Genomic DNA, 144,179 nt, shown 5'->3' on the forward strand with positions numbered 1-144,179 from the left:
AACTAACAGAGAGGGTAAGCTTATAATATATGAAGACAGAATCTAATTCAGTGCTCAGCTGAAACTATGAACTGAATATAGGGGGATTTTATTTTATTTTTTTAAAAGAAGCTTATGTGAGAAAAAAATGCCACACATCTAGAAACGGTGGGCCAATAAAAAGCAGCTAAAGGATAGACGCCAGCATTTAGCAGTTTAAAAGTATTATTGTTGAAGATATACATTTGAATTGAGTTGGCTGGCTGATGAGTTACTGAATATTGGACTATAGGCCAAATTTGAGAGCTGCTGGTTGCTCAGCACCTTTGAAAAATCTGGCCTTGAGGGTTAAATTCATCCCTGGTGCAACTCCATTGAGTTAAATGAGGACTGAATGTGGACCTAAACTTGATTGTCAGAACCCTGAGAAACTCCAGCTTTACACTGAAGTAAATGAGATCAGTCTCTGCTCCCTGTGACTGCATACAGTGCTGCTTACCACACATTAGCATGCCTACGTCTGTGGTCCTGCAAAAGAGAAATAAAAACTCAACTGGCTTTAAACACCAGTTCAACATGTAGTGTAGAGTGACCAATACATTACAAGGGTTTAATTGTAGCTGGGAGCGACACAGAGCCAACAAGTCAGATCACAAAGGGAAGCTGTTTCCTTCAAATGCTGCAGTTGCAGAGAGTTGGTGGATGGGTGTGGTCCATCAGCAGCATGAATACAGTACATGTGCAGTTTCCTCCCTTCTGCTTCCTTTCTTTCTCTTTGCTCCCCTGAGGTGAAAATCCCATAATATACAGTAACAAAACTTGCTGAAACAAAATGTCAGAGTTAACATTCCCCTTGTGTAGCAAGTAAAAAAGAGTGTACTAAAACAACACAGGACAAAAACCCAACCATACCATACTATTCCTTTGAGGAAAAAAAATAGTGACGGGACACATCTGCTGGTGTGAACTGACATAGTCCTGTTGATTTCAGTAGAGCGCTGCTGATTTACACCAGCCTTATATTTAGAAGGAGACAGACACTTGTCCATGAAAGTGTTTCCAAACCATGAATTGAAAATCAGGATTGTTTTGCAAGAGTCCCACTGATGACTCACAGATAGGGTCAGATTCTTGGCTGAGCTGAGAATCTTTCCCTGATTCTCAGGCTGATTTTGCCCCAGCCAGCAGCCAAAGGCTGCTCTGAAAAAACTGTCAGCTAGTATGTAATAATCTCCAGGGGGCCAGCTGGAGACCAGCATGCTCACCATACTTGCTCCATGCCCCTCAGTGCTTCTGCCACACCCTTTGCTGGGGGTTGAGAGTGATGGCAGCTTTTGAGAAGGCTATGGGGCTTTGTGCTAATTTAGGATTTCCACATGTCAGAGCAATCCTGAACCTGGAAGTTAAGCCCAGTTTCCATTTCCTTTGCACCACTGGAGTGGCACAAAGGGTGTGAAGTGGGAAGATAAACTAGACCAAACTCACTTGGCTTCCCTCACCCTATAGGACAAGTTGTACCAATTTAACCTAAATCAGGTTTTTTAAACTGGTTGATGTAAATCCCTGTGTGGACACTGAATTCAGTTTAAGCCTGGATTGTATCAATTTCACTGAAATTGGTAAAGAATTGATTGAACCTGAATTGATAAATGCCAAGCTTAAATTATTTAAAAAAAGTTGTCCAAACAGGGATTTGCACCAACTAAACAAAACCCTTTTAAAAAAACACCTAGACAAGGCCTGTTTGTTTCCTTTCCTAAAGGCTAAATTGTCTTATATCCATACAATATCTCCATATAGGAATTTGTGTGTGTTGCATTTAGGCAAAGGGTAGAGCAATGTTCAAGCTTTGCACTTCATTAAACTGCAGGCAATATGCAAGGGAAACATTTGTTATGCTCCTCCTGAGTTCTCAGGAGTGACCAACCCCAAGAGGACAGGATGAATGAGAGGAAGAGGGGTGTGCCAAGTTCTACTGTGTAAAATATGCACATTCATTGAAAACAAAAGGCATCAAAGCACAAGAGGCCTGATTCTCACTTCTGCTCATTTACATCACAGTTAGTGAAATCAGAATCAGGTCCATTGTGTACAAAATAAGGCTGCATAAAAGCATCCTGTTAACTTGTAATTAGTGGGCTTGATTCTTTTCCTCACTTACAGTTGCAAAGAATCCTGTAGCACCTTATAGACTAACAGACGTTTTGCAGCATGAGCTTTCGTGGGTGAATGCCCACTTCGTCGGATGCATCCGACGAAGTGGGCATTCACCCACGAAAGCTCATGCTGCAAAACATCTGTTAGTCTATAAGGTGCCACAGGATTCTTTGCTGCTTTTACAGAACCAGACTAACATGGCTACCTTTCTGTCACTTACAGTTGTAAATCAGCAGTAACCCCATTAAGTCAATCGGGATACACCAGTGTAAAAGCAGAGGAAGGCGGAGGCAAATCAGACCCTGTCTCTTAATGAGGATTTTATCATGGTATCAACTATTCTGTTAAGTAACAAGTGCTATTCATAACAACCTTAATAGCAAGTGATAACAGTGTGCAGCTGAGACATAGGGCAATTTACTGTTACTGCTGATTCATTTTACAACATTTTAAGGAATCAATTTTGTTTGTAAGTAAGCATTTGTTGTCTCTAAAATACACAAGATCATTGTAATATTGTTTTGTTCCATAGATTTTATTTCTTTTGCAGTTTCTTTAGAGGAGGCTTTATTTTTACACTGGGAGTAATTTATGAGAAGAAACCCCCAAATGTTTATATGGGAGGGAGTGCTAGCACTGGATGATATTTGTAATGCATATGATTCAGTAAATTCCTTATGGAGCAAACTTTTGCTTTGAACACCTGTCTGATTCTGCAGTGGTAGGAGTTATGGCTCTCAACCTGTTAAGTGAGTGACTAGCTCTCAGCCTGCATGACAAAGACCTAAAGCACCTAATAAAACACAGCAAAAGATTCAGGCTTCCTTCTTTCACAACCCAGTACAGCTCTATTTCTCAGATGCTGCTGCATTTTATACCCGGCAGAGGAAAAATCTTTCCCACCCCTCCTGTCTGTCTGGGAAGGGCATGTAACCACGGGAACAAAGGCATGGCTAGGTAGTCCATGTGTCAGGAAGGAGGGCCTATTACAGGTGTGCCTACTCAGCAGTCATGATCATGAAGCCAATGAGCAGAGCTGGGACAGAGCAGTCAAGGGATTAGCTAAGGCAGCCAGGTGGCATATTGTTAAGCTCTGCTGCAGTTGCTGGGGTTCAGTAGTAGAAGCTCAAGGCATATGCATATGGGTTCTCTACTTCTCTCATGTCAAGCCCCACTCCTGCCTCACTATAAACTAGACCCTAGGCTTTGCCCAGCCTTACTTCTGTTCTGCCCCAGCCTCAATCCTGCTTAACACCTAGCCTTAGAAACAGTCCTGCTCTTGCCTTCCCTGGCTCTAGGTAATCTGGTTCTGACCCTCAGCTCTGATTTCTGGCCCTGGCATTTGGACTCTGACCACTAGGCATGACTCTTGCTCTGACCCTCTATGGCACCATGCCACAGTGATCCCCCTACTGCTCCCACTGCTGGAACTGTCCCCTTACAGCCACTGGAAATCAGCACAGATTACAGCAACTCTGAGACTGCTCTTACCTATGCTGGAGACCAGCCTGGTGCCCAAGCAGCCTAGGGATTGTGGGCCCAAAAGGCTCTGGGTTGTTGTAAAAGCTGGAGTTATTTCTAGGGCAGTGAGAACTCTGACCCAAGTCTCAGTCTACACTAACCACTGGCCCAAGCTGATAGCTGAGTGGGGTAGGAGGGCGAGGCCAAGCCCAGGAGAAGCTGCCCATGTGGATGGCTGCTGCAGTGCTGCCTCTACAGATTCAGGTAGTCTGTCTTGGAAAGTGTTGCCCTCTCAAAAGCCATGGGTCCGCAAACTTCCCAAGAGGGATGGTTTGCAGGAAACACAGCAGGTCAGTCTCACTGAATTTTCCTGTATCTTTGACCCCCTACCACATGTTTCCTTATAGACAGGCTGATCTATCCATCAAGCTGGGAGAACATGAGACTAAAGGATCGATGGATGTTTGACATAGCCCGTTATGAAGAGTTTGCATTTTGAATATGAGAAGGAAGGCTGGGACACAGCCTGTTGCGTTGCCACTCACTGGCAGCTTCCTCAGACTCCTTGCACGAAACTAACTGGGTCATTTGCTTTAGGTAGCTAAAGGTTCCCGTGGCTCCTGAAGTAAAACAGGCTACACTGAACTAATTATCTGGGTCATTCAAATTTCTGCTTCTGGAAATAATTGTGGCTTCTGGGAATATGCTGCATAACACTGGTTTATGACTGGAGATTAAACAAGAGGTTTCCTTATCTGCGTGAATAGTAGAAAGCAAAGTTAGTGAGTCTTCCTTATGTCCTCAGGGCCATATAGTAGTCTGATCCCATGCAGAAAAGTCCCATTGGTTGTAATAGACATTCCACATGCACAATGAGCACCTATATCCAGAGTAAGGGTCTTATATATCTTTATAAATATAAATAAAAGCCTCCAACCCTGTCCTGGTGCTTGCCTACTGGACTAGTACTCTGGCTTCCTTAACTATCTTGTTATCTCTCACTAGTGCCAACAGTGACAAATATGGAGAAAAATAGTGAGGAACTGAGTGATGAGAGTAACATAAGGAAGCTGAGACCACTTGACAGCCATACAGAAAGGAATGGGTTCATAGAGCACAGCAATACATGGGTAACAGATTTTAAGAAAGCAAAATTTGAAGAATGAAGAAACTTAGGGCTACATCCTGTTTTTTCCTGTCTCTGAGAGAAAAAGGGGGTGATAAGGCTGCCCTAACCATATACAGGGTTCCTTGCTATGCTGCCTGGTATAGGAGTGTTTTGGGGACTGCTTGGGGAAAGCACAATTCTTCTCTGGTGATCCCGAGCTTGTGTAATGGTCTCTAGGCGGCTGTTAACAACCAGCATATGTTACAGCAGCCCTGGGATTGCTCTAATTTATGTCACTTTGCAGTCTTAGATATTAGGGGAGCACAAAGGTGATATGCAGTCAACTGATCCCACCCTCCCAGGTCCTGCACTGAGTAAAGCTCATCTTAATCTGCAGATTAGGCCCCTAGTGTGTGTATTGCAATTCTGTGCAGTTCTTTGAAGCTTCCAAATAGCAAGTAAGACCTCCTGAAAACTCTTACCTAATGTTGGAGAAAAACTTAGTTTTTACTTTCTGGTTGGGTGCAGCAAAGTTAGATACTTTATTTTTTAAGCAATTGCATAGAGGGAGAGAGTGCACTAGGATACAGGGTTTTCCCCTCCTAGGCAGGTCTTTTTACAGGTAAACAATTACAGCAAGCATTTATACTTTTTGTTACGTACAATAATAAGCAACAGCTGCATTTTGTTTATACATAGGTCATCATGATATTTTATTTTTCTTACCTTTATTTAGACTCTAGTCTACATTTCATATTTATCGACACAAGGTCGCAACAACGTTTCAGAGTTTTTTCCCCACTTGCCTCACACAATTCTTGCTTTTACAAATTTCGCGTTATTAGGGTTACAGCTAGCCTAACTCTTTCTAACAGAGACTGTCATGCATTAAAATCCCCTTCAAATCCCTGTCAGTTCTTTCTTTACTTCCACATCTCCCCCTTATAATAGTGTATACAGAGTGGAAACAGATACAGAAGTCGGGTGGTTACAGGCCTCCTGTGGGAAGGCAGCTGTAGATATTTATTATTACTGAATGATAAGGAACATAAATGATTGCTGAAAACATTTGATAAGCCTTTGCCCACACACTTTTCCTTTTCATAGATGTCTATTTGCACACTTTAAGCCTGCTGCTTTGCTATCATCTGTTTAGCTAAATCCTTAGTTTTTGCCTTTTTGAATTAGGTACTAAGAACCTCCCTGCAACTCTCCTCCCCTGGTATTATCCTGGTTAAAAAGCTACCATCCTAACTAAAGCCCTGGGCTCTCTTCCTGACTGACTCAGCATGGGGCCCTGGGTAACTGTCTCTTTTTCTTCATCAGTAAATTGGTAACACAAGGCATGGTGAGGCTCAGTACTTAATGCTTGTAAAGGGCTTTGAGAAGTACTGTAAAAATGCTTATTGTATGGATTTACATCTAAAGCCTAATGGGCCAAATCCCAGGCTCAGAAAATGACATGGAGTTCACTGTAGCACAGCTGGGCTCCATATTCACAGAGGATTCCCTATATCCATAAGCGGGAACTACCCTGCCCAGAGCCAGTCTCATAGAGTTTGGGCTGTCCAACTCTCTTTACCATCTGAGGGCTGAAGTCACAAATGATGCACCCTGCTTCTCATATATAGCTCACACAGCTACTGGGGAATGGTATCAAGAGAAGGAACAGATCATGCTCAATGCCTCCTCAATATCCCAGCAGGAACTGTGTTCTTCCTCAGCTCACTGACAACAAATAGGATGTGTGGCTATAGCGCAAAACAGAGTGTAAGGGAGAAAAGATGCAATCCATTGGGCAAAAGATGCCCCTGGAAACCAGAGAAGAAAAGAGCTTCCTCTTCCCTAACTAATCTGTCTCCTCTCTGCCAAAAACTCTTCTGGAATCTCTTTCTCATTCTCTTCCTGAGGGAGTGACCTGAGTAGGGTGACCAGATAACAACTGTGAAAAAAAACAAGTTGGGGGTGGGGAGTAATAGGAGCCTGTCTAGGAAAAAGCCCCCAAAACCAGGACATCTGGTCACCCTAGACCTGAGGGTTGCTGCTCCTCTGCAGCTGGTGGCCTTACTTAGGAGAGAGATGGCATCAGGATTCAGGAAGTGCTGCTTGGGCAGGCAGGTGGCAGCCTGGAGCACATGTGGGTGCCTTTATTGCCAGGTAAACTGTCCTCAGAAGGACTTGGCCCAAGTTTATTAAAACTAGTTTATTCTTATCAGTGATAAATAAATAGTAATAAATTCCACAGTGAAGAACAAGACAAATATGTACTAACAATGAAGATTTACTTAGCCCTTGTCTACACACAGTGTTTGTACAGATTTAACTATTTCAGTTTGGGCAGAGGGAAGCCTTTTTCTACCTCTCTAGTTAAATTGATAGAAGCCTAGCATGGGCATAGTTACACCAGCACAAAGGTGCTTGTAGGAGTACAACTCAATATAAACACCTTTGTATGGTACAGCTGCATCTACATGAGAGATTGTACCAATTTAGCTGTTCTTGTTCCAAACCAATAGCGTTACAGGTTTGTATGATTTTAACAGGCCCAGCTAGCAGCTTTTGGTCAGAGCCAGTTGTAATGAAGAAAGGAGAATGTGTGTTACAGTCCTTAGAGCTAAATCCTCCTCTCTACTCTGCACCTCGGTTTCCTCCTTTTTCACTGCAGATTCTGTTCGTGTTCCACGTGTGGTATGCCTACTGACATTAACTGAGGCTCCCTGCATGGAAGGGGGGCCAGATCTACAACAGAAGAGATCCAAACAGAGCAAACAGGAGAGGAGAATTTTCCTTAAATGCTGAATCCTCATGGTATGTTGAATCCATTGCTCTGCTTTGTCCTATTCTTCAGTAACAGTCGCTCTGGACAATTTCTGAATTGGAACAGATCCCAAGATTATCGTACTGCTAGCAGTAGGATAGTATTCATCAATTTTTCATAAATCTTAAGCCTGAAATAAATGGCATGACACATCTGAATTTCAGGAATCATTGGCTCCGGTAGTTTTGTGCAAAGACAGTGTAGGTGCATTTAAGAATAGCAGTTGGCAAATCTTCTTTTGTATGGCTGCACATTGTTTATACTTTTCTTCCTGTTTTTGAGCTCAGAAATTACTGTCAGGGGCGAGATAAAAATTCTTTCAGAAGTGCTGCTTGAGAACAAACACTTTCCTCATTTGCAGTAACAGCAACATAGAGGAGATATTTCTGGGATATCCCATTAATATTTTATGAATAACCTAAAAAAGGGTTTTTTAAAAATGCAGTGAAGTGGGCCAGTGGACTAAGTAAGGGAGCTAAGAACTAGCTAGTTTAAACTTAGTTCTGCCACTGACTAATTACATGATCTTGGGCAAATCACTTAGGCCAGATTTTTCAAAAAAAGAGGGTGACTCCATTTCTGGTTGCCAACCTTAGGCATCTGCAAACTAAGGCACCCAAGATCAGTAGCCACTCGTGAAAAACTGGGCCTAGCTCCAGGACCAGTCTTATACTCCTTCCAAAGCAACTAGTTATTCCTGAAAATAGTCACACTGAAGTCAATACTCAAGTGAGTAAGGAGTGTTCCTGTGAGTCAGAGCTGCAGGATCAGGCCCATATTTTTTAATCAAAAAGTCCACTACATGTCCGAGATTGTCAAACTTCTGTGAAGGATTGGCACCACTCCACCACACTTTTCTTCTAACAGTGCCTGCTGCTGCAAAGATACTTGATTGAGCAAAAAGCCTGATGGAAGCCCCTGAGAGCAATCTGGAGTGATGAGTCAATCCTAGGAAAGCTTGCTAGTACAAATTCTCAGGATTACCCTTGAGGTGTTGTTGGGGGCTCACTGAGCTGGGCATTGAGTGAGGTAGTAAGTAGTGCCGAGATAAGGTAAGTGGGGAAGAGAGCAGTACTGCTAGGATAACAACCAGATCTTAGAGAACAGCTGAATCAGGGGCTCTCTTTGAGGAACTGGACTCCATCATTGTGAATTGACCATCGAGTAAGTTGTGTGTGCATATGAGCAGTATCCAGGATGAAATACATGCTTGGGGTAGCAAACTGAGGAGCAGGAGGCCAAGGCCGGCCTGACAGAGCAGCATGATGGGAACACAGCCAAGCTGACAGATTGCAAGGTGCCCTCTGCACAAGGTATAGATCTGTGTTTTGTTTTGTTGTATAATTTTGCTGATTAAGCATGCACAGCAAAACAGAGGGCAAATTAAATCAAAGCACTTGAGCTGACACTACCTGGCAATTCCATTATTGTTATTACTGTGGCAGATAATTGGAGATAGAAAGTGTTCTGTTCCTAGAGGTAGCCAAAATGAGTGACTGAACAGGGAACTCCCTGCAGGTTTCTTTTTCTTGTGTGAAATATAGCTACCTACCACAACTTAATCTCAGGCCCAGTGACTCCAACCTCTGTGGCTGCCCTTAATCTCCAACCTCCTCTGTGAGCCTGGCTTCCAGCTGCTACCAATACTGTTACACTCTGAGACAGTATCTACACTTGAAAGAGGGGAGGAGTTATTCCATCAGCATAGATAATGCACCTGCCCTAGAGTGGCGAGGCAGTACCTAGGTTCATGGACGAATTCTTCCATCGACCTAGTGCTCTCTACACTTGGCTTAACTACATTGCTCAGAGGGGTGGATTTTTCACCCCCTCCAGTGACATAGCTGGGTCAACTTAACTTTTAGTGTAGGCCAGGCCTCAGAGCAGAAGTTGCCAGAATATCCCATAGATATCCCAGAATATCCCAAATAGCTACTGAATGCCAGTTTGATGGGGGGCTTTTTTTTTTTTTTAGTATTTAAAGCTAATCAAAAAAGCCAAGTCTATTGTACTGTGCAAGTAATACCAAACACACTAACTGACATATACCTAATCAGTGTAGTAAACCCAGGATAAATATTTAGTGTTGCAGATCAGCTATGATCCCTCTGTTAAGAGACATGATGCCCTGCCACAATGGAAGGGACAGGGTGACAGCCACGATCATCCATTTAAAAATGCTGGCTAGACCCTCAGCAGATGCAAATGGTTATTGTTCCACTGAAGCCTAAGGGTTGTGCTGATTTACAACAGCTGAGGATCTAGCCTGCTGAGTTCCAGTCCGGGAGGAGGGTGACTTCTGACCACAACAAAAGGAAACTCTAGAGCAGCCTGTGGGGCAATGTTTACTGCTATGTCTTCCATTATCCAGTGGGTACCTTCAGTTTTTACTTGTATGGTCATTGAACCGTATTATTCCTCCCCCTAGGCCTAGATTAAGTTATTTAAATAAAAAAAGTTGTTTGCCAAAAGTTGTGGGTTTCAACTTTTCTTCTATTCTGAGGTGCTGAAAGCAGGAATGGTCCATTTCTCTTGAAAATATTGTCAGAATTGAGGACTATGGGCTTAGCATTTTGTTAGCAATTAAGGCCTGCACCAAACAGTGGGCTCTGTGCAGGCTTATCGGTGTGCAGCACAGCTACACTCCAAGCTGGCAATATTCCTGCACTTTGAAGCCATAATCTTTACTCGCATTCTGTACCAAGCTCTCCAGCCATAAATGAAACCCTGGGCACACTGAGACCTCCCTCATTCTGTGCGCCATGAGAATGGACCTTCTCAGAGGTACATCCAGAGGTCAAAAGATGGGAAGCAGAGTGCTAAACAACTTGAAGTGATAGAAATTGATTTCAAGGATAAAGATCTTTCTTAAGCTGCAGTGGGTGGTGAGGAGGGAGATGGGACTTCAGATGGAGAAGAAGAGAATGACATTGCAGAAACAGGTAGCATCTTTGGAAGCTAAGGGGTTGCAGAAAAAGGATGAGACCAAGGACGTGCTGGAAAAGGAGGGCCAAAAACTGAGGCTGCAACAGAGAAGACAGACCAAAAACTGAGCATGTGGTAGGAGAAAGAGGACTCCAGACTGAGGCTGCAGATGGAGGAGGACCACCAAAGTGTCAGGGAATGAGAGAGGTATAAGACTGCTGTGACTTTGGCTTTCAGTAGGACTTAGGAGCCTAACTGGTGTCCCACTTTCAAAAGTGCGTATTTTGACAGATAAGCCCCATGTTCATTTGCCTTTTCTGACTAACGGTATGTGACCTGAATACTGTATGTTACTGTATGGTTGTAGTGGATTATTGAAATGTTCACCAGATGCATATATTAGTTTAATGTAATAGTAGGGGTGGGGGAAACAAGCAGGAAGGCATCACAATGGCTCCGTCTAAGCAGCCTCGCAGTAAATTCTTGGGGAGTTATTAAGAGTCAATACCTGAGCTGTTAGCTATCAGATGCTACTTCCTTGGCTCCAGCCCTGAGGTCAGGCATTTGGGAGCTGTTTGTACAGAATGGGTGGATAGACAGACCCCACTGGAGGGTCTGAAATAGTTAGGCGTTTCGAACCTGGGATGGAAGCAGGGCTGCCCAGAGGATTCAGGGTGCCTGGGGCAAAGCGGGGGAGCTGAGGCGCTTGTATTCACCCGGCGGTGGTCTGGGTCTTTGGCATCATTTTGGTGGCAGGGGGCCCTTCAGTTGCTCCACGTTTTTGGCAGCACTGAAGGGCCCCCCGCTGCCAAAATGTGGCCGAAGACCTGGAGTGACTGAAGGGCCCCCTGCCGCTGAAATGATGCCAAAGACCCAGACCACCTCCAGGCCAGGGCTCGTGGGGCCCCTGTGGGGCCCAGGGCAAATTGCCCCACTTGCTGCCCCGCCCCCCGGGCGGCCCTGGATGAAAGGCATAGAAGGGCTTTGAGTAAGAGAGATGCATATAGACCTCTTGTTTTAAATTTCTCTTTTTCTCTCTTAAGTTTAAACAATACTTTGTTCTGAGAAAACCCTCTTCTTACTGTATTTACCACGGCTCACAAGCTCTCAAAGGCAAGTCTTGCAGGTGTCTAACTCAGCTGAATCTGCTGGTCAAGCACAGTTGGTACACACAGTGCTGTAGCCCATCCCGAGTGGGAGAATTGTGGAATTGGGGTGGTGGTGAAGGCACTAGGTCTGATACCTGTAGGGGATACACTTATAGGCCAGAAGAAGGGTCAGGAGTGCAGCTCGCCCTGTGACAGTGACAAGGCACTTCTGAACATTTTCCTATGGTGCACATCTGGTGGGTGGAGACTGCAAGCCATGTTCACAGTATCTACCACATGAATGACTGATTCCACAGGAAAAGCTCACCAAGGACATAAAACATAGCCAGGAACAGCAGCCTATGACTGGATCACCTAAAAGGCACAATAGTGTTCTTATTTACCTCTGACCTGCACAGCTCAAAGCATGTGATGAAGACCATCCCAATTTCTCTCCCATACAGAGACCAAATATTGTTATGTTGCTACAATAAGTCACTAAAACCAATTGCTTGGAAAGCTAACCTTTTACCTTTTAGAAAACCTGCCTAAAACTGATTCCATCTCTTTTCTCTGGGATTTGCCACCACACTCCTTTTTAAGGTGACATCAGTTGGAAAGATTTGGCCTCGCTGATTAGTTCTGCATTGACTTAACTTCGAACCCATAGACTTCAGTGGACTGTACAGCAGGCCCTACATGTTGGACAATATACTGGCTGTATCTGAGGAGCAACAAACACACATTTTTCAAATCTGCAGTTGTGCTGGGACACTGCTGTCATCCAACATGACACATCAGGACAGACATCTAATGCACTTGTGCTCAAATGTCCAAAATGAGGCATCCTTTGATTGAAATGTGTAGGTTTTAATCTTCCACAACAATTACATGCACACTCCTGTCTGAACCTTGTCTACTATGGGTGCATTTCATGAGCACAATATATCATAGGTACTAGCAAACAGGGCTGTCAAATGATTAAAAATAATCACAATTTATCAAGAGATTAAAATATAGTCATGATTAATCCCAGTTTTAATCGCACTGTTAAACAAGAAGAGAATCCCAATTTAAATTCATCATAGAAACATGTCTTCTGCAAAGGTGGTCAAAGCGTGAAGGGGCATACACATTTTTAGCAAATCTGGCACGTAGCCAGCGTTGCAAGGTATTTACAACAGTGGCATGCAAACGTCTGTTTTCACTTTCAGGTGACATTGTAAATAAGAAATGGTCAGCATTAACTCCTCTAAATGCAAACAAACTTGTCTAGTGACTGGCTTAACAAGAAGTAGGACTGACCAGACTTGTAGGCTCTAAAGTTTTACATTGTTTTGTTTGAGTGCAGTTATGTAACAAAATAATTTTACATTTGTAAGTTGCACTGTCATGATAAAGAGATCGCACTACAGTCCTTGCGTGAGGTGAATTGAAAAACTACTCTCTCTCTCGTTTATCTTTTTTACAGTACAAATATTTGTAATAAAAATAAAGTGACCGCTGTATACTTTGTACTATGTTGTAATTGAAATCAATGTTTGAAAATGTAGAAAAACATCCAAAAATATTGATAATAAATTTAAATTGGTATTCTATTATTGTTTAACAGTGCGATTAAGACTGCAATGAATCAGTACTATTTTAAAATATAATTTGTTTTGTGTTAATTACTTGAGTTAACTGTGATTCATTGACATCTCTACTAGCAACACATGAAAGTCTGCTTAGTGGTTTAACCCATAGGGAACTGTCTACCTGCTTAGCTGGAGCCAATACAATGTATTGCTTAAAAAAAATAAATAATGAAAAATGGAAAGTTCTGTAGAAGGGTCTGTGAGTATGGAAGATATTTTGGTCACTGGCAAGTGGAAAAAGAAATAAATGCTTAAAAACACACATTTAACGATTGCAATCTAATGTAAATCCTCAGCAATATCAACATGGATCTGTGGTAGACATCCATGCACTGGTCAGCTATATGCAGTGTTATTTTCCCCCTGGGGAAATAGGAAGTCAGTTTAGGTTTTGTATTATAGTGCAATCATAGGGAATCTGGTGCGTGCATTGCATAACTGCAGATTTTGGAGCTATGATACTTATGTAGAGGGAAAGTATGTGATATGTGGGAAACAAGATATTAACTTTTTGTATGAAACTTTTTGTGGTATACATATTTATACCTATTAATATTTCATAGTGCGTGCATGGCACCAAATGGTACAGTTAAAGTTGCAAAAAGAGATTCATAGCCTTTTGTTATCAGAGATAAATAAGGCTAAGATTTTGTCATGGATATTTTTAGTAAAAGTCACAGACAGGTCACGGACGAAAAAGAAAAATTCACAGAAGCCATAACCTGTCTGTGATTTTTCCTAAAAATATCTGACAAAATGGGGATCTGCAGGTCCTCACAGACCTGAAGTGGGGCAGCTGTGCAGGGGCTAGGAGCCATCTGCAGCAGCTTGGGGCTGTGGGGTAGCCCTGCTGCCTGCAGCTCCAGAGGTGCCCCTGCTGCCCGCTCGGGGATTCCCTGCTGCCCCTGGCGGATGGGAGTTCAGGTGGCCCCTCCGCCACCCAGGAGCTTGGGGGGGTTCCCCCGCTACCTGAGAGCTTGGGGGGGGGAGAGTTCCCCGCCACCCACAGCGGATGGGAGCTCAGGGGTTCCCATGGCAGCTGGGAGCCTGGGGGTTCCCCTGCCACCTCTGGCAGCCCCCACAGCTCCTGACCACTGCAGGCTGAAGTCACAGAGGTTGCTGGAAGTCATGGATTCCGTGACTTTCATGACCTCCCTGACTAAACTGCAGCCTTAGACATAAATAATCATCTAGAACTCTATCCAGTTGAGCTGAAATTTTCCATTTTTATGAGTAAAATATCTACAGCCATTTTATAGTGTTTTATATCTAACATTTTTAATTTGGAAGGAGTGTTAAAACTAAGTGGAAAGAACTCTAGGTGCATGTAGTGTTGGAAGAAGGCCACTTCTAATACAGGAAAAGAGGTCATGTTTAAAAATGTGCTAATCGTATTTTAACTAATAAGCTTTTAAACCCCAGTATGCACAGGTAAACACTTCTAAAGAGGTGTTAGTTGTGGAGTCAAAGAGATAGGTCAGCATGTTTTTAAATGTCACATTTTCCAAGCCTACACACACTTGGAGAGAAAATGCTATACAATGATTCAAGCACAGGCCTGGAAATCAAGAAGTTTGATTTCTGTTCCCAGAACTGCCAGTGACTGTTTGTGACCTTGAGCAAGACAAGATCTCTTTGTGCTTTAGTTTCTCCGTCTGTCAAATATTGTAGTTACGTATAGGGCCTCATCCAGAGCCCATAGAAGTCATAGAAAGACAACCTATTTATTTCAGTGGGCCTATAACTCAAGAATCCTAGGACTAAAGATGATGTAATTCAGGTTTGTAAAGCTCTTTGAGATCCATAAAGGGAAGGTGATAGGGCCATGTAAAGTAGACAGTAACAGTTACTAATGAATGGGCAGGTATTATTTCTTCTTTACCCATCAATTTTCATTCCACAGTAGCAATAAAGCAGAGATTGAAAGCATTTATCAAATGGCTGAGTCATCCAGCCTTTGACTCTGCCTTACAGCAGTGCCTGGGGTGTGCAGTAATTGCGCAGAAAAGACACGCTAGCATTGCCTATTATTGGTTAATTTACTTTTCCAGTTTGCTTTGTTCACTGGATTGCTGTACTAAATTGTAGATTCATGAGTGTAAATACAATGAGCTATCTATAAACACACATGGTATGACTCAGATACAAATGATTCATCTTACAGTTAAACTTCAGTATGAGAAGAAAAACAAAAGAGGTTAATATTTTTACAAATACAGTATGGGACCTCATTCTGTAAACACTTATTTTACTCACCAGTAGTCTCATTGAATAATAAAGTTAGTGACAGGCACAAGTGTTTGGATCAAGTCTGTGTTCTGCAAACAGGAATATATATATATAATCAGGAGGGTTTCATCTCTGCATGTAGTAATTACACCATCATTCAAAAAGTAATGGATATTTTAGAAAGGATATTTATGGGAACTTAGTGTATAATTCATGTCAAGTCATTTATTAAAATGAATTTTGCCTCATGTTTGTGAATTACTGATGAGCAGCTGCCATTTAAAAAAAAATTATGGGTGAGATTCACCCATGTGTAGAGGGCCAATGGATGCCCAGCCCCTTCTGTCCCACTTAAGTCTTCAGAATATCGTATAACTGGGACTGAAATGGTGCATAGCACTTGTACTGGGAAGAATTTCACAATAGAGGAAAATAATTAGTTGAATATCATGAAGAATTCTTGTCTGTACCTCGTTAGCAAGTTGTTCATTGTGAGTAGTGAAAAATCAAAATTCAAACTGCTTTGATTCGATACACAACTCCAATGATGTTTCTGCTTCCTGATTTGATGACTAGTTCTTACAGTCAAGGTAGGAGTATGTATGTTTGATTTTGAATTGAGTTTCCATAGACTTTCCAATATGATTAATATCACCTCTACCAACATTTCTACCAGCAAAACACCTACACTAGAGCGTCAGTGGGAAATTGACAAAGTTACAAACACTTTCAAAATAAGTTAAAGATGAGTGAATATTTGGAAATATATTTTTTGTACTATTAGCCAAGTCTGGTATTTAAACTGTCATCTAAACTGTGATGAGTCATAAGAACAGCTATACTGGGTAAGATCAATGATCTACCTAGCCCAGTATCCTGTCTTCTGACAGTGACTGGTGCCAGATGCTTCAGAAGGAATGAACGGAAAAGGGCAATTATCCAGTGATCCACCTTCTAGCAATCTGGCACTCCAGAGCATGGGGTTGTGTCCCTGACCACTGTTGCTAATGGGTTCATGGAGGATGGCCACTGAGGGACCAACATAATTCTTTTTTGAACCCAGTTATGCTTTTGGCTTTCGCAACATGCCATGGCAACAAGTTTCACAGGCTGACTGTGTGTTGTGTGAAGTAGTATGTCCTTTATGTTTGCTTTTTATACCTGCTGCCTATTAATTTCAAGGGGTGACCCTGGTTTGTGCGTTATCTGAACTAACACTTTCTTGTTCACCTTCTCCACCATTCATGATTTTAATAGACCTCTATCCTATCTCCCCTCAGCAGTCTCTTTTCCAAGCTGACCAGCGATGGCCAAGACTTGTTTTTCTACATTTCTGTAAGACATTTATGCATACAGAATTTTACAATTTTCTACACCTACTTACTAGGATTTTTTTCCCCACTGGAATGAGTTTGAGTATAGCTGCTATTTTTGTACTTCAATAGGCTGTTAAAGAGGAGCAGAATTTAACATACTTTATAAACAGGAGGGAAATGAATCAATACCAGCTTTCCAGTTTAAGAATCCTCAGGTACATGCTGTCAATGGAAGTTAAATGTAGATGTATCCAAGATTAGGATTTGGCCTTAAACTGCAGTTATAGGTTTCAATTTCTCTCAGTTACACCAGTACAAATCAGGACTAACTCCATTGACTACACATGGCATTGGGACATTATGGTCAAAGGATTTACATCAACATTACAGAGCAGAATTTGGATCAGCCTGTATGTACTCCAAGTCATGCCTGCTTTCCTTAGCAACTAAAAGATTTCCCTTTAAACTGCTGTTTCCATTGCAGAACCCCTATATCTCTGGGAGAATGAGTTGGATTATTTTCTATTGCTTGCATGGATCATCACTGTTGTTCACTGTCACGTGCTACCTTTCAGTTCTGGGAGCTGAGGCTTGCAGACCCCAGTGGATGTTGTGGGAGGATTGTTAGAGAGTCATGCTGTTAAAGAGCAGAGAAAGTAGATCAATCTGCTGACAGACCACAAGCCTGGGTGTCCGTTGTCATCTAGGATATGGAAGACGTTAATGCAGCACTGTTTTTTATACTCCCTGTGAACACATGCATGTTTCTGACAACCTCAGCAGTGCTGTCATGAATCCTAATTTGCTTGATGAACCCATGGAACTATGGAAGAGATGTAATATATGGTGCATGTCATGATAAGCCACATTACAACACAGCAAGTAGATTGGTTTTGCTGTTGGAAAGGCCCAGCACTAAGAAATGAAGCCGCTGGAAGACCTAACTGAATCAATTTGGCTGGTCAGAATGAGCTGTCTGCCAGATATCCTGTCTGTTTTAAGGTCTCAAAGAATAACTCCATGCTGAGTATAGTCTGATTCTGTTAATCAGCCCTCAAGTCACGTTGCACAGGAAAGAAAGTTGTGGGCCAGATTTACAGTGAATTGTCCACAGATAGATGTGTGTGAATGCCAGTCTGACAGCAAAAAGCGATAGCAAATTTTGTCCCTTTGGTAGGATCTATATTCTAACTAAATGCAGAACCAAACTAAGTAGGATCTCCTTTAGGTCTGAGAAAGAGCTATGAATAGTATAACTTTGCCTGGGCCTGAAATGAGAGACCCTGTGAACTGATAGGTATTAGAGAAGGTGAATCTTCTTCTATTTCCCATTTTCTCTCCATGGGACAAACACATGGAGAAAGACTCCATGTTGCTTAGCAACCCCCTACAATGCTGAGGGAAATTAGTCAATACAATTCTGAATGAAATCTGCAACAATCCACACAAAAAAACAAACCCCACCCCCCAAAAACAAACCAAAAAACAACAACCAAAAAACAAAAACAAAAAACCCACCAAAACTCTCCACTATCTAGAGGACTTAGAGAAAAACCAACACTAGTTCTACTTTCCCTAGTTTGTTCCAAAGTCACATTAGCCTGGTGTATCACGCTGTCTAATGTGAACGATTGTGGAAGTGTTTTTTTTTTGAGGTGGCAGGGGTTGGTCTGATGTATTCTAGGACAGTCCAAATGAATAGCCTACTTTGAATTTAAACAGAGCTGGTCATTACAAGTATGCATTATGCAATTAGCCCCCTTTTTTGGTGAGTGAATCACTTGCAGACCAGTCTTGATTTATGTTTGTGTAGTTATTGGGCCAGCTCCTCACCTGGCATAAATAAGCACAATTTCATGGACTTCAGTCAAGCAACACTGATAACAAGTGGCCCATTACTTGTAAGTACTGTATACACCAAGTCTTCATCCTAGGAGTTGCTTACCAGATATTTAAAGCAAATTATATTTGTTGTTCCTGGTGTATGATTGGGTATATAAATCACATGGTATTTCTCATCCCTGATTGGGTGACTGAACACATAAAAAATGTTTACTTCAGGCTAATGTGACTTTGGGACAAAACAAGTATAATTATTCTTGATTTTCCTATAAATCCTCTTGATAGATTGTTTGTGTGTGGATTATTTGCAGCTTTAATTCAAAAGGGAAGGGTAACAAGAGGGACAATATGAGCATTTATCACAAAATTGAGATGTTGAGAACAAAATCAATCAAGGAACTAAAGGACATGAAGTGACACAATGAGGGAAAGTGAAGGCAGATGTATTTGGGGTGTGTGTTTAAAAAAAAAAGGGAGGCAGCTGATAGTAATGAATATATTTCAGAAGCTAGGCATTATAGAAAGGATAAGGGAAGCAAAGGGACAAAAGGAGAAATGTATGGCCAGTAGAGTTAAGAAACAATAAAAAGGATTTTTAAAAAAGGTTATATTAGGAATAAAATGAATCCTAACAAAGGAATTGGTCCATTACTAGATGGAAATAGTAAAATCAATAATAATGCAGAAAAGGCAGATGTGTTCAATAAATATTTGTTGTGTATTTGGGAAAAAAACAGATTAGTCATGTCATATGATAACACTTTTTATTTCACTAGTATCTCAGGAGAATGTTAAACAGCAGCTACTAAAGTTAGTACTTTTAAAATCAGTGAGTCCAAATAACTTGCAGCCAAGAACTCACTGGACCATCAATGCAGATTTTTGATACCTCTTAGAACATCAGGGAAGTTCCAGAAAACTGGAAGAAACCAAATATTGGCACAACATTTAAAAGGGTACATGGAATGACCCGGCTAATTATAGACTTGTCATTCTGACATTGATCTCGTGTAAGATAATGGAGTGGCTGATATGGGACTCTATTAATAAACAATTAAAAGGCAGGTAATATAATTAAAGCCAATCAACATGGGTTTCTGGATAACTGATCCTGTCAAACTGATAATTTTAAAAAAATGAGATTACAAGTTTAGTTGATAAAGGCAATTGTGTTGATGTAGCATACTTAGACTTCTGTAAGGCATTTTACTTGGTACCTCAGGACATTTTGATTTAAAAGATAGAAAGGTATAAAATGAACATGGCACATATTATGCAACTGATAGGTCTCAAAAATGTAATTGTACATGGGGAATCATCAAATGGGTGTGTTTCCAGTGGGATCCTCCAAGGATCAGTTCTTTGCCCTAGGTGATTTAGCATTTTTATTAATGACCTGGACAAAATATAAAACCACTGATAAAGTTTGCAGATGACACAAAAATTTGGGAAGTAGTAAATAATGAAGAGGACAGGTCACTGGTACAGAGTGATCTGGACCTCTTGGTAATCTGGACGCAAGCAAACAATATGAGTTTTAATATGGCTAAATGTAAGTATCTAGGAACAAAGAATGTAGGCCATACTTACATGAAGGGGCATTCTATCGTGGGAAACAGTGACTGAGAAAGATTTGGGGGGAGGAGGTGGTACTGGTGGATAATCAGCTGAGCAAAAGCTCCCTGTGTGATGCTGTGACGAAAAGGGCTAATGTAATCCTTGAATGCATAAATGGGCATTTCAAGTATGAGTAGAGAGGTTATTTTATCTCTGTATCTGGCACTGGTGTGACTGCTATTGGAATACTATGTTCAGTTCTGGTGTCCACACTTCAGGAATAATGTTGATAAATTGGAGAGGATTCAGCCAAGAGACATGAGAATGATTAAAGGATTAGATAATATACCTTTAGTGATTCAACTCCTTGAGTTTATCTATTTAGCTCAACAATAAATGTTAAAGAGTGACTTGATTTCAGTGTATAAATTACTATATGGGGAACAAACATTTAATAATGGGCTCTTGAAATTTAGCAAAGAGAAGTACAACAATGCAATAGCTGGAAGCTGAAGCTGGACAAATTCACACTGGATATGAGGCGTTATCAGTGACGGTAAGTTTTTCCAATCACTGAATTTTTAAGTCAAGATTGAGTGTATTTCTAAAGATATGGTCTAGGAATTATTTTGGGGATGTTCTATCACAATTGTCCCTTCTGACCTTGGAATCTAAGGCGATGAATTCAGAAGGAATTTTTGGACAGTCGCTGCAAAAATTCATGAAACATTCAGGGGTATTTGTAAAAATACTCACAAACACCAACTGGTTCTCCAAATGCTCAAGAATAATGATTAATAGGACCTTCTCCAAATCACAGCAAGCTGAAATTGGTGCTTTTATTCATAGAATATAGTCACATGCCTGTTTTTGTTTTACTGATAAAACATTTGTTACCATAACTCAGAATTAGAGCTGGTCCAGTTGTATTCATGAAGTGACAATATAGAAAAAATGGCACTGGTTAGCTGTACCAATAAAACCTGATGCATTTAGGGCTGTTTTAACATTGCCAAGTACAGTGGAAGGGATGACCAGTCTCAGCCTATTTCTTTAGACCATGTTAGCTCCCTGCTTTAAAGGAAAAACAGCAGAAGTGTACTCTTGCTTCTCTCTCGCAAACTATTCAATTCAGAATCAAGGCCCAAGTTAGGTCCTGGTTCTGCATGAATGGAACTTCTTGCTCATGCAAAGAACTGTTGAAACAGCTGGGGCTTGACACATGCACACAGTGATCTGAAAGAGTACCTCCTCCCTCCCAATACATTCCTTTACTGCTCCATGATGTTATATGTAGTTTTAAAAGCTACAATAGATAATGCTAATCCCATGTGATTTCTAGATCTACACTCTCAGGACTTCACATTTCTGCATTCCTGAATGTTTGGTCTAGTGTTATGAATTGGCCCTTTAAAGATAGTCATTATTTTCTCCCTTCATTGACTGTCCTGTAGCTTTAATTCAGGAGAGACAGGGATGTTTACACATTAACAACAAGCTGTGTGGGTATACCAGCTCATTATAATTCATAAACTATACACACACAGATCACTTTTTCCTTGATATTAGCACAAAGTTAGCTGACTTGAAAAACAAAACAAAACACTGGAGTTTGTGTGTTTTGTTTTGTAAGTCATCTGAATCCCAGCCACGCAAAAGAAAACTTTATAACTGATGCTTGAGATATAAGTCACTCAGGGAAAACATTTTATAAAAAAATCCTTAGCTTTGATTTTTCAATCTTCTGTTCTGATAAACCATCAGCAACTCCCTCTTACTCTTTTGTTTTTCCATTATATATAATATTTTGTTTTAATTTAAAAAAAAATCATTACCATTAGGAAAACCTACAAAACTAGAGGTCTTGTCAGCACAACTTTGTTTTTTCCCTTTAGACTTTAGCAATTTGCTTTCCACAATGATTGTGGTGTGTAAACTCCCTTACCATTTGTGTTTAATGTAGAGCAGTTCACCATACTGCATGCTAAAGAATTATGCTGGCTAAGTCTCACTCTCAGCACTATGGAAAGACTGAACATCTCAAAGATGAACCTATATATCTTGGGGGAGCAATGGTCAGCCAGAGGATGAGCGGGTTCAAGATATTTATTAGTGTTGATCTCTGTAGCCCACCCGCAGGACATGCTCGCTACTAGCAGTGTGATACAATGTAGTTGGCATCTAATAGGAAAAGCACTAAAAATATTTTTTTAAAAAGGAGGAGGAAGGATTCCTTTGACAGGAACAATTTGTGTTGTTGGCATATTTGGTATTACCTGTCGGTAGTTTATTTAAAATCCAGCTCAATAATTATGGGCCCCTCAGAGGTCAGAATTTCAGAAAAATTCTGAGGGGGCAAAGTTGTGTCAGCATATAGAGCATTATATGTGATTATACCATATCCTGCAAAGTCAGGGGAGCAAAGTGGAAGACATATAGGCCAATCAAAAGTCTGGGGAGGCAAACCAAGGTCAGGGGACAACTGCCCCCTTGTCCTATAGAGCCGAGCCTTCACTTGCTATCTCCACACCTGTGCAATTGAACCAGGGGATCCTCTTACAGAATACTGAAAATTTGTAGTGTGGACAGGACCATAATTATGTCCCATCCCACGACTAAAGTCTTGGCTATGCCAAAATTCTACCCCTTTCATGCAGTCTGGTTGCATCATGGTTAATTGCCATCCAGATTAAGGGCCAGATCCTTAGTTGGTATAAATTGACATAGCTCCATTAGCTTCTAGTTGAAGAAGTGACCTTACAGCTCAGGGACCAATCATGCTGTAACCCAGTCAATTGTTTGGGAGGATAGGGACCTCACTGCAGGTTAAACATCTTAAGGAACACTGTAGTTGTAAGTAAAACATTTAGATATTTAAATAAAAAAAAGAGTATGGTCTTAGACAGGTAAGCATAGCAAAAATGTTATTTTCATTATTTCTTTTTAAATTTTAATAAAAATGGTGAGGGGTTGAGTTAGCTTACCAACCCCCACCCACTCCAATAAAGCACTCTCCTCCCTCAGTGCTGTGAATCTAAATGCAACAGTGGTGTGTTCAATTTGTGAGACTCAGGAAGGGGAACTGGCTAGACAAAAATACCCTGATCACTATTTGCATTATTCAAGATGAGCAGAATCAGAGCACAGTCCAGGTGGGAGGGGAGTTTCCCAGCAAGAGAATAAGAAGTCAGTTGGGATCTAGCCCAGAGGTAGGCAACCTATGGCATGTGTGCCAAAGGCAGCACACAAGCTGATTTTCAGTGGCACTCACACTGCCCGGGTCCTGGCCACCGGTCCGGGGAGCTCTGCATTTTAATTTAATTTTAAATGAAGCTTCTTAAATATTTTAAAAATCTTATTTACTTTACATACAACAATAGTTTAGTTATATATTATAGACTTATAGAAAGAGACCTTCTAAAAATGTTAAAATGTATGACTGGCATGCGAAACCTTAAATCAGAGTCAATAAATGAAGACTCGGAACAACACTTCTGAAAGGCCGCCGACCCCCGGACGAGGCCAAATCTGGAGGCCTTAATCAGCCTTTAAAAACAACAACACCCTCCCCCCTCAAAAAAACCCTCAGTCCTTACTCAAGAAAACACCCAAGTTCATTGAGAGTTTGCTGAGTCAGGACCTCAGGCTTGGTCCACAGAGAATATGAACTGCATAGCTCTGTGGGAGCCTAATCTCCCTACCAGGAGTATTATGTATGTATTTGGCAGACAGAATGCTAAGAGGGGCCTTAAGACATATCAGTGAAATATAAAAATATGAAACGAGAGACCAGAAGCTCATTTAGATGCTTTTCAGCCACTTGCTGCTGTAAGATGGGCGAGGGGCGGGCGAGAGGAGATCTGTGTCTGGCAAAATGGCATGTTAAGGGTGTCAGCTAGAGAATGATGAAAATATCTCAGTCAAGTGACAAGAAGCCAGTGGCACATCAAATAGCAAAGGAGGACTATGCAGATAACAGCTGTCTGACAAGGGAACAGCTTCCGCTGATTGGATGCCGTCTCCAAGGAACGTGGACTGATTCTTTGCTTCCTGACCTTGAAAATGGAAATAATTTTAGAGGCAGCTTTCTCCCATTTGCAGAAGTGTAAGCACATTTGTTTCTTTCAAATTCATTTGAATACATACGACAGAGTCCATGAGAAGGGAAGGTTACTCCTCATTTATCAGAGAGTGTTTTACTGTCCCCACAGGGGCCAGCTGCAGTTTTTAATATAAGTGACAGATTTAAGTTCTGGGGTTGACTTTTGTCTCACATAAAAGATGAGACAAAGGCTGAGAACATGGCGGAGATCCTGGGGCTAGGAGGGAGATATGTTCTGAGCAAAATTTCCTCACACATTGGATGTGTGTTTGTGTGGGGAGGGGAGAGGAAGAGTAACAAGTTGTGGGGCTGAAGTCAATGCTGGGGGAAGAGTGAAAATAAAACAGCATAATTTCACTGGCACTCTTCCAGCTAACCTGAGCAGACAAGAGGGAAGTCTGGATATCACAGCATGATTATGGCAGATGTCCTAAATTTCCCCCATTCAAAATTCTTAAAGAAGACTCTATACAAACAAGTATTTTCTTTGCTTATTACCAAAGTAAACAGAATTCTGGCCTTACCTCTGAGGATTGCTCCTCACTAAGGTCTAGAACTTGCAGGAATTGAGCACTTTTTTAAACACAGCTGAGCACCCCTGTCTCCCACTGAAGTCTCTGGGGGTTGATGGTACTCGGTGCCTTTCAGGATCTGTAGAATCTCTGAATAGGTGGGGCAGGGCTGGGCCCTTTTCAATTTGATATTCTACTTGTCCATGCTCATCATTTTAATGCAAAGTATAGTTGCAAGATGAAAAAAAGATGATTGAAATGTCCATTGTGGTTTATTGAACTGAACTCCATTTGCAGCAGCCTATATTCTGTCCCTATCTCACTCACTACCCCTTTCAGCCAAGATGAATGTAGGGCTATGTGTATATATAGTCATAATCAGCGCTTCAACTACCTGAGCTCTTCTGCTGGACTGAGCGCACTGCAGACCAGCAGGGGAGAGCAAAGTGACTGTCACTTTTGCAGTTCTGTCTCCAACAAGGGGTTCAGCCTCCGGCATATAGAGCTGTGTCCTGGGCATGGGTCTAAATTCTACCCTGTTTGATGCAGTTTCCAAGGGACTAGCTGGCAGCCCATAATGGGTGGAGAAGAGCATGTTCTGGCCTCTCCCACCAGAGCCAGGTTCTCAACGTGCACCTGCATCGAGGCCTGCTAGGAAGGGGGCTGTGTCGGGTTGTTCTGCCAGCTCTAAGTCAGATAGATCAGATTATTCTCCAGTGGTGCAAACCAGATCATTTATGGGTGGAATAAAGGATCTAGGGGTTTTTAGAGCAGCTAATTAAGGGTGAAGTGCTAGAGGTAGCAGTGCAATGAAAGGCATACGACAGCACCCTGGGTGTGCTGTGGAATGGCCCTCTCCTAAGTGCAGAGGTGCACCTGGGACACAGGCCCACAAACATACATGCTGTATGGCAGAAACCGCCACCCATGGCCACTATTCTTGCCCCTACCCTGCAGTAGATAAGTCCCAGCTACAGTAAGTTGGAGCTGAAGGGCCTGTTCTTCAGGTACTCCAGTAAGGCGTACATAGGGCTGCCTACTCAAACTAGCTGAAATTCACTACTGTGCAGAAGGCCAAAGCAGGCACTGAACAGAAGCAACTTTCACCTGCTAGGTGCTCTTTCCCACAGATTCCACCCGAAGTGGGGTATTGGACACATTTTTCAAATTTGCTGCCTTTTGACGGTTCTCTCTCAAGCTTTCTGAAATTGGAATGTTATTTAAAATTGGGTGAAGCAGAACCAGGACACATGACCTACATAACGGGGCATCTAGCACAGACAATCACCTTAGGAGGGCTGTGCTAGACTTTAAGAATAACGTGTTCTTTAGTTAGACATGACAAAGCAGAGTGAGTGTAAGTCAGACATTTTCCCAGCTTCTTTGTGGGGATGACAGCATGTTGTCAGGATTGGGCTGGGTCCTGAATAGAACCTCTGTGCATTCATAAGGTTCCCTTGGCCTAATTGGAACTGGTGCACCCAGGGGAGAAAAAGCAACAAAATTGTTTTTAAGCTCTGAGCAATTATAACACCCCTTAAAGTGCCAGTATCACTAAGAGGATTTGTGCTGGATTATATCTAGTAGTAACATGATGTAATGCTGCACGAACACCACAATCCACAGCAGGCCTGATTCTTCAAAGTCATCCACGTTTGGGAGAAGAGGGGGGAGAAGAATCAAGGATGGGGGAACTTTAGCTATAACGTCATTTCTTGATTTTTTTTTAAAAGCAAAAGAAGAAGTCTTAAATGAATGTTACAATTTACATGTGAAATTAACAAAAGCAAGGAAACTCAAAGCTACTCCGCTGCCACTTCAACCTCAGCTCACCCTGTTGTACAGCGATATTGTAAAGGTCTCAGAATAGCATGTGATCACATATGGCATACTACTAAGGCTCAACGGGTGACTGAAGGATGGAACAAAGAGCCCTAATGCTGAATCTTTGTATCTCTAGGTTTAGATCTTTTTTAAATGTTATTTTAAGAAGGTTAAGTATTCCTTCCTTTCAAGGTTATTTTAATTGTAATATGATGGAGTGGGTAGACCCTAACTGGTGAAGGGAGAAAATCAGCCTAAACAAGGGATTTATATGGGTCTGCCCTCAGTGTAGGGATTTCAGAGGAGCAGGGCTGGACGCAGCTAGTGATCATCTCACCCTCAGAAAGATGGAAGTGAGTTTATATGAATGGCAGGGAGGATGGCATTTTGATTAAGGTTATGGACTGGGAGTCTGGAGATCTTGCTTCAGTTCCTGTTCTGCTACAGACAGTGTGTGACCTTGGGCACTGCACTTCATCTCTGTACCTCAGTTCCTCAACTGGTAAAACGGGAATAGCATTTTCCTGCCTTATTGGCCAGGGGAATTTGTGAAAATACCAGGGGTTCTGAGCACCTTGTAATGAATGTAATGGTAGCTATATGGAGTATTTAAGCTAGATAGAAAGGAGAGGACTTGGACATTGTGGAGTTACAGGGAGAAGAAACTGAATTTAGAGCCTCTGTGCCCAAACTTGGAAGCCAACAGCAGCTGGAAAAGGCTCAGGGGCCCTGAACCACACCCATGGCTGAATAGCACATTATGCAATTCAGAGGGCGTACAAAGGTAATCTTAAAACACCTTCACAGACAGAAAATCCCAGGCCAATTGTGCACTAGGTTGATATTCTCTGGCACAGATAAGAGTAGCCTGAGATCTGCCTTTTGGCAGCCAGAAAGCGCCTGGTCAGAGGGAAGCAGTGACCCTTTTCCTCTAAGACAGCAGCAGGGAGATGGTAGCTAAGTAGCTAAACTGGCCTTATGACCGACTCTAATGAGGACACTCTGGCTGACTATGGAGCCTGGAGGCCTGTTTTGTCTAGTAGTGCAAAGCATCTGCAGTACAAGGTGGGGAAATGAGGCTAAGTTGTGCTGCATTATACTTCACCTCGGAGTTTGGCTCTGACTATAGACTGACCTGACCATGCTCTTACAAGTATTGTAATTGATTGATGAATAGGATACTTTCATATTAGCCCCTTGGTAGACTTTGTCACTAGTATATTACATTTATTTTGCAGAGACAAAATAAGTACACCCAACTTAACTCTAATCCATCCTATTGAAACCCACTCAGGGAATAAATTCACTTCCCAATATACATCAGGTGAGGCTATAATATATGAACAACTAGCATCAAGGACTATGGCCCAGGTTCTCTGTTGCATCCGCTTTCAGCTGCATATGGGGGAGCAGAGAGGTGTCATGGAGCAAGTTACAGCTGCCTGATTCTCTGGCTACATCAGCCGAGTATGATGAAATTCAGATATACAGATCAAGACGAACTGTTAGTTCTTTGGTGTTTGAATCGGCTGTACATTTGGTGGGATATCACTCGATAGGGAATTGACTTACAGTGAAACTCTGCTTACAGTGAAGTGGTATGAAAGTCATAGGAAAATGGAGGCATAAAGCAAATGAACTCCCCTAAAGCTCTGCAGCAGCATTTCTGAATAGAATTTTTTGGGGGCCATTTGATTTTTCAGAAAAAAAAATAGTTTTCCATGGAAGACAGGTACTTTTTGCAATAAATAAATAAATATTGTTTAATCAAAAACCTGATTTTAAGAAAATTTTCAGATAGCCCTAATGCAGAGGACTTATGCACAGCGGTTAATGACCCACAGTGAAGTTTCAGTCTACTAGTGCTAATATCCTTGTTTGCAATTATCACCTAGGAAATGAGTGTTAATGTAGATTTTTGCATTCAGAGGGCCAGATGTTCAGCTGGCATAAGTTGGCACAGCTGCAGTGACTTCCATAGAGCTGTGCCAATACATGCCAGCTGAGGATTGAGCCCAGAATTTATTAGATTACAGTTTACCTTAAGGGTTAAAATAAAGCAATCCAGCCACTTTGCATCCATATGCTCACTTTAACACCAGTTCATTTAGCTGGAAGATGTTGTAGGTCAAACTGATGAGTGGTTAAGCAGTAACAACAAAGCAGCATGCAGGATCACGTATTGTCCATTTTATAGGTTTTGTTGTTGGTTTTTTTAAGGGAGGCATTTTTGGAAAGGAGCTAGCAAGGAATATGGTGACTTGACTTAATATAGCAACTAAGCTTTGGCCTGTGGCCCCTTTAGTTTAGCAAAGGGCTGCTTTCCTTTCTTCTGTAAAACACTCTGATTGATCAGATAACTTTTTAAAATGGTGTCAAAGGGAAGATGGCCTGATGCCTAGAAAAAAAAATACTAATTTGTAATTTTAAAATGTCAGATTTCTGTGAAGGGGGACATAGGTGCTGTGTCTAAGTGCTACATTGCTGGAAATGTAGCACAGCATACATTTCCCCAGTTTACTACACTGGCTGTTATGTTGTACCTCATAGCTTAGAATCAATAATGTCAAGGCAATTTCCTTAACATGCCATCTATAAGATTATGGAAGGGGGACAGAGGAAAGGTTTTCCTTAGTGGCTAATGCCTTAAAGTTCAAATGAGGCAATATATAGTAAAATAAATTCAATCTCTATTTTCACTCCTTGCAATTTTAGTGGAGACTAAATGAAATGGAACTGTGTTGATTCTAGCCAGTTCAATATCTCTTCACTTTCTAATAATCAAGGTCATTTTTACCTTCATGGAAAGAGAAGCCAAATATAAAATACTCATCCAGACTGAACAAAAACATTTTGCACTTTTTCAAAAGCCAGGTAGATGACTGATATATTATGTAATTCATTTCATGGCACACAGCTGAATGTTTTTTATAGATAGTGTTTAACCTTGCCAGGTTTGCACTGAGGTAATCACCCCTTTGAGGATAAAAAAAAAAAATCACATTTAACATTAGAGGAAGGGGGGGGGGAAATCTACAGCATGCAACAGACCTATCCAGAGAGATGATGATTAGATCAGTTTTTACTGCTATATTATTAGCCAGTGGTTGTTATAACATCAGAAATACCATGATAACTGCTTAGACTGCATTTTGGTACAGCCGGCGAGGGATGACAAAACAATAATGTAAGCTGTATTTCTGTCCTGACTAATAGGGCCGGCAAATAGATTTATAAAAGTTTGCTCATATTTAGTGTTGGAGATATTCTAAGACTACTGGAGCTTCACTTGTGTTTGACTTTATGATGTTAATTGATTAGTGGTGCTGGTATATGGTGGTAAGGGAATAGAGGAAGGGCAAAAGGAATGGTAAGGGCTGGTCTACACTACGAGGTTAGGTGGAATTTAGCCACGTTAGGTCAATTTAAAAATGAATGCGTCCACACAACCAACCCCGTTCCGTCGACCTAAAGGGCTCTTAAAATAGACTTCTGTACTCCTCCCCGGTGAGGGGAGTAGCGCTAAAATCGACTTTGCTGGGTTGAATTTGGGGTAGTGCAGACGCAAATCGACGGTATTGGCCTCCGGGAGCTATCCCAGAGTCCTCCATTGTGACCGCTCTGGACAGCGCTTTGAACTCTGATGCACTAGCCACGTACACAGGAAAAGCCCTGGGAACTTTTGAATTTCATTTCCTGTTTGGTCAGCATGGCGAGCTCAGCAGCACAGGTGACCATGCAGTCCCCCCAGAATCGGAGAGCGTAGAATATTTATTATATATATTATAATATAAATATATTACGGTCATGCAGTCCTCCTGCATTGATAGGGCACAGCTTAATGCCTGGAGGCATACAGTGACAGAGGCCAGGAAAGAATTAAGTGAGCACGAAGAGCGGAGGCAGGATGCGATGCTGAGGCTAATGGGGGAGAAACGGACATGATGAAGCGTCTGTTGGGGCTGCAGGAAAGTCAACAAGAGCACAGACCCCCACTGCATCCACTGTATAACTGCCTACCCATGTTCCATAGCCTCCTCACCCAGATGCCCAAGAATGCAGGGGGAGGGGGGAGGGGAGGCTCCGGGCACCCAGCGACTCCACACCAGAGGATGGCCCAAGCAACAGAAGGTTGTCATTCAAATGGTTTGATTTTTAGTGTGGCTCCAATAAGCAATGTGGCCTTGTCCTTCCCGCCTCCCGCACCCCACCCAGGCTACCTTGTCAGATATCTCAGATATTTTTTTAATTAATAAAGAAAGAATGCATGGTTTCAAAATAGTTACTTTATTTTGAAGGGGGAACAGTGGTTGGCTTACAGGGAATTAAAATCAACAAAGGGAGTAATAAAAAGGTAATAATAGGAGATATACCAATCTCCTAGAACTGGAAGGGACCTTGAAAGGTCATTGAGTCCAGCCCCCTGCCTTCACTAGCAGGACCAATTTTTTTTTTGCCCCAGATCCCTAAGTGGCCTTCTCAAGGATTGAACTCACAACCCTGGTTTTAGCAGGCCAATGCTCAAACCACTGAGCTATCCCTCCCCCCCCTCCTTGATGTGTTTTTGCATCAAGGAAAAACACACACAACTGTCACACCGTAGCCTGGCCAGTCACGAAACTGGTTTTCAAAGCCTCTCTGATGCACAGCACGCCTTGCTGTGCTCTTCTAATCGCTCTGGTGTCTGGCACAAAACGATTGTCTGCCGTTGCTTTCATGGAGGGTGGCAAAATTGGGCCCATAATTTGCTGAAATTAAATAATTTGAAAAGCATGGGTCCAAATCCTTACTTGTGTGAATGAGGACCACTTTCACAAGTAGTCTCAAGTTCAGTGGGAATAATTCAGTGAATGAACTGTACTCAGGTGAATAGAAGGTCATAGGATCAGGTCTGTTCTCACCTGATATTTATCAGGTGTCTAGTTCAGAAGCAGAGGTTTATTTTTTCACTAAATCCATATATGGTTCTCAATGGGGGTGGGACAGAGAAATGACTGGTTATATGAAATGCAAACTATTCAATATGTCCATATGCACTACCAAGAACCATGGCAAGCATAATTAGTAAAGGCTTACATGCCTAGAGGGACCTTGGCATTACAACCCTCAGCATCAATGCCTAATTTTAGTAGCCTATTAAAAAAACCCACATCACAGGAAACATCATTGCATTTCACAAAAGCCTGAGTTAGGCACCTAGTCTTCCTATATAACGAATGGGGAGAGATGCCTTAGAATGAAATTCACAAAAGCCAGCATGCTAGGTGGGAAGCCCCCTAAAATAGCCAATGGGCGATATCAAGGGCAGAGGTGTATGCTAAGCTATGCCCCTCTTAGAGATAGGCACGTAAGTCCTGGTTACAGGGAGGAACCAATCGCTGCTTGTGATTCTCAGGTGTGAGCTCTCTTCTGGAGTTCGATACTTAAGGGTGTGTGTGGGTGTGGGGGTGGGTGTGGGTGTGCGCAAGGAATGACAGGGAGAGGAGGATCTCCAATACAACTTAGCCTAAAGGTTAGGGCACTGAACTGGGATCTCCTACATCCCAGGTGAAGTCCCCTCTTGACCTGATAAGGAAGAGTGATTTGAACAGGGATCTGCCACCTCTCAGGAGAGTTCTCTAACCACTGGGTTGTGGGTTATTTTGATGTGGGGTTTCCCCAATTTCTCCTGGGGAAGCTGTTGCACTTTGGATTAAATAATTAAAGAGTCATTGGCTGACTCAGAGAGAGAGAGAGAGAGAGAGAGAGAGAGAGAGAACGAACATATGTGAGCAAGCAAGCATAAGAATATCCATCAGGTTATAGTCAGAGCATTCACCAGGATGTGCTAGATCCAGGAGCCAGTTCCCCAGCTCCAATTACTTTGCCCATGATCCACAATGGAACAACTTCAACAAGAGATGGAGGGAGCCCCACATCAGAATATCCCATAGCCCACTGATTAGAGCACTCATCATCTGAGATCCCAGTTTAAGTTTCTCCTCATCAGGCAGAACTGGGAGTTGACCAAGGGGTTTCCTACATCATAGGTGATTACCCTAACCACTGGGCTAAAAGTTGAGGGAGCTTTTCCTTCCCGCCATGGCCATGTTTTAATAGCTTGCCTGCAGGGCCCGATCTGGTAGGCAAATTCAGAGCACACTTAGTGGATCAGGCCCTGCAGGCAAGTTACAGAGGAGCATCTATCTTCTTCCCCCAGTTTGTGGGGCTTAGGCAGGAGATGGAGTCCATATGCCTACAGGGAGTCAGCAGCGCACATGCCCAGAGGAAGAAACAGGTGGCTAGGGACCTTTTTCGGCAAAATATTAAGTGCTTAGGGAACTTCTAGGCACCTCCAGTGTTAGGCGGGGGGGTTGTGTATTGCAGAGGTGCACAAACTGGGACTTAGGCACTTAACTCCTTTTGTGCACCGAGGCTTAAATTAGTAAATACAAGGGCCAAATCCTGCAAATCTTTACTCTTGTGATTAATGCAGGGAAGAGTCTAATTACGGTCAATGGCTCTGTTCACTTGAGCAAGGATTATTCAATTCACCACTTGTGCAGACAGCCAACATGTGGCCTATGACCCAAAATAGAGCTTAAATGGTGCCGATGCCTTTTGCTGCCTCTCTTCAGTGGAAGAAGTTTCCCTTTTAAGAAAGTGTTGGCAGGATCAGGCTCAAGGATAGCATATCATCACTAGTAGGTGTGTGCTTTTCTTCATAACAACCTAATTTACCCTGTTTCTTAAATGCACGACCAGCTAAACAGAGAGGCCAGATCAAGTCTCATGCAGTTTAAATCACTTTGTAGACCATAGTGGACATCCTCGAATCTCATTATGGCCTTAAGCCTCATCTACACTGCACTTGCATCATTAAAACTTGTGTGGCTCAGGAGTGTGAAACACCCCGAGTAACAAAAATTTTAATGATGAAAAGCACCAGTGTGGACTGCACTTTGTCAGTGAGAGATGCTCTCCCACCCACAAAACTATCACCCTTTATTGGGGGTGGTTTTATTTTGCTATCAGGAGAGCTCTCTCCTGGCAACAAAAAGCTGCTACACTGCGCACACAGTGTAGTTGTAGCCTTAAGTGACTGATAGATGTTAGCAAGTAGAAGAACTAGATGTATTCTCTGAACACATGCTGTTGTTACAAGCTGGGTGAAATATTGTTATGCATTAAGTTAAAGCCTTGTTCAAATTGATGTGTGAATGCACCCTTCATTTAAGATAGTTATAATAGACAGCTAAGGGGCCACAACTAAAACAAGGCCTAACTGGGTTGTAGCCATGTGGATGAAGGGAGTTTCCCCAAGGGGGTAGTGAGAGCAGACGTGTGTGGGTGTGCAATTCATGAAGAATCTGAGAACAGATTGTGACGTTGCACTCCATATGCTTTATCAAAATAGTGTGAATATGATGTAACTGGAATATGCTTTATGCGAAAGGTCTCTTGTAAGGTATCATTACAAAGCGTATAATCTGAGTGTGTTTATCCTATTTGTATGAATGTATCATTCTTGTGTCTGAAACTAGAAATATGAAGTATTACTCTGAAGTCCTATTGTAATTATGCAAAGTGTGGGCCATTAATGGTGGCTTGGCATCTTGATGGCTCCCATTAACTAGGACAATTGGTTGAATGGCTCTGTTTACTTGCAGAACTTCCTGGGTAGTGCCGGCCAGCCTTGGAAGAATGGAGACTAGGGGTCTCACAGGACATGTGACGATGTCACATGATACTGGAATCCATCTTAAACCTGGTGCTTTTCCATTTAGCAGGAGGGGGTGGGAACCCAGAGAGAGAGACAAAGGATTCCCGCCTTGTGCCAAAGTTATAAAAGGGAGTAGAACAGAGATGTTCCAGTCATGTGGAATCCTCTGCTTTTCACCTAAGATGCCTGCTGGAACTAACAAGGTCTGTACCAGGGGAAAGGATTGGGCCCAGACTAGGAAGGAGTCTAGTCTGTGAAAGAAGCTTATTGGAACATGTAAGGGTGAGATTTACCTGTATTCAGTTTCTTAATGTATTAGGCTTAGACTTGCATGTTTTGTTTTACTTTGCTTGGTAACTTATTTTCTTCTGTTATTACTTGAAACCACTTATATCTTACTTTTTATACTTAATAAAATCACTGTTGCTTATTAATTAACCCCAAAAAAGTAATTAATGCCTGGGGGAGCAAACAGCTGTGCATCTCTCTCTATCAGTGTTATAGAGGATGGACAATTTCTGAGTTTACCCTGTATAAGCTTTATACAGAGTAAAATGGATTTATTTGAGGTTTGGATCTCATTGGGAGCTGGTGTCTGGGTGTTGGAGGCAGGTGACCTGCTGAGCAGTTTTTGGTTAAAGTCTGCAGCTTTGGGGGCGTGGTTCAGACCCTGGGTCTGTGTTGCAGCAGGCTAGCATATCTGGCTCAACGAGGTAGGGTTCTGGAGTCCCAAGCTGGCAGGGAAAACAGGCTCAGAGGTAATCTCAGCACATCAGGTGACAGTCCCAACGGGGTCTCTGTGACCAAACCCATCACATAGATAAGAATGAAGAGAGAGGCAAAAGCAAAAAAGGCAGCCAATAGCCTGTGATCACAGCATGACTGCTAGAGAGCATGCCTCAGAGTCTGCTGGCTAAAGAGGCTTGAGCTTGTAAACTAAGAAACTGCTCCTTTTGTTTTTGGTTCCTCTTGCACTTGGAGAAGATGGACTTTGTCCACTCTTTGTAAATAAACAAGATTGCATCATCGAATACAAGACTCCATCAATTTCTGCTTCCAACTGTCAAAACCCCAGATCCCCAAACTTAGACTGGCCACTAGGATCAAGAAGAGGCAACACTATGATCCTCCTTCTGTCATTGGGACAGACCCTTCTTGATCCTCAGCATGAGGATGCATTCCTGAATATATATATATATTCAGGAATGCATCCTCTTGCTATATATATATATATATATATACACATATATATACACACACACACACACATATATACATACACACACACACACACACACACGAGAGAGAGGGGCTTAAAAAAAACAGGCTTCTGTTCATATAAGAGTAGAAAGGAAAAGAAAAATGTAAAAGAAGTGAGGTACGAAGGCTTAGCCATCAACATAGAGCATGCATATCTGTACATATACAAACAATATTTGGTGCCATCATAATTCAGCTTTACAGTTCTTGCACCTGAAATGATTATGACAGGACACCACTTGAAAATATGTAGCCTCTATTCTAATGCATGAATAAGTAACGTAACATTTTAAGACTTCACAGAAAAGTGAGAGTCACTACAGGAGAACCCATTAAAATATAGCAATTGTAGAATAAAGTTGTATTAGAACAAGTCACTCACCATTAGGGGCACTGCTTTGTGTCACATCTGGGGATTAGCTATTCAGCAATCTGATGCCCCCTCCTTTGGTTGCTCACTCCTTGTTGTCTCTCTCTCTGGACTTGGTTGCTCCCTCTTCATGGTTTAGCTCTCTAGCCAGGTCACTATGATACCCCAGAAGGAAAAGACTTAAGTTAGTCCTGAGAGACTAAATCAGGCAGTCTTCTGAGACACAGCAGTCTGTGCCACTGTCCCAGTGGTCAGTAGGGGAACCCAGGCCATGCACTACAAGTTCCAGCACAGGCACCCTATGCCCTAACAACCATAGTCTACCAAACATCAGACCCTGTTGCTGACACCTCCCTATCTCCTGGCCCACCTCTAGGTTACCACTGGAATTTCCTCTTCTCCTTGTGGCTACTTCATCCCTCTCAGGTTCTTGCCACAGTCAGTATCCGAGGCAGGCTCATAGGGCCTACTCACTCCCTAGACTTCCTCCTTATATATAGCCACTTCACTAGGGAGTGACTGTAGAGTGCTTCCCAGTAGCCCCTTCCTGCTGTCACCTTATTGGCTTTATACTCAGTCTGGCTCTGCCCAGCTAGGCTTCATCAATTATCAGGTCCTGGCTCTCCTCCAGGTGCAACCTGACACGGGGTTAACTGGCCCTTCTTACCTCAGGCTTTGTGTGGTATAGACACCCGATCACGAAGTCCTGGGGTATATTGTTATTGTTCATTATTTCTAGTATGGGGCCAGGACTTCACCCCTTCTCTTTGTATGCATGAGGCAGAGGAAAAGAAAGTGGACACTCACACTAACTGTCCCAAGTGCACTATCATATCTACATAGCCTGCTGCTCTCTGTCTGCTGAGCTGCTACTACTCGTTCACATTCCAACAAATGCTAACATGATACGTGAAAAAGAGAACTAGATATTTGTTGAAGTGACTATATATTTTCAGACCCACTCCCTTCCTTCTTCGCCTGCCAACTATTGCAGCCAGCACCTCCCTTCCTGAATCTAAATGAAAACCCTTTGACAGCCATGTCTAGCTGGATGTGCAACAAAAATTCCTGGGGATGCAAATCTTTTCTTTGGCTGCGCTCTGCAAATCTAAAGAGGTCTTAGTGTTGTTATTCCTCATTGTTGACCTCATTCAAGCAACAATCTATCCTCTCTCATACTGTGTCTCCAGCCTATACACCAGTGCTGATTCTCTTTTGCAAACAGTGATCTGCGATATCACATCACAGATTCTCTTCTCCACAAGGTAACTTTAACTAACATGTGAGCCTTGCCTTGTGAAACTAGAGGGCTGGCTCTTATGATCCTTACTCATATGAGTAGTCCTTACTATGGGACTATTCACTTGGGTAAATATGACTCATGTGAGTAGCAACTGCAAGATTAGACCCTTAAAAACCAAATTTTCAAGTGCGCAGCAGCTACAACTTGGGTCAGATTTTCAAAAGTGCTTTGCACCACCAGTTTCTATTGCAATCCCTACAGTCAAGGACTTCTGAAAATGTGGCCACCTACTTTGGTGCCTAACTGGGATCTGAGCCCTTTTGAAAATCTAGTCCCAATTGCAGGTGCTAAATTGTGTGAAAATCTGGCCCAATATCTCCATGTGTTTGCACATTCCAGGCCAAATCCTGTTTGCCTTACACAAACAAGAAGCCCCATTAAAATCAAAGGAGATGGTTCTTGATGTGCACGTCCTGTCCTTTTTTTGAGCAACCATCTCTCAGCAGATACATGTAGCAGAGTACCTGAAATCCCCACAAGTTTTAGATGTCCATGATAAAAGACAATGCCTGTGTTTTGGCCCATGGCTATTTTTCATGTTTATTTGCTTATTTATTTCAGTGAAGTGCAATATGCCAGTTGATGTGCATCACCCATGTGCTGCATTACGGCTCTAGGTTGCCTTGGCAACTAGCGGAAAGAGTTTTGAAGAGCCAGAGAGGCCCATGCTAATGAAAACAAGTATTCAGGGAGCCTCTTCTCCAGGTGGGTGAGAAGAGGCTCCCTGCTGAGTTCCCTCACCCAGACTGCTTTCAAATAGACAGTTGTTTTGTTTTATTTTTTTCACTCCCCTCCGCTCCTTTCCACAGTAAAATGCAACTCCTGATTAAAAGTTCTGAGACAACTCTTTGAAGCCTCAGATTAATAGGTTTCTTTATGAATCCAAATTAGATGGTCAACATATTTTCCTTCAAAAAAAATACTATTATGGAAATGTTTGTTGTTGTTGTTGCCATCTTTTACATGTTTAATCTCCCACATGTGCATCTGTACCAGATGGTGCTGTGAGTAACAGTGGAGATAATCTTTGAATGCTGTCTTCATTAGGTTGAACTTAACCCTTGGGCTGCTGTAGATGCATGCTGCTGCCTCTCCCACTGCTCCCATTTGGCCACCAAACGGGCTCACGGCAGCAGTCTAATAGTGAAGGCTTTGTAATCCTGGGCCCTCTTAACAGGCCTGATCCCCCATATGCTCTGCACATAGAATTCCCATTGAATTCCAGGAGGATTCTATGCACCGAGCTCTTGTAACAGTGATTCTAGGCTGTTGAATTCAATGAGTCCTGCCCAAGCAGCACTGGTAGCCCAGTTTACCCTCCCACCATTGCACATGTACAGGGGTACCCTCGTGTGAGATGTGGGTATTGTTTCTTTATAATGGTAGCATGAAGTGAGATAAGAGGAACTGGGAAAGATCTTTGGCAACAGCTTTAACACAGAGAGAGAGAGAGAGAAGCTTTAGAAGTAATGCTATCTGTCTTAAGTTCCTTGTTCAGTGCAGTACTGCCAATGCCAGTCACTAAATTATAAATCAGGTTGCCAGAATGATGAGATTATCTTGATCATGAGATTTTAAAAAATAATAATGCATTTTGGGGGGTTGTTTTTATGTGTCTGCTGGTTTTTGAGTCTAAAGTGTACATGAGTATTTCAGAGTCAAAATTTAACCTGAAACGCCCTTGCAAAAATATGGAGTTCCCCACTGGAGGCTCAGAAGGAGACACCCCTTGCCCTCTCCTAATCTCTGGAGTGGGGGAGTTGCCATTTTATCCCTTTCCATTCGCCTCACTTAGCACTATCCTCTTTCTTTCCCCATCCCATCTCCTTCCCTAGCCCATTCGATCTTCTTTCAAGTCATATTCCCACTCCACGCTCCTATACAGACTCTCGTCCCTCACCTCCCCAGTTACATTCACCAACCCCTATAGGAAGGGGTATGTTATTCCCTTGATATATCCTGTGGCATTTGTTTGGTTTTTTTGTCTCCTTCTGCTGAGGTGTCAGATTTGGCCATGACTAGAGATGAGACACTGGATAGGGTGGGCTGGTGCTCTGAGGTGATACTGAGAATTCTCTTTCTCAGGTGCTTGTCTGATGTGTCTTGCTCACATGCTCTGGGTCTGATTGCCATATTTGGAGTTGGGAAGGAATTTCCCCCTAGGATTTTTTTTACCTTTCTCCGTAGCATGGGGTCACTTGTTAGCATCATCTGGGAATATCCCATCTAATCAGTGGCCTGCCACTGCAGGACCCTCAGCCACTGGTGCATCTCAGCCCATCCAGTTCTCTGCCCTTCCCCCCCACCCTCCAATGGCACACAATTGTTGAGTCTCCTGCAGGCTGAAATACTTTGGTCCAATTCTGGTTGCTGGGCTTGGTATGGGAGCTGGTTAGTATCAGTGGCCTGTAATATATAGGATGTCAGAGTGGACATCCTGGGAGGGAGGGATAGCTCAGTGGTTTGAGCATTGGCCTGCTAAACCCAGGGTTGTGAGTTCAATCCTTGAGGGGGCCACTTAGGGATCTGGGGCAAAAATTAGTCCTGCCTAGTGAAGGCAGGGGGCTGGACTCAATGACCTTTCAAGGTCCCTTCCAGTTCTAGGAGATTGGTATGATATGCTGGTCCCTTCTGGCCTTCATCTCTGACTGATTCTTTCCCTTTATAAAATCCTATCCCTCACATTTTCCCTCCACTCCTCCCCCAACCCCCAAAAAGGCCTTGAGCACCCCAAATTCCTGTGCATACTGCTCAGTCTCTCTTTAGCCATCTCAGATTCTCTCCTGAATCCAGAGGTGAAAATAAGCCAGTACGGTCTGGTATGGCATACCGGCAAGAGCCAGTATGCCGTGCCAGACTGGACCAGCTTCTGCGGCGGTGATTTAAATGGCCCAGACCTCCAGCCGCTGCGGGGAGCCCTGGGGCCTTTAAAGCGCTGCCGGAGCTTTGGCAGCTGGGCTCAGGCAGGGATTTAAGGGGCCCAGTGCTCCACAGTGGCCAGAGCCCTGGGCCCTTTAATTTGTCCCTGAGCCCCAGGGCTCCCAGCTGCCTCTGCAGCTGGTAGCTCCGGGGTGATTTAAAGGCCCTGGGGCTCCTAGCCACAGCCAGAGCCCCAGGGCCTTTAAATCGTGAAAGGCCCCACCTCTTCTGGTTGAGGCCACACCCCTGCTCAGGACTCCGGTGTACCGGTAAGTTACTTTAAGTTACTTTCACCCCTGCCTGAATCCCACATTCCTCTGCATGACCCTCAATTTCTCCCTGCACCCACACATTCCCCTGCACCCTACATTCTCTGGTCTCATCATAGTTTCCTGGCCAGTCCAGCTCATTAACCACAGACCCCGGGGGAGGGGATCATCCCTGAATCTGCCTGGCTTCAGTCTCATTGAAATCAGTGGGAGGCAGCAGTTGTCATTACTGGGGGCAGTCTCACCTCCACATGCAAAGCCTGTAGGGAACCGATAGCCATCTTGCCTGAGCGCAGTTTGGCCCCCTTGAAAGTAGTGGGAGATGGTTGCCATTTTGAGTTAGGAAAATTTCACAGGTTTTGAAGACTGGAACCTGAGATCACACGAGGCTTTTACAAAAAAAAAAAAAAAAAAATCGAAACCCAACTCAAATCTTGCCAGGCTCATAGCCAAATCAGGAGAGTTGGTAGTGCTGCTGGCTATGAGAGCAGAAAATAGCTTTTTCTGGGATTCTTTACCCTGTGCCAGAAACCAGCTTGAGTTGAACCAGCATCAATGAGAGGAAAATAAATTGCTCAAATTTAATGCTCCACCAGCCTTTCAGTTTGATAATACCTACATGGAAGGAATGTGTCTCCTGGTCCCGAACCACAGTGAAGCTTATCACACACAGCAGTGAAGTATCGGTCAGCTTGTTAATCTATGCAATGGGGAGTGAAACTGAAAATGTTTCTAAATCATATGCCTTTGCTGAAGAAGGAGATAAGAATAACTATGACAACATTGCTAAAACATTTGTTGAGGGTTTCATTCCAAACTGGAATGTAATACGTTATTGGGCTTTACCAAAGTGTGCAGAGGCCTGGAGAAAACACTGAAGCGTTGATAAAGACCTCTATGGGAAAAAAAGCGCACAATGGCCTAAACTTCATTAAATGACTAGTGATTTTGGGGTGCCCAAGACACCTTTTGAGGCCCTAGTTTTCAAAGGGAAGGTGCTTGGCCCTTTCTGAAAATTAGGCTCCTTTAAGGTGTCGCAAGATGGCCACCCAAAAACTGAGGTTCATAAAATCACTCGGTGTGTTTGAAAATTTAGGTCCCTGTGATTTCAGTGTCAGTAAGGAAGAGCACATAAGACATTGTTTTGTAGCTGGGATTTTAAACAAGGAGCTCTCTGAAAACTTTTACAATGAATGCCTAAGGTGACCATGAATCAGGCTGTGCAATTAATATGGCAGGCTGTCCAAGCTGCCCAGCAGGAAAGTAGCTAAAGCATGGTGCAAGTAGCAGCCAAGGAATAAGCAGCATATTATACATTACAATTTTAATTTCTTACTATTAGTAAGTAATTATTATTGTACCCTTTCATAATTCTTGCATAACAGGTATAACCCTTGTGGCCAGAGGCATGTATGTGCTGGATCTGCCGTCTGGTTTACATTGCTCCAAGCAAACACAGAGCCCCTCCTGGCCAGGGTGGTGAGTTGCCTCTCACTCTGGTCCTGTTGTTGGAGGTTCGACCATCCTGTGATTTGCCAAGTCAGTGCATTGCTTGTGTTCAAGGACACCCCTGCATCTCTGCTCACTGAGCAGGCATGTTCCTGGGGTTAAATGAACACCCAAGATTTGTGATTACTCATTTGGGTATAGCAAAAACATCTAATCTCACCCATAATGCATTTCAGTGCAGAAATATTTAACACTTATATTACAGAATTTAAAGCACTTGATCTGCTCCTTGTGGTTTCTAAAGTCTGCAATATTATCCTGCCAATGAAAACAAAGACTGGGCCATGCAAAGAAACAGCTAGTTCAGCAAAAACTGTAGCTTCATATATCTGCAATGGAGAAGAGGAAAAACATCCTCTACCCACAGAAATGTTGCTCCATTTTGATCCTGAAACTGGCAATTTAGAATTAAAGGCATGTGAATTACACCAGAAGCATGGGAAGAATTTGCTTTATATTGAAACTGCTAAAAGTACAAGATTTTGTTGCAACCATTATGATACTGCATGCAGTTCTGGTTGCCCCGTCTTTAAAAAGATATTAGAAATAGAAAAGGTACAGATAAGGGCAACAAAATGATTAGGGGTATGGAACAGCTTCCATATGAGGAGAGATTAAAAAGACTGGGACCATTCAGCTTGGAAAAGAGACAACTAAGGTGTGTGTGGGGGGGATGAGACAGAGGTCTATACAATCATGACTAGTGTGGGGAAAGTGAATAAGAGTTATTTACCTCTTCACATAAACAAACCATGGGTCACTAAATGAAATTAATAAGCAGCAAGTTTAAAAACAAACAGAAAAAAGTACTTCACGCAATGCACAGTTAATCTGTGGAACTCATCGCCAAGGGATGTTGTGAAGGCCAAAACTATAACTGGGCTCAAAGAAGAGGATTCATGGAGGATATGTTCATCAATGGCTATTAGCCAAGATGGTCAGGGATACAACCCAATGCTCAGAGAGTCCCTAAACTTCGGAGTGCCAGATGCTGGGACTGGATGACAGGGGATGCATCACTTGATAGATTGACCTGTTCTGTTCATTCCCTTTGAAGCACCTAGCACTGGCCATGGTCAGAAGACAGGATACTGGGCTAGATGGACCTTTGGTCTGACCCAGTACAACTACGCTTATGTTCTTAATTCTGTTTTAACTGAAGCAACATCCCTTGGTCACCCTGGTCCATCCAGTCATGAAGGGTAATCTGACTTTCTAGTAGCACATTAGCTTTAACTACAGTATTCAACATTACAGCACATAAACCATCCTGTATTATAAAGCAGCTGTTCTAATGCATTACTATTCATTGCCATTATTCTAGACTGTATCCCTCTGATTTATATGCTAATAAAGATACAATTAAATTAATTCTTAGCTTCAAACACAGGCATACTATATCCTTCACTGATCCCTTAAAAAAAGAAACTAGCCCTCCTACAACACTTATCAGTAGCTCTCAAATCACTTTACTACGAAGGTCAGTATCACCATCCCTGTTTTACAGATGGAGAAACTGAGGCACAGAGAGGAAAGTGACTTGCCCAAAGTCACCCAGCAGGTGGGAACACAATCCACGTCTCCTGAGTCTCAGTCCAGTGTGCTAGGCAACACTGTCTCCACACATGCACACATCGCTGGAATTGCTATTTTAAGGACCATGAACTTTCCCACTTATACTGGAATCACCTCCACTGGAAATGGAACCCTATGTGTAAACTTCACGATGCACAAAGAATTAGCTATGCAACTTGTATCATCGTTAATAGGTATCATGTGGCTATATTCACATTCATTTCACTTTATACGAATGAACGTGAGTTCAGGAGGTTGACAATTTTAATACTGGGACTTTTGCTATCAAAAGACTGGATCGGAGCCACTGAATCTAGTGCAAAGTGTAAGTCATCAATAAAGGCTTTTGCACTGGAGACTGTGTGTGCGTGCGTATGTGTATACTGAGCACAGGCCTAGGAGCTAGGTACCCCAAGTTCATTTCCCATCTTTGCCAGTGATTTGCCTTAATACATTGTGCTGATAGTATCTACAGTAGCACTTTACAAACATTATTTAGCTCTCTCAAACCTAGATATGTTAGGTATATGCTGGAACTGCTTCTTCATTCCCTATGGCAACTTCGTCTCCTGGGACACAAGGAGGGAGCAGTTCCTGTGGTTAGGAAGTATTGGGACTGCAACTGCGCATGGCCACTGCATGAGGCAGATGGGGTGAAAAGAAGGGATGCTTCCTCTGTTCCTCCTCTCCTGCAGCAACCAGACATGGACTTGTCCTAAATTGTCCGAAGTAACAGTGTTGTCAACCCCAAGGGTTCAAAAATCATGCGTCAGGTCCCCAAAGTCATGAGATTTCTTTTTTTAAGCCTCATTTTAAAGCCAAACAATAATTTGCCTCCTGGACTTTGAGCCTTTACAAGTCACATTTACAAGCTTTTCTCTGCAATCATATGATCTAGAAGCTTAATTAATCTTTCTAAATTAAAACTGAAATTCTTACATAACCCCCCTTTATTTTTTGGAAGTAGCTGTATTGTTGAACATGTATATTACCCAATCATGAATCATTTCCAAATTACAGACACATGCATGTAAAGATTTCTTACAAAACTATGATTAAACATGTTTAATATGATTTCAGTTCTGAAAACGGTTACCTGCCCATTCAGAAGCGGCAGTGATACGTAAAATCCTACTGCCATTTTGGGAAGCAGCTTCTATAGGCACTGGCATAGGAGCAAGGAGAGATAAGTGACAGAGTGTTAGTCTCACCCTCACAACTTTGAACGGGATCAGGAGCCTCCAGAAAGGGGAAGAACCCCTAGGACCTGAGAGGTTTTCCTAACCTGGGAGCCTGAGACATGGTCAGCCTGTGGGACCGGGCCAGGGAGGAGGAGGTGGAAGCAGGGCTGGAACCTGGCTGACACATGCCATCCATCCTGTGTGCTAAATGATCCATGTAATTAAGGATAGTATCATAATGCATATACACAAAGGGTCTGAATTAAGGTTGAATTTGGCATCCTTAAATATGACATTTCAAGTGCTTGACTTTGCAGTCTAAATAACACTCTTTTAATGTTGTTTTTTCATATGTTATACGTACACACATCCCTTTCTCTCTCTCTCACACACACACACACACACACAAAAGGGACTAGTGATTTTGGTTGTCTCAAGAAGAACTGATGGCCATCAGTTACAAGGAGTGTGCTGAGACCCCTGTCTGTCATGCTGGCCGGTATTCTCTCATTGCTTCCCTGTCAGTCTGTTTCCTCCACCAGTTGTCTTGTTTTATATTTAACTGTTTTGGACAGGGACCATCTTTTGTTCTGTGTCTGTACAACACCTAGTACAATGGGGTCTTAGTCTGTGGCTGGGGCTCCCAGGCCCCCCCACAATACAAATAAATTATAATAAAAAGGGTCAACAGAGATTAAAACTGAAAGCACCTCTGACAACACCGTGGGTCAGATTCAGTGGCACACTTTAGCTGCTCTACGGCACCCTGACAATGCAAATCATCAATAAACCATGTTTAAATTTAAAATTAAGCCAAGTTTATGGTGCAGTGCAAAGCAGCCAGAGCAAACCAGTGGATGTGGTCCAGAGTTTTCAGATTCCTTTAAAAAAGGGAGAGAGGAATGAAGAGGGCCAGGTAGGGTGACCAGACAGCAAGTGTGAAAAATAGGGACAGGGGTGGGGGGATAATAGGAACCTATATCAGAAAAAGACCCAAAAATCGGGACTGTCCATATAAAATCGGGACATCTGGTCACCCTAGGGCCAGGTGTTCAAAGAAAGAAGTGAGATCCACACCTAAAAGCCTCCACAGTAAAAAGCGCAACCAGCAGTACCACCCAAAGCACAATGGAAGAACAGTCAGATGGTAGCTGGTGCTGGACTGCAGATATCCATTAGACTGAGACGTGAGGATTAACCAGGATCTGAACAAATTCATGTGTCAGCAGAAAATAAAGCAGGACAACAGTCTGGCTTCATTCTACCTTCTGGGGAGCACTTCAGTTTGCTCAGAGAGTGTATGAATGCTGATATTTCCCTGGCTAAAAAGCTGTGTGATATGTCCTGGCTGTCTGTAAGCCAATTACATGATAGCTTGTACAGTGGTATGAAAAGCTTAATATTAGTGCAAAGTATCTTAAATTAAAATATAAGTAATAATAATGTGGGGCTTACATGATTGCTAATAACTGTGGGCCAAACTCTAAAGTTGCTATTCGAGGCTAGATTGCCTCATCTCATGGAGAAGCCCAGGAAAGGGGCTAGTGGGGCAGGGAAAATTCTTGAGGCTTCACTTGCGGAGTTTCTTATGAAACATTACTTCCTTTACTTGTGGGGCTCAGGAGGAAGGAGGGTCCCAGAACCCAGGCTCCAGACTGAGCCTGAATGTCTGCATTGCAATTTTATAGCCGTGGAGCCAGAATTGGCTGACATGGGCCAGCCGCAGGTGTGTTCTTGCAGCATATACATACCCTTGAGATCAGGGGAGTTGCCTCAGTTAGAAAGGCCTGGGAGTAGATTGCCAGAGAAGGGAAGCCCTGAGACACCATGTGAATTTGGGGCTTTGGACAGTTTAAGGCTCTCAGGAAGATTTTTGTGTTTAATTTTAATCTTTAAGTTAACAAACCAGACCTTAAGGAGGGCTGTGGTTATTGGACTTGTCTCTCTCTTTTAGTTTACTGAGGAATCGTGAGGGGAAAAGGGGATGAGGGGCCACTTGCAAGGCAGCTCTGAGTCCACGGGCTGTATCAGGTCTGTTGTTCTAGCTAGTCACATGACCTTGTTCTAACTCTTTGATAGCTATTTAGTTAACTACTAAGTGTTTAGTTAGCTACTGTTAACATGCAGCTCAAATGCACCTCAGAATTGGGGCTAATGTCTGGTAGTACTTAATGTGAAAGAAATACTGGTTATTGTATATACAGCAGCTTGAAATATATTCCTTTTATTAATTTCTGATCACTAAACTATAGGGAAATTCTAGTAGCATGCAGAAGATTCAGGGAAGAATTCAAACGGTTAATTCAGAAACTAAGACATGGAACTTATGAGAACTGGCTAAAAAGGAAATCTGGTTTGAACAGATGAGGGAGAGAGAGAGATTGTCTTAAAAGGATATTAACTTAAAGTATATAGCAATCCTAATAGCTAATTTCTGCCTAAGTTACTATTTTCATTCCATCATAGATAAGCATAAATGGAAATAAAACAAAGAGAAATCCAGGACAGTGCCAAGAAGCACTTTCTTACACAAGCTGTAATTGAAGTGTGAAGTGACCTGGGAGTCAAAGCCACTGAAGGCAAAAACATTAATATAATTAAAAACACACTTAACTACTATGCCAGAAGAAATGATGAATGAACTTGGGCACAAAATGCCATTGATCGGTCCCCTCAGCCAGCCCACCACAATATGTATTTATGCTGTTATCATTCTAGATTTAACCACTCTAAGCTCTACCACAAAAGGAAGGGAGAAGGAACTGACTCTTCTAGACTGCAGCTTCCCATTGCATTCAAAATGATAAAATCCATATACTGGGATCAGGGACATTCATTTCTCATCCCTAATAGACATGGTTAGACTGTCTTGTGCGACATACTCATACAAGGAGGTAAAGTGAAGTATGAAATGACCCTTTCACGGGCTACCTGGACCTTAGAAATGTCCAGTATTCTCCCACAACCTGTGTGTGCCCCAGAACCGGTGGGCAGGGAGGGGAAGGTAATCCACCTCCCCAAGCCGCAATAGGAGTGTCCACATGGGAAGACAGTGCACTTTAAATTCACACCCTAGCTCATGGCGCACTAACTTCCTCATATAGATGTCAAAGCATCACACCCCTAAATGACATTGGTATACTGGTAAAAGTTTCAAGCATATACCAGGGTTAGCAGCCAGATGAGCATCACCTGAGCCTTGAGTTTGTAATGAAATCCACAGCCACAAACTTGACATACTTTCAGGTCCTGTTGCAACACTTTCACACAGCCCTAACAGCCTTCTTAAACGGGAAAATTGATTAGAGGGGAAGAATATATTTTTATTGTACCAAATAAAGGCTAAAGTTGACCAGAGAGTGGGTAGTTTACTGAGAAGTTTCTTACCTCAAGACATTGTGACTGAGGTACATAACTGAGCTTTATTCCTTGTGCCTGCACTGTAAGAATATTCACACAGTACACTGACTACACTCTTGAAGTCTTGTCCCAGCATGTACCAGGGCTTGGTGTAACAGATAGACTCTCTGGAGGAAGTCTCTTCCTGGGTTGTTCCAAAGTCCTGGTCAGAAATCGGGAGAGGATATCCTTGGGCTATTATAATAGATTTGGAAAACAGTGTACTTCCTGTGCTCTGAACTAAACGTTTAACAGAGACCTCTTAAACAAGTACTCATTAAGGGTGACACAGGCTCACTCAGCACTTATCTATCTAAGGGTATGTCTACACTCAAACCACTACAGCATCACAGCTGCAGATGTGTCACTGTGGCACTTCAGTGTAGACACTACTTACACCAACAGGAAAGGTTCAGGAGCGGCGGAAACTTCCTAAAAGTGGGGGGGACACCAGCACCTGAACTGTGGCCCTCCCCCTGGGCTGACCCTTCCCCCCCCCAAGGCTCCATCCCCATGCTACCCCTTCCTCCCCCCGACACCCCGCCCCCCTCACTGCCTCTTTCCTTGAGGCCCCACCCCCACACTCCTGAGACCCCGCTTTCACACCGTCTCTTCCCCCAAGGCCCCACTTCCGTGCTGCTTCTTCCCCTCAAGACCCCGCCCTTAAGGCTGGTCTATGCTGGAACCAATATTGGCATAGCTATGTTTCAGGAGTGTGAAAATCCCACACCCCTTGGAGATGTAGCTATGCCAACATAACCCCCAGTGTAGACAGCCCAATGTCAACAGAAGTATTCTTCCGTTGACCTAGCTACTGCCTATCAGGGAGGTGAATTACCTCTACTGATGGAGTAAGACTTCCGGGGCGCTGGAATGTGGGGGGCAGGGGGCCATGGCTGTCACTTTTTACTGGCCATAAGAGTGAGCGACTGGGAGGGGGGCAGGCAGAGAGGAGCGAGCAGAGGACAGAATCCTAAAAAGGATGAGTGCTCATGAGGATCCTCCAAAACAGAAGCATCTGGAATCATGAATTATTTATTTTTACTTGTATTGGGGTAGCACCTAAAAGCCCCAGTCAGGGATCTGGCCCCCACTGTGCTAGGCACTGAACAAACATATGTCAAAATGATTGTCTCTGTATCAAAGAGCTTACAGTCCAAGTAATACAGAATTGATTGGTGGACAGCAAGTTAAATACTGAACTGCGTGTAATATAAAAATGTAAGTGCCTCCTTAAAATGCAATTGTTCTAGGTACCCTGCAGACTTTATTTCCTCCTTCAAAGATGCCTTAAAATAAAAAATCAATTTTTTTTATTCAAACCCAAATCATGAAACTAAACATACTAAATTTCGTCACACAATCACTCTGCTGTATGTTGCAGCCCATTCCCATACCTTCATCAGCACATTATCTGTCATTGCCCCCAAAACACCAGTTGGCATCTGGACCCCTGTGCCATTCACTTCAGGAAGAAAAAGTGACAGCTCACTTTTATTTCCCACCCTATTACTCCCCGAATGAAAGATGGTAAACACTCCACTATTTCAATATTTTCTAATAGTATACAAATAATTACCCAGTAACTTCTTGGTTTGCAGAAAGGCCATATTATTTTTTAATAATGCCTAGCGTACTGGTCACATCAGATCTAATGGTTCTAAAGAATGTGATGCAGCTCCTCACTGGAGGTCAATAAAAAGACTTTTAATCCCAAACAGCAGTAAATCGAGCACTGGATTGACACTCAAGAATCCTGGGCTCTATTGCAGGCTCTGCCACAGGCTTGCTGGGTGACCTTGGGCAAGTCACTTTACCTTTCAGTGCCTCAGTTTCTCCACCTGTAAAATGGGGATAATGATACTAACTCCCTTTGTAAAGCACTTTGAGCTCTATGGGTGAAAAGTACTATATAAGAGCTAGGTATTACTTATTATATTAGCATTGCATTTATGCTCATCTCCGCAGCAGGGTCTATTGATCAGGTGTTTACCAAACAGTGCCAATTACATTGGTGAGGTCTGTGATGTGGACTATATCCACAAGGAACTGTTCTGGGACCACAGATGCATTTCATATATTGTATGGCTCCAGACACCTGTCAGATGATAAATATGTTTGGTTACTAGTATCTTGGGGTGGATTTAAGCTGATAAGATTTTCAATACCATTTAAGGTAAAAGACTTTGTTAAAATTATTTTGCTAGTAACATAAGGGTTAAGAATCAAGGATCATTCAACAGTAGCTTAGTCAAAGACTGGCTTTGCTAACATGAGCAGTTTCATTGGCCCAACCCTATTCCCTCTGAAGTTACTGGACCTGATTTTGCAACCCTTACTCCAGCGAGTAGTCCTTAACCACATTAGTAGTCTTTACTCAGTGAGCAGATCCACTGATTTCAGTTGCACTACTGTCCAAAGGAAGAAATACTCTGGTGAGTAAGGGTTGCTGGATCAGTCCAATGGGAGTTCCATTGACTGTAGTGAGACTAAGAGAAGCAAAATTCAATCCTAAAATGTTGTAAGAGACCCAACAAATCAGTTCTTAATATACGGCTAAGTCAAACTGGCTCAAAGGTTTTGCTTTGACTGTCTTTTTTTTTTCTTTTTAAAGTTTTTAGCCAAGATTAAAGAGCGTGGACAAGACTAAACTGTAAATAGATTTAAAAATGCCTTGAGAGCAAACAACTCTAATTGCTAAAAGGCTAAGAAAGGTCTCCATAGCTTGTGTATTTTGTCTGTTTATTTACTTTTCGTGTAAGAGTTCAAACATTAACTATCAGGGTTAAATGATTTTAATTGCAGAGGCTATCTACAGAAGCAGTTTCTCATGAGAAATATTTCACAGTAGGCACTTGTTAATTGTTCTCTCTTATCTTATGCAATAAGTTGTCATTGTAAGAGATCAAATAGTTCATTTTTCTCAGGAAAGACTGTAGATTCCAACACAAAATGAAAACCTAATTGTAAACTGGAGATTTGGCAATAGTAAAAGGACCCGTTAGATTAAAACAGAACCAAATATCATTGGAATAGCCTAGATAAAAAAAACCATTCTGTTCTGTCATGGTTGACACTAGCCAAGAAGTTTGTTCCCTCCCTCCTCCCCTTTTACTGATATTTCTCATAAACAGAAGAAAACTTCACAAAACTACAGCAGCTCTCTACTCTTGTCTAGCTGCTATATTTTTCCTCTGAGCAATTTGTTCACATGCCCACAAGGAATCTAGATTCCAGCATCTGGGAGTGTTTTAGAGATGTTCATTATTTATATGCTGAGATAATATCTACCACCCATGAATGTGCTACTGTTCCCCTTGATTAGCCATGTGCAAATTAGTGCCAACTGCAAGTTTGTGATGTGGACACTATTTTCTTGGAGCTGAACTAAGACCATCAATTTATTTCATATACTGTAGGCTTTCAACTACCCATCATATGTGAATGAATTAATTTCAGTTACTAGGGCCTTGGGATTACTTTGAACTGAGGATATATATTTTAAAAAAATATTTAAGACAGATTGAAATAAAATTAAATACACAGCCAAAAACCCCTGCTAGGATAGCACATGCTGCTCTAAAAATATAGAGATAGATACTTTAGAATCTGAGGATTTAAAGAGGGACATTTTCTTTAACCCTTGACAATCAGAATTAGATTTTCTGCAGTGAGTGAACTGTGTGTGGAGGCAGCTCTTATGTGGGAATATATGCAGCTTCTTTTTGTTTTTGGAGATAAGTTTTTGGTTGACCTTAGGAAAGCAACAGAGAAGAGCCCTGGTGAAGAAGGAGGCCTGTTTAGCGCCATCTTTCTGAAATACTGTGGGAGCAAACTGGTAACACAGTCAGAGCCAGTGGTCTATGCCAATAACATGCATTCCAATTAGTCAGCGTGTGAAATAGTAACCAGGAGATGGCATATTGGCTGTCATGGCTATAGATTTCAAGACACATGAACAAAGAACTCACATTTTCCTCCTGAAGACATTGCATCCACCCTCCTTCAGCACTTGAGACGAGCCAGAGCGTAGCTGTCACAGGATTTACTATGCAACTGTTCTGGCACCTCCTTGTGGCTGTATCTGGGGACTAGCTCTCAACCAGGCTGATGCCCCCTCCTTCAGTTGCTCACCCCACACTCCCTCTCCAGTCTCAGTTGCTTCCTCTTTGTGGCTTGGCCCTTTGTCCAGGTCACTAAAATTTTCCCCTTCCAGGATATCAAAATCTCTCAGGACTAACTGTCTCAGGCAGTCTTCAGCGTCACTGCCCAGACTATGCCACTTTCCCAGTGGCTGGTAGGGGAACCCAACCCCACCCACTATTCCAGGGACCCCATTCCCCAGCAACCAGAGTCTATCCAATGTCAGACCCTCTCACTGTTTCCCTGGGCTCTTTTCTAACTTCCTATCTCTGTCTTCTGGTCCATCTCCAGGTTACCACTGGAGCCTTCTCTGCCTCCTGTGGCTACTTTGCCCTCTCTGTATTCTCAGGCAGGATCACAGAGTTTACCACCCTTGTCCTTCTTCCTAACCAACTTCCCTTCTCTCTGGGGAGCAACTGTAGAATTCTTCCCTGCTGCCATTTCTTACCCCCAACTTCCTCTCTTTATACCTAGCCCAGCTCCTCCCTCAACTGGGCTTCATCAGCCATTAGGCCTTATTGGCACTGACTCTCCTCCAGGTGCAGCCAGTCACAGGATTAATTGGCCATTTGTACCTAGTCAGGTTGTGTGTGGGGTAAACACCTCACATCACAGCAGCATACTCCAGCCTTGCCCCCCTACTCTCTGCCCCAACCTCTGGTATGCTTTCACAGGAGCGATTTTAAAGGGAGAGAATTGCAGACCCTGTCCACTGCCTCTATAACAAGGGAACTCACTTACACCAGGTAGTTTTCCTGAGGCTATTACTACCCTTTACATCATGGTAGCAGTATAAAGTGGCTGCAGCAGAGTGGAAATGAGGTTCTCATTCTTTGCACACTAGGCCCCATCTAGGGATATAAATTAGATTCTCTTCCACTCAGTTAGGGTGTGTTTACACTGGAGCCGGAGGTGTAATTTTCAGCTTGGGTAGATATACCCATGGTAGCTGTGATTCAGCTAGCATGCTAAAAATAGCCCTGTAGCCATGGCTGCACAGGGGGCGGGACGGGCTAGCCACCTACAATTCCTTCTGAAATCCTAAGAACATACTTGGGGTGTCTAGCTTGTCCCACTGCCAGCGTGGGCATGGCTACACTGCTATTTTTAGCGCACTAGATCAATCGGACCTAGCCAGAAATTATACCTCTAGCTCCAGGGTAGATATACCTTAAAACTCAGGCTCCTTCAGACTCAGTTATAACAAAGGCTGAGTGCGTGAGTGTAAAACAGTCTAAGCTGGTGTAGAAGGAGCTGGAGGAAAGCGCCAGTTAGGGCTTGTCTTCACTACCAGCTAAATTGGTGCTGCTGCGATCGATGCAGTGGGCAATGATTTAGTGGGTCTAGTGAAGACAGGATAAGTCAATGGCAGAGCACTCTCCCATCAACATCTGTACTCCACCTCCCTGAGAGGTGGAAGGTAAGTCGGTGGGAGAGCGTCTCCCATCAACATAGCACAGTGTAGACACCACTGTAAGCTGCCTCGACTTCAGTTACGTAACTTGCATAACTTGGATCGACTTACCTCGTTAGTGTAGACCAGGCCTGTGGTGGGCAAAGAGGGATTGACTGAAGGGACAAAAATGACAGTTTTAAACTATCCCTCTTACAGAAGTGCCAGGTTGCCCCATCAGCAGCAGTTTGTGCTCACTCAACAGATACTTTTAATCCGCTTTCCAGTGTACAAATCCAAGCCCCGATCGTGCTATCTGATTTGCATGAATGGGCCCTTACACTTACATAAAGTCCTCTTGAAGTCAAGGGGGCTCTACATAGGCACAGGGATCAACCCACACAGATCATATTGCAAAATCAGGGCACGAACTGGAAAGTACTCAATGATATCATATTTTATCTTTACAAAAGAGAGAGGGGGTGAAGTGGTTGTTGAAAGAGCACCCGGGAGAAGAAGTAAAAGGCCTTTACAATGAAACAGAAAAGGTTAAAACTAAAAATAAAAAAAATATATTCAAGAACAATAGAGAGACGGCTGCTTAGTGAGTGCCAGTAGCCTACCGTTGCATAACCTGTGTGCCCCATACCACAATGCGCTCCTTCTGAGTGGATCCCTACTTCCACATGGAGTCTTATTGAAGGAATTGGCCTGTGCAGACCTCATTGTAAGATCAGGGCCTTAGACTCCAGAAAAACTGGATGAATATGCATGTTTTAACACTTGGGCAACGGATGATCGTATTATTTTTCTAGTGCAGTCAGCAGTGATATACAATACATGATTGTATCTGCAGAGAGGCTGTCCAGATTTAGTCAGCTTAGTCCCCTCTGTGTTTACTTCAGAGTGAATTATGATGCTTGACTGAATTTTTGGTGACTTGCATATTTAAGAGCAGTATTGACGTCTCATAAATATTTCCAAGGCTGAATCTCAGGATAGATATTGCATTGTTTTCCCTTAAAGCTATTTATGTGATCTCTCAGGGTTTTTTTTTCTTTGTTAGTTTGTTTTTACTTCTGGTAATGTTTATTTGAACCAACGGCCTCTTTTGGTCTAATTCACACTGGGACCGATCTGGTCTAACTCACATTAGAGTTCATCTGACTTAACGTTTCCAGGCACTTACGGACTGTTTTGTTTTAGGCGCTGATATTTTTTATGTTTATTTTTTGCATAAACAGATGACCTGCTCAAACCATAGGAAGACAGATTCTCAACCAGTGTAAATTGGCATCACTCTATTTAGGTCCATAGAGCAACGCTGATTTACACCAATTAAGGATCTGGCCTGTTTTCAGAGATTTCAGTTTGTTATTACCCTTAACTCTTTATTTCCTGTTTTTCAGATGTTTAAGCAGAGGTGCATTTGACATTCTGGAAGCGTACGAGGCACTGATAGTCAACCTGAACTCTGTCCTACTGAAGCTTTTGGGCAGTGAACAGGGCCGGCTCCAGGCCCCAGCACGCCAAGCGCGTGCTTGGGGCGGCATGCCGCGGGGGGCGCTCCGCTGGTCGGCGGGAGGGCGACAGGCGGCTCCGGTGGACCTCCTGCAGGCGTGCCTGCGGAGGGTCCACTGGTCCGCGGCTCCGGTGGACCTCCCATGCCTGCGGATGCTCCACCGGAGCCACGGGACCAGTGGACCCTCTGCAGGCACGTCTGCAGGAGGTCCACCGGAGCTGCGGGACTGGCGACCGCCAGAGCGCCCCCCGCGGAATGCCACCGTGCTTGGGGCGGCAAAATTGCTAGAGCCGCCCCTGGCAGTGAATAATAATAAATCATATGTAGCTCAGAAATAAAAGTCCTGATTTTATTTGCATGTTTATATAGGTTATCAATTTAATCTCAGGTATTTTAGTTGCTATAGAACAGGAGATGTGGTGGAGTTTGAATTAAGCAATAAGAAGTGGTGTTAGGGATAATAATACAAAAGCACAGGCTATTAGTTATGCCATTCCCAGGTCAATAATGTCCTAAGTGCACAGGCTGCTTTTCTTATTTTTATTTATATTTCATATATTTGAATCTCAATAAGACTACATGCAGGCAATGAATTTCTTGGGGATATTCTTCTTGGGTGGTTAGTTGCTTGGCTTTCAGCCTTATACCACCAACTAAAGTGTGCTATAAACTGTAAAATTGCCATAAACCCCATACAATTACATCTACAAATCTTTAGAGTAAACTTTAATGGTTATGAATAAGCAAGCTTCTTAGAAATGATGTAACCCACTGTTTTAGCAGATTTAGAGGTATGGGGGCTAGATTCTCAGGTGGTATAAGTTGGTGTAGCTCCACTGACTTTGGATCTATGCTGATTTAAACCACCTGAGGATCTGGCCCACACATTACTGTTTCCATGAGGCGTTGCTTGTAACTCCCACATGGATTAATAGCCCGATGTATCAGGTTTGCAATATCTAGACTCCATGGAACCACAAGTTTCAAATCCTCACAGTGTCAGCATACTCTTTCATCCTTATGAGGTTGATAAACTGAGTATCATATAATTCATGCCTCTGTGCATGTGTGTGTAGAGGGGGGTGAGACTTTAAAAATCAAAAGTCTGTCTCTTTGGTATACATATTAAAAGTTCTGCATAGCATGGTTGGTAAAAGTAGAAGGTTTTGCCTTGATGTCCTTGTGCAAAATTTTCTATACACACTGGGTGCTAGCTGCTACTCTCCAGCAAAGAGCTAGCTACAGTGAAATATTACTGTACATATTATGTGAAGAGTTTGGGGATGAAAGATGTTATGACAGTGCAAAATGTCATTATTAATGGGAGCTTTGGACATGAATCTAACAGAGAATATACTCCTAAGTATTTGTTCTCTGTATCTTTTAAGATTTGCCAGTGTACAGTTCTGGATGAATGTAAAAGAACTTGCATTTCACTATTTGATTTCTGAGTCACTTTTCTGACATTACTAATTCTCCCACTGATGGATGTGTACTCTCCTCACTTTATCGTGATAATATTGTTCTAGCTCATTCCCTATTGAAGCAGTAGTGTTACCTGTTTAAGCAGGCTCCACTGGCAGATAAGGAACAGCAATGTGATTTATGCATTGTGACTAAAAACAAGGAGAACTATTGGCATCAAGGTGACTTTCTATTTGACTGTAGAGCCTACAGTGAAGAGACCTGTAACTGTGAGCAGCAGGTGAGCTGTGAGTGTTATGATTAGCCATAAACCATGAGCAAAACATTTACTTTCCAATCTAGGCGACTTTTATTTCTGATTAAAGGAAACAACAAAGAAAGAACAATGACAAAGTCTCCATGACTAAGTCACTGCGTTCTATCTATAACATTCTGCATCTGAGCCGAAACACAAAATGGCAGCTGCCCATGCAACAGGCAAGAATACTCCTCTCTTTCTCATTTATCCCATCATGCACTGGGGTATCTCAGAGCCAGAGGCGGCTCCAGGCCCTAGCACACCAAGCACGTGCTTGGGGCGGCAAGCTGCGGGGGGCGCTCTGCCGGCGCCACGAGGGCGGCAGGCAGGCTGCCCTCGGCGGCTTGCATGCGGAGGGTCCGCTGGTCCCGCGGCTTCGGCGGACCTCCCGCAAGTGTGCCTGTGGAGGGTCCGCTGGTCCCGCGGCTTCGGCGGACCTCCCGCAGGTGTGCCTGCGGAGGGTCCGCTGGTCCCGCGGCTTCAGAGGACCCTCCGCAGGCAAGCTGCCGAAGGGAACCTGCCTGCCGTGCTTGGGGCGGCAAAATGCCTAGAGCTGCCCCCGCTCAGGGCCTAAATACCTATAACAGCTGGCATTCCCAACTGGTTTCCATTCCAAGTACTAACAAGGCCCAATCCTGCTTATTTCCAAGAATAGATGAGATCAGGTATGTTCAGTGGCTATATATAGAGTTAAAGATCCAGTACACAGAAATGTGAATGAAACATCATTCGGTTACATATCTACATACACTACAGTTGGCATTGCAGGATGTACAGAGCCATACAAATTATAGAAGTTAGGCACCTAACCTGCATAGGCACTTTTGAAAATTGGACTAAGCACCTATCTTCAGCTTTAGATTCCTAAATACCTTTGAAAATCTGGCCCGTAGGCAAAAATGTTTTCATGTGGCCTCTGATTTGTGCCTCTTCAACTTCTGTGTGCTGAATTTGAGACATCTGGGCTTGATTTTCAAAGATTCTGAGCACCTACAACTCCAGTTGAAATTAATGGGAGCTAGAGATACTCAGCTCCTCTAAAAATCAAGTCCAAGGTATCTCAAGTTGAGCACCAAAAATGAAGGAACCCAAAAATAATGAATACTTTTAGGGAAAATATCTCCTTTACCGCTTGTGTCTCAGTGTTCTCATCTCTCAAATGGGGCTAATACTTTCCATAGATATCTCACAAGAAGTTATGAAGTTTAATCAATTAATGCTTGTACTGAATGTTGTTATTATGAGGTAGAGTCATGTTGAAACAAAATGGATTTGTAGTGTGTGTTTCAAGAGATTATGTTCCTAATTAAAGTAATTTCATTTATAGCAGTGATTCATTAGCTGTCTCTCTTGCTCATTTATTTATTCTTCCTTCTTTAACAGATCTTCAAATCTGCAGGTTTGAATCATGTATTTTTGAAAAATTGTAGTATTATCAATCCATGTTTAGCAATACTTTCAATTAAATATAATCCTAACTAGAATTATATGAAATATTTGCAGTAAAATTTGACTCTTTTTGAGGTCACTGAGCTGCCCTGAAAAAGCAGTATTCTTTGCCAAATATTTTGCTTTCATCAAGCATGTGACAAATTAAATGCAATTTTTTTGTCTGTGAACCCGATCCTACAAGACGACAAGCACTCGAAGAGTTGAGGGCTCTGAATCTCTTTAGAAACGTGCTCCATTTGCTGCAGGGTGAAGCTCAATAGACAAACTAACATTTTAGCACAGTGTTTCCCAGGACAGCTTTAAACATCAAGATGGATATTTGGGATGGTCCTGGTTTTGCTTCTACTTTCATGATTGGCTAAAGGCTATCACATATAGCGAGAGGGGCCAGCTGAAATCATATGGACTATTTATCTGAAGGAACATTTTGTACTTAGGCTACTGCTCTCTGAGCTGTAAGGAGCCTCCATTTTGTTTGTGTAGCATAAATGATCACGTTAGATAATATTTCACATTTTATATTTTTTCCATTGCATCGAGGCAGGGGCACAGCATTGTCCAATGGACAGGGGACTGGCATAGAGTTAGGAGACCTGGGTGCTATTCCTAACTCTGCCACTGACTTGTTATGTGACCTTGGGCAAGTCACTCATACCACTCTCTGCTTCAGTGGCCTGTCTGTAAATCACAGGTCAGGATACTTACCCACCAGTGCAAAACATTTTAAGATTTTTACGTGCCAGGTGCTATGAGTGTTAGATATTATTACTATTGTAGGGAGCCACGTCCTACTCTGTTCTGTTGTGCCAGTGCTATTAACACAGGCAGTGTCTGTATTAAATAACTGACAGGCCACTGCCTTGTTTAATTTCCCTGTGGACCTTACAGTTGCGTTAACTCTGAGTTTATTGCCTTACTTTAATCCCTCCGATTTTCAGCCAAGGCGCTGATTGCCACTTCCTCTCCTTAGTGATTTCCCTTTCCAGTAGTTGAGATTCCAAGGAAGTCTCAATGTGTTAATAGTGTTTTAGCAGTGAAACACAGCCTCCTGAAACAGGTCAGAGTTCTCCTCTTGACTGCAGCCCTGTGGCATCCCACAGATGACCTTCCCCCAAGAGGTGCTGAGTATCCCCTGCTCCTATTGGTTTCAGTGGGAACACAAAGTACTCAGCACCTCTCAGAGTCCGGGCACACAATGAAGAGGGTTAGGAGCAGAGATGGATCCACTGTAACAGAAGAGAATTGTGCCTCTTTTGGAGAATGATCTTTCTGTAAAGAAGGGGCTGATGCATTGCACCACGGCCTCCTGCTGACCTCATCACAACCAGACCATAGTGTCTGTAGCAGCCAGAGAGCTGGTTCCCCTCCACCTCCCGTTTTCATTTATTATGATAGTGTGAATTCAAGTAGTGCTCGCAACATGCTGGGTGGTATCCAAATGTGACGGCCACTATCAGAGGATGCCACGGGGATTGCACCCAGGACCTCCAAGCCTAAAAGCACACACCTCTATCAACTGAGCTAAAAGAGTAACTGCTCTTGAGGGTAGCTATAGAAGATTCATCTCCTTTGTGTACCAGGAATTAGAGGGTGATGTACAATACACACTGAAGAAAGGGTTACTGTCACGGACTCACAGGTCGTGCCCACTCCTGGCCCTGTGCAGTCCGTGGGGGGTGCCCCTTTCAGTGAGACAGGGGTTCACTCTCTCTCGGGGTCAGGCCCCTCCACCTCCTGGAGTCGAACCTCTCTGAGCCTTAGCACACCTGTTTCTTGCCGTGGGCCCCCTCAGGGAGTCCAGGGCCGCCCAGAGGGGGGGGGCAAAGGGGGCAATTTGCCCCGGGCCCCTCAGGGGCCCCCAAGAGAACAGTTGAGGCTCCCGCCTCTGCCCCTCTCCTGGAGCCCTAGCGCATCAAGTGGCGTCCTCAGACAGCGCCACAGCGTGTCTCCGCTGGGCCCCCTGAGCCCCGCCCCCTCAGAGCCGCGTGGTCAGGGGGCGGGGCGGGGAGCTCCGGGCTGAGCTCAGCTCCCTCTGCTCGGCGTGGAGCTCGCAGCCCCGCCCCCTCACCACGCGGCTCTGAGCGGGACGGAGCTCAGGCCCCGCCGGCCACACGCTGCGGCTGTTCAGCGAGGCGCTGAGACTCCGGGTGAGGAGGGAGCCGGGGGTAAGAGGCTGGGGCCAGGGGGTTGGATAAGGGGCAGGGAGTCCTGGGGACAGTCAGGGCACAGGGAGGGGGCAGAGGTTGGGGGAGCGGTCAGGGGGCAGGGAATGGGGGGGGTTGGATTGTGGGTGTTCTGGGGGGGTGGATAGGGTCAGGGCCGCCCAGAGGGGGCGGGGCAAGAGGGCGCAGGAGCTTCTTCGCTCCCGGTCTTCGCCAGCGGGGGGTCCTTCCGCTCCGGAAGGACCCCCCACTGTCGAATTACCGCCGAAGCGGGACCCGCCGCCGACTTGCAGCCTGGTCTTCGGCGGTAATTCGGCGGCGGGGGGCCCTTCCATTCCGGGACCCGCCGCCGAAGTGCCCCGAAAACCCGCGGCGGGGACCCCCCCGCCACTGAATTACTGCTGAAGACCGGGTTGCACTTCGGCGGCAGGTCCCGCTTCGGCGGTAATTCGGCGGCGGGGGGCTCCCGCCGCGGGTCTTCGGGGCACTTCGGCGGCGGGTCCCAGAATGGAAGGGCCCCCCGCCCCCGAAGATCCCAGGCCCCTGGAATCCTCTGGGCGGCCCTGAGGGAGTCCACTCGCTCTGGACCCCCGGGGCCTCCATCCCCCAAAGGGGATGATGCAGCCCTGTTCTCTAGACCGGAGTGACTCTCAGCCAGCGTAAAACAGGAGGGTTTATTGAGCATTGAACACAGCTCAGGAAACTCTCAGGGCCTCAGGCCTGACCTCCCTCAGCACAGCACATCCCAGTCTCCCCTGCATCCAGGTGGGCTCTGCCTGCTCCCCTTCTCCAGCCCAGAGCCCCCCTTGCTTCCCAGCTGGGCATCTGATATCACCGGCCCCAAGCCCCGCCTCTGTCCATTGTCTTCTCTCCAGGTAAACAGGGTCGTAAACAGGGTCTCCTGGACCTCCTCTCCTCTCTTCTGTCCTCTGGCCCCCTCTGGCTGGAACCAGCTAGTTAGGTCACCGGCTGCGATGCCTGAGCTGGGCCACCAGGTCATCAGGTCACCAATCGCTGAGGTATCCATCCTCCAAGCCGTTGGCTGGGGTCCCAAGTTCCCTCTCTGGTCCTCTGTACCAACAAACTCCCTCTCCCCTCACCTCATTAAACTAGTAACACCCAGGGAAACCGAGTCCCACCCCCTCTGCATGCAAACCATTGGAAAAAACAAGGAAAAAAACAAGAAAATCCCCCGTTTTGTCACAGTTACTCAAACATATCGGAAGACAGCCTTTGCTCCAAAGAACCTACAGGTGACATTGAAAGGAATGGGGGTGGGGAGGGGGAAGGGGGGAGAAAAAATACACATATATATAAACATAAACAATGAATACTCTCTCTCCCTATCTGTCTACCAAGCCATAATTCATTAGCTAATAATTTCACATAGGGTCCATGATAAAAGTGAGTCTTGAGAAGGGACTAGAACTGCCTTATGGAGCACCTTGGGGAGGGCATTTCATGGGTGAACAGCAGCACAGAAGCAGCGTTCAGTTTATAAAAAAGCCATTGAGGGAGTGGGGAGGTGGGTACATGCCACGAGGGTGTGTGCAATATGTGATGGTGGACTTGTCCATTGCGCACATTATTAATTCAATTTTTTTCCTCCCTAGAGTTACACAGAAGCTCAGAAAATGGATCATTTGTTTTTGCTCAGCAATTTGCAAGCCAGAAATTTCAAGTGAAAGTGGCTGTTCCCAGGCTTTGATGAAAAAAAGAGTCAGTCTTCTGACATTTTAGGAAACAGTGAAATTATCTGTGCAAAATCACCTGAAACAGAATGGCAGACACTTTTACAAACATTTGCTCTCATGATCATATTTTAGTTGCCCATTTATAGTAGCATAGTATCAGTTCTTACCAATATCAGAGAGACCACTACTGCCATTTTGTCAAATAACCAGTGCTATGAAGCAGATCCTCAACTTGTGTAAGTTGTCCTAGTTCATATGAAGCCAATGGATACCCTTTCTTACACTCAGTAGTACCTTACACAACAGGTAATACATTGATTTCAACTGAATTTATTGCAGATAAGATACTTTTAAGTCTCAGTAAGGGTATCACAATCTGGCCCTAAATTAGGCCCTACACCTGGAAAGTTATAATGCTTCATTAGACTAGGAAAAGGAATTTCAGGGAGCTTTCCTAGTCCCAAAGTCAGGCTGAGCTGCCACAGTGGACTATGACAGTTTACATGGGACACTCATAAACAGCAATGCACGAATGGCTGACTCTTAAGAGAATCACTATCGAGAAGATTAGATCCAAAGTTTGACCTCTGTGGGAAATCACAGAGAGTGAGGTATATTTCTTTTGGAGGTGACTTGGGAACTAAACTGCATTTTCTATGGAGGTTGTGGTGAGTGCATGAGGGACGAAAGCAAAGGGGGGAGAACCTTTATTGGTGAGAGGGAGTGGAGAGGTCCATTGGCAGAAGGGAGGGGACCACATGCATACTGAAGGTCTTGATTAGGGAATGATCCCATGGGCCTGTTATAGGGAGGGAATCAGGGACAGATATATTAGGAAGAAGATGGGTCTGCTGAGAGCTACTCATCTGAACCTCTAGGTAACTTCAACTGAGTTCAGTGAAATATAAGCCAGTTCTGAGCTAATTCAACCATCCCTAATTAAAAACAATAAATTTGTGCTTGGCAAATGGAAGACACAAAATGAGATAAGAAAAATTATTTTTTGGTGTCCCTAGCCTCTGTTCGTCAAAGGATGGAGATGGATGGCAGGAGAGAGATCACTTGATCATTGCCTGTTAGGTTCACTCCCTCTGGGGCACCTGGCATTGGCCATTGTCGGTAGACAGATACTGGGCTAGATGGACCTTTGGTCTGACCCGGTACGGCCGTTCTTATGTTCTTATGTTCTTATTTTTAAGTTTCCAAGAGACATTTATAAAAGAGAGAAAGTGTTCTTGTAACTACCCACAACAGTATATGTTGTATACGTTACACATACACTCAGGTTTCTACACTAAGATACAGAAAGACAAACACCTACAACCATTAACATTTTATTTAACGTCTATTTTTGCAAAGTTTGGCAAGATCACATCAATGTTTTTACCAAAATAACAGTGATAAGCCACTTCAAGTGTTGCACAAAGACTGATTTTAAAACTTTCTTTATATTTTCAGATCATCTTTTTTTTCCTTCCTTCAATGAAAAGCTCAGATGTAGGATCGTTTGAGGAGCAATGGGAAGAGATCCTTCATTTGGCCATTGACTTCTTTGGTGAAGAGCCAGTAAAAAGTGCATTGTTTGTTTACAGGACTCCCTGCCACACTTGGACAAATATTAAAATACTAGTATATGTGGTAAATTCTTTACCAATCTACATTGCAGATCTCTTCAAAGTGATCAATGGGAGCTTCATACATGTAGTCAAAGCAGATTGGTTATCATTGGGTAGACTTAAGCAGTTTCAAACAACTGCCATTTAAAAAACAAACTCAGGTTAGCTCCCAGATTTTTCATTTTTCACCTTTCAGTTGTAGAATTTCTCCTCCAAGGAGGAATTTGCATTCTATAGATACATTCCTTCTCCTCATGCCTGAGGTGTAGGATAAGCAGCATTCAGTTCTGAATCAGAGCTGGGTTGAAAGTAGGGCAGATGGGAAATTTTCCATCTAAACTATACTATTTTCCTGTGGATAAATCAGCTTTTTGATATGACAATTTTTCAGTGGCTGCTTTTCACAGAAATTTTTGACTTGTCAGAGAAAAACTGAAGACCTCAAAACTGAAAAAAAATTGTTTTGGAAACACTGCTGCAATGCCTCATGGGAGTTGCCGTTCAGATGGCTTGTGTCCCCATTTTCTTTTATGGGCCAGGTTTCCCAGCTGGATAACATCTCTCATGTTGCTCTCATGATCACTGGGGTTGCATAGCATAATGCACTGGGGGTTGCATAGCAATGAATGCAGACCCTGGTGATTCATGGTGGGAGAATCAGTCCAGCCAGGAAGCCCAATCCATGTTATCAACAAGGCACTAAGCCAAAATTTTCACAGAAAATAATTAAATATATAGCATATACTTATAGCCATGGAGGGTCCTGCTGTAGGACCTTACTAACATGATCTAGAGCAACATGAAGTGCATACTCCAGCTGAGGTTGAGATCAACATATATGAGATCAACATGCTTAGAAAGCAGTCCCATATTCAGTCTCAGAAGTGGCCTGGTGGTTCTGTTGACAGCCCATTACCATCAAACCTGAGTCGTTTGCCAATAAACTTCCCAAGCCATCCAATAGTTTGCCTTCAGGTATCAGAAAAGACATCTCTTTCCATAAAAATGGGAACATTCACTTAAACATAGGGAAGTATTTCTTCATAAACCACACAGTGAACCTGTGGAACTCATTGCCAGGGGATGTTGTGAAGGCCAAAAGTATAAATGAGTTAAAAAAGAATTAGATAGGTTCATGGAAGATAGGTCAATCAATGGCTATTAGCCAAGATGGTCAGGGACACAACCCGATGCTCTGGCTGTTCCTAAACCTCTGACTGCCAGAACCTGGGACTGGATGACAGGGGATGGATCACTCAATAATTGTCCTGTTCTGTTTATTCCACCTGACGCACCTGGCACTGGCCACTGTTGGAAGTTAGGAGACTGGGCTAGATGGACCAGGTCAGACCCAATATGGCCTTTCTTATATTCTTATGTAAATTTATAGATGAGAAAGAATACCCTTCCCCAGTCAACCTCTGTGCTTCCCTTAGTGGCATGTAAACTTCTTGTTCATAAAGGAACTAAACTGATTATTCTCCCATTCATGTTGTGGCAGATGTGGAGCTGCTATGGCATCTAAGAGTTACTGATATGTACAGTAGAACCTCAGAGTTATGAACACCAGAGTTATGAATTGACCGGTTAACCACACACCTCATTTGGATCCGGAAGTATGCAATCAGGCAGCAGCAGAGACAAATAAATAATTAATAAATTAATTAATTAAATAAAAAGGCAAATACAGTACAGTACTGTGTTAAACATAAACTACTAAAAATAAAGGGAAAGTTTTAAAAAAAGATTTGACAAAGTAAGGAAACTGTTTCTGTGCTTGTTTCATTTAAATTAAGATAGTTAAAAGCAGCATTTTTCCTCTGCATAGCAAAGTTTCAAAGCTGTATTAAGTCAATGTTCAGTTGTAAATTTTTGAAAGTACAACTATAACCTTTTGTTCAGAGTTGCAGACATTTCAGAGTTACGAACAACCTCTATTCCAGAGCTGTTCATAACTCTGAGGTTCTACTATAATAACGTTATGAGTACTGTATTGACCTAGTTATTGAGATACTGCATAACTAGATTAGAGTTAGTGAAATTTTTATTATACACCTACATTGCTTTAATACTATTAGGGCTGTTGGAAGAACAAGCAGGAAGTCAACACAATGGCTCCCTAGATTAGACTTTCCCAGCACACCCTTGAAAGACAACAGAGAGTGCTGTTAGGATATTGGAACCTCAAAGCTATTTCCAACAAAAATGCAAGCTTTTTTTTGCCCATGATGGGAGCTAGAGCTCAAAAGGACACTAAAACAGTCAAAGTCCTCCTCAGGTGAGGAAGCAGGGTCAGTTGTCAGGGGCTGACAAGGCTAGGGTGACCAGATGTCCCAATTTTATAGGGACAGTCCCGATTTTGGGGTCTTTTTCTTATATAGGCTCCTATTACCCCCGACCCCCGTCCTGATTTTTCACATTTGCTGTCCGGTCAGCCTAGACAAGGCTGACACAGAGAGAGGCGCTGCAGAGGGAGTGTGAAGAAGTTGGGCTTTCCCCAGATCCAGAGGATGTTAAGTCTTAGGGAGAGGCAGGCATGCATACACACTGGTTTATCGTTTTAAGATCTATTGTCTTTTAAATGCTTTGGTTTTAAATAAATAATGTTTTGCTTGAAGGAAGCTGTTTAGTCACGGTACTAACCACTGATCATTGCTCCTGGAGGGAACAACACTGCAGGTATTGAACATAAGTCAGGCCCACTGAGGTAATCATGGTTAGCTCCTGGGGGCAGCAGCCCAAGGTCCAGCTGAGAGTAGAAGAATTACATGATTCCACTCCAAGAGAGATGATGGCTTGAGGCCCCAAACCTGGGAGGAGGGTGCACTAAAAAAGACCAGGAGGGCTCAGGGGTGCCTTTAGCCTGATGACAGACACATGCCATAAATAACCTCCATCACCCCAAGTGCACCTTTACTAGTCAGAGACAGTCATGTTGACAGGTTCTTCAACCTGCTATTTAGAGACCTACCAGGCCGCAATATATATCAATGGGTTTAAAGAAACAGAGCCTTCTTTATGCTACTTTCCATCAGTGCCATCAGTAAGGCTGCTAATTAGTCATGGATTCCATGACTTTCCATGACCTCCGTGACTTCTGCAGCGGCCGGTGCTGGCTCAGGTGCTGCCAAGGAAGCCCCTGAGCCAGCAGCAGCAGTTTGGGTGTGTGGGAGGGGACTCAGGGCTAGGGGCATGGGATTGGAGGGTGTGTGTGGGGGCACTTACCTCGGGGTGGAGGGCTCCCCGGCTCCCACTGACATGGCCCTCCATGCTGCACACTGCCTGTACCCACAGGCCCCGCCCCTGCAGCTCCTATTGGCTGCAGTTCCCAGCCAATTGGGAGCTGCGGTAGCTGGCTCTTGTGTCAGGACCAGCAAAGCCCCTGCCCTGGCCCCTTCATCGCCTAAGAGCTGCAGGGATGCGGTGCTGGATAGGAAGCCCCTGCCACCCCCACCAACTATCTCCCCCCCAGCACCAGCAGGGATCCCATTCCCAGGCCACGCGGCTGTGACCTGGCACCCTCCCCCAGCATGGGTCCCCGGTCACATGCCACGGCCTGCCCCCCCCAGCACCAGTGGGGTCCTGCGCCAACTCCCCCAGCACCCATGCCCCCCGCCCCAGACCACACACCCCCAGCAGGGCTGGCTCCAGGTTTTCTGCCGCCCCAAGCAGCAAAAAAAAAAAAAAAAAAAAAGCTGCAGCAGCGTAATCGCGTTGCTCCACTCTTCAGCGGCAGTTTGGCGGTGGGTCCTTCACTCCTTCTCTTCCTCTTCGGCAGCTCAAAGAGGAAGAGAGGGACTGAGGGACTCGCCGCCAAATTCCTGCCAAAAACCCAGACGTGCTGCCCCAATAGCGGGCGGAGTGCTGCCCCTTGGTATTGGCTACCCCAAGCACCTATTTTAGCTGGTGCCTGGAGCCGGCCCTGACCCCTGGCACCTGCAACCCCCCGCCCAAGTTTTAGTCACGGCGGATATTTTTAGTAAAAGTCATGGACAGGTCACAGGCCCGTCAGTTTTTGTTTACAGCCTGTGACCTGTCCATGACTTTTACTAAAAATATCCATGAGTAAAACGTAGCCTTAGCTATCAGTCATACTTTCACTGTACCAGAAAGAGAGCACAAGAGAGCTAGGGAAGAATATATGAATCACAGTCTACCATATGTAGCTTTCAGAAAGCCAGCCTGAGGCACAGAAACCAAAGAGGAAAGTAACTGAACAAGATACGTTATTATCTCTCCTCCCCCAAATGGTACTGACATACAGCTGAATGAAAGCCATTAAGCACTAGTCACTGCTTCCTGACTTTCAGAAGATGTAAACTGGGATAAGTAAGGAAATGAAAGGCATGACATACAATAAGGCCTGGAGGAGGAAGGGTTGGAGAAAATCAGCTAAAGGTAACTGAAAGCACAGGCAAAGATGGCTGTCAGCACGTAGCCCTTTGGTGGTGTTGATATCGGGTTCAGTGGGGGCTGTATCTATGTAAATGAGAGTAGAACTGGATCCATGTGTTGCATTATGTTGAGTTAGTGAAGGCTTTACTGCTTAAAGCGGGACACTTCAAACAAAAAGCATGGAGATATTTAAGTGTCGAGATGTGCTTATTGTTTTCTACCATTTTGACTATAAACAGGATGCAGCCAATGACGGAGATCCTTTACCATCCTGTATTCCCCTCCCAACCCCAGGATCTGTGAGCTTCTTTGTGCTTGTCTGCTTGTTACTGATGAACTTGGAACTTTTGGATATTAGCCCTTTTGTGTCCTGAAGATCTGGAGTGTTGTTTAGATTTTTTTTTCTGACTCCTAAGAGGACCAGTAAAGGGAAAATAAATTTTAACTCCTGTCCATGCCTATTCTGCAGTGGCACAAAGAAAACTAAACGACTTGCTCACAGATTTCCAGAATTTCAGCCTTTTGTGACCAGATTTGGTAATAGCGACTAAATAAGAGTCTGTGGTGACATCAGGCTGTGGTCCCCAGTGACACCTAGTCTCTTACTGCAGACAGTGCACTAAAAAGTAAATGAATGTGAATGGAGTAGAGCAGCAGTCCCTGTCATATCAGGGAAGAAACTGTTCATTGATCCATTGACATTCACTCTTCATCAGTGCACTGTCTGCAGAAATCCTCCAAGGCACATAATTGAAGAGACAGTGGGGATTAGATACTACACTGGTAGGCACAGGATAACTAGATTAAATAGATCATTGATCAAAGCAAACATTGCAGCTTCTCTCTCATATGAAGTTCTGAAAACAGACTGAATGAAGACAAGAAACTCTGGACTCCAGAAACTTGCAAAGTTACTTCACAATCTTCTCATTAATATTTCCCAAAAGTAAAATATACAAAGGCCAATATCTGATAAAATAGGACAAAGTACCACTTGCATTACACACGAGAGATTTCCTAGGTGGCCCATTTCTGCAAAGGTCTCTTGGTCAACCAGGATGAGTTCCCATCAGATAACACTAGGGAGTATATGCCTAAGCATAAGCAACTCCCTTGCACTGGTGTAAAAGCACATTAAGCATGATGAGACTCAAGCCCTTAGTAATTATTGTGTAAAACTATTATTTTATTTTAAAATGGAATAGTTACTGACAGAAAAGTGACTGTAAAAATGTTACTTTGGAGTTCTATACTTCTGTTCTCTCAGTGACTTCCCATTCATATAAGTTTAGTTTACAGGTTTAAATTTAAAAAATTTCTGACTGCTAGCACTGCCAACTCGCCTGGGAGTTGACATATCAAGCTGCATTCTTTCTGCCTCATATGTCATCACAAGTTTCTAAAAGTTCCACAATTAAAACTCAGCCGATAATTCGGGAGATGGTGCAGAAGAGAACCTATTTTACTCATTTGGATCTGCATTTCCTCTGCAATGTAAACATGAGTTAAAGTTCATTTTTTGTCAGTGAAAAGTCATCATTCAGATGCACAGGGGGCAGGAACTATCTTTTTGTTATAAACATGAATAGTGCCAAGCACAGTGGGATCCTGATCCCTTTTGGGGACCTCTAGATGCTCTCATAAAACAAACAAATAGTAATGACAACAGGGAAGAAATATTAAGCCCATTGTCTCAAGAAGGCTCATTCTCTCAAGAAGACAATAGTCAAAATTTTCAAGCTCTAGGGTATTTAGCCATACAGCTCCCATTAATTTCAATGGGAGTCATATGGCTAAATCCCCAACCAAAAGGAAATTAACTATTCTTACGGTCATATTTTCTGACTCTGACTACACTTTAGTATCTTGTAGTCTGAACTGTTCTCATTTTGAATACGGCTGGAATTTCAAGGCAGCTTACTAAACGATTATACATTTTCTTGTTTTAAAAAAATCCCAGTGAGATAAAGATCTTAGCCCTACTAGCTAAAATGTTGCTTATACTATGGGTGGCGTTCCCGAGCCCACGTATCCACTGACACTTTAAAAACCCTTGCACCCCAATCTGGGTCTATGCCGGTTATGCGATATGTATGTATCTCTTCATCCTTGCAAATGATATCTGTAACCCCCCATAACCCAAGCCTGGCCCCAGATGTACAGTACCTTCCCTCTTACCTCATGTATATTTCATTTCAAACATTCACTTTAATAAATTTTTTAAATCTGTTCTTATCTCACTCTGCTTGTTTCCATTCATTTTAAGGTGGTTCTTTCTGTAGTGGCTCTGGAGTAGCATCCCTCTGCATTCTGATCCATTTTATGCTGGCCTGGCCAGGCATCCACTTGCAGCAAATAGGTTTTGTGTAGATAGCGTAGAGCTAAAAACAAGCTATTTAAGAAATAAAAAGCTCATAGATGCTCTTAAGAGGGGAAAAAAAAGAGATTTGCTGCAGTTCCTCATAGTCTAGGCTCTGCCAATTGTTTGAAGTCAGTGCTGCTGGGATATTTATTACCTGCCTGGGCCACATTAGTTGTGTTTGTTTTGTTGTTGTCCTTTTAAAATAATCTATCAACGGTTTATTAGTGTGCAGCAGCTGTTCTGTAGGGCTCCTTTCACAACCCTAATTGCTTACAATCGAATTTAACTGCCCCCTTACCTTATTCCTTTGTGAAAGGCTAATTGAGTTGCAGGATATGGTATTGTGAAATACCTCTGCTATCTCACTCTCCCCTTCATGCCCCCTCCTCCCAAACAGACCGCTGGCCACAATTCATTTCAATAAAGACAGGACATGTTGATATGAGCACCAGTACAGAGTTTATAAAGTCCAGTCTCCCTTGAACTCTGTCAGCATCTCCAAATCCCAGGTCTGTATGGAGGCCATCAGCCTTGGTGTATTATCCAAACACTGTCCGATGAGAACTTTCACATATACCTTTGTGTGTGTGCATGCCTCTTTCTAACGATGTACAAACAGAGATACACACAGGACCAGATTGCAAGAGGTCCTTGCATGGCTGCACAGGGGCAAAGGGGCCAGCAAGAAGCCGCCCCAGCCTTGCAGTACTGCAGGGGCCACGCACAAGAGCAGTTCCTGAGTTGCGGGAGGTGCAGGGACAGTTTGCTCCTGTTCCACCGCTAGGAGCAGGACAGCTAACGGGAAGGCAGAAAAGGGTGGCGTAGAAGAGTAGACTCACTGCTGGAGTGCTCCCCTCGTTGCGGTGGATGATGTAGCCGGCTCTCCTCATCTAATGCCCTTTCCAACAGCCATTCTGGTCCCATGGGGTGGGTCTGTCTCTTCTCACAACATGGCCTCCAGTCAGGTCATATTTTGTTTCCACACGTTTGTCTTCAAGCCCCTATGCCTCACTCCATCCCACAGTCTATGGCTGGCACAGTTCTCTGACTTCCCAGGGTGTCAGACAGGCCGTCATCCCTCAGCAGCTCCTGATTTTCCCTCAGGCTCACCTCAGAAGCTGACTGTCTGGTTCTCTGCCTTTTCAGCCTTCTATCAGATTTCTTTAGACAGAAGACATTCAATACACCCTCTCCACTGGATCTCCTCCTCTGAACTGATCTTCTCTCTCCAAAGTCCACCCCCTTCCCCTGGTCACACCCTCCTCCCCACGTGCAATCAGGGAAGTTACTAGCACTCTCAGGCTCCTTTAACCCTTTTGGTGCTGGTGTAAGGTTTATGCACAATCACAGGTGGGAAGGAGGCCAGGTCATGGCCCCAGCTGTGTCTGCACTGGCCCATGGAACAGGGCTGGCACACTGAGTTGGAGAAATCTGTTCAGTCGCTTGGGTGCAAGGAGAAGTATTAGGAGAGATTAGGCCTGCCCACAAGCCACAATCCCTTCAAGGCTTCTCCTGGGATGCTGCAGCTCCACATTGCTCACTACAGGGCTGTCCCACAAGCGCTGATAAAAACTTTACGCTACGCCACACCATCTTACATTCTGCACGTCTTGCATATGTTACAGGAAAAAAAAACCCCTTATTCTAAGAATTTTTAGAGAGTTTTTATAAACTTTATTGGGCCTTTTATTATTATTGTTTAGATTTAGTAATCACCACCTGACATGAGACAGGTAATAAAACAATGAATACTATAGAGAAGGCAGATTGGCTGCTCCAGTTTACCCTTTTAAGTAATACAAAAACAAGGAGCTACTCAGTGAAATTAAAGGACAAGACATTTAAAATGGACCAAAGGATATGCTGGGGCTGATTTTTGACTGTGATTATGGCACTAAATGGATTTATTGGACTGGAGTATCTAGCACTCTATTTCACTTGACCTGTCATTAACCTTTGGAACTCATTCGCACAAGATTTTAGTAGCTTAGTAGGATTCAAAGAGGATTAGACATCTATACAAATATTTTAAATATCCATAGTTGCATTAACTAGGATATAGGAACATTTATGAAGCTATCAGCTCTCTTGCTTGAGGACATAACCCAACCACTGACTGCCTTGGGCTAGAAAGAAATGTCCACTATGGTCAGACTACTGCATAATTAATTGTGGGGAGGTTGCATCTTCCTCTGAAGCAACTTTTCCTGCATGATGTCAGAGATAGGACACAGGACTACAATGCACTATTGCTCTAACCCTCATGGCAATCCCTACGTTCCTGCACTTGCCTTGCTGAACCGTGTTAGAACATTTCACCACAGTTCTTCCTGGCTAGGTGCTCGCACAGAGCTCAAAACCCCAGTGTGTGGAATGCCTCAAGTGCACACTGAAGTCAACAGGATCTGAGGGCAGTCAACACCTCATGGGATCAGGCTCCCTATTCCCAAAGTCAATAGTCAGGACCCAACCCAGGTTTAACTGAGTCAGCCTATTCTGCCCGCCTGGGTCCCCTTTACCTGGCCTTGCTGGGTTAGGCTCACAAGCCTCTTCTAACCAAGCATACAGGCAGGGCCACACCCAGCTGCAGAGAGAGACAGACATCCGCTTTGGAAAGATTCAGCCTTAGGGGCTCTCCCCAACACTCTGGTGTCCACTCCCTTTAAGGGGTACAAACCCAAAGGTTTTAAAATCCACCTCCTCCCTCAATGTGGAGGGAGATATGCACAACTTTTTGCTCCCCCCACCCCCAGTTAGAAATTACATAAACTGGGTTATATTATAAACAAGCAATACATTTATTAATTACAAAAGGTGAATTTTAAGTGAATATAAGAGATAACAGACAGAACAAAGCAGATTGCTGACTAAATAAAGCAAAATACATAAGCTAAGCTCAATATACTTAAGAACAGGTTACAAAATGTAAATTCTCACCCTAAATGTTATTTTAGGCAGGTTGCAAAGTTTCTGTGGTTCAGAGTTGTAGTTATATTCCTTTTCAGACTGGACCCCTGTCTCAGTCCGGACTCCCCTCCCCTTCAGGTGGCTTTAGCAGTCCTTCTTGGGCAGACAGGCCATGGAGAGAAGGAGTCACATTTGCCTTCCTCCCCATCCTTAAATAGGATGTACATAAGGCAGGAATCCTTTGTTTCCCAAACTTGACCCCCACCTCATCCCTTCCAGTTGAAAGTGACAAAAGGTCTCAGGTAATGTTTAGTATCCGGTTACAAGACCCCTGACCTAGTAGTGTCACAGTTATGTCCAGGGCAACCCCAAGCTCCAAGAGCACAACTGCCCAAGCAAAAAAAAAAAAAAAAAAGAATGGCTGCAATCCCGAGCCTGGAAATGTGCTGCCCCAAGCACGTGCTTGCTTTGCTGGTGCCTAGAGCCGGTCCTGGTTACGTCCCCAGACAGCTCCCAGGAGGGACAGAGATTAGTATCTTCATGGTTTTGTTGTTCTTTCCTGATGGCTCGTCAAATTTGATGGTCTGGTGGGTCTTCCCAATACACAATCAGTTGTAATTGTTACATAGTCCATATTTCTAATTTTAGATACAGAAATGGATAATCACAAATACAAATTGGATAATCACATTCAGTAAATCATAACCTTTCCAATACCTTACAAGACCCATCTTGTATAAAGTATATCTCAGCTATGTCATATTCATATCATAAGCATATTTTCATAAAGAATATGGAGTGAAACATCACAGTGGATGTGTTTAAGGAACATTCTCCTCAAACATTCAGACCGGTGGGGAGGTGAACTAAGATACAGGATTACTAGCAAAGTTACCATGGGTTAGGGTGTTTTAGTTATTATATACTTATATTGTTGATTTATTGTTGTGTTTTCCCTAGTTGATGCTGTGTTCCCTTTCCCCCTTATAAAGTTTTCCTGGTTTCATACACAGACTCAGTGCTTGCGACTATGCGCAGGGAAGTACTGCCTGGTTGTCAGGTATCTCAGGTTTTTCTGGGTGGGGGCTCGAGATGGTGGTGTTTATTAATTTTAACAGGGACTCCCCTAGATATTGAACCTGGCCCTTGTTGCTGCTGACAACACCTTGCTGAAAGCTTTCACAAGCATCAAAATCAATTAATTTCCCTCACCAGTTAAGAGATTTGAATTTGAGGTTCCAGGTTTGGCCAGTCACTCCTTATGACAGATCAACTGTCCCCTTTTCCAGACTCAACCATTGTTTCTGTGATGTAGAATGAAACAATGGTACATTTGAAAAAAATTAACAGTTTTCTAGGTGCCGTACATGTAATTAACACAACAGGTCACGTAGCTTCTAGAGATGAATCAAGCTGAAGGGAGGCAAGCTCCTTGCAGACTTCTTTGTAGCAGGCATAAGGCATATTTTTTTCCCTAGAATTAACAAAGCTTCTTTCTGGCAGACCGGAGTTCAGGAAAACTCTTCCAAAGAGGTAAAGGAAGTTGCTTTTTTCAGGCAAACTTTTTTCTAGCAGTGGTTGAGGCAAGCTCCATTGCTCTCTGCAGATAAATATTCTTTTTTGGAGCTAGATCAGTATTAGAAACAGTATTTAGAGCTTGCTGGTACAGTATCAGGAAATACATAACTTCCATTCATGCATCCAAACTCGGGCTTTGCTTTTTGTCCAGCATTTGAACTGGCAGAGCACAGAGCATTGGCATGAGACAGAAGTCCCTTTTCTGTCAAGGCTTTGGCTTCATTGTTGGTTGAGCCAGTTCCAGATATTATTCTTTATTTCTGCTAGATTTAACACAGGGAGAGTTTTCTCGATGACAAAGCCTAGTGGTGCTATGTTTCTCTCTCTCTCTCCTTTCAGCTTCGGGAGTTCCAGGGCATTTGAGGACAGTGCTAACACCCTTGATGCTCATTGATATAAGACACAGTGACATTAAAGTTACTTTAATTTCAGTGATATATTACTTGAAAAATGTAACCTCATGGTTCAGTTACAAAATCCAGTGAACAAAAGTAATGTGTTGCTGTAATATTAGGGTTTTGGTATCTGAGACTTACGTTAAACTAAGGCAGTATATAGGTCTTGCACTGGCTCTCTGCATGGAGGGGAATTTTACCCAGTCAGAGCTTATGGAGACCCAGCCAGACCAGGTGGTGAGGCTTCCATCACCTCAGCAGAAACACTGAGGAAGGCTAATGAGAGAAATACTGCTTGTGCTCCCTCAGGATAAATATCCTTTGTGGTGGCAAGTAGGTGAAGTTTATATCTGCTGTACTAGCACGGGTGAGTCTGCCACAATGTATTTAAAACCATTATAAAAGTCCTTGGCAGTGTCCATTTAAAAATAAGACATATTTTAAAGGTACAGTCTGAAATAAACAGAGGTTGCCTATCACTTCTGTGCTAATGCTACTAAAAATACTTATGTAGACACTGGCAAGCTGGGGGATGGGGGAAAAACCCAGCCAAGATCCAGCTCTGTTTAATATCTATTCTCCCAATTTAAGTTACAGTACCAGCTCAGCTCAGTATCTAAAACAAAGAAAGTGAATTATGGAACAGTACGAGGTTAGCGTGTTAATTTTCCCACTGATGCACTGAGAAATGAAAGCTTTATTCTGAGAATTCCATATCCGCGGGGCTCTGTCTGGGGACACGCTGACAAATACAAATGTCCTTACAGTTTTTCTTTTATTCCTATTTTATGGTGTATTCCAGACAGATTTCCAAAATAATATCTAATAATATATAATCTGTGTCTGTGGTTTGATGGAGTTCAAGGCTGCAATTTTCTAGGGCATTACTATGTCCTGTTTGAAAATGGAAGATCAAGTGCGCATTCGTAGAGGCAGATAAAATTCTAGAAGAATTTATTCATTTCTTAATCAATATTAATATGTTTGAACTTAATTTAAGGGTTTATTCTCCCATTATGCACCAGGGGAATTCTAAAAAACAATAGCAGAAGCATCTTTATATTTATATAGAAAGATCCAAAAGTGCTTTACAAACTTTGGATAAAATTCTTCTTTGATCAACACTGATGATTCTCTCACCCACAATGCAAATCTGTGTTGCACTTTCTGTCCATGGAACTTCCAATGATGTCAATAGGAATTGTGTGTGTGGAACTAGTGCAGAATTTGTAAAAGAGATCTGCACTGCAGATAAAAGGAAAACTTTGCCTTGTGCATGTATGACGCTCCTTACTTACCTCCTAATTCATCACTGAAATGATACCACTACTTGAGTGGATCCTAGCTGCCATTCTGCACCAACAATACACAACAAGTTCTCTTACTACAAGATACAAGCAACTCCAACTGACTTCAATAGAAGTTGTCTGTATCCTGTAGTTGGAGAATGGGTTCCTTATAGATATGTCTATGCTGCATGTTAAGCCCGGGTTAGTTGACTTGTGTTTCCAAGCATGTGCTTGAGTGTCTACTCTGCAATGGAAACTCAGGCCTCACAACCATGCTTGTGCGTCCACACTGAAGACCCAAGTCATACATTCAGCTTCTGTGGGCATGAACTATCATGTCCCAGGGTTTCTAGTGTCCTCATCTGTTGAAGATGGTATACGGTGAGTTGTAGGAGAACTAGTCTGTCTGTCTGTCTATCTGTCCGTCCCATGGGACTTGGCCAGAAGTGTTTGGGTGGTTTTAGCCCACAGCATCATACAGCTGAGCCATTTTGTGTCCACATGCTCCCTGCAGCCAGAGCCAACATGAATCCTACTCCAGTGGAAGAACTTCTCTACCTCATGCTCTCAGTCCTATTTCAGGACACAGGAGGAGCATCTGCTAGATTTCAGTTTTTGAACTGCTGATGGCATCTCTAGAAAGAGGAGGATTCTGATATGCCAGCTCCATACCAGTAGATGCTGATCATGCCTGTTGTTACCTTTGCTGCAGATTCCCTGTATGTAGGAAAGTGAAGAATATCTTCTCCACTACAGACTAGGATGAAATTCACCCCTGTACAGAGGCCTCACACAAGCTCTATATGCTACTTACATCCTAATTAAGCCTTGAGGGAAATATATGCCATCAAAATATAAATGTCTATGTTGTAAAAGATCCCATTGGCCCAAAGTCTGTGTGAATCTGGAATCGCTCCACACTGACGTCAAATAAGTGTAAATGGGAGCAGAATTTGATCCTTTGCCTCCACATGGGAGATACTGAGTTTTGTTGGTCCACTGAAGCCTAGACCAATTTAAAAGTATAGTGAAAAACCTTAATAGTGGAATGTGAATCCCACCCTAAAATTCACTGTATTTTTGCCTTCATCAGGATCCCACGTTAGGAAAAGAGGGGACTGGAGTTTTCTTTGGCAAATGCACAGGCAGTTCCCTGGAGTAGATTTTTATTTTATGAACACACCCTAAAGCCTTAGACCTTGACTTATGGCCAAGGAGGAAAAAGATTGTTATAGGATATTGCCCATGGTGCATATGTGGGAGGTCAGACATCCTGCTATGGCAGACAAAAGGGAAATCCTGGGGAGATTTACCTGTGAAAAAACTGCAAGATGGAGACCACCCCACCAACAAAAGGCCAGAGCATTCAGGGTCTGTGAGGGTGATGTGGGGAGGTGGGAGAGATGAAATTCACCCACTCCCCCATCATAGGACCAAGGGACGAGGCTGTTGTCCAGCCCCTGGCACCACCCCCTCTCCTAAGTGGCGCTACTCCTGCCTAAGGGCTGGAACAGCAGCTGTAGCCACTCTAGGCCAGATGCTGGGAGTAGTGGAGTCCACAGACATGCGTAAAATAGATCCTTAGCCACTTACCTAGTCTGTCCCAGACCACTCCCAGCCTACCCTCAAAGTGACCTCCTATGCTGCCCCTTCGTAGGCTGGCATGGAGGCTAATTCTACACAACCTCTATGCAGGGCTTAAGTGGTGCAGAAGACATTGCTCCAACCTTTCATACTGAGGTGAATTTTACAAAGGGTGAATAACTCTCCCCATAAAAAGGTCAGGTGCTGTAATCTGCAGGTGAACAACCACACTGATGTCAAAGGAGTTTCATGCCTCTAAGTAAACTCTTCATAGCATTTTCCACCCCTTAAGGCAGTACCAGGTTTACAATGGCGCCAGTGGCGCCAAGGAGCCAGGCCCATGCTCAGAAGGGGCCCCGGTCTGCTCTGCTTGCACTGCGCCCCAAGACCCACCAGCCCACTGGCTCACCCCCACCCATCATTTGCTTCTCTTGGCCTGCCCACTGGCTGGCCGAGGTCCTCTCTGCCCCGTGGCCGGACCCCAGTGCACCTCTGGCTCCAGGCAGTCTCTGCTTCCCACCACCTCTGGGGCCTCACCTGTCTCCCCGGAGCTGAGCCACCTGGGACTGGTGCAGAAGCCTGGCCAGTCTCGGCGGTCGGGGTGGGAGAGTGTGGGGGGCTTGGCTGGGCCCCTCCAGGCAAGTGAGTCCTGAGGGAGCCCAACTGGGGCAGGCCATGGCCTTGCTGATTGTGCCACTCCCGAGGGGCTGGAGCGATTCCTGGCCCTGGGACCAGCGCTGGCTGCGCTTCCAGCTCATCCTGGAGGACACAGTCACCTCCCAGCAGGGCCGGTGAGTGCGGCTGGGAAGCAGGGTGTGAGGGATTGGGTCTCTGGGGGCTTTGGGGGGGGTGCTGGGCTGTGAGGGGGCAGGGAAGATCTGTGTGTATTGGGGCACTAAGGAGTGGGGGTTCTGTGTGGGGTGCTGGGCAGTTGTGGTGGGGCTGTGGGCAGGGGTGGTGTTGTGCAGGGTGCTGTGCATTTGTGGAGGGAGTCTGGGGGGGGCTCTGGCCATAGGGAGTCAGGAGGGTGTTGGGCGGGGGGCTATGTGGCACGGCATGGGCCCACCCCCGACAGGAAGAGGCACGCTGGCAGCACAGGGCTAGCCAGGACACTATGCATCTGGTAAATAGTGCCCTTGCACTGGGTTGGGTGGAGTGAGGCCGCCTCCACCATGCCATGCCCCATTGCCACCCGCCGGCCCCTCGCTCCGGGGACAAACCTCCCCGTGCCATGCTCCATTGCCCCCCCATGGGGGCACACAAATATATTTGGTGCCAGGCCCACAAAAGGTTAATCTGGTTCTGCCTTGAGCTTGGCTTGGGGCTAGATATACGCAATCCGGTAGTTGAAGCAAATAACACGTGGATTAAGCATTGTCTATAGACAAACTGGAGTCAGTCCTGGGAATCCCTAACAAATATAAACTGGCATCTAAACACACACCAAGATTTAAAAAAGGTTTAACTTACCAGTGTTTCCCCCCAAAGTCCACAATAGTGGTATTGATGCAAAATAGTGCCCTAAAATGATCGTGCTTGGCCAACTTTTTTGATCTGGAAACTGAGTTGGAAATCTTGTGAGGATAAGCTATCTTTTGAGATTTTCTGTACTTTCTGATTCTGAAAGATGAGAAAAGCAGCTAGAGATTCTCACTGTTTTGGTACACCTGTCCTTCTCTGTGCCAGAAAGTGTAGAGAGGCAGGAAAATGAGAGGAAAAGATCCAGCAAACAGACTGAACTGTTTTAAACTTCAAAACCAGTTCAACTTTGTTTTGAGTTAGGGGCAAAGGCTTGAGTCAGATTTATTTTATCTGACATAACTCACCCATACCTCCTTTCAGACACAGCTTATACCATTTCTCTGATTAGATTCTACTAGACCTCAGGGAAATTCCACCCCCCCCCCCAAAAAAAATCTATGGAAAATGAAAAACTATATCCCACTAAGAGGTGGAGAAATGGAAGTTGTTATTAATTCTATAGCCAAGTTTCTACTCTTGATAATCAAGATTTCAGCACATTTGTCTGGCCCATAAATCTCTTGTGCTATCCCCTCTTTAGTTAACAGGACACTCTGATTTTTATGAGTAGACCCATATTTTTTAATGAGAAAATCATTGAGGATTAAATGCCCCTGCAGGAACGGTATTTGAAGACTTGATGAAACAAAACATCTAGCTTACAGAGACAGGTGGAATGATGTGGAGAGGGATCTTTTATCTACTTAATTTAAAAGAAGGGAAAACACAAGCTCTATCAATATGAACAGAATGAGCCAATTTCAAAGCATGGTTTGGAATCAATGGAACTACATCGATTTATACCATCTGATGATCTGCCCTGCAGAATTTAGCCCTATGTATTTAACGAGTCTTTTACTTTCATACCATAGTTGTTAGTATTTAACTGGTCACTTCTCTCAGGCCTTTTACTGGGCAGTCTATATTTGAATTTTTAGTCATGTCTTAATATACAGATGCTCCCTGACTTACGCAAGCGTTCCATTTTGGAACACCTTGCATAACTTGAATTTTGCCTAAGTCGGGAAGGTATACCCGACCATTATGCAAAAAAAAAACAACCCCAAAACCAAAACCTTTCTAGCTTACGGAACTTTTTCCGTAAGTGCAGATTTGTGTAAATCGGGTTTGCGTAACCCAGGGAGCGCCTGTATGTTAACTAACTTGATTGTAAATTCTAGTGTACAACAACAAACGTTTGTGTCCAGTCTACACAAGAACTTACAATTATGTTAGTTGATACATGTTATTTAACGTGTTAAAACATGACTAAAAAAAATCGAGCCCAGACCTACCCTAAAGTTGTTTTCTTTTTCATGTGACAACTTAAAAAAATATATTTATAGGTCTGGGATTTTCAAAGGAGTTGAAATTCAATGGGAGTTGGGCACTGAACTCCCTCTAAGTGCCTTTGAAAACCCCAACCATAATAAACAGAACTGCTGAGTATTGATCCTGTACTAAAGCCACAGCCTAAAGTTATGACAAACAACACAATGTATTGCCAGAGATGTTTTTCTATATTACCTTAAACCAGTTTAGCCATCACCTCTGTGAAATTCATGTTGCATTCTTGAAGGGAAACTGTTAGCTCACTATTCAGTGGGAAGTTGGGCAGTATTTGAAGGTGACTAGTGAAAACTCTAAATAACTCAATGAAAATAATTAAACACAGCACTTTTCATCATCAGAGTGCTTTATAAATACTAATCAGTTGCATCCAGCACAACTCCAAAGAGCTGCAGCTCCTCTCACCCTAATTTCGAAGATGTAGTTTCCTCCCCATCCCTTCCCAAGCCCTTAACACACACTTATTTCAATAGCTATAAGATATCGTCTCACATTTTCTCCTCGCATGGCATGTACCCTTTCAGTGACGAAAGCCATGACGGTTTAGTAATGGGTGAGAGGGGGAGGGAGTTAAAATTAAATAGTCTTTTAAAACCGCAATTAGTCTGGTTTCTCCTGGAAGAACTGAGAAATATGAAGATCAGAGGATTGCACCTCAATATGCTCAGACAGCCTCTCAACCTTCAAACCTCCCCTCCTCTTTGAACATGAAAAGCTCTGTTTAAGGCTCACCAAGAGGTGGAAATGCTAGATGATGGTCAGTCTCAGCAAGAGTCCTACTGTGAATAAAGTCAAAGAGAATTTAAGGCAAAAGTGCATGTCTTTGAATGTACAATTTTGTTATCCATTAATGGCTCTAAAAATATGGTTGTGGGAGAGGGTAAGATAGGCTTCCTTTCCTCATGCTACCCCCAGTGACTCCATACTTTCCTATTAATTATTGTAGTATTTCCTTGTTGATGCTCTGATACTACACTTGGCACTCTATAGGACTCATATTTGACTGCTCTCAAGGGTCTTACAGCATAAAGCAGTGGTGCTGGAACAATTTGCATAGTTGGGGTGCTGAGAGTTGAACCAAACTGTAAAACCTGTATATAATGGAGACCACTTCAAGCAAGGGGGTGCTGCAGCACCCCTCTGTCCCCCTGGTTCCAGCACCTCTGGCATAAAGTTTAAATTGTGCCATTTAGGCCCAATCCTATGTTGGGGTGGAGCATAGCTATACCACCCAAGGGTCAAGGTTTCCCTCACCCTGGAGTTGCTCGCACATTAAGGGCATGCAGCTTACTCCTTCCACTGCACTGGTCTTTGTTATGTTCACTGCATATACACAGAGAAGTGTGATTACAAACATGAATTCCTCTCTCTGGAAGGTTGCAACTGACACTACTTTATTTCTTAGAATCCAGAATGATACCACACAGTAACCAGAACCAGAAAAAGACAAAACAGGCTGTTCCCTGTACCAGAGAGGCACAACTCACCACGTCTTGCTTTTAGTTGTCTGTCTGCAGACTAACTGCTGGCTGAAGAGCTAGATTGCATGTTTCCCTAGAGAGCCCTCCAGCCCGCAAGCAGGACAAGTAAACCCCTTAGAATTTAAAGTGATAGCTTGTAATTTTAACACACCAAGGTCCTTTTCTCCACTTTTGGGGTTCTGTATTCCCCCAAGGGATTAGGATGGGAGCAGTCTTTGCACTCCCATGTTCAGAGACAGTCACTGTACCTTGCCTTTATGTAGGAAAAAAGGCTTATCATTGCCTCCTCCCTCCAGTATCCCCACATAAAGTCTACGTATAAACTAGCCCAGGCAGACTCAAATCTTTACTCTGGCAAAACTGCTGTTCTTTTCATTGTGTGTCTGTCTGCATGTGAAAGAGATGGGAGATGGGGGTGGTTGGAGAGAGAATGTTGTTTCAGCTGTTTGAAGCTTAATCAACACTGTGTTCTGTCCAGTTTAAAGTGGCTGGACTCTTTATGACACTTGTCAAGTGTTTCTTTATTGCAATCATGTTGCATCAGTGTTATCAAATTGCAGTTCAGGCACTGACTCTGCAATTTACTTGCCTGCTTTCTTTTCCTGAATTTGATATTTACTTTAATAAAAATGGGGCAGTTTGCATGCTACACATTGGAATATATAAATCAGGGATTGGGCATGATGGAGCTCATCCTATGAAGTGCTCAGGAAAAAGTGCAGGATTAGGTCCCTTGTCTGTGTTTAGGATAAATCAATGAAGAGCCAAGATTAATATTACTTAATGCCTAAATAGCTCTTCATCCGCAGACCTCAAGGCTCTACAAAGAACTGATCCAGGTGTTAGGTAGCTTCAGCCTAGGTCTCGGGAGACCTCGGGGTAATTTTCTGCTTAGCCACAGACTTTCTGCCTGACCTTGGGCAAGTCACTTAGCCTCTCTGTGCTTCAGTTTCCCTTCTGTAAAATAGGAATAATAGCACTGCCCTGCCTCACAGGGGTGTTGTGAGGACAGATACATTAAAGACTCTGAGGTACTCGGATACTATGGTGATGGGGGTCATATAAACACCTAAGAGGATAGATTAGATTAGATTAGATAGCATCCCCATTTTACAGAAGCACGAGGAGGTTAAATAACCCGCTCAAACTCATACAGACAGGCCACATGGCAGAATCAGGAACATAAAGCAGGTTTCATGAATTCCCCAGCCAGTGCACTATCCATTGGACTATAGTGCTTCGTATTAACAATAGGCTGAAATCACATCCTGGCACAACGTGAACATATCACCCCCAGTATTTCCTGTCTAACACACAAATAATCATCACCTATTCTGGCTAGCAATGCTAACTCGAGCCCTTGGCTTGATTATATTTCACAGACTTCCTGACCAAACCCAGTATATTCTGTCTGTCTTCCAATTTAGCCTTAAACTAGAGTCTAATTCAGCTCTGATGTAAGCAGGCACAGTTCCAGGTTGAATTTCTGCATTTATTTTTTAAATCTTTAGGTCCTCACTGATGCTTCAGAAAACACTAGCAATCAAAGCTTGCAAGAAACCTTTTAAAAAAACTCATCCTTGACAAAAGGAATAATAGTGAATGTGATTTATATCACAATTTGTCTGTCTGCCTTGCATTCATAACTGCATGTAAAACACCAACACAGTGGCATTAAAAAAAATAGTAATAATAATAAAAAAAAATCAATACAGTAAGTTCCCTGCAGGGGAGGCAATGTGGTCAGTGAGTTTGTAAAGATCCTGGCACAGTGGGGCTGACTGTTTTACTCTACAGTGTTTCTCGGGGTGCTCTTTCAGCCAATGGCTTTATATAGCAAAGAAATGTAAGCGCGAAGGAGACAATGGAGGTTTATACCAATTCTAACTCCACTGGAGTTGTACCAGCTTGAGTTAGAATTTATTTGTTTCATTGGGCCTGATTTTCATTTACACTAAGTCCCCTTTATGCCACACTATTGTCTTCTTTGGACTGATCTTACTTTGCTGTGTAAGGCCACCAGATGACAAACCACACTGAGAAACATTCAAAATGAAGGAGAGATGCAGGGAATTTTATCTTAGCAGGCTACTATTTATTGATGCAATACCACTGCTCTGCATGGTGTTTTACAGGCAATCAGGAATGCAAAGATTGGAGGTAAATAGTATTTAAAGATCAAGTATAATTTCTTTTGTCAAGGGTGTTTTCATAATGGATTTTTGCAGGATTTAGTTGCTCATGCTTTCTGAAACATCTAGGAGGAGTTAAAGGATTTAAACATAAATTCATAAAATCAACATTCTAATCTATGCTGCAATTGTAGAAATACTGCCAACAAATGGGAGGTGTGTTATTAGATTTGTTTAAAAAAAAAAACTTTTCAAAGGCATAGTGCATGCATTTCTCTGAGAGAAAATCAAATGACATTCCTAGTATGCTGAACAGAGTTCTTAGACGTGAGAGATAGGGTGACACGGCATTCTGATAAGAGAGGACATCTGAAATGTGTTTAAATTCAACCCACCACTTTCTCTCCACCCCCCACCCCGCAGAGTTCCTATGAAAAGGAGTGGGTGGCATGGATGGGCTGCTGTCATCTGAAGGGCTTCTTTTTAGTCAGCAAAGAAACCCGAAGGAAACCTTTAAATGTGCTTAGTTTGCTAGCCTCGACGGCTTTGTCCAGGGTACTTTGTATGTCTCTTTTTGTGTTAATTTTGCAGCTGAGAGTTGGCGAGCGGTGTTGAGAGACTTGCTCCACCTTGGAAAAGTTAGAACTAAGTCATTAGGGAAAGCAGTTTTCAGTATGAAACATGGCATTAAAAGGCAAAACCATCCACTCTGGTAATATGACTACGATTAGTGCTTAGAATAAGTAGCAAAGTAGCCACCCAATATTTCTCTAGCTACCTTATATAAATAGATACATTGGGGTAGTTGTTGTTTGCATTTGGTTTTTTAGCTCGAGCACTTTTTTGCTGTTTGTTTTTATTCATTGCTATATTGATACTTTTGTCTGCCAGGCCCTTTTCAAGGTTCCACTTTGTTTTCATCTTAATAAAAATGACACTCCTTAAATCAAATGTATATTATGTATCTTGGGCCCAAATTGTCCTCTTTGCCTCCACAGACGGAAGGAACAAAAATTCAGAATGAGTCCTGCTTTGCCTCATTCGCTGTACAAAGCAGGAAATCATGTACCTCCTGGCATGTACCTTTATGCAAGACAGAACATTTGAGTGCTACCTAGCAAATAGTTCCATGTTCTAGAATTTATCTTCTCTCTTTTTCAAAAACCTAGACTAGTCAATCCAAATGCTAAAGAAAAATAATTTTAAGGCTGCAAAATGGGGCACACAAAAGTCAGAAAGTGCTTCACCTCCGCCCCTTTGTACTTACACATTCCATACGGCATTTAGTTGTATATCTCTGCAGGACTCTACCTCGTCCTTTGCGCAGGTGGGATGGTGCACAGTGAAAGAGATGGGTCCTGCAGATCTATGCCTTAATTTGGCTCATTTTATTTGTGGTTACTGTGCCAGAAATCTGGAGTAAATCCATTGAAATCAGTGGCTGCATTCTGAATTTACATGGGTGCCACATTTGGGCTCTCCATAGAGAGGATGGATAACATATCAAGAATGAGGCAAGCCCTTCAGAGACTGAACAGAGATGATAAAAAATATGGGAGAATTGCCTGATTGTGTGCTCTCCGATCTGAGCACTGAATGAGGCAGGGGTCCAGTGGGGAAAATATTTAGTTTGTGACTGTGCAACTAAAGAGAAGAGAGCAGAGTTAAGAGTCTGTGGGAAACCTTCACTTCATTATTTCCTGACTTTTGAGAGCTTCGCTTGGCAACCTGAATGTTCTTTTAACATAGTGAGAGTTTTAATTGCATATATATGTTTCTTTTGCTCACTACTGAAATGCTGCCCATTTTGTGATGGAACATGAGAGCAATGCTATACAGGGGCTGTTTTTAAAGGATGGGCAGTGAAGAATAACTTCTCAGTTTGAAACGGCAGGGGGAAGCTGGCTAGGAAGACTGTAATTATCCAAACTAGAGCATGGGCAGGACACTGGGGCTAACATGTCTGCGCCAATGAAAAGTGTTAATGACCACTGCTGGTTAGTGCCTTGGTTTAATGACTCACCTGAAAGATGGTCCCTCTTCTAGACACTACAGTGTTGAGCACAGTACAAATACATAGACTGCTAACTGTACATGGGCCTTTTATACACTATGCGGGGGCATTTCTTTAGACTGACTCTGAGGGAATAATGTCATCTATTCAATCCCCAACCCAGCTTTCTGCAGCACCTGAGTATTTTCTTAGAAGTTTCTCTTTCAAGCACTTGGCTTACGAGCTGTAACAAGATCACTGCCTGAGGACAAGGAGTGACACTGGACTGGAGGTCATGACCTTAAAGAGAACCTCTCCTTCCTTGTGCTGCAACACTTCCTCCAGGTCCCGCAGCCCCAGCCCACAATTAATCAGACAGAAACCAATGCACCCTTCTTGTGGATATAGACAGAATATAAAAATCTGGCCTGTAAGTGATTCAGTCACACCAATGGTTTGTACGTAAGACCAGAGATCAAATAGTTCTATAATATTTTTGCCACTGTTGTAACAGACATGACATTTTTTCCCCCACCACTGTATCTCTGAAAGGCGCCACAGCAAATAGACAGCGAGACTGACTGACAGTGGCTTTTAAACAACGTGGACAAAACACCAAATAAGTCATTCAAAATGAATAACGTAGTTAAGAACCGCAGGAATAGAAATAGTGAAACATCTATCTGCATCCAGAGTGAAAACTGCCAGACCCATCTCAAGGTGAAATACACCACAGAAAATACAGATACCCTTTTCAGATTGATATTTCAAATACAATAAGAATGAATTGGTGTGTGTGTCAAGCTGTCACATACTAGACAGGGATGGTTATGTGAATGGGTATTGCTACAAAAGCCATAGATTCGGCTGTGGTGAATATCTAGCTTTTTATTTATAGGACTTTAGAGCAGCACAGTATAAACACAGCCTTCATAAATGACAGATCATATCAGTTACTGTAAATAACCCTTTTTGTAGGGAACCATGAGTTGCATAATGTTTTTATTATATTCGGTAAAGAATGAGCTTTAGAAATGAACATAGAGGTATAAAGCTAAAGGTAAGTCAAGGCAAAGTAACAAGGTATTGAAAGTCAAGTACAGGTTTAATAGAATGAGCTAATTGAAAAAGAGAAAAAGGGCCTCTTTGCTGAGCTAAACTAGACTTGGATCCACAGAGACAATGTGTTGCAGTTGCCTTGTTTACTTTTGTTATTCAAAATAAGTTGATTTTCTGAAGAAGAAAGGAAGAGACAAGAAAAACCAAAAGGCCCTTAACATCCCTTCCAAGGAAGATGGCAAAGTCATCAAATGTTTTGTGACTCCTGTGGAGGATAAAACCAAAAGGTATGCAATGGTGGCTGGACAGATTTGAATGAAGCTGATCGAGGCTTCAAAATTTCTGCAGGCAACTGGAGTTTTAGTGAGAGGTCAGAGTTAGCAAAGATAGCAGTGTCTCAGAACATGGAGATGCCCATCAACCCAGATGTAGAATCGTTATTTAGTTAACTGCACTACCAGTTGCCTGTAGAATATTTGTTACAGTATATCTACTATATAGATGGCCTGCTTGATGATGTTATATCAGCAAAAGGATGCTGCGACAATTTGACCATGCATCACACTGAGAAAGTTCCCAGAAAGTTATTTCACCCACAGTTTGGTTGCATGCTGACCATGGGCTATATTGTACACACTACTCTGTGTGTGTAGGGTATGTGGATCCAGTGAATCTCGGCCCAGTGGTGTCTACAGCACTCCTCTCTCCCTCATCCCAAGGCAGAAGCAGGGTTAGACAACCTGGGAGCAAGCCAGGGGTATGGATGTGGGGAGAGTTATGGAGAAGGCATATTTCCTCCCACCAACCCTGCAGAAGAGCAGTGGGTAAGTTAAGGCTGACCTTGTCAATGTTAGTGTATCCACCCATAGAACCCTCTCTTTTGAGGGAGCAGAGTCCAGTAGTACGCAGGCAAAGGGTATCCATGTGGCTGGTCCTGGCCTCCACAGATCCCTGGGCATCAAACTTCTTGCTTTCTTTGATGGGTGGCAGAGATACCCCAAACCCTTGACAGGATAATCTGTAGGAAACTGGAAGCTATACTTCACTGAGTAGCCTGTCTCCTAAGTCACAGTAGCTTATATTATAGGAGAACATATGGCTGTTAAGTAGAAAAGATTTATTTGCACCTGTTATTCTGGTGGCGATTAAGTTGGGATGGTTTTCATAGACTAAACTGAAAAGAAACTACCACCATTCATCAGCTTGTTACTTCCTGATGCAAATTCTGCCTTCACAGATACTACAAGAGTAAATTAAAAATGATGCATTATATAGATTGTGATGCAGCTGCAGTCATTTCATGTTTACTCATAAATTGAGGATTGCAGTGGGATAAGATGACTAAGATACCCCCTAAGGCCTTTTATAAAGTCATAGCTGAGATCTAAGGTTTTTAGAGTGGGAGAGAGAAACCTTCACAAGATTATTAATGGCTGCCCAAAATACCTAATCACAGAACTGGCCCCATTAACACTCTATCAGCACCCAAAGAAAACAGCAGCATAGCTTAGAAGATGATAAAGCCTTCGCCCTGAGACTGCAATAAGAACACGGCTCTTTGCTCTATGTTTCATCCTCATTATGTTTGTCATGACAATAGATTATACTGTAATTTTCATTTTCAAAGAGGATTCAGAAACATAATAACTGGTTATAGTTCATTAGAGTTTTGTGCTATACTATTCTTTCAAAGCAAATGTTACACTTTCAAAACATCTTAATAAATTCGCTCTTCATTCTCTTCTTCACCAGTTACTGGAGTTGTAAACAATACAGAACAAAAATAGATAAACTTCCAACAGTCCCTTTGCTGTGGTCACCAACTCCTCTCCTAGATGTCTTGATACTGGGTCTATTCACTTTTGACCTATGTGATATGCAGTGACCAATGGCTAATCATTTTACCTCTGATAAGACAAGGATTCTTATGCATTGAGTATCTCCATGAGTCTCCAACTTGGAGCTTTAGATCACCAAGTCCGAAGTCTGCATACACAGACATGTCCAATTGTTAAGGGATATTTGGTGCTGTTGTGTGTAGTTTTCAAATTCCACACTCTATGACAGGCTTCATCCTTGGATAATTCAAGACCTCTATATACTGCCTACGCAGAAATCTTTGCCCTGAAAGTTGTAGGACACATTTATATCATGTCACAGACCCAGGAAAACACATGTGGAAGTGGCCCAACGCCGTTCATCAATTAAGAGTCTACAGCAGTTGCCAGATTGTTCCTGCCACCTCAAAATAAAATGGGTCTGATTCTCAAAATTATTCCATTTTCTTTATGCTGCTCTGGAGGGGCTGGAAAGCCACCAAGTCTCCCTAGCTGGGGGTCCCCTAATGTGGTGGGAGTCCCCAACCAGGATAGAGGATGTTCTGCCAGCAATGTGGTCTGAGCACTACTGTGCTCTGGCAATCCTAAGTGGCTGAATGGCGTTTTGGGGATTATAGCCAATGGGCATAGAGTAATCTACATAGGGGCCAAGTCCAGTTTAGAACCAGGGATCCACAAATGGCTCTTTAGCATCCTCCTCCCCTCACTTCAGCTCTGCTGAGGGCCAGTGTATTTTAGTATTAGATTTGTTAAAATACAACCCATAAAGGGGAAAAGGGCAACCTTTGCCATACATTATTATCATAGCCTTTAAATTTTGGTATCACTGCCTAAAAACAATGCAGTTTGCATGGGATTCACTGATCACCTTTGCAAATGTATGCCCTATTGCAGGGGTCAGCAACCTTTCAGAAGTGGTGTGCCGAGTCTTCATTTATTCACTCTAATTTAAGGTTTCATGTGCCAGTAATACTGTACATTTTAACGTTTTTAGAAGGTCTCTTTCTATAAGTCTATAATATATAACTAAACTATTGTTGTATGTAAAGTAAATAAGGTTTTTAAAATGTTTAAGAAGCTTCATTTAAAATTAAATTAAAATGCAGAACCACCCTGGACCGGTGGCCAGGACCCGGGCAGTGTGAGTGCCACTGAAAGTCAGCTCGCTTGCCGCCTTCGGCACGTGTCCCATAGGTTGCCTACCCTTGCCCTATTGTATTAGTACTCAAAGACTTTTGATAAATCTCAATAAGGAAAAAGATCATTCCCTAATAAGGATGAATCGGCAGGACTTTAAAGTGTCAAACTTTGGAATTCTACAAAACTAAAAACGACATGCTGTAAGGCATAAATTGTGTGGTATGCACATTCTCAGGCAGAATTCATTTTGCAGACACCTCTGAGGCCAGCACTGTTGCAGTGTGCTCTACCATTACACATAGAGGAACAAGGACATTCAATTTTTATAGGAGAGTCAGGAGGAGCTTTTTTCTCAAGAGATCAAATGAGCACTAATCAGGAAGAATGTTTGGTTATTAAATGCGCCATTGAGTCCTTTAAATATCACAGGATGGGTCATAAATTCCTATTAGACATAGATAATCCATCACTGTCTCATGCAGGTAGAGGACAAAAATAGTAAGAGATTTGCTGACAACCCATCTCTGTCTGTGAATCTGCTCTTCCACCTGCTTAAAGACAGGTGACATGTATTTAATTTATTCACTGTGCTGCATCACACAATAAATGCAACATTCCCTCATGATATTACACTTTGCTCCGTCTTCTCCATTCAATGTTCTCTTTGTTTCCATCTCCTATTCTCTGTGTTTCTTCTTGTTCCCCGCCCTACTTTTCTAATAACCTCCCACTTCCTGTGCACTGCACCTCCCCTTTTGCCACATTCAGATCTCACTGTAAAATAATGTTTTGCCAAGCCTAGCATTGCTGATCATTACATCTCTGACTGCTACCACCCTTGCAGTTAGTTATTTGTACTGTAACTGTACCATTTATACTGTAAGCTCCTTGGTGCAGGGACCTCTCTTTGGGCCTGATTCAAATCCTATTGACTTCAATGGACTTTGGATCGGGCCCCACGTGTTTTATAAAGCATTATATAGCCCAGTGGCATTGTATAAATAGCAGGGGCAAGTCATGTCATGTGGGACTGACCCAGATGGAACACGTTAAAGTAACATTTTCAACCATGCTTTTACAGTGTAATTGTGTTCTTAATTGTTAACAGCTCCCTGCAGAGCAGTTGGGAACTCTGACATGTTCCTTGGGGGTGTGGGTGGGCATGAGTGGGAGGTAACTAAAAATTATGGCTGGGTTTGGTGAGTTTTTTTTTCTTTAATTTTGACTCTACAGCAGTGATTGTACCTCTTAACTGTTGCTTAGCTACATATAAGTTTCCCTAGATAAATGTAGTGTTATATTCTTTACATAGAAAATGCTTCCTCGGGAATTAGAACTTCTATTTAGGCTGAAACATAGCTTCCCTTTGTCCTGCACTAGGGCCTTGGCAAGCTGAGAAGTTGATTTAAAATAACCAAACATAACTTAGAATCCAGATGACATTCCCTGCCAGATTATAATGATCACTTCAGCCAGGGATGGGTGAACCTCAAAATGGTTGGAGGCTTGGCTCAAGTCAGCACCCTCCAGTCTGTGTTATTTTTAGTGATGGGCAAACCCAAAAGTTTGGATGGTTATCCAGATTTTATTTGAGCTATCTAAACGCCTTGAGTCTGCAAAACTGGGCTGGAAAACTTGCAAGAACAAGGTTTCTTGCAAGATTTCCAGTACTTCCTACTTTTGCTTAGATTAGAAATCCTAGGAGAAGATCCTTTCTCTTTGTACAGTACTTCAGCACAGTCTTGGCTCAAAAATGCAGAGCCTGGCAGGTGAACATGGAAAAGTAACTAAGGAAAAAGTTAACTAAACTGTTTTGAAACAGAAAACTTTTGGTTCAAGTTTGGGTGATGGTTGAGCTCCGCTCTTATTTTGAGACTCAATCCTACTTCCACTGAAGTCAATGGGAGTTTTGTCAGTGATCTGAATGGAAGATCAATTTTGCTCATTCTTATTTATTTATATTTTAAATATTTGCCTGTATTGTCTCCTACAGGCTTACTGAAGTACTAGCAGTAACTCAGATGTGAGATGATTAGATGTTTGCATTTTCCTTGCAATCTTCAGTTCTTCTTGCCTTTCTTTCCCTCTGTGCAATGCATTCGCTGGTGGGTGAAATTATTTTGCAAAACTGGTAGATCTGGTAACAGTTCTTTGGACAATGCATTATAAGTTACCCTAAGCAGCTGAATACTCAAATTCAGCTCTGGTTTAAGCTTGGATGACTTCAACAGAGTTGTGCCAATTTCCAACAAAGACTGGATCTAGTCTTTTGATTTGGGCTGAGTTTCCTGGGTATGGGAGGTCCCAAGGAACAATCAGATCAGCTGACCTTTGTGATGAGGTTGTGGATGGAGATGAGATGGCAGAGAAGAGCTGCTGAATACTCAACAGAATCCTAAGACGAATTTCAAAACAAGTAATGTTCTTCTAGGTCCCATCAGAACAGAGTAGCCTGCAGTGCATTTGCAATGGGGTAATCCAGCATGCCATATATGGGGAGATTTTCTACAATATATAAATTCACCAGTCTATGACATTATTTTCTTCTGAAACCTAAGATATAAGCCCTTAAATCTGTGAAGAAAACAAGCTCTTGTTCTCGTTTTTTCCAGATGACACACACTGCCTATATTTGCACAGAGCGTTAAGCATACTACTAGACATTTTTCTGATGTACCCATTCCAACATCTGCCTCCCTGCCCCAGCCTCTGTTAGCACGATCTTGCTATAAGCAGTCTGACAACCCAGCTCTTCAGAACAGCACAATTTATGGATGCAAGATGCATCCTGAGTTCTGCAGAGATCAGTAGGAAGGTAGTCATCTGCTAACCAGTATAGGAGCCACTTCTTAATTAATGTCTAGTGAGTGGTGATGCAGCTTTAGTTCAGACCAGGAAATTCTGTGCAAGCACCCTGTCTGCCTTTTGCTATTTTTCATCCTTGCAGGGGTTTTAAATGCTCCTGCTATCAGGGGCGGCTCTAGGCACCAGCAAAACAAGCTGGTGCCTAGGGCGGCAAAATGTAGGGGGCGTCCCCTGCCGCCGGGGAGGGCGGGAGGCTCGGCCGGCGGACCTGCCGCAGTCATGCCTGCGGGAGGTCCACCGGAGCCCCGGGACGAGTGGACCTGCTGCAGGCATGACTGCGGAGGGGGCGCTCGTCCCGGGCTCCGGTTGACCTGCCGCAGTCATGCCTGCGGGAGCTTAACCGGAGCCGCGGGAAGAGGGGACCCGCCGCAGGACCGGGTAAGGGCGGCGCAGCGCACCGCGCTGCTTGGGGCAGCCTGATTTCTAGAGCCGCCCCTGCCTGCTATAGGTACTATAATAGGCACATGTGAACCCCAGTAATGAAGGGATCTTTAAGGCCCACTTGCTGCTCTATATTTCTATTTTTCTATGTGCTACTCAATACGGAGTTACAGTTAATACTATCTAGGGCCCTACCAAATTCACAGTCCATTTTGGTCAATTTCACACTCATGGGCTTTTTAAAATAGCAAATTTCATGATTTCAGCTATTTAAATCTGAAATTTCATAGTGTTGTAATTGTAGGGGTCCTGACCCAAAAGAGGAATTGTGGGAGGGTCACAAAGTTATTGTAGGAAGGGTTCCGATACTTCTACCCTTACTTCTGCGCTGCTGCATTCAGAGGTGGATGGCCAGAGAGCAGCAGTTGCTGGCCAGGAGCTCAGCTCAGAAGGCAGAGCTGCTGCCAGCAGCAGCACAACAGTAAGGACGGCATGGTACCGTATTACACCCTTACTACAACAGCCACCACTCTCTAGTCAGCCAGCTCTGAAGGCAGCGCAAAAGTAAGGGTGGCAATACCACGATCCCCCCTAAAATAAACTTGTGATGCCCTCCCCGCAACTCCCTTTTGGGTCACAACCCCCAGTTTGAGAAACACTGGTCTCCCCCTGTTAAATCTGTATAGGGTACAGCACAAAAGACCAGATTTCACGGGGGGGAGACCAGATTTCATGGTCCGTGATGCATTTTTCATGGCTATGAATTTGGTAGGGCCCTAATAGCATCATATCTTCAGGTCACTTTGCATCACACTGCTTCGTGCATTCAGTTCATGCTATCTTTAAGAGTGGACAAACCCATTTGGAATAAGATAAAAACTAAGCTGAGTAGTCTCCCAAAACTCAGCGTGAACCCTTTGGAGAGTCAAAACAGAACTCACATTTTTGCTCTTTCCTTCAGTTTCCTACGCCTTTGTTCTTCCAGGTTTTGGCCTGCGCCAGAGAGGGAAATGCCAAAAAATCTCAAGAGGTTATTCTTATAACACATGGGTTTGATCCTGCAAGATGCTGAGCACTTCCCAGAAGTGCTGAGGACTTGCAGCTCCCGTTGACTTTTAAAGCAACTAAGGGTGCACAAGATCTCTTGAAAACACACAACAGGTCCTGACCAACCCAGCACCAGGAAGTACCAGAACTCTTGTTCTTAAGAGATCTACAGCTCGATTCCATGATCTAGATTCAGATCCTTCTCCAAACTTTAAGCTCCTAGGGTCCCCTTCCTGCAGTGATGAATCTGCCCTTGTATGCGTGCTGTGCCTTCATAGCCCCTGCCCTTCCTGCAGAGTGAGCTTGTTAGAACTCCTTTCTGAGCATGTGCAGCTCGAGCTGGGACTGAGAGTGTGGCTGGGTAGCAGCGCTGAAAGCTTTCTCTAGTTTCTTATTTCAATACATTGCTGTGTTGTTGACTCACATTGGTTTACTTGAAATCCTCTCCATGACTGGGGCTAATATTTTCAAACCTGGGCTCCAGCACGCAGTTTGGTTTCTAAATCCAAACTGTAGGCACCCAAGTTTGAAAAATGTTGCCCTATTTCTATTAAATGGAGCCCTTCTCTGAAGCGGAGGTTCACTGATAAAGTCACATTGCATCACCATCCGTAGGCAAGTGGTTCCACTGAGATCAAGGAGTTTACATGCCTGTGAAAGGGCTATCCACATTTGTAAGTATTTGGAGTCTCAAGCTTTTAAATTTTTATAGAGGTTTGCCCTTCACTTGATATCAACTCAGGCCACAAATCAGCTAAGCACATGCTTAACTTTAAGCAGCTGCTTATGTGCTTTGATGAATTTGGGCTCCAGGGAGCTGAGCCTATAACAGAGGCTGTGAAACCATTTGAGTAATTTTCCTGTTGAAATTTTTTCACACTTAATTTATTATGACAAGGAGATAGCATGCAAAATATTAAAGCATAATTAATGGCCCAGGAAGGAACATTATTGCATAAGTGAGGATGCACATGAAACAGCCAGAGCCCTTTTATTTTAAAAGTGCAACAATTGCAACGGGCCTGATTCTGCACCACAAAGTTTTGAGATTGATCTAGGTGTTGACTTTGAGCACAGTCTTGAATAAGAAGCACCATGTACACTGCACTGCCCCATTAGAAGCTGTGGGAAGGGCAGTGCCTCAGAAACACCCTCTGTGACATAATTCCTTTCTGCTTCCTCTTGGAGGCAGTTCAGCAGGGAGGGGAGCAGTAAAATAGATGATAACGTTTCCTCAGAACTGGCTCAGCTTCACTGATCACAGGGCGGGTGGAGCTAAGGTTCCAGCCATTCCCTGAAACCCATCTGCTCTGGGTGCACTGCCTCATTACTGCTATGTCTCTAGACCCAAGGTTCAGGTAGCCTACTGGTATGTCTACACAGCAAAAAAAAGACCCACAGCAGCAAGTCTCAGAGTCTGGGTCAACTGGCATAGGCTTGCAGGGCTCACATTCTGGGGCTAAAAGTAGCCATGTAGCTGTTCTGGCTCGGGCTGGAGCCCAGGGTCTGAAACCTGGAGCAGGGAGGGTCTCAGAGCCTGGACACCAGGCAGAGCCCAAACGTCTCTACTAACGTTTTTTAGCCCCGCAGCACAAGCTCCAGGAACCTAAGTCAGTTGACCTGGGCTCTAAGACTCGCTGCCACTTAGGTTTTTTTTACTGCGTAGATGCTCAGAGATGTAAGGAGAGTTCTTGTTGCCCTTTGCTCCCTTGCAAGGGTACATAGTCTAAGTTACAGTTTAGCCCTGGATGGCAGCAGGATCAGGATTGTCTGTATCTGCTGCTCCAGCCGACATGCTCAATGTTTCCTGGATTGGGCACAAGACTGCAGCAGGAATAGCAATAAAAATGAGCCTTGTAAGATCAAAACTGTTGTTCCTCTAATGCAATACATTAAGGGTACGTCCACACTACCCGCTGGATCGGCGGGTAGTGATCGATCTATCGGGGATCGATTTATCGTGACTCATCTAGACGTGATAAATCGGTCCCCGAACGTGCTCCCTGTCGACTCCAGAACTCCACCAGGGCGAGAGGCGGAAGTGGAGTCAACAGGGGAGCCGTGGCTGTTGATCCCGCGCCATGAGGATGGGAGGTAAGTCGATCTAAGATACGTCGACTTCAGCTACGCTATTCTCGTAGCTGAAGTTGCGTATCTTAGATCGATCCCCCCTCAGTGTAGACCAGGCCTAGGTGTGTCTGGTTTATTCACTTAGGTTAGTAGTCTCCAGGGGTGAAAGTGAGTTAAAGGACTTACCAGTATGCCGGAGTCCTGGGCAGGGGCGTGGCCTCAACCGGAAGAGGCAAGGCCTTTAAATCAAGATTTAAAGGCCCGGAGCTACCAGCTGCAGAGGCGTCTGGGAGCCCTGGGGCTCAGAGGCAATTTAAAGGGAGCCCCGGGCCCTTTAAATTATCAGCCTGGGGAAGCTTACCGTACTGGCTTACTTTCACCTCTGTCTCCTGTACTTCTTAAGTTTTCTTCTATCAGAATGTAAGCAGAGGAACAGATTTCCAGTTCCTGTCCCTAACATGCTGTGTAGCCTGCAATGGACATTAAATGAAGACTATTGTCTGGGGTTTCTCCACCACCATTTTAACATTTAAAACCAGCACAGGTCAGCTGCATTAGACACAGAAAACACACAATAAGTGACTTGACATGCAGCTTGACACTCTAAGGAGCAAGCAGGTCCACCAGTTGCCCACAATAAAAGAACATTCCTAATCACAGATATTGAATAATTCACTCTACAGCATCCCTGCAAGGCAGTGTTCCCCATTTCACAATTGGGGAAATAAGAAAAAGATTAAGCAATTTGCCCAAGGTCACAGAAAGAGTAATTGTTAGTGCAGGGATTACACTTCAGGAATTTATTGCTTCAGGTCCTATGTGCAGACGACTGGATCAGTCTCTCTGGCACTCTAGCAAGTAGAGCTGCTTATTCTTCCAATAAAATACTAAACCAAATACTCTGACCTTTTCCAGTTTTATCAGATGAAGCATTTTCTTAACTACACATAATGGAGGAGGGGAGGAAATAGCAGACTGGAGCTGGTATGCTCAATGCTTGTATAAGAGGATTTTCCTTGACCCATTTATGGATCTCTTATTAACTGGCCTACTACAATACTGGACTGAGGATTCAATGACTCGAGGAAGGCTTTGCAAACACTGTTTGCATGCAACAGTAATAAGGAACTTGTATTTTGATGGCAGCCGCAGCGTGGGTGGATTTATGTAATTTGCAGTGTCCCACGTGCCTCGGTGGTGTATTGATTGCTTATAAAACAAATACTATAAATGAGCTGTGATTGACTGAAGTAAGCTTATGGAAATCTTCTGAAAGGTGATATGCAAATTTCAGTATCTTTTGGACTATTTTAATTATTCAGTGGCCCCATGGATTTCCTGATTATCAGTGGAGAAAGAGAACTTCTGCTCCAAAAATATATCAACTTTTTGCAGCCAAGGAAAATCCCCATTAATTCTAATAGTATTCAATCTTTTATCCTCTTCGTAGGCTAGTTGCGAGAGTACAACAAGCCCAAACGCTTGAGAAGGTTTGACATTCCATCCAGTAAAGAGTAGGGATTCTTGAACTTTTTAAATGAGGAGACCCAGCAATGTGTGACCAGCTAGCTCTTGGTGGACAAACAGCAAAGTCTCTGTGGACCACTGGCAGTCCAGAGACCACAGTTTTGGGAACCACTGCAGTAGAGAGTGGTGGTACTTAGTGGTATTCTAATGGTCCTGTGCTCTTGCCTATAATTGTTGTTTAGTGGCATTCTGAAGCAGATGGAGTTTTCCCCCCATAGCTTGCATATTCATTCCCAGCAGCAGGACATTCCAATAGTTGAGTCAGGCAGTTGTGAAAATGTGACTCACACCATGTCTATCAGAACAGGATGCAGTCTCCTGTCTAGCTGCAAGTGGATGATAACATCTCTAGTGGCTGTTGCTATTTTGGCCTTTAAGATCAGCAGGGAGTTCAGAAAGACCCCCAAATGGTGTGCCCTATTGATGATCTGTGATTTGATTCCTCAGCAACCAGCGGTGATAACTTTTCCCATTGGCATTGCCTCTTTACTTCTGGGATTCAGTCAGCTGTTCTTCACACATGTTCTGCTTTCACACAGACACTGGGATAGCTGGGAGGTGGTTATTTCTGCACTTAATAAGAAGGAACTGCACAGCTGTGCATTACCTGTGTACTGCTGGCATCTGAGACCCTGGCATCTGACATTCTGTCCTAGTCATTTTAAGTGAATGTTGACTAAGAAGAGGAAAAGGACAGAGCTCTGTGGGTCCCCAGCAGCTGAGAGCTCAGGTGGCTGAAGTGCAGATGCTTATCAAACTGTCTGGGTTTGGTCTGAAAGGAAGGACTGTTGCCATCTCAAGGCACTTCCATTTATCCCCACAAGACCTCTAAGGCAGGTCAGCAGCAATTTGTGGGTGACTATGTATGACACACCTGCAGTATCAGCAGGAAAAATGTAACCAGGAACAGAGCATACCATCATGTAAAGCCAGCGGTCTTCAATAATTAGCAAAGGTGGTAAAAAAACAACTACATGAGTTAAATTGCTCTATAGGTCTTGGATCTCAAAATGTTTCATTTAGAAAGCATGGCACAGCAGATGGTGACCATTCCATTCTCAGGGCCTTTCCTCCGTGAGGCTGTCCTTGAGATCCAAAGTGTTTGACTGTTCTTGTGAGAACTCTTTTATTGGACCAACTTCTGCTGGTGAGAGAGACAAGCCTCCAAGCCACTCTCTCTCCCCAACAGAAGTTGGTCCAATAAAAGGCATTACCTCCCCCACTTTGCCTTCCTAATATCCTGGGACCTGACAACACTGCGTACATGTGAGAATTGTCTTTTAAGGAAAGGGTGTTTGTGAGATTTTATGGAAATGGCAACCCATTGCTTTTGAATCCCTTAACTGTGTTCAATAAAAGGTAGCTTTACCCTCAGACAGCTTTATCTGGAATGTACAATTAATTAATTAATTTGAATTTTTTACCCTGGAAAGGTCAGCTCCGGCACACCATTGGTTTTCTCCAATATTGCATCTAATCTGACGCTGGCACAAGGCTGTCAAGTGACTTGCTTGAGGTCTCACAGTGAATTCCAACTTTATTAGCACTAAAGATGCTCATTTCTTTCAATCCTCTGCTCTAAATGCTAGGCCATGTGACTTCTTCGTTTGCATAGTATTTCCTGACAAGATGACTATTAAGTAACATCAAAGCTCATATTTCCCTACCGCAGAAGAGAATGAGGGGCAGCCATGTCCAAGGAAACCAACATATCTGGCTCCAGTGGAATCAATTACTTCATAGAATCAGAGAAGATTAGGGTTGGGAGAGACCTCAGGAGATCATCTAGTCCAATCCCCTGCTCAAAGCAGGACCAACTAAATCATCCCAGCCAGGGCTTTGTCAAGCCGGGCCTTAAAAACCTCTTAGGAGGAGATTCCAACACCTCTCTAGGTAACCCATTCCAGTGCTTCACCACCCTCCTAGTGAAATAATGTTTCTAATGTCCAACCTAGACCTCCCCCACTGCAACTTGAGACCATTGGTTCTTGTTCAGTCATCTGCCACCACTGAGAACAGCCTAGCTCCATCCTCTTTGGAATTCCCCTTCAGGTACTTGAAGGCTGCTATCAAATCCCCCCTCACTCTTCTCTTCTGCAGATTAAATAACCCCAGTTCCCCAGCCTCTCCTCATAAGTCATGTGCCCCAGCCCCCTAATCATTTTCGTTGCCTTCCACTGGACTCTCTCCAATTTGTCCACATCCCTTCTGTACTGGGGGGACCAAAACTGGACACAATACTCCAGGTGTGGCCTTACCAGTGACAAATAGAGGGGAATAATTACTTCCCTTGATCTGCTGGCAACACTCCTACTAATACAGCCCAATATGCCATTGGCCTTCTTGGCAACAAGGGCACACTGCTGACTCATATCCAGCTTCTCATCCACTGTAATCCCCAGGTCCTTTTCTGCAGAACTTCTGTTTAGCCAGTCAGTCCCCAGCCTGTAGCAGTGCATGGGATTCTTCCTTCCTAAGTGCAGGACTCTGCACATGTCCTTGTTGAACCTCGTCAGATTTCTTTTGGCCCAGTCCTCCAATTTGTCTAGGTCACTCTGGACCCTATCCCTACCCTCCAGCGTACCTACCTCTCCCCACAGCTTAGTGTCATCTGCGAACTTGCTGAGGGTGCAATTTATCCCATTATCCAGATCATTAATAAAGATGTTGAACAAAACTGACTCCAGGACCGACCCCTGGGGCACTCCGCTTGATACTAGCTGCCAACTAGACATCAAGTGGTTGATCACTACCTGTTGAGCCTGACAATCTAGCCAACTTTCTATCCCCCTGTAGTGGAGTGGTTACCCCGTTCCTGCCCTGAAGAGCTTAAAACAGCTCTGGGAGAGGGCTGTGGCAGGGAAAAAGCTGGGCTGATTGGGAAAGCAGCCACGGCTGTAGCCAGTGCAATCAGGGAGCAGCTGGCCCTTATAAGAGGGCGGTGGGCCAGAAGGACAAAAACACACCCTGTCTAGCTTTCTAGAGAGAGAAGGACCTGGCTGCCTGGGAAGCTGAGGAGGGTTCCTAGGGTGGAGCAGTGCTGGGGAAGGGCAGAGGGAGCTAGGGATCTCCAACCTAGCAAAGCCCCAGGCTGCTGGCCAAGTAAAAAGCTCACAGAAGAGTACTAGGGCTGCAGAGGGGCAGCCCAGGAATAGGCAGAGGCAGCTGGTCCAACCCCCCTTGCCGATGATGAGTGGTTTACAGACTGCCGTCTGCCCCAGTGAGCCGAGGCTAAAGGGAGACTGGCAGTAGCCACTGAGGCAAGGTGGGTATAGGGGGTGGGGAGTTCCGCAAAGATAGGGGGTATGCGGTGGGCAGAACCCCTGGGCAAAGGGCACCGGGGTCCGGGAGAGACATGGGGGCAAGCGGCAGGCGAGACACCAGCCTGCAGAGGGCGTTCCGGGCTGGAAGAACTAATTCCCAAGACAACCAGCGGGAGGCGCCGCACTGGTGAGTCATTGCCCCGCTACACCACCTTATAGTCCATTCATCCAATCCATACTTCTTTAACTTGCTGGCAAAAATACTGTGGGAGACTGTATCAAAAACTTTGCTAAAGTCAAGATATATCACATCCACCACTTTCCCTATAGCCACAGAGCCAGATATCTCATCATAGAAGGCAATCAAGTTGTTCAGGCATGACTTGTCCTTGGTGAATCCATGTTGACTGTTCCTGATCACCTTCCTCTCCTCCAAGTGCTTCAAAATGGATTCCTTGAGGATCTGTTCCATGATTTTGCTGGGAATGAACCCTCTAGGATCAGATGGTTCCAGTGGAAGTGCTGAGATATGAAATACTAGTATTATGCAACTGCCATGGAAATGGAGGCAGAGTCTCTACAGAAGTCTGTAGCTATATCGAGTGAGTCAAATCTTTGGCTTACTGTACTAGAATATCAATACACGAACTAGCACTTCATTCGCTGGAGAATGAGAAAATATCTTTGATGTTCAGGATGGTTCAGATCATATTTTAGAAGGAAGTCAATCACCCATTCATTAGCATAGCAGTGAATACCCTACCATCAAAAAAGTGCCACAACCTGGGAATTTAACTATGTACTCTTTCTCCCTTAGATAACACGCTGAAGTGACCCGTGTCTTGAGGAGTGGGGTAGTGGGAGAGAGTAATTTACACTACCATTTTTAATAATCTCCTATGTAGCACCTTTAGTATATGGAATCATAACCCTTTGAAAACTTGGCCTTAACATGGCTTCTCTAAAAGGCAGATTAGCTCCTAAAATGACAACACGTTAGAAAAAAAATGAGGCTGATATAGAAACATTTTATTTGATATAATTTGTGCAATTTTCTTTCAGTAAAATTATATTTTTGGAGTGAGGTCGAATACGTGCTTTCATTTTGGATTTTCAAGTATCCACTTTTCACCCCTAGACTAGTTATAAGAAGCCATTTCTGGTTGGACTTCCTGCCATGAGCAGTGAATTTTCATTACCTGACGTATGTATAATCAAATAGATAAAGAGCTACATTAGGTAATGAGATACAATATGAGCAGAACCCTGGAATATATACGTCACTTCAAGGCTAACTCCCGTGGCAAGAATTTTTGTGACTTTTGGGGCAACGAGAACATGTCCCCCATCCACAATGCTGCACCTTCAGTCAAACTTTATCTTGATTTCTGAATTGCAGGAGCACTGAAGGCTATTCACAAATTCATGGTCAGGTGAGCACACTCTGGATCAGGAATGTATGGAACCCTTTCTGTGGGAATACAGACTGGTCCAGAGCCTGGGCTATGGTTGAAGAGTGCACAGCACAGAGGGTAGCCTGAGCAGTTCCCTCATCCTGGACTGACTGTGTGTGGTCCAGTCCTCTGGCATAATTTAGAGAAGCCTGCAGTTATACCAGTTCCAAATGACTCAAAGGGACTGAAAAAGCAAGTGGGGATTGGCAGGACATATTGATTCCTGGCCACAACACCTATACTAGTAGCAGTGGTTGGGAAGGTAGGATAGGATTTTCTGTGCCAGCTCTAGGCTATCAGAAGATGCCCACGTACCTCCCACGGCCAGTTAAACCAGACTTAGGGTCACATCACACTGGAGGATCTAGGCCTGTGATTATTATCTTACTTCTAATGTACTTGAAAAGAGTTTGGAGAAAAAAAATACACCTCCAGCGCCAAACAAAATGAAGTTGGTATTTCAAGCTTAGGAAGCATGCATCACTCTTCAAGAACTTGTTTAAGGATGGTGTGTGATGTCAGTGTTATGAATCACATCACATCCGCTAGCGCATCACCAGCTGCAACACCCTTATCAAATTGGCAGCTGGAAACAGAAGCAAGAAAATAGAAACCTAGAGGGTTGAAACGGGGGGTTTAAAAGCACTGGGGGTTTGAAAGAAATAATCTGAATTTGTTCTGAGAGACTTGGGACTAGATCCCAACTACTTCACTATGGGTGCGCAGGAAGGGTGGGGAGGCTTGAGAGAGTCTTTTCCCTGCACTTGTACATTCACCCACACACCCAAAAAGGCAGCCATGATGGTGGTGCATCCATTCTATAGGCTACATTCAGAGCTTGTGGTGCAGTAGCATCTGTATGGGCAGTATGAAATACCAAATGTGGTTTAGCAGCTGGGAAGGTGGTGGTAGCAGTGGGAAAAGGGTGGTGTAGGGAACAGGCAGAAAGGCTGACGAGGATGCTGCTTCAGGGAAAAAGGGTGTGGCCGGGCTGTGGGTAGCCGGGACACTTGAAAAGCTGGTCCAAGATGTTATAAAGTGCAATGAGTGGTATAACAAAGTCAGATATGTTGGCTCTAAGGGAGCATAAAGAACAGTGAAGTACTCATTTGTGGAAACAAGCACATTCAGCATGGCTCAGGTAACCACTGCATCATAACAAAACCATAAAGGCATATTTCAAAAGCAAGTAATCAAGTGTCAGTGGGCTGGCACTATGCTTTGTATTTAAACTGAAAAGAAAAGAAGTAAGCCATGTAGAACACAGTATGCGGGCACATCTTTACTGGAGCATTACAGAAGCTGGTGGGTGGCAAACTCGACAAGTGCATACACTTAGACATGCCATAGAATCTGCGGTTGCTGTTGACAGCTACAATTAATACCATTAGTGAGCAGCAGCAAGGGAGGGGAAAACCAAAACCAAATCCCAGACTACTGATTTAAATGACCTAACTTTAGTCACCTGACCCTGCAATCAAACCTGCTCTTTCCTGCCTGCAAACTCCTGCTAAGTGTGTTAGTGAGGGCAGCCACCGCTGAGGGAACTGACAACACTACAGTGGGCTATGTTACAGATAGACAGCAGTAACTCGGAAAAAATACAACACACATTCCCACCTCCCACCCCCACACCAGTTTTATGTGATTTGGATGATCATAAATGATTCCTGTCTAGATGAATGTTGAAAACACCCTCCAGTAAGTGTAATTTATTACATTATGGCCTGTTAACAACATAGCTTAATAAAACAAAAGCAATATACAATATGTAAGGTAAGCACAAGCAACACAGAATAACTTTGATTTAGAGTTCATTGTGCTTTTGTACACCCTATCAAGAGGAACACAGTATATTAGGGATATCATCCTAACCTGGATGAGGAATGGCAACACATTTTCATTTCCCAGTCTGGACTAAGAACTCTGCAGTCATAATGAAACATGGACTTGCTTTCACATCTGTAAAAGGTAACAAAATGCATTTTAAATATAATGGCCTGATTTTCATTTACACTAAGGTCCCTTTAAAATTGACCTGGCCATGTAAAGGGGAATTTATTGTAAATGAGATTAAGAGCTGGTGTGTTTCCATTATGATTCCTTATTTAGCCCATTTTGCAACCAAACTCTTTTTAAATAAAAATTGCAACAGAGCAATCTTGAATTTTATACCTATAGATTTGCAGTCTGCTGCTCATCAGCAAACATTTCTTGTGACTATGACACGTCTAAGCATGTGGTGCATGTTTTTATTTCCAGATGCCAGACACTTCAAGTCTGCCATTGGCAGAGGGCCTCACATTTGGATTGTATTGATATCACTGTGATATACACTGCCAGAGTGCCATTACAACAGCACATTGCAATGCAAACTCCTATATACTGGTGCATCACAGCATGACACTTGTGGTGTCAATTTAGATTGTGTCTGAATTCTATTGCCTACTTACACGGCTCCTCAGACTTTTCTGTTCCCCCAAGTCTAACCCAATGCCCATTATAATTCTTGACTGTAGCACCCATAACAGAGCCTATAGAATCTGTTCACACATTACTTTCCCTGCTACTGTACATATATTCCAATTTGTTATTACAATATCAAAGTTCTTGTTTAAAAGAGACATCAACTGGAAATCTAGTCCATTTTAAAAATACTTTAAAAATGCAATGTACTATACCCGCCTGAGTCCCAGGCTGATGTGTGATTAAAAAACCATTCAGATCTACACAAATAGACAAGGAAAAATGACTGACAGTGCTACCAAGTACACAAAGTAAACAACTGAAAAAATAGAGGAAAGGGATGCTTTTTCATAAACCTAGTTTAGTTTTAGGCATCGCAGATGTTACTTGTAACAACAGCTGGTACAAACTTTACAGAAAGTATATGATTTTTGAGTTGATGTTCCTTTAAGCATCTTTCCTTGCCTAATAACGAAAAACAAATATGGGGCTAAATTCCTAGCACAACAATGTATATCTAGAACAACTCTACTTAAATCAATGGAATTTCTCCAGATTTACGGCGGCATAACTGGAAGAAGAATCTGGACCATCAAATGAATGTTTTTTGTTTTTTAGCGATCACAAGATAAGGTTTGTGATGGCAAAAGTTATAAAGGAATAAAATCCTGCTAAAGACATTTGAAAAAAATCTTGCTACTCACTGTCTCACACTCAGATCATTTTGAAAATGAAACGCTATACAAGCACAAAAAGTGATTATGCTACTCGCAGCCTCAAGCTATTCTGACTTCACTGGATGCCTTACAAGCAGCTATTGTTCTTGGAGATCGCCTGCAACTTGCTTCCCAAGATAGTTTTGCTGCAAGAGAAAGAGAGAGTCTGATACATCAGTTTAGCCATCTTTAGTAGTATCTAGTATGAAATGTGCAGTGGGTGTGAGAGAGATGGAAGAAAACAGTCCTGTCATGTGACTACTGTTGACTTATTTTTACTCTGGGCCCAAGTATCTAGGCCCTACTATGAACCGCTCTAACCCCTGCCTCCATCTCCATCTTCCAAAACCTCCTTACATCCCACTCCATGAAAAACAAACTTCCCTTATTTTGGTTATGGTCTTTTTGTTCCAGATTGCAAAAAACATATTTGATCACCCCTTACAATTTCAGGTACAAAGCCAAGTGCATGCGTGCTGCTAAGACAGTGATTATAGATATAGTAGCTGTTTCAACAAACCTTTGGAGATGGAGTATTGGAGATAAGAATTTCTTGATTTCCACTGTGGCCCTGACCCAAAGCCTACTGGAGTCATCTGAAAGTCTCTCAATTGATTTCAGAGGGCTTTGGATAAGCCTCTGTGTATGCTTTTGGGTTTGGAGCAAACAGAAAGCCTATCACATGAGCGAGATAAGGTGGGGGAGGTAATATCTTTTATTGGACCAACTTCTGTTGGTGAGAGAGACGAGCTTTTGAGCCACACAGAGCTCTTCTTCGGGTCTGCATGGCTCAAAAGCTTGTGTATCTCACCAAGAGATGTTGGTCCAGTCAAAGATATTACACTATATCACACTGTAGGCAGGGCCATCAAGAAGATTCAGGGGGCCTGGGGCAAAGCAATTTCGGGGGCCCCTTCCATAAAAAAAAGTTGCAATACTATAGAATACTGTATTCTCGTGGGGGGCCCTGCAGGACCTGGAGCCTGGGGCAAATTGCCCCACTTGCCCCCACCCTCTGGGCAGCCCTGACAGTAGGCCTGAAAAACAATTGAGGCCAAAGCTCTCCTAGAGATGAGCATTTATAGAAATGGGTGAACAGATGCCTCAGTGTTTCTTTTCTTGGTTTAGATTTAAGTCAAAGAACAGACTACACATACTATATCATAAATCAGATCTTTGCTTGAACCAATAGTTCACACTAATGTTTTTGATCTGGAAAACAGTAAAATGCCTCTGGAATTTTGTTTTGTAATCTGTGACATCGCGGCAGCAGAAAATGAAAACAAAAGAGGCAAAACATGACAAGGGAAAATGTGATCTGTAGAAAAACAGAAGAGTAACCCCAACTCAGATTTTGTTTTCATGTTGCTTTCAAATCACAGTCTGCAGAACAGCTTGTTATTATGTTCAGCCAGCCTTGATGTGCAGTTTCAGGTACTACACTGTCCTCTAACGCCTCTCCCAACAGGATTCATTTGAAGCAATTATATTAATATTATATTCTTACAGGAGCGCAGTCAGGCATGCAGGGACAGAAAAACAATCCACCAAGAAAAAACCCACCACACCCAGCCTATACATCAGAGACATGAGCGAATAAATATTTATTTTGTTCATGTGAATTGGAGGGCAAAACAATAACATTAAGGTGTGGTCTATGGCTTGCAGATGCAGGAAAATAAAACAGACAAAGTTTAAATGAATGGATCACAGCAGTAACATTCCCCAGCAAACTCTATGTAAGCGTTTACTGGGAGAAAACTTGAAAAGTCTGTATTTATACAACATGAAATTTATTTCCCATTCCCCCCAATGTTTGTGTTCTGCACTTAAAATCCTGTCTTTACTCCTTAGGATGGGAGCCAGGCTGCTAGGAGGAGCTGGGACAGGGAGATAAGAAGGTTTCTAGTACTGAGAGAAGAGACTGGACGGCGTGATGTATGCCACCCCTCCCCTTGGAGGGTCTTGAAGCAGGAGGAAGAACCAGCCACCCCTCCCCTTGGAGGGTCTTGAAGCAGGAGGAAGAACCAGCACTAAGTTGGTAGAGTGAGGTACCAGGGGAGCAATAAGATGGGACGAAAGCATGAGATTCTCTGTCTCTTTGGAGAGAAGGCGTGTTCTGATGCTAGGACTAGGGAAGGGCTAGGGATGGGGAAGACATGTTTTGGGGAGAGAGGAAGGCCTCAGAAGTAGAGGGAAGTGCTGTAGGGCTGTTGTTGGAGGAAAGAGAGGAGAGGAGAGGCAAGAGCTGAGTTTACTTGACTCCCACCTCTCAGCTGAGAATGTTCAGGTGGATGAATAGAAGAGTTTGCTACCTCTTGCAGCCCAGCTTTTCTTCTGTTTGATTCTGCAGTGAAATCACCATATTGTGTGTATGACTTCATATTCCTATTGTCACGGGAGGGATGTGACATTACCACATGAGTAAGGCTATGTTTATGTCAGGGAAGTCATGGAATCCAGATCTCCCTGGCATTCTCTGCTGCAGGACTCTGGAGCTGGCAGCCAGCAGGGCCCTGGCAGGGTTCCAGTGACAGGCGACAGCAGTGACAGGTGTGTGTGTGGGGGGGGGGGGGGCTGCAAGGTTCCAGGTGACAGACTCCTGAGGGGCCTTCTCAGGGTTTCAGGGATGGTGACAGCCTTATATGAGGAAGGGATAAGGAGGGGGATGCCTTGGGTGAATGGCTGGGGGTGTCCCCGTTTCTCTGGAAATATAGTCACCCTGTAGCTCCCAGCTGCTGGGGGCGTAGAGGCCCCGCCCTGCAGCTTCCAGCTGCAGTGGGCAGAGGGGGAACCAGCCCCACAGCTCCCAGCTATCGCGGTGGCAGGGGAAACCATGGAGCCACAGCAGCAAAAGTTACAATCAGGTCACGGCTTCCATGAATTATTTTTTATTGCCCATGACCTCTCTGTGACTTATTGCCCGTGACAAAATCTTAGCCTTATGCATCATTATTCCACCATGAGATCAAATAGGGATAATATCCTGAGTAGTTAGCAAATATGGTAAAAAAAATACTAAATCTACAAGGGCCTATTCTCATTTACACTCAGGACCCTTTGAACTACTCTGGCGTGGAAAGGGGCCTTAAAGTGATATAAAGGAGAGTGGTGCAAAAGGGCATTAGTTAAAAAATGAGAATTAGGCCCATAAAAACATAATAGTTTAAAATGTAATCATAATACTCAAGAGTTGTACCTCAGTACGAGAATCATTCTCTAAGACAACAGAGCGGGGAGCTGCATCAAAACTGCTGATGGTTTATTTAACTCAGGGAACGGGCTAGAGTTACCAAGGCCATTCGTTGGGGTCTGCTTCTCCTGCAGAACCACAGAACAAGAAACAGAACCTCCTCCAACCTCTGCAGCGAGCTGCTTATTGGGGATTTCTGAACTTCAGTGGACCTACCGGTGAAAGCCCCTCCATTCACTAGACTCACATGCATTCACACAGAATCCACCTGTTTGCTTCAACTCTAGGTAGCACCAAAACTGCTCATCATTCTAATCAACCCAGAATGTGTTCCTCTGTTTCTGCTCTGAACTCGTTGCTAAATTTAGTGCAAAGGACATTCAGGAGAGAATGCATTTTCTAAGAAACATTCCATGGAAGAGTTATCAGAACTTATTTAAACCTTAAAAAAAAGGGTTAGTTTGGGTTTGATGCAGCTAGACCCTGGTTTAATCCAAACAGTTCACCCAACCCTACTTGAAAACCTTTGTGACTGCCCCTCAAACTAATCAGCACAGTGATTAACACATTGTGCACTGCTGTAGTTTCTTCCATAGGCGAATCTAAGACTTTTAGAAAGGTTAGTTGAATGAATCCCCCACAATACCCCTGTGAGGTAGGCAGAGATTACTAATTCTATTTTATAGCTGGAGAAACAGGCACAAGAGAGATTAAGTGACTTTCCCAAGGTCACACAGGCTCTGTGGTAAAGCTGGGAATAAAACCCACATCTCCTGATTTCCAGTCATGGGCTTTAACCACAAAACTATTTTTCCTCCCAAGAGAGGTTAAACAACCAACATTCATTCATCTGTTAAAATACAGACAAAATAAAACCTAGATTTCAGCTAGATGGTGCCTTACATCAGAATTGGCCGATAACTGATCTGTAGTCTCCCTGCACATGGGTTCTTAATGTCAAATGTTATCTTTCAGGGTTGTTGATTCCCCCTCCCATAACATACTGAGGCTCCAGAGATATGGATAAGCTTTATATGATCCGCATCCAAACTTCAGGACCTTTACAGGAATGGTACCATCTGAACCTCTCAAGGTCCATTTGTTACTATACAAAATGAGAGATCAAGGGGCATTCAGCAAGTGGCAGAATAAAAGGAGAATAGTATTTAGACTTGTCAATGGGATTTCCTTCTGCTTCGGTATAGCACTGAATAAGTAACTTTAATTAAAACACTCCTAGCTTTACAAGCAACCAAGAACTTTTTATTAATCTATAACCAGCTCTGTTGAAATTAAAGGGTGTTGGCTTGTGGGCACTGTAGATCGTAGGACCATGAAAGTGAGAACTAGAATTGAGCAAATAATCGCAACTAATGTTTTTTCATGAATTTCACCTTTTGGCTGTGAATTGTGCAATAACAGATTGAAAAATTATCTAATGTATTCATTATTTACAGTCATTCAAGAATCATCTTGGTGAATAAAATTTCTACTCTTCTGTCTAGTCCATTGCAAATAATCACAATGTGAGCGGGGGGGAGGGGGGGGATAGCGCAGTGGTTTGAGCATTGGCCTGCTAAACCCAGGATTGTGAGCTCACTCGTTGAGGAGGCCACTTAGAGATCTAGGGCAAAATCAGTACTTGGTCCTGCTAGTGAAGGCAGGTGGCTGGACTCGATGACCTTTCAGGGTCCCTTCCAGTTCTGTGAGATAGGCAGTTTGAGCTGTGTCTGTTAATGACATAAGTAAGGTGTTTTTCTCCTCTATTTTCTGACTGAATGACTTATGAAAGTAACCAGCACAATGTGAATTTTACAACAAATACACATTTCAAAATGCACTGTTGGTCAGTATGTGAGCATTTGTGTTTAACATTCACCATTTGCAAGTATTCAAGCTAGTAAATAAATAAAAGCAGAAATCAAACTCAAAAGGGACTTGATCAGATCAAAATTCTCTTTCAAATGCAAACATATATTCATGGACATTTTTTCCCCTCTATTGACTCAGCTCTTCTGGGCAGTAGAGACATCAAGATAGAGCAATTTTGGCTCACAGAGGTTCTTGTGAATCTTTTCCTATTTCAGTTGGATGGTTGTGTACCACCAAACTCTGCACTGAAGTTTGGATCCAATGGAGCTCCCAACAGTCAATGCCAAACTCAGTGAAAACCACCAAGTTCACTACTCAATTAAAATAATCATACTCAGTTGAAACCATCTGATTTCACTGTGAAACTGGGCACTGGTTCACTGGAAAGAGCAATTTTTTCCCTATAAATTTATAGTTTAGAGTTTGGAAGGAAATGTGAAACCAAGCAAGTTTTATGTGTCTTAGGTTTCATAATGAAAGTACCTGGCTGCTCTACTGAGCAGTTTTAGCTTAATGTGTGAATACTGAAGGCTTATCTACTCTGACATTTTTCTTCAAATTCTCCACCATTGAACTATGCTGGTGCAGCCCCACCTAGTGTAGACTGACGCTGCTCTTTTAACCATGTCATCTAAATCTGCTCTGAACTTATTAGACAAAGCAGCGAGGCTACATTAGTGCTTCCACCAGTGCAGCTCTACCAGAAGCAGCACCAATGGTAGCAATGGTGAGAAATTTTAGGAGGAAAACGCTAGTGTATACACACCCTCTAATTAGAGGCCATAACCTCTAATTTTAAGAGGCAACCTTCAGACAGTTTGGAAATTAATGACAAAGAACACTTACAACTGACTTTTACCCTAAACAAATAAGTATCTGACTACCAAAGCTCACAGGGGGTTGAAGGATTAATTGGTTCAAGTTTGTAAAGTACTTTGAGACCTTTGGATGGAAGGTGGTATAGAAAAGCAAAATATTTAATTTTCAAGAAAGCATAAGCAAATTCCCCTCCCATCCACTGTAGCTATAGCAGATAGACAACAATTCAATGCATGAAGTACCCTCTGTTCAAAATCATAGGGGTAGGAATTTTCAGTCAAAGTTGAATGGCTGGACGCACCTTCATGAAAACATACTAGTTAATTGCAATGGACTAAACCACTGCAGCATCATTACTATAGGTTGTAGTGGTTTATACCACAGCTGCTAAATAATTATTTTATATAAGAACTCAATTCCTTAGGGCTTCATAATGAAAGAAAATACCTTGCTCACAGGGGCCCAAATCCTGCTCACCTTCCACAGATGAGTAGTCCCATTGACTGTGAGCTGTCACTGCAACCGCTCTACTAATACGCACTGCATCAGGACAAGTGCTCTGGGTGTATTTGTTAGGTTAGGCTGAGATCAGAAGTGGCCATTGTAATGGATTTGTCTGTGTACAGTACTTCATAGGAAGGAAAGTACTGCTGGATTGGAGATGTCAAAAAATGGTGAGCCTTAAAAATATTTTTAACTAGCTCTCTAATATGAGCCTGTTTCCCTGAAACTGGATGCTAGTACAATGGAAACACTTTCAGATTAACATCGAAGTAGCCTACATGATAAAAGCCTTTGTTCCCATGTGTGGTATCAAAAGCTCCCTCTATGTTTAAAGAAGTGTTACAAAATGTTAGTGTTGTTGAGTTTCTTGGTTTATTCACTCATTCTCCTGCTCTCATGGCCCTTTGAATTCAAAAAACATTCAGGCTTAATATTCCCAAAGTAGCTGCCTGCAGGAAATGTTACCCAGCTCTCAGCCTCAGAAATAACAGGGTCACCTGTTGATCTGAATCACCGAGGGGAGAAGGGGGCATTTTCAGTCTGTGTATTGCTGGGGAGGTTGGGGGCGGCTGCAGTGGTTGGCAGCAAAAGTGTGAGAATGACTGCTAAACCTCACACAAGTCACTCGCTGCTCTTCCCACACAGAGTGTGAGACATGAAAACTGTGATCTGGTGATTAGCAGAAAGTCTTCAACCCCTCTAGGAACAAACAATTAGAGCAGTACCCAAAACAAAATTTCCTTGGACTATTTATTAGGGACCTGATCCAAAACTCATTGAGGTCAGTGGAAAGAATCCCATTGACTTTAGTGTTCTGAATCAGAGCTTAAGTTGTTTAATTGGTCTACACTTAACATTTAGATTGACCTAGCTATGTTGCTCAGGGGTGGCAAAAATTCATATCCCTGAGTCCCATAGTTAAGCCGATCTTACACCCAGAGTATATGCATCTGGGTCAATTGAAGAATTCTTCCATTGACATATGTACCACTGCTCAAAGAAGTGGATTAGCTACATTGACAGAAAACCCCCTTCCACTGACGTAAAAAGCATCTGCACTATGGTGCTACAGCAGAATAGCTGCAGTTGTGATGCTGTAGCACCTGTGGTGCAGAAATCCTCTTATGCTTTGGAAAATAACTAAAGACACTTCCCAGTCACTCTGCTTTCCCCATGTGTGCCTGGAGTCATACCCACAAACATACTCATCCTGGCTGTGGACTTTCTGAACAGGTGAGGACAAGCAGGCTTCTCAACCATCTCTCGTTTTAGACCTGATTCCACCTGGCCCACACCAACCTGGTGTTTTTCATTTTTATTACGGATGCAGGAAACTCTGAATCAAAGTTTACTGGTTAGTCCCTGTTTTGTAACATTAAGGTCAGTGCAAAAGGGCAGTAAGGCTGGCATACAGAGCTAATCAGAGCTAATCTAGGGTGTTAATCAGAGATATGGCTCTTCACTCAGCACCTGATGTATATGCCCTACTTAGAACTGTGTGAAATTCAGCAGTTTTGCTTTCCAGGGGTCTGGGTAAAAATGTTCTTTCCTTTCAGTTTGTGTGGGTTTGCACCCCAGAGTTCAGATAAAACAAAACAGCACTGCAAAACTCCACTGCAGCTGCAAATAGGGCATGAATTCTAGACAAAACAATAAATTAGTCCCGAGTCATTCTAAAGGGTTTTGATTCAGGCACTGGTTAAGGATAGTCATGTAATTAAGGCACTGAGATGGAACTCAGAGTTGGGTTAAATTCCCACCTCTGCTGCTGATTGTGCCAAAAGCAGTGGGACATCAGTGCTGAAGTGCTTTTAAAAATCCCACAAGGAGCCGATTTGTATCTTTAGGCATGTAAATACCATTGAAAGTCTGGCTCTTAGTCTCTCTCTTCCTCAGTTCCCCATCTGTAAGATGGGCATAATAATATCTTCTTCCCTCCTAGGGCTGTTGTGGGGCTAAACTCATTCATATTTGTGAAGTGCAGTGGTGAGCACCATAGAAAAGCCTATGAATAAACTGATATGTTATTTCAATTTTCAGCTGTAATCCAAAATGGACCCCCAAAACAACCTTCTGGGTTTCTTGGCATGCTTTCATTTAGTGTTATGATCATTTCACACACCACTAAGTGTAATAACCACCTTCCCAGTCATGTTGTTGTATTAAAAACAAACATGAGTTATATGCAGTAATACATTAAAATAATGCCTTTACTGTTTTAGGCTTAGCATTTTATACAGAGCAAGAAGCACTCATTAATCTGTCTCTGGCAGCCAAGAAGGATTGAGACCGCTAGACAGTCAGACTGTGATCTAGTTGTTGGATATCTGATTATATAATGTTCTGACACTGTACAAAATGAGGAAGCTGATGGACATTACCCTACTCCACAGAGAAAAGAGGCTTTGATAACAAAGTGTAAGACAATTGTATACATCTCAAGTGAAAGTCTTGTGTTCTCATTCATCACCACCAACTTGGAAATGTATATCTCAGTTTAAAAAGTAAACTCAGAAATCACTCCTAGCTATATTCCTCTCTGCTGGATAAAAGAGCATGTTGTGTTTCATACAAGGATGGAAACTTATATATGACTTAGTACTGGTATTCTATGCATTCTCTTTCATATTGCTTTCCCTCCCTACCATGAAAAGTCTCTGTGGATGAATCAGTGGCTAGGTTCCTGACAACTAAGTACCTATTAATGCCTAGCTATATGATCACTCAGAATGTATTTGGATTATGCAGTACCTACACATTGCAGAAAACAATTGATGAATAGGGGGAAATGTTACACAGGAGTAATGCTATTTTCTAATGAGATTTTTACATTATGTACAATAGGAATTTAGCTATGTTAGGTGAATCAGATTCAAGGAGGACATTTTACCTGTTACATATTCATATGGGGACAGTCTACCTGCAGGGAATAATGATTCCTTATTAGATGCATTATTGTGAGAGCTTTATATAAAGTTGAATCGTCTGGAATGTACTGGCAGTGCTCATGGAGGATGGGCCCGAGAACTGACGTGAATGCATGTGAGAAAGTGAGCCTGAGCAACTGCAAAGACTAGGGAAAGAATTCGCTGCACTCTTGTGGGTTAGCCCTGCCAATTGGTGCTAGAGAAACTACTCCCCAGAATTTAAAGGAATGCTATCAATTTGAAAACTAGTCAGATACAGCTATACAGGTGCCAGCTACTCATTGATTGCTCTGTACACTGCATATCCAGCTTGTCTATGTGATTTGGGTGATTATTAAAGACAGCTAGTACATCCACTAGTATGGTACCAATGTATTGGTGTTCTTCTCCTCTACTGACATCTGAATTCTACAAGAAGAGGAGCAGCCTTGGGTGGATCATTCCCTAGTGGGTGAGTTCCTGGCCAGATGCACCAGGAGATGTACCTGTGAAAGCAGGACATAGAAGCCAGTCTGAGAAGATTAACAGACATCACTCCTTTACAGACAGCTCACCAACAAGCAAGGAGGGTGGTGTAACGGGAGCGTTGACCTTAGGGCAGTAACAATAAGCAGGACGGGGTAGGAGAAGTAGAACATGAGGACACTGAGGCTGTTTAGAGGGGAGCAATCCAGCATTTCACAGTGAGCTCTGTGCATGTTGAAAAAGTCGGACATAAGCAAGGGTACCTTTAAACAGGGATTGCTGGTGTGTGGGACTATCTGTACAGTGTGCTTGCAGAGAATGAGATGGTGGGGGAAGGATATTTGCTCTCTGGATGGCTTGTGAAGAGGTGTCCATATCCCCAGTCCGCAGTATAGTGTAAGAGTGCATTGTCCTGAATGGTGAATACAGGAGTTCTCTCCTGTTGGCTTGCTCTTCCTTGCAGGACTGCCCAATGTTGTGGCTTCCTCTGTTCATCTCTATGCCACAGGGTACATCTTTTATTAAAAATGTCTCACCTGTGTTGGCTTTGTTGAGGATCTGGCCCCATAGCCACTATTTTTGGGCTACAGACTTGTCCCTGGAGCAGGGAACCTGCAGAATGTTATGATGTGGGTGGGGTGGAGGGGATTACCTCCAGGGTGAGGATCTCTCTCTCATCCTATGTAAAATTGCTTTATGTTCCCTCCACTGGCCTGTCATCTTCAATGTCCTTATTGGACCCACCCCGTGCCCCATGACTCTCCTGCAGCAGTGACAGCTGCCATCCTGCCATGCTGAGGATACCAATAAGAGAAATGCCAAGGCAGGTGCCAAAGCCCCAACATAAGTGGTGCCAGAGCACCACAGAAATGTGCTGCAGCATCCGAGGCCAAAGCCCTCAAAAAAGTATAGTCACTGGTACCGTGGCTGAAAGGTGGGCACAGGGCATTATAGGGTACCAGGGAGGTATTGCTGGAAACTAGGAGTGCTGGAGACCAGTGGCGGCTCTAGACATTTTGCCGCCCCAAGCACGGAGGGTCCACTGGTCCCGTGGCTTCGGCGGACCCTCTGCAGGCAAGCTGCTGAAGGCACCCTGCCTGCCGCCCTAGCGGCGACCGGCAGATTCATCCCCCCCCCCCCGCGGCTTGCCGCCCCAGGCACGCGCTTGGAGCGCTGGTGCCTGGAGCCGCCCCTGCTGGAGACTGAAGAGGTGCCGCCTCCTGTGGGCAGCAACCGCAGTTAAGAAGGAAATTGACTAGAACATTCTGATGCCAGGGGGTGGCAACCGATGGTCAGCAGGGGCCTGGCTCATGCTCAACCCCATTGCAGTTGCTCTTCATGTCCAAAAGCCTTTACACCCTGGGGAATTCTGCCACAGTCATGCTGAAGAGGCAGACCCAGGTATCTGAAACCTTCACAGATGGTATTCTAAGAAAAACATCTGTATCTGAATGCAGATTGAGGGACTGGAGAAGGCATCCCTGCGTGGGTCTGTTGGGCTCATTGTAATGCCAGTCATTATTCTATCTGACTTTGCTTGGGCTCCCAGGTTGATATATCCAATATTAATGAGGCATTTATTCTCAATCAAGGAGCTCTAAGAGTATGCATTTACTTCTAATGGGTTGTGCAGTTAAATTAATTAATATCATTTAATCTTTTCATTTTGGGGAGAATGATGTATGGCAGGAATTTCTTTTCCCGCTTGAGCAGTATATGAATAGCCGCAGACTGAATATTTGTTCTGCCGGCGAGCCTGCTAATTAGTGTGGGTCTGAACAAAAGTACCAAGTGCACAAAAACTGGCATGTGCTTCTCAGTAAGTACTGGGGGGTATTAGTGACATGAGACGCAGCACTAGTAGAGCCATGAAATTAATAGCTGGTACACTGTGAACTAATCAAAGGAAATACAGTTTCTCATGGCTGGTGGAATTCTCTGCCATCGTGAGATCATTGAATATAATGCTCTGGTTGAATGGTCTGATGACCATCAATAACATTTGTAGTTATATATGCTAAAGTAACAATAGTCAAATCTCATGCGTCAGGCACTCTCCATATCAGGTACTAAGTCCCCGACATGGCGATGCAGAACCTTTCTGCTGATGGACCCTACCAGCCAGATGAGGTAGTGCTTATTGCTCCAGCTCAGAAATATAGAAGGGTTGAGAGTTGCAGAGGGAACTAAGGTGCAGGAACAGAAGAATCCTTTAGGGGAACAGCCAAGCTCAGGCTGATGAGTGTTTATTTGATAAGTGAACAATAAAACTTCAGGAAGGGATATTCTCCAAACTTACTCCTGTGTGTGCACACTGTGTTAGGAGTAGGGAGCACCACCGGCCTAGGTCCTATCTAGGCCATGACTTTACAGTGTTTTAAAAACCCAGTCCTCCATATTTGCTGTCCCAGCCAAAATCCCAGGCTGGGGACCTTCCTACTAGAAGAAAGAAAATTGCCAGGTAAACAGAGAAACATTTTCATTTAGTACATAACCCACCACAGGTCCTTAACAGTGGGATTTTAATCACATCATGTAGACAGGGAGGGAAAACGAGAAACTCAAATAAACAAACAAACTATTGTGATCTTGATGCCAGCCTCCATTTCCCACGTTACATTTTCAAACAAGCACCTTCATGCTTTTTTCCAGGCTGCCCATCACACTTGAGAGGAGCTCCCCCGTTAAACATCTGCAAAAATGCCTCATTATCGATCTCTGAAACCCACCTCACAACTCTCCTTTACCAGGATGCCCACAAAGTTGTTTTTCAATTTTTTTTTGGAATTGCCAGTGAACCAAAAAAAATCAGATATTCTCCAAGGTTTCATGTAGTCAGTGGGAGTTTTGCCATTGACTTCAGTGGAGACAGGATTTCACCCTTGGTTTTGTCAGGGCTAGATCCAAGTCCCACTGAAGTCAGGAGTACTGGTCTGAGGGACTGGACTATGGGAGTGCAAATAGCAGTGCACACCAAAGTACTGCTCTGTAGCTGCCCTGCGTGGATGGGCACAAACTTAAAGGCCCTGGTTCTTTAGGACTACATTAGCGCAAACTAGGGACCTTTCAGTTTGTGCCTGCAGGGTTCACATGGAGGAGTTGCAGTGCAGCACGTTGGTGTGCACTTTTATTCACACCTCCATAGTCCAAACTGCAGGGCAATGTAGACATGCCCTAAATCTACCTCTGATGAAGCACCATTCTCAAAAACTCAAGAGAAGAGCAGCAAAACCTATGCATTATGTGGATGTGAAGAAAAATACTTCCCCGGCAGCCATTTCAAAGGCATCTTTGTTTGTCTCTGAACTCCAGCAATAAGTCCCTGTTGTGTTCAGTGCTGGTAACCACTCTGTCTGCTTTTATAGCTCCGACGCCAACCAGGATTTGTTCACTGAATGTGAGAAGTAACCGTACATGGTACCCGCCCAGATCTCTGGCCCTGATTGACAGTAGCTAGAAGCTGTGGACGGTGCACCGCAGCAGAACGACAATAGGGCACTTAGTGCAACAATAGGAGGTACGTTCCATGGTGCTACAAGGCAAGTTATGCCAAGTCACTTTTCTTTCTTACTGTAGGCAACATGATAATTTAATAGGAATACAGATTTTTGTAAGCTAAAAAGTCAGTTGAGGAATAATGGCAGTGGAAGTGGAACGCGTAATGCCAACAAACAGCTTTTATTGCATGCTGTAAGGCAGGGAAAGCTTCCACATGGAAAAGTGCCACTTCTCTGCTAAAAATAAAGTCTACCCAGGAAACCTAAACAATAGCTTGACCATCAATATCTGAAACTGCACTAGCTGAAAAATGAATATATTGATTAGCTAGGAAAAAGGAGCAGTCCCCTCTCATCCTGTTTTAATATGTTGTAAATTTACCAGTTTATAGCTTATCAGAAAGTAAAAGCATTATTTTCTTGATAAAAGTTCATATATATACACACACACACACACACACACACACAGAGAGTAACTCCTCATTTAACATTGTCCCACTTAACGTTGTTTCAATGTTATGTCCCTGCTCAATTAGGGAACATGCTCATTTAAAGTTGTGCAATGCTCCCTTATAACGTCGTTTGGCTGCCTGTTTGTAAGATTCTGTGGAAGAGCAGCGACTTTACAAGGGAGCATTTCACAAGTTCCACTTCTCCACCTCCTCCCCCTTCCTCCCTCCCAGCGCTTCCCCCACCGCCATATAGCTGTTTGGCAGCGCTTAGGACTTTCTGTAAGGGAGGGGGAGGAGTGGAGACACAAGGCTTCCCTGCTCCTCCCCCTCCCTCCCAGCACTTCGTGCTTAGGACTTTCTGGGAGGGAGGGGCAGGAGCGGGGAAGCACTGCATCTCCACTTCTCCCCCGCCCTCCCAGAAAGTCCTAAGCGCCGCCAAACAGCTGACTTAGGACTTTGGGGGGAGGTGGCATGCTCCGGAGGGGGGGTGGGAAAGTGGATCAGGGACAGGAAGAGGCAGGCCTGGAGCGTTCCTGGCAAAATCTGAGCCTGTTCTCTGGGGAAACTGCCACTGCTGCTGCAAAGATGCTTCCTAGAGTCCTTGCCTGCAGCGGGCCGTGCCTGTGTGGGGTAAGCCAGGGGCACTTCCCAACCACAGTACTGTACTGTACAGTATACAGCATAATGCCTTTTGTCTGCCCCCAAAAATGTCCTTGGAACCTAACCTAACCCCCCGCATTTACATTAAATCTTATGGGACAATTGGATTCGTTTAACATTGTTTCACTTAAAGTTGCATTTTTCAGGAACATAACTACAACGTTAAGTGAGGAGTTACTGTATTACACACATACACACACAAAATCATATGGTGCGGTAGGTAAGATCTCGCCTGTCAGAGAGGAAGGAGACCTAGTGGTTAAGCCAGGCATCGGGCTGAGCCAGGGGACCTGTGTTCAATTCAGCAAATATCAGCGTATGGGCAAGTAACTTAGAACTTGATCCTGTTCCCACTGAAATCAGTGGGCAGGCTTTGCCTTAGCCACTCTGTTCCTCAGTCTTATTAGGTGCACATAATAGTAACATTTACCTGCCCTGGAGGTTGAGACTAAATTGCATCATATTCACAAAGGGTTTTGAGATTTGTGCATGGAACGTGCTAAATAAGTGCTCTTAGTGCACAGACATTAGACAAGTAGTGATATTATTGTTATTTGTTACTCATGCTTATTTATTTATTTATAATTATTATTATTATTACTCATGCTTCATGTGAGTGCGACAGGATGGCATTCTGCTCCTGTCTCTTTTTTAGATACAAACTGCTTGGAGACCTTCATCTCTTCAAACACCCTGTGCAATTTATTGCAGCATTCTCTCCCACCGCACCTTTACAAACGTTTGCGGGTCTATATTTGCAAGCATGCAGTCCTTAGCTCACTCAGCAAAGGATGGGGGAGACAAAAGGTATCTTCCACCTAAGAGATCTCTTCTGATTCCCAGCCCCTCCCCGCAAGCACTTCCTTCCGGTGCCTTTTCTACTTTCTGCACTAATGGACTAATTAGCCTTCCAGGAGCTCCTTAGCCCATCCCAATCTTTAAGTTAGCCCTGCTTTGACCCTCGGGTTTATTCAGGGGTGTTCTAATTGGTGAGCCAGTGGTCAGAGTGCTGGTTCAGCTGCTGTTGCCCAATGCATAGTGACAATATTACCCTCTGATGGATGTCATTCCAGGGGGAAGTTAAACAGTAAAAACTGGTGAGAGCGCCTTAGTTTGCAATTGAGCACAAACAGCTACTGAACATGTTGCACTGGAGCGAGTACATGACCAAAATCACCCCAGAGGACTTGCTGTCACTTATGAGCCACTCATATGCTTTCACAGTTTATGAAACCATTAGAGGAATGTTCAGATCCAGGGATTTGTCCTGGTCCATCTCTAATTAATAAATAAAAATTAAACTAAAAGCAGAAAAAGTGGCTAAGTGAAGACTGGTTACAGTGTAATTCCTCCACTGGCACCTCTGTAGTCAGGGAGCCTGAATCCCAACTGGAGCAGTGCAATGCACTACCACCATTGTGCCCATAAGTCATTGTATCACAAAAACACAAACACACTTTGAATGTCCATTAGAAAAGAACATGCTTCGAAGTACAGGATAGAGATTGCCATTCTCAAAGCTCCTCTCTCTGTGTGAAGCTTCTTCTGTGGTCATCAAACATTTAAAAGAGAAAATGAAAAAGAGAATCTTCCTTTTTAAAGCATGTCAGAAAGCATTTTTACATTCGGTTCCATTTTACATTATATTCATATGGGGACAAATCCTCTCCCACAGCACCCAGCATGAGTAACTGGGCTGAGCACTCCAGGAGGACAAGAGGCGCCCAGGTCAAAGGAAAGGAGTGGGGTCATTCCACAGCCAGAGTGTTACTTGTCTGTGGAGGGAAGGAAGCGTGGAGGGGCAGAGAGGGGAGAAGTCAGGATAATTCATGTAATGGTGGTGGATTCTCTGCACACTCATGCCATGCCAGGGGAGACGTTGTATTCAATGACTAGGGCACCGGAGTGGGACCCAGTAGAGTTGGGTTCTATTCTAGACTCTGCCACTGACCTGCTGTGTGACCATGGGCAAGTCACTTCACCTCACTTCTCTGTGCCTCTGTTTCCCCTCCAACTCTTTGGTTCTCTTGTGTATTTAGGCTGTACGCTCCTTAGCGACAGTAGCAACCTCTTACATCAACTAGCATGACAGGGCCCCAGTTCCAGTCAGGCCATCAGTAATTATAATTAATAATAATGCCATCAACAATCTTAGGATCAGGAGAGGTTTTAAGTTTGCATCAATTCACTGATTTCTCATAATCTTTGCCTTTTGAAATGTTCTATCAGTGAAATCTTGTCCCCATTGAAGTCACTAGCCGAACTCCCTTTGGACTTCAATGGGGACAAAATTTCACTCTTTTAGTGTTAATATCCAATACTTATGATTGCCTATTGCTAGCTTAACCAGGAAGATGAGTCGGAACTCAGGTGGGGAAAGTCAGTATAGCATCACTTACCCAGCTGGGGATATGCGCCCAAAAGATGTAATACTATTACTTAAAAAAACCATACAGTATCTACTACTACCGGGCCAAATCCATAACTGGGTTTAAACTGGTGTCACTCCACTGAAGTCAGGGGAGGATCTGGCCCATTATCTCCATAATTACTCTCTGATGCAGGGCTAAAATAAAAGAACATTCTTCAAGAGCTGTAATCAAATTCTAACTTAAAAAAACAAACTCAAAAGAAAATACCAATTGCATTCACTGAATTGCGTGATTCTCCACTGGATACTTCTCACCGCAAAGCTTTCCAGGGCAAATCTGATGTGAATTTGTTTAATCAGAGTTTTAAAACACTATAACAGCTTGGGTAAAATAACAATCAGCTTGAAAGATCACCTATAATCTGAAATTAGCTTTTTTTTAAAGTTAAAAAATCCCAAGTAACTATTTTGTCCCTTTTATTTTCCTGGCCCATCTGGATGCAAAAGAGCCAGAAACTATATAAGAAAACCTGTTCTCTTGAGATTTCCAACTGAATTTTGCATGCCTAAGATTGGAGTCACTCAAATAAGCATTTCTGAGGTTCACCCATCACTAGTATATATAAGATATGGACCCAATTCAGATGAGGATATAGATTTCGAACAGCTCAAATTTTAAGCATTCACTTATTACAAAGAAAGCACAGTTACAAAGCTCAGATCCAGGACTGAATTTCAAATCCCCTCCCTATTTCTACAAAGGCTGAGCATATTTGGACGTTGGGGCTTGAGCCCCATCATTAATTCTTCTGACTTTGACTGCTACCCTCCTAGTGCCGAAACCCATTTCCCTTGCAGTTTCTGAAGTGGTTTGTAGCATTCCTGGTGGCAGCAGCAGTGCTGATTTCAATCCAGCTGCAGACTCACTCTTTGCGAGACTGAAACTGAAGGGAGCGCTCACCTGGGTGACTATCTCTAACTCGTGGCTGCTTGTAGTTGTGTGGGCTTTTTATTGCCCACCCCCAAAGAACATAGGTAGTTTTTCCAGTACATAATTTGTGATGCATACCCAATGAGTCACTCCAAACAAACAAAATCTTCAATGGCAGTAGTACCGCTCCACTAGATCTCCCAGCATAACAGCGAGAATAGTCAAGCCAATCTGATTATTTTTCTCCCCCATTCAAACTAATGATCATTCACTAGCTTTGAGATGACTCACTACTGTACTTTGATCATATCCAGTCCTGCACACTGGTATGATGAGATCTGCAAGGTCTATGAAAAGTACTCCCATTGCTTGTGAATCTCTTACTCATTCAGCTGTAATTATATCTGCAGCTGTTGCTAGGGCAACAAGGGACAGGTGTTGTGGTAGGAATGCTTTGTGTGTGTGTCTGATAATGGAGGAATGTTACTCACAGTTGAAGGTGGTACAGCTGTTTTGATACAAACTAAATGCACCTTCCTTCAGTTTAATTGGCTTACTCTGCACACCTCAGCACAGCAGAGCTGCTTTAAACGCTGTGCATCTAAAATGAAGATGGGGATGGCCATGAGAGGCAGGAAGTCAGGCCAGTTTCCAGACCCCATTAATGAAATCTGCCACTTCAGGATGATGAATTGTAACAGCCATGGTATCAACATCATGAAACTGAAATGTATTCAAGGTCCAACATAAAAAGGAGCAATTTCCCAGCCATACTGGTTTCAAACAGAGGGCACGATTCCACATCAGTTTTGCTAGATGTCTTGCATCTATTTATTCTCCTCGTAAGGCTCAGGCAGCCTGACTGCTCAGTTAGTTAAACAAGCCAGCCCTGGTAAACATGAGGACTCCTGTAGTGACCCAAGCGTTTCTGTTGTGACTTCTCCGAAGTGGGGTTGGGGTAAACAAAACAAAATTAATAACCAGCAACCCTGTCCCTCTTCTCCTCCTCTCTCCCCCTTCACAATAAAAAAGCAATTGAACTTTAAAAAACATGTAAATTGCACTTCCTGGAATTTCTCCAGAATAGAAAGAGTAACATCCCTTCCCTTGTTCCAGTTGATATTGGATCTTTAATGACTGTCTGGAAGTGTCCAGGGCCTTGGTTTTCCATCTCATTCATGAGCTGGTAAGATGTATGTGGGATGGGAAAGTTAAATAAAGCCTTTGAAATAATGAAATCTCTACCCAACTCCACTACTGCCTAGCCTGAAATTCTATATTCCAAGAAGTTGTCTCTCTTGGAAGGTCCACCATGGAATGCATGGGTGAGGGAGAAGTGAGAGAATTGTAACACAGGGGACAGAACCCAGATATTCATTATGCAGGCCTGAAAACATCAGGAATGAAGAGGAAACAGGGAAGGGCCCAAACCAGACCATATATATATTTGATATTGTGAAATAATTAAAACAAATTGACTAGTTTGCAAAATATTTAAAACTCCATAGTACTGAACACTCTCCTCAACTGCAATTGCGACAAATGGTTACAGGATGTTCTCTCTCTAGCTTGATGACACAAAATGTAATGAATGGCCCTTCACTGTGATAGCATTCACATTTCATTTAATAAAGGTGCATTTTGACTGTTGCAAAGTGGTGAAGTGCTATTTAACAAAGTTGAAATCCTGAACTCAGAGCTTTTAATACAGAAGTTTCCAAATGAAGATTAAGGGACAAATCTTGCATTGGCTCCTGGGTTGTGGAGGAGCCAGACTCAGTGGTACTACTGCAGTTCTGCTGCAGAAGAGGGGCAGGATTTAGAGACTCTGCATAAAGTCTACTCCTCTTATATATTCAGCGCAATAGGACTTCCCTAGCTTCAGAATGTGGAGAGTTTTGAGGGGGCCAGGCCAATGGATCTGTGATTATGTGGGTCCGGACAGTTTCCCTTGTGGCATAAGAGTGCATCAGCCATTGGGTCTACTGAAGCCCTTAGACTGCAACAGCAGCTACAGAGATCACAGCACATGGTTACGCACTCAGATTGTGCACTTGGGGTGAGGGGAGATGTGTGTAGCACCATTATGAGCATTACAGCAGCACTTAGAGGTGCCCATCAAGATCAGGGCCCCACCGTACAAAGGGTGGGAGGGGAAACAGAGGTATGGTGAGATGAAATGAGTATTTTAGGGCAAAGAAGAGCAAAGCATAAAGATGAAATGTAATTAATAGTGTGTAAGTCTTGTGGCACATTTTGACGCAGTACAGCATTTTATTTTATGTTCAGTCTCTCCCCCTCTTCTATTTTCCAAAGGCATCTTCTTTAATTGCAAAGCTCTGTGTGGGTGTTCCAATTAAGCAGATTCTACTATATAACACTGAGTTATATTTAAAATCCATTATGTGGCTCTGCAGTCTCACCATTTTTTTAGGCAGGAGAAATTTTTTACAACAAGTACCGTATTGATAAGACTGGCTTTGTAAATAATGACTAAGACTAATATGTCTTTTTCCAAGTTGGAAAAAGCCCTTGTCTGCTGGGGTGACAGAAGCGGACACACATAGCTTCTCGGTGCATTTGCATTGGCCTCTCTGATTTCATGAGGTGCAGCATGATAGGGCACATTCATTATATAGAAGCAGAAACATAGATTGGGAAGATTCATTGATAACAGGCAGGGCCCTGTGTATTCTGTGGAGGAACTTGCCATGGAATCCAGCTGTACAACTGTACTCCAAAATAGAGACATTTTTTAAAAGAAAATATTACTATGCTTCATGGTTAAGAAACACTATTGCCATTCAAAGTTAAACTTGTACAGATTTGTCTTCCTGAGTATGCAGACAGCCTGAAACAATAGCTGAGGTAGAACCCCTCCTATTTATAGCCACAGGTGCTGCGTTGCCAGGTCCCATGAAGCCCTAGTTCATTAGACTCATGCCACTATGAGCGAATCTCAGCTTCCATTTAAAAGAAATAAATGTCTAGCCCTCAATTTCAGAGAAAAGCTTGAAAAGTTGAACCCTAAGTGGACAAAACAAAGAAGGCAGATAAAGGCAATTAGTTTTAAATGCCCCTGAGGTTACTTCTGAACCTTGAAGATGACAATTCATATATCAGCATTAACTATTTCACTGCTGATGACTTTAGCAGAAACCTTCAGCTAATGTTCCAATTACGCAATCTCCACCTGCCTCCTGTGGCTCCCAGTGGGAAAAGCTCCAAACTGTTCTACTCAGCTCCCAAAACCTCTAGGCCCCCACACCACACACACACACCTTCCCCGGACAGCTCCTTCCCATTGTCAATACAAAATCTGTAGCATCCAAAAGCTGAAAACGGGGAGGGACACCACAAATACATATAAATTAATGTCAAAATAAGACAGGGACTATCATACTGATTATAATATTCATGTGCATGTTTGATTCAAGCAATCTCCATTTTAAACATTTGAAACAAAGCTGCCACAGAACTTCCAGTCTGTTGCATCACACCACCACAGAATTTAGGTCTAGTTTGCCAGAGTAAAGGGGACCTTGATAACAGACTTTTCATTCCCATAGACTCAGTGCCCAGCGTAAGGGACACGCATACTGCTGCTAGATAAGCTTTTTGGTACCACACCCAGGCAAGCAAGATCCCAACTAGAGCCTTGTCTACACTACGGGGGTAAGTTGAACTAAGTTACGCAACTCCAGCAATGTGAATAACATAACTGGAGTTGACATAGCTTAGGTCGACTTACTGCAGTGTCTACACTGTGCTGTGTCAACGGGAGACGCTCTCCAGTCGACTGATCTCACTCTTCTCGTTCCAGTGGAGTCCTGGAGTCGATGGCATAGGCGCCGACTCCGTGGGTGCGCCAGGACTGGAGCACCCACAGGGAAAAATTGGTGGGTGCTCTGCACCCACCAGCAGCTCCCCACCCCAGCTCACCTCCACTCCGCCTCCTCCCCTGAGCGCATCTTGTCCCCACTTCTCCCCCTTGCTCCCCTGGCCGCCGTGAAACAGCTATTTCATGGCAGCAAGCGTTGGGAGGGAGGGGGGTAGGAAGGGGAACGTGTCATGCTCCAGGAAGTGGCGGGGCCAGAGCAGGGATTTGGGGAAGGAGTCCAATAGGGGCAGGGAGGGGGTGGAGACTTTGGGGAAGGGGTTGGAATGGGGGCAAGGCAGGGGTGGGAGGGGGCAGGGCAGCGGTGGAGTCGGGGCAGGGCTGGGGGCAAGCACCCACCGGCGCTGGGAAAAGTTGGTGCCTGTGGTCGACGGGAGACTGATCTGCAGTTGATTTTGTGGGTCTTCACTAGACCCACTAAATCAACCCCCAGTGCATCAATCACCACAGCATCAATCCCTGGTAAGCGTAGACATGCCCTTGATATGGAGGGACTTGAACTTAGAATGATGCACATGGCAGCTGTTACCACTACCATGACATTGCTGTGGAAGGACAGTCTTTGACTTGACTGTCCTTTCAGTTGTGGTATCAGCACCAGAGCATGGCACTTCTGATTTGCTGGGATAGGGTGATGAGATAACAGAGAGGGGAGATAAAGGGAAAACTAAGACACTGAAAGAAAGAGGAAGAGACAATAAAAAGAGGCATAGACACACCCTGAAAACTAAGGGCATCGCTATACTACAAATTTTTACTGACAAGTTACGTGGCCATAAAGCTGCTACAGTTAGTCTATCACTTGTACACATGCATACTTGGCTCCTTGTGTCGGTGCTGCGCCAGGAGTGCTTGCGTCAATGCACAGTGCAGTGTACCATGAGTAAATAGCTCAGTGTGCAACCCTCCACCATCCAGCCCGCTGTCTTTTGGGAAGTTTTGGCAACGCGTGGTGAGGCAGAAATGAGTCACACGGGGTGCCTGGGAGCAAGGGTCAACTTCCCAAAATACAACTGTCTTCAGGCCATAATGTCCTCTATATCCCATAGTTGTCGTGCCTTTTTAAAAATCCCACAAATCCATGTGGCCTGCCTCCCTGTCCATCATCTCTGAGAGATGCATGGAGCCTACACAGCTCTGCACTATTGTCCTAAGCGCTGCAAGCACAGGACGCACAACCCTTCAGTATTTGCAGAGCCACAAGAAGAACAGAATCAGCAGACAACATGATGATTTCCTGGAGGGCAGATTGCTGTGGGACATAGCAAGAACCAATTCAAGGCTGGTGGTAGTGTTCATGCAGCAGCTGCAGATAGTGGAGCTCAGATTCTAGGCCTAAGACACAGGCACTGGCTGCTGGGATCCCATCATAATGCAGGTTTGGGATGATGAGCAGTGGCTGCAGAACTTTTGGATGCAAAAGGCCACATTCCTGGATCTGTGTGGCAAGCTTGCTCCAGCTCTCCAGCATAGGGCCACCGGAAAAGAGCTGCACTGACAGTGGAGAAGTGAGTGGTGAGTGCACTGTGGAAATCTGCAATGCCAGATTCCTACCAGTCACCGAGAAATCATTCTGGAGTTGGAAAATTCACCATAGGAGCCATTGCCATGCAAGTGTGCAGGGCCATTAATCGTCTGCTGCTTCGTAGGACTGTGACCTGTGGCAGCGTGCAGCCCATAGTGCATGGATTTGCAGTAATGGGGTTCCAGAACTGCAGTGGAGCAATAGACAGGATGCACATCTCCATTGTGGCCCCAGACCACCTTGCCACCAAGTACATCAACAGAAAGAGCTACTTTTTTATGGTTATGCAAGTACCGGTGGTTCACTGGGGATCCTGCACCAACATTAATGATGGGTAGTCAGGGAAGGTACATCATACTCATATCTTTAAGAACACAGGACTGTTCAGGAAGCTACAAGCAGGGACTTTCTTGCCCTACTGGCAGATTACTATGGGTAATGTTGAAATGCCAGTGGTAACCCTGGAGGCCCCAGCATACCTCTTGCTGCCCTGGCTTATGAAACTGTGCACTGGCCTCCTTGATATCACCAAGAAGGATTCCACCACCACTCACAGATCAATGGATGTGGAGCTGTGGCTGTCCTTAATGTCCCCTGGGGTGGAGTGGTAGGGGTAGGGATGTGGCCCCTGATGCCACATGGAATATTGGGGGGGATTCAGGGAAGTGCTATAATAGAGTGTGCCTCCCTTCACTGTCCCTGGTGAGCGCATTATTGTTGGACATGTAGGTCCACAAGAGCGTGCAGCATCTATTTTTGCTGCCAGAGAAACCCCATTATGTCTAGGTGCATCTCCTTCTCTCTTTCTTACTGGGACTCCTGGGTCTCTCTCCTGTCCATTCTTTCCTCCTTCAGGCTGTCAAGTATCAGAGGGGTAGCCGTGTTAGTCTGGTTCTGTAGAAGCAGCAAAGAATCCTGTGGCACCTTATAGACTAACAGACGTTTTGCAGCATGAGCTTTCGTGGGTGAATACCCACTTCTTCGGATGCAAGTGTACCCACTCCTTCAGGCTGTTTGCAATATTCACCCTCCAAGCCCTTTGCTCATGGTTTGATACAGCACTGGCATGCAGGATCTCATTGGACACAGGGCCGGCTCCAGACCCCAGCGCGCCAAGCGTGCGCTTGGGGCGGCATGCCGCGGGGGGCGCTCTGCCTGTCGCCGGGAGGGCGGCAGGCTATTCCGGTGGACCTCCCGCAGGCATGCCTGCGGAGGGTCTGCTGGTCCCGTGGCTCGGGTGGACCTCCCGCAGGCGTGCCTGCAGAGGGTCCGCTGGTCCCGCGGCTCGGGTGGACCTCCCGCAGGCGTGCCTGCGGATGCTCCACCGGAGCCGCGGGACCAGCGGACCCTCCGCAGGCACGTCTGCAGGAGGTCCACTGGAGCCACGGGACCGGCGACTGCCAGAGCGCCCCCAGCGGCGTGCCGCCGTGCTTGGGGCGGCGAAATTGCTAGAGCCGCCCCTGATTGGACATGTCATCCCAAGTCGTCTTCTTTCTTCTCCTTATCTCACTCAGATGTTCTAAGGGTCTGGTGGGGAACCCCTCAGCGGCAGCAGCGATAGATAAAACACACAGAGGTACCATTGTCAGTATGGTCACAACAGTAAGAGAAAGTTAAGATTCAGAACTTTCTTCCCTTGCTCCCCTAAAGTTCTACACAAGACATGTGTAGTGACACTTCTGCTTTAGAGTGTTTGTGCATGGCATCACTCACAACATCAGCCAAGGAGAGTGTGGCCCACGAGAGGTGAGGGAAATGAGGAGGGAATTGCTCGGGGGCATGAAACTATGAGTCTAAGGCAAAGGCACTGAATACTGGCACCATTTTCCACAGGCAGTGGTGATTATAGCTGATATCTCACTCCTGAGGGTAACAAAGGCACACAAAGTACAGCTTCTGCTGGCATCCCAAAGCTGTCCAGGCCAGCATTCCACTGGCCTCTTTACTGCAATGGTGCCTGCCAAATTATAGCTGAATGGCATGGGAAAGCTTTCTACCCTTTGGAGGAAGGAATAAGGCTGCCATCCCTGGACACCTTCGGGAGAGGACTGCAGATTACTGCAAGGAAAGAATCATTGAGCTCTCTCAGGAGCATTCGAGAGACATTCCTGCATACACAAACTGCTCCCCATGCCCTCCACCCGCCCCCACCCTAACTCCACAGGGGAATGAAAAGCAGGTGCCAATTCCACCTCTCTTTGTTGTACTGCTACCTCTTCTAGTACAAATACATTAATGAAAAAGTAAAAATCTGTATCCTGTTAAGCTGGGGGCACCATCATTGGGTCAGTGTGTAAATCTGTTTCACTTTACAAGGTTCCTTCACCTGCAACAGGCTCACTTCTGCTCCACTGCTGGGACTGACTGGACTGTTGTGGAATCTCAAACAGGTCCTGGCTTATGGAATAGCCGGACCCCCCATCACATGTCTCCCTGCCTCCTCCTCTTCCTCCTCCTCATCCTCACTGTTCACGCCAGAGGCCTATGACTCAGGCTCCTTGGAGGTATCTAGGGTGGTGGTGATGTATCTGCCAAGTACGGCATGCAGCTCCTTGTAAAAGCGGCAGGTCTGCGACTCAGCACTGGATCGACTGTTGTCCTCCCTGACACTCTGATATACCTACTACAGTTCCTTTGTTTTCACACGGTGTTGCTGCTGGTCCCCATCGTACCCCTTCTTCTGCGTCCCTGTGCAATCTGTTCAGAGACGTCCACATTTCTACAGCTGGTCTGTAGCTGTACCTGCTCAGCCTCTTCTCCCCACTGACCCAGGAGATCCAATGTCTCCTGGCTACTCCAAGCAAAAGCACAGGTAGCCAGTGTGGTCTGCTGGGCAGTTTCACACAACAGTGGAGTGCTGGCAGGTGTGCTCGCCAAGCTGAACAATCAGGAAAAGGCAGTCAAAAATTGGTGAAGGAGTGGAGGAGCTTCCAGTCTACATGGCCCCTGGGTAGTGAAGTTCCCAATTATGGCCAGAGTGATCAGTACTGGGCATCGTGGGATGGCTGCTGGGGGACTTTTAAGGTTGACATAGGTAGTGCAGTGTCTCCTACTTGCACTGTGTCTACCTCAGTATATCAACCATGGCTCAATACTGCTTAGGGAGGTGGTGTTACTACATCGCTGTTATGGTACGCTTACATCAGTTTGAGACAAATTTAAGTGTGGACACACATGCAACTAGGTCTTAAAGGAAAATGGACACTAGCATTAGACAAATTAAGGCTATGTCTACATTATGGAACCTATGCTGACATAGCCCCTGAGCACAGATGCTGCCTACACCAACAGAAGGAGTTTTTCTGTTAGCTACATCAACAAAAATACTCTTCTGTTGGCCTACCTACATCTACACTGGGAGTTTCCATCAGCATAGCTATGACAGTTGTGGTTGTGATTTTTCCACACCCCTGACCAGCAACTATATCAATACAACTTTTATGTGTAGACCAAGCCTAACAGACAAAGAGACACAGACATCATGAAAAGTTGAGATGGAAGACTGTGTTCAAAACAGTGATGAAAATACCTCTCAGGAGTGGAAAACAGGCAGGAGGAAAATGGGAAAATGTGTGTAAGATTTAAACATAAGCGGGAGGGGGACGTAAATGAATAAGAACACCACTACCTGTATACAACCACCAAAAACCTCATCAAACCTTTGCCATTTGTTTAAACATTTTGTTTATTGCTGCATTACAGTTGCTGTCTTGTTCCAAAACTTGCAATTGCTTAAAATACTCATATCTGGCCAGTCTGCCAGTGCCAAAACTAAGCTTTTCTTTTACTTGAAAACTTAAATTTGGGGCTAGACTGCCTGGAGACAAGTGTTTTACAAAACACTGCCCCAGCCTGGGTACTAACTGGAATATTAGATCTCTGATATTTGAAAAAGCATTCCTTCTCCTCTCAATTGTCTTCTGTTTTGTTCAGCAGCTTGGGTAGAAGTTCTGGGACTGTAGCCATTTTCAGAGAGAAACTGGAGAAATGAGAGGTCTTTTTACAAAGCTGTCAGATGTCTGGAAAGACTATTAAGCATGTAGGACCAGATTCTGGTCAGTCCATTCAAAAGATACAAAAGTCCTTCACACCCTCTGGAAACTGCATGGGGGCTGTAAGGATCTGCTTAGGGAACATATTTCTTGCTGTCTCCAGAGACTACCAGGGGCTGGACAAGGACTCTACTGACCTCTGAACTAGCCAGGAAAGCTGGCTGGGTGGAGAGTGAGTACCATGCTGAGCTCTCTTCAAGTCTGGTGTAGCAGGCGTGTCCCATAGACGCTACCAGGAGCAATTTTCTCGGTCAGCCAGAACTCAGATGGAGAGTATGCCTCCTGTTCTGCCCTCTACACCCCTCCCGGGCCTGACTTTAATGAGGACACAATCTAGCCCTCACATAGCATCGTAAACACCACACGTGCATGCACACACACACCAAAATAAGGCAATCCCCAGCCCTACAGTCTAACACAGTCCAGGCTAGTGTGGGGAACCTATTGACAAGGAGACCAACATGGGAAGGTTTCAATGAAGGATGTAGGGTTTAAGGAAGGAATTTCAGAACGAGAACAGGTGCTTGGTGAGCAGGAAACCGAAGACTTCCAAAATTGTTGCCAGCACGAAAAAAGGATGTTTTTTTCCCAATGTAGTTCACTCAGCCTCCTTAAGCACAACGATGTCTCCCAAAGACATCCCATAATGGTGGATGGGATGGATGGTTCTCCTCCCTACGCATACAACTCTGCAGATGACCTGATCATCCTGTGTAATCCCTAGTGCCACCCTGAACAATCTGTCCGTGACTAATTCTTCAATATCTGATTCTACGACCCACAGCTGCCAAGTTTTGCCTGGGTCCTGGGACATTTTATGCAAATTTAATGAGCTAATTTCTATATTTGTAAATAACCATAAACTTCAGCCTGTGGTCATAGACTCTTCCTCAAGCAGTAATGGGGATAGGACATGGAGCTGAACAAAACTTGGCAGCTGGGGTAGGTATAAAGTAGGTGTCTGAGGGTGCTGCAGTAGGTAGAGGGGTGATGCTGGGAAGGTTCTGGATGTGCTCAAACTGGCTGGTGCTGGAGGGCATCTGAGGTGGCTAAAGTGTCTGCGTGCTGCCTAGGGGGTCGGTGCATGACTGATGGGGTCCTGATGGCTGGAGTCAGAGACAAGAGATCTGGCAGGGGAACTAGGGGTCTTTGATCTGGCTAGGGTCTCAGTAGAAACTAGTGAATCTGGAACCTGGTTGGGGAGGCAGCAGCCTTGAGCTCTTTCACTGTCCTGGCTAGGCAGATCCTGTTGCTCTTTTCCTGCTAGGATCCAGCAGGGGGAGCAACCAAAGGGGAACCAGACAAGCAGCCTGGATACTGGAAGTGAGGCTCCACCTCAGCCTCTAGTGGCGGCAGGCAGAACTGCAGTTGAGCCAGATGTGTGACAGTCCATGAGGGGTGCAGACACACATGACAGGTCTGTGAGGTGACACTTGGCAGTCCTGGGAACACTTTGTTCCTCAGAAAGCTCAAGTCTCGTTTTGACTTACGAGCTCCTTTGGAGAGCCAGTTGCCCTATACATGACAGAACAATTTATCAAGTGCCTCATGGTCTAACAATCTCAAAAAAGCAAGAGTCTCAACAAGATACAAGTTGCTCGGCATGCCATACCGTTGAACCCCCACTGAGATTCCAATACAGCATGGATGACACAGGTCATGGGAGATAGGACGCCAGCCAGAAAGATGCCAACATGCTGTGTAGAAGTTTGGATCTCTCACCTCTTTCCATTTTTCTAACCCTCTGCCTTCACCCAGGGGCCACACTAGCGATAGGAAAACTAGGCAGCTGCCTAGGGTGGCAGATTCTGCCTCAGGCACAGGGGCAGCCAGGCCAAACCTGAGTGCTACTGTAACCCTGTGTGCAAGGTCACAATGCCACTCATTCAAATTTGGCCTGATTGGCCCCACCCCACTCATAACAGAGGGGCAATTGGGCCAAACCTGACTGAGTAATGCTGTGACCTGGCACTTCCCCTCCACCACCCCTCCCCCCCACTACTCCTACAATAACCACTGAACCATCCAAAAGCTTGCCATGGCCCCTGGTTGAGAACCTCTGTTCTGGGGTGGGGGAAGAGGGGAGCAACCCACTGGAGTTTTGCTTAGAGAGGCAGATTGTCTTGAGTGGCCTCTGCCTTTCCCTCGCGTCCCTAGAAAACAACCATCACCAAAAACAGATAACCCTATAAAGTAGAGTGTTACTTCAGCCATGACGGAGGAAGCATACATGTGATCATTTGCTTTCCCTTATTGCTGCTCCCAGCCCAACCTGCGCTAGGTCCCCAGCTCTCCTTTTAAAATAGGTTTACCATGCAAACAAGCCTTTAAAAGTTATGTTTTCTACTTTATATAATCTAGGGCTTTATCCTCAGAATTCATATCAGTGTGTGGAAGACAGGCCTTTGCACTATGGACGTCTGTTGAACCCTGTGTCTCTTGACTTGCCTACACCCAAGTGTAGGAAGCTCAACTCAATGTGGGAGTCATTTCTCTGGCACAGACAACATCTCAGAGAGCCACAGTTTCCTGATCCGGCATGTCCGATTTGAATAACTTGGATGTATAGTATAAAGTGCTTTGAGATCCTTCAGGATGAAAGGCAAGACCAGTCCTTGGGTGACTGAAACCAGAGAACCCCACCTTTAAACAAGCAACTACTCTCCCCAGCAGGCCACAGTAATGGAGTGCACTGCTGCACCAGTCTGGAAAAGGAGCCTTTTGGGAAACAGAACAGAGCAACGGTTGTGTATTGGGGGACCAGGGAAACCAGTGATTTAGCAGCACTCGCACAAGGCGTCTTCATGCATTGCATCTTCCCAGTCTCAAGTCAGTCATTTCCCTCCCCCCAGCACTGACTGCTCAGATTTGCTTTGCAGGAGACATTTAGGGCACAGCAACGGATACCATTGAGGAAATTTCCGCACTGCCTATTGATTCACTGGGTGAGCAGAAGGCTGAAAGTGACCTCAAGAACCCTGAACGCCCCTGAGACATGCATCTGAGTGAGTCAGCTCCAGGGTGACCTTCCCTCCTGCGGCAGCACTAGTAACACTGTATTATTCATGCTGAGGTTAATTACATGGGGGAAAAGAGATATCAAAACAAATGCATTCCATAGCATGCACACCGTTCAGTGTGCTGCCAAACACCCCACTACCACCTCCGCTCAGAAACGCTCCAGACACACATTCTCTCTCACTAACCATACAAATTATTGACTTGACAGACATGCAGAGATTCCTGATCATAGCTGCTTCTGGCCAGAATCACCTCTGCACAGAAAGGTTTCTCTTCCTCTCAGTATCTTGACTGGGTCCCATGTCTTCCCCTTTTGCACCAGCCAGCCACAGGAGACTTGCCAACACCCCAGCTGCACAGGGCCAGTTACCGCCTACAGAGACCCTTTGTTAACCCTCTTTTCATTTGAGATCAGCTTTTGCTTTGCCCTAGCCAAAAGGGGAGAGGGTGAGGTGGGGGGAAAACCAGCAGACACCAAAGAAATGCACTCATAAATATTGACTTTGTTGAACTTAAAGGGAAGTGATGAACCCACAGGAAGCCGTCAGGCTATGAAAGAGCACAGCAGACTTTATGTAAATCTGCACGTACAACTGATGGTTGTTTGAGAGGGGGCAGATTTTTTTTTCAAGGTTACATTTATGTCTGTCTTAGCTACACTAACCGATTCAGACCCATTGCAATCAAGCTGTGTATTACACTCCTTTCAAGTTTAAAAAAGTGTACTGCCCAGTCAATAAGGTTATGGACGCCGCATGTGTATTTCTGCAAGTAGAAGAGTAAATGTCCCTTGTAACAGCTGGTTGGGTTTTGCAGTGGAGTGAGCTGATTTTCTCCCTGGCTGCAGCTGCTGCTGCGGCTGTATATTCCAGACTCGTTCCTTCTGAAAGGTGGTAGTTTAAATTGGAATTAGATATAAGGTACCTGCCAAATTCAACACGCCTCTGAGACAAACACCGCTCTGTCCATGAGAGGCCTCATAGCTGCTGAGGCTATGCAAAGGGCAGTTCAGCTATTGAAAACTGGTCGAGGTGGCCTGGCTACGTGGAAATGCAACTGCTTCTTGTACTATAGACATAAACATTGCAGAGGAAGGGCTGCTGGAAGGGCAGATAAATGTGAAATACAGACCTGAGGGGTTTTGTTTGTTTGTTTTAAAAGAGTTCATTTCCAGTTTGCACATTACACACCCAGACAGACATTCTCCTGTGTATTGTAGTCCCAATTTTCCGAAGTTCTGAGCACTTCTAGCCCCCATTAAAGTCAGTGGGATTTGTAGGTACTCAATACTCCTGAAAGTCAGGCCTGGGTTCTATGTGTTTTAGGCAGAGATATTTTGGCAAAACACACAATGCCTGACTCACCACTGTATTGCTCCAGCTGCGAGAAGTATAGCTCCATTCATTTCCATAGAGTTACACCAGGAGAAGATTGGGCCAGATGCTTCATAGAACCTGAGCTGCCTCCTCTCACTTACACTGGAGAGAATTGAAGTCAGTGGACATATATTGCTTTCACACTGCTATAAAGAGACTCTGGCCCATTTGGTTTTATAGTCAGAGGCTTACTGAGGGTTTCAGAATGCAGGGCAGAGCTGAAGTGTATCCCTGGGTATCCCACCAGACCAGTGCAGAGGCAACAGAATTCATCCAACGAGTGCTGGGGAGTCTGGACTCAGTAGCAGCAGCACCTATTTTCTTGATTGCTGGTCTCCAGGTGCTAGCAAGTAGGGAGAACGGAAGCCTCTCTGGCCACACCCTTATCCCATCTGGTCATACTTGTTTTGGGGACTACACCACCACCACTACCAGTGTTAGTCATTCTTCCCAACCACCAGCCTCCCTTACTGCCTCCCCGGATAAAATAGTACAGTATTCTACAATAATGATCCTAGATTCATAGATTCCAAGGCCAGACGGGACCATTGTGATCATCTAGTCTGACCTTCTGTGTAACACTGGCCATAGAACTTCCTCAATATAATTCCTAGAGCAGATCTTTTAGAAAAAAAAAAATCCAGTCTTGTTTTAAAAATTGGCAGTGAAGAAGAATCCACCACAATCATTGGTAAATTGTTCCAATGGTTAATTATGCTCACCATAAAAAATGTACACCTTATTACCAGCCTGAATTTGCCTAGCTTCAATTTTCAGACATTGTATTGTGTTATACCTTTCTCTGCTAGACTGAAAAGCCCATTATCAAATAGTTGTAGATACTTATAGACTGTGATCAAGTTACCCTCTAACCTTCTCTTTGTTAAACTAAAAGATTGAGCTCTTCGAATCTATCACAATGAGGCATGTTTTCTAATCCCTTCATTCTCATGGTTCTTCTCTGAACGCTCTCCAATTTATTAACAGCCGTCTTGAATTGCGGGCACCAGAACTAGACACAGTATTCCAGCAGCAGTCAAACCAGCGCCAAATATAGAGGGAAAATAACCTCTCTAATCTTACTTGAGATTCAACACATTACATTTAACAGCAGTGATATTGCAGCATTTGGGGTTATTATGAAGTCCAAATACCATCTAGTTTATTACTGTACTCAGGGACTCAGCTACGCAGACACATCCCAGTTGTTTTGTTCTCCTCTAGTGACAAGAGCAGATGGAGGGTACCAGCGAACAGAGAATTCTAGCACCAGCACTCTGGTTTGCCTCCTACCTGGAAGCACTGGGCCCGAAGGGGCAGCCTACGCCTTTTCCTTCCACACTCTCTAGTTGCCCTGCAGGGGCAGCCGCAATTTGGCCCATACATCTTTAAAACCTACTACAGATCACCCAGTAGCCTAGGGCTACTGTACTCATTATAGAAGAGTTAGTCCTATTAGTAAGGGTAATTAACAAATAACCTGGTAATTTATAAACCATCCTCATTATGCTCCAATTAGCTAGTGGAAGCAAACAGTAAAGGCTGCATGAAATATACATCAAAACCCGCGGTTTGAAAAACATTTACAGAGTGACACAGCCAGCCTATTTAGGCCCCCAAACTTTACCATTCTAAGTTAAAGCATGACCTCCCTGGAAGACGCCCTTCATGTATTTTTTCTGAGCCTCTAGTGTCACATTGTGTTTTCAGGATCCAAACACAGTATCTCCAAATACCTAGTAATAAGAGCACATCTAAGAAGTAACAAAGCATGCTAGTGAAAGGAGAAGCTGAAAGGACTCCCTTCCCCCATTTGTGCAGGAATCAGCTGTTTGGCTGTCAAAATTACCTCCAGGTGGGATTTGAAGGATACTAGAAGGAGTGGAAATGTGTCTGTAGTCCTGCCTTCACCCCTCAAGCAAGTATATTAAAAATGCAAGATCCAGACTTTCATTAATAGCTGCCTCAGAAGGATTCTCCAGATCTGCTGGCCAGACACCATCAGTAACATCCACCTCTTGGAGAGGACCCGTCAACTCCCAGCAGAGGAAGAAATTAGAAGGAGAAGGTGGGGCTGGATAGGACATACACTACGCAAGCAGCCAACCAACATCACCAGACAGGCACTGCGGTGGAACCCCCAAGGCAAGCGGAAAAGAGGCCGTCCAAGAAATACCTGGCGACGTGACCTTCAGGCTGATAGCAAAAAAATGGGCTACACCTGGAACCAGCTAGAGCGAATGGCCCAGGATAGAAGACTCTGGAGATCTGTGGTTGGCGGCCCATACCCCGATTGGGGTGACGGGCATGAGTGAGTGAGTGAGTAAACTCCAGTTCTGTGCGAGTGGATTGCTGCTCCCAGGTGAAGCCTAGCTAGACTTCAGTGGGGCTCTGCACAGATGTGCCAGTGTGGTTCTCAGTGCTAGATCTGGGTCTCAGACAGGAAGGAAGGTTGTTCTGGGGATGGATAGGAGGGGGAAATGTAAATTGTACCTTTCCACAAAGGTACCTAAGATGATCTGCTGGTGAGCAGATTTTGGAAGCATGATGTCTACAGCCACTGCCCCTTACAGCACAGGGCTATGGCTGTAGGAGCCTTAATTTGGTATGATTGGATAGGCACATTTCAGATGGGTCCTTCTCTGAGGAAGGGACATTTTGTTATCTAAACATAGCGATGCTGTACCTTTAAGCTACTGCGCCCTCAGATACATTATGCGTATCCATGTTCATGGAGTTCACACCGTTTCCTTTCTGCCTGGGTTGGGTGCCCTCTGAGGCCTTAGAAGCCCTCCAGTTCTCTTAATTTCTTCTACCTGTACAGCTATTCCCAAGTCTGTCTTTACCATAGTAGAACTGGTTGAATCATTCAGTAAAATAGTGGTCATTAATTTAGCCCCTTTCTGTTTGCAAATGGGTACTCAGCCAATCCTGACTTGTGAATATATCTGTTATTCACAAGTATTTACCAAGATTGTCTGGTGAGCCATGTTGCCTATGGGCTCACAGTAGGTATTTGTATTCACTGTAGGTGAAATTTGCTCCAATGCAGAGGGACAACACAAAGCCTATGCACCACTTATGTCCTGCTCAGGTGCTGTTTAGAGCCTCATTACACGGGAGTATTCCCAATGGCCTATTTCTGCCCCAGAGTGGCACAAAGAGGCTTGGTGGAATGGAGAACTTCTTTCCAGACATCTATCTGTAACTTCCACAACAAACTTTTTCTCCCTATCCTCTTCTGTCATGGTTTTTTCCTGATGCAAAAAAACCAAACCAAACCAAACCAAAACAAATAAAATCCAAACATTGGAACTATGTGGATTTTCAGTGTCTTTCATCAAAGCATGTGTGTGTATATGAGAGATATTAAATACCAAAGATTATATTCATGAAGTGCGGAAGTCTCTGTGATTACAATCACAAAAAGTGGAGGAATTGAAAAAATTCAGGCTATCCAGGAGTTGGAAGATGGCCACTTTGCACAGCCCAGGTGTTCCATGGTGTATATTTAACGTTCACAGCAATCTATTAAGAAAAAACATGCAAAGCATCTAAGTTTACATTGCTAGGGGAAGCATTTCTGGTGATTTGTTACCTAAGTAATCTGTGCTGGAGAAGTTTTGACATAGTTCTGTCATTAACAGAATTGCAATGTGTATTACATGATTATTGCATGAAACCATAGTACATGAAAAGTACTTCTGAACCAAGAGTACTTAATCAATAATTGAATAAAACTCCGTATAGTTACCAGGTAGCTAAAGATTTTTTTTTAATAAACACAGTTTACATATTATAAATTGAGACACTATGCATGAGACACTTTCCTGTCATTGATAGGGAGGGTAATGTGGCAAACTACTAGAATCTTGATGAGAAATATTGACAAATGGGAAAATACACTTCAACCAGCCAATGACCTTCCAATAAAAGCCAGGTGTTGGAGAAATTGGGCTCCAACCAAAATCCCACTGAAGTCAATGGGAGTTTTGCCATTGACTTCATTGGTATTAGAATTGAGCCCAATTATAGAATTTTGGATAGTAAAGCCAGACAATACTAACTTGATTCATTTGGAAGCAAGGGCTTTAATGGCCCTAATTTAGTGTACTTACCATTACATATGATATATTGCAAATGGACAGGACCTACTGGGTGAAACTCATTTCAGATATAAGCCATTGAAGTCAAAGGAGATACACCAGGGATGAATTTAGCCCATTATCTTTTGTGAAGATAAAGTGCTGAAAAGGAGATAATCAGTTTCTTTTCCTTTGCTTTCAAGAAATATGCACTTTGATCAATAAGCTGCAATAATGGATTCTGTCATGGAATAAGATTGTAAATACCAAACTTGGGCTGAAACAGTAGATTAACATTAAAAGACTTTTTTCCCTTCCCCCTTAACCTTTTCATTGCAAGTGTGTCTCGTGGCCATAACCCTTCTAGAATATGCAGCTTCACCCTGATGAACTGCCTCAGTTATTCTCCGCTATTACAATCCCTGTGCTGCCAGAGTGGAATCTGTCCATCTTTGTGCTTAGTCGTGTGTTTTAGTCATGGCTATCAAACAAACCATCTGATGTGCTAGGACATCTGACTTCAGAGGTCCTGCTGGTAAGTTCTTTGGTTTCTGAAGGTGACTTTCTTTTTTTCTTTTTTTGCAAACAGGTTCTAGAATTCCACTGTTCACTGTGTTTTAAGTCAGATTGCTACAGGAGCCCCTGTTAGGCCAAGAGAAACAAATTAACACCATAGCTTTATACATTAATAACATCAGACCCATACATTCCATTAAATGAGTCACCATTAATTGAAGAAGAAATGCTCACTTTGAAGGAATTTGAAGCCTTCCCTTATTTGAGGGTGCCCAAAACTGCACTGCAGAACCTTTCATTAGGTCATCATTGGGGCTGAGAGGATTGTTTCAGACTGAATCACGACTAGAGGCAGTGGCTATTCCTACGATCAAAACTCAGCTCAAGAAATAACTGTTAAATTATATTTGCAGTCTTAATTGCCCTGGACTAGCTCCCAGAAATACACCATTAACAAGGATATTAAGGCAAATTTCTTCACATGGTGACTCTTGATTTTGCTATTCAGCTCTCCGTACCTGGGCAGAGCTCCCAGTGACACTAGTGACAATTCTGCCCATGTAGGTGGAGCAGAATATCAGAATTAAGATTCGTGCTGGATCAAGTGGAGAGTCATTTGTATCTGAAAGGAGAATTTTGCCCTAGGAGTTTTTGAGGCAGGCGGGGGAAAGGGAGGGCGGCTAAAGAGCAGTTCCCAATCTGTGGCTAAAATTATATAGTTACATTCCAGGGTTACTGCATTCTGGGGGGCAACTCCATCATCAGTGTGAGTTGCGAAGGTAACTCCAAGATAGATCGGTCTCCTACTTATTTGTTCCATCCCTAAATACTGAGCGAACAACACAGAAAAGATATTGCAGTTACACAATAAAGGCAAGTTACAACTTAAATTAATAAGCAACACTATCACCTTCCCAAAACCTTGACACACTATTAAATCCTAAGGATCCATCCTGAGAAGCCCTACCTACACCCCAGAACCCAGACATGCACTATGTCTCCAGAGGGCTTCCTTAGTGCCTGTGGGGTACCAGCTCTCTATCTCTTGATATACCTCTACCCAAGGTAACCTTGTCCTCGGGAGCCAAAAAATCTTACCGCGTTATAGGTGAAACTGCATTATATATCGAACTTGCTTTGATCCGCCAGAGTGCGCAGCCCCGCCCCACCCCCACCCCGGGAGCAGTGCTTTACCACATTATATCCGAATTCGTGTTATATCGGGTCGCGTTATATCGAGGTAGAGGTGTAGATTCCTGGGAGGAGATTCCAGGATTTGGCCAACAGCTATAGAGGCAGCAGCAAAACATCATAAATCTATGACAGGGCCACCCAGAGGGGAGGGGCAAGTGGGGCAATTTGTCCCAGGCCCCGGGCCCCAAAGGGGCCCCCACAAGAATATAGTATTCTATAGTATTGCAACTTTTTTTTATGGAAGGGGCCCCCAAAATTGCT

The 144,179-nt window shown here is 43.9% G+C and overlaps 1 long non-coding RNA gene across 2 annotated transcripts; it reads right to left on the minus strand.

Annotated features, from left to right (window-relative positions):
* Nucleotides 1-728: 728 nt before the first annotated feature.
* Nucleotides 729-71,703, minus strand: LOC123362957. Of its 2 annotated transcripts, none has more exons than XR_006576659.1 (3): nucleotides 70,803-71,703; nucleotides 35,900-36,042; nucleotides 729-801 (listed from the first exon to the last, which is right to left on the minus strand). It is a non-coding gene; the product is annotated as an uncharacterized LOC123362957 (long non-coding RNA). The 2 variants fall into 2 exon arrangements; XR_006576658.1 differs by lacking the exon at nucleotides 729-801 and adding an exon at nucleotides 31,173-31,303.
* Nucleotides 71,704-144,179: the final 72,476 nt, after the last annotated feature.

Source organism: Mauremys mutica, chromosome 2 (genome assembly GCF_020497125.1).
Source record: "Mauremys mutica isolate MM-2020 ecotype Southern chromosome 2, ASM2049712v1, whole genome shotgun sequence".
NCBI lineage: Eukaryota > Metazoa > Chordata > Testudines > Geoemydidae > Mauremys > Mauremys mutica.